General features: G+C 38.9%; 1 protein-coding gene across 2 annotated transcripts; it reads left to right on the top strand.

The window, feature by feature from the left end:
• The first annotated feature begins 17,101 nt into the window (after positions 1 to 17,101).
• Positions 17,102 to 97,084, top strand: LOC134215897 (uncharacterized). Of its 2 annotated transcripts, XM_062694984.1 has the most exons (7): positions 17,103 to 17,724; positions 44,220 to 44,262; positions 74,307 to 74,424; positions 75,731 to 75,832; positions 75,985 to 76,148; positions 76,214 to 76,387; positions 95,536 to 97,084. In XM_062694984.1, exons 3-7 carry the CDS (start codon positions 74,350 to 74,352, stop codon positions 96,929 to 96,931), a joined length of 1,911 nt encoding a protein of 636 aa, XP_062550968.1. In that variant the 5' UTR covers positions 17,103 to 17,724; positions 44,220 to 44,262; positions 74,307 to 74,349; the 3' UTR covers positions 96,932 to 97,084. The 2 variants fall into 2 exon arrangements, with proteins under 2 accessions (XP_062550969.1, XP_062550968.1); XM_062694985.1 differs by lacking the exon at positions 75,731 to 75,832 and having other exon boundaries at positions 17,102 to 17,724.
• Positions 97,085 to 115,643: the final 18,559 nt, after the last annotated feature.

Raw genomic sequence — 115,643 nt, forward strand, 5'->3', positions numbered from 1 at the left:
TGAAAATCATTCATCTTGAACAAGAAAACTTTCGCGTGTTAATTTTACGTATGATCGATGTGCAAACATTCGTTCGGTAACCAGTCGTCGCGTGTGCCATATGATGGAGCAGTTCGTGTTTCCAGTGAGCACTCTTCCAAAAGAATAACTTCATTCTCGGGCGCATAAATTTTCGAACTGGTTAATTTACGATCCATCATTAGTTTTATGATTTACGCCGCCAGAAACAATGGTCTAATGATCCAACATCACCCTTTCACCAGTCGGGTTATTCTTTTGTGCTAATCCGCGGGTGATTATAGAATGTGCATCGAATTTCCTCCCTCCACTGACTTGCTGCTCAAAATTCGACACAGGAAGCACCAGCAGAATGTAAACAGTTGAAAAGGACAAAACTCCCCTCGTTCAAGTCGTAACGCTTAACGAATTTCCGATGGCAACAGTTGGGCTACTCGGCAACAGGAAAAGGGTTGATATTTCAGAGGGCAGTCGTTCCTTTCCGACGGTTACACAGCTTGCACAGGTAGAGTGGATGCTTGATAATATACAACACGGAGCAACTTGAATAGTTTGTATGCTTGTCAATGCTACGGTTTTGGCTAGGCAAGAAGGTAAAAAAATATGAAAAATTAAAAGGGTTTCGATTAACAAATCCAACAAAACGCATATGCGAAACACTCATCGCGTTCTACTTACCCACTGAAACAGTAGAACTTAGAAATTAAAACTGAATGACTCCCTCTTGAGAACTAGATGCGGGGCTCACTATAATAACTTGTTGAGAAACTGTAACAATACTCATAACTGCCACTTTTCGCTCTGGGAAAGCGTTGGCTCTGCCTATGCGAAGGCACATTGATTGCAAGGCAGCTTCGTGGTCGGATGCTACAGTTCAGAGCACATCAGGCAGGCTAGTCTAAGCTCAATCAACCTCTAGTATAAGTGGCTCTCGAACTCCAACCATCTAGATTCATTATGTAAACACAAGAGTTTACTAATAGCAAACGGCGCGCTGTGGTACGTGCAGCCCATGAGCAGATGAGTTTCGGCTTCGAGCTTATATTGCCGGCTGGCTTGTATGTTTGTTTTTCGAACCCACGAGAGCAAAAACATCAATCACAATATACGCGCTAGCTTGGTAATTTGATCCTTTTATTGCGGTGGAAATGCAGTCCCTGGCATCGTGAACCCAAACTGCTAATTGCTTTAGGAAATCAAAAATATTGAGGTACAAACTTCGAGTTAATTGACCATTCGAAATGTACTTGAAAAGTTTTATTATACGTGTTTTGAAAATATATTCTCGACAGAAGGCAATGATATTGGAATATGCCGGTCAACAACGGCAGGGCAGTAAATCACGATGAAATGGATAAATTTTATGAATATTTAAAATAAACTCGGGGCACACTCGAACAAAAATCTAACAGATTCACAAATTTTGAATTAGGCCATCCAGAAATCAATTATTTATATTTTTTACAAATGGACTCCGCTGTTCACATTTGGTTTAGGTTTATCTTGACCTTTGCTCAAGACACCCCGTGGAGCAAGTGTTTTTATTTCTGGAGTAGGGTATCCACTCATGGTTCAAACCCAATTCAAGGCGTTTGGCGTGTCGCCGAAACTAGAACCATTTATTTCCTGCATACAAACACTTTACTCCAACTTTACATTATATGAAATCTTAGTTTATAATCTTTTTAAAACAATAATATTACACTTTTATGCTTGATATCATCGGAAAAACCTAATAATTATTTTAATTCGGGCCATGGTTTGAACAACTGGCAGCAAGTCCTAATTTCCTAATTGATTCCTAATTTCGGCGTGAAATGCTGAGAAAACCCATAGAAACGCTAATTTGATTACCCTCATCATTTCGCAGCTCAAGTCCTGGTGTCAGGTGGAACACAAAACAGACTTGATGTGTGAATGGGTGGCAGCCAATCAACGCAAGGATGTGCAAACTGAGGATAAAAGGCCGTTTCTTCAACTATAGTGCAATATCAACGTGCACTGACCTCACGAAGGGAGACCCGATGACGAGAAAGAAGCGTTCAACGCACAGCTGGAACAGACATACGACGGATGCCCACTGTGGGACGTCAAAATAGTCATCGGCGACATGAACGCACATCGACCACGTTCTAATCGACGGTAAATTCTTCTTCGACATCACGAATGTCCGCACTTACAGCAGTTCGAATATTGAATCCGACCACTACCTCGTTGCAGTATGGCTGCGCCGAAGTCGAACGCCACTGCTTAATATTGGGCGGATAGAAGACGGTAGACTAGCCCAAGGATACGCACACCACCTGGATGTGGCAGGTAGGCGCAGCTTCTCTTGGAGACCAGGAGATTACCAGGAGAGCAATTTAAACACAATTTTTGCCGCAGGAGTGGATGGAAGGTGTCGTGGCAGTACCAGGCGTGTTTTATGGGCGAACGCTCCACCACGAACCAGGTGTTTGCCATTCGCCAAGTACTGCAAAAATGCCGCGAATACAACGTGCCCACGCATAATCTATTCATTGACTTCAAAGCCGCATATAATACAATCGATCGGGACCAGCGATGGCAGCTAATGCACGAAAACGGATTTCCGGATAATCTGACACGGTTGATCAAAGCGACGATGTGTCGGGTGATGTGCGTAGTTCGAGTTTCAGGGGCATTCTCGAGTCCCTTTGAAATGCGCAGAGGATTACGGCAAGGTGATGGTCTTTGGTATCGGTGACGCATTGGAAGGGGTAATGCGAAGAGCAGGGATTAACACGAGTGGTACAATTTTCAATAAATCCGTCCAGCTATTTGGCTTCGCTGACGACATAGATATTCTGACACGATACTTGGAGAAAACGGAAGAAGCCTACATCAGGCTGAAGAAGGAAGCTCAGCGGATCGGACTGGTCATCACACGTTGAAGGGTTCAAGAGAAGACAATGTGAGCCACCCACCGCGAATTTGCATCGGTGGTGACGAAATTGAGGTGGTAGAAGAATTTGTGTACTTGGGCTCACTGGTGACTGCCGAAAATTATACCAGCAGAGAAATTCGGAGGCGCATAGTGGCTGGAAATCGTTCGAACTTTGGACTCTACAAGACGCTCCGATTGAATAGAGTTCGCCGCCATACCAAACAGACAATCTACAAAACGCTCATTAGACCGGTAGTCCTCTACGGACACGAGACCTGGACGATGCTCGTGGAGGACCAACGCGCACTTGGAGTTTTCGAAAGGAAAGTGCTGGAGGAGGCGAATGAATCACGAGCTGCATCAGCTGTTGGGAGAACCATCCATCGTTTACACCGCGAAAATCGGAAGACTGCGGAGGGCCGGGCACGTAGCCAGAATATCGGACAGTAACCCAGCGAAAATGGTTCTCGACAGCGATCCGACGGGAAGAAGTAGGCGAGGTGCACAGCTAGCCAGGTGGATCGATCAGGTGGAAGATGACTTGCGGACGCTCCGTAGACTGCGTGGTTGGCGACGTGTAGCCATGGACCGAGCCGAATGGAGAAGACTCTTATGTACCGCACAGGCCACTTCGGCCTTAGTCTGAATATTCATCTTCTTTTCCTCTTCCTTCTATGTCTCCCGTTTTCATTTTTTGACGTAGGACTACGTCTATCTTTTCTATACTGGCTTACGCTTTGCGATTACCAAAATTGGAGACCGTCGCGAAAATATGATAGACTTTGAACGTAAATATCTAAGCCGTTCCTCGATGGATTTTTGGGATTCGGTCAAGGATGCGTCAACGCTTTTTTGTAATTATCTGAAAATACTTTAGCTATTTATTCTTGATAATTGAAAAATAGTTTATAAATAGGTAAATCAACCAATCACGTACATGCATCGCAAGCACAGACATCAAAATTAAACAACTTGCGTGTTTGGATCCAATCTTCAGTTCGAACAAGATTTCATTCAGAGCGGACACAGCAGCACGAAGGCGCTGATAACATTTTCAACGGAAAACCATCGCATTGGTGGTGGTCGTCGGCGTGGTTACTGTGGATCATTTAAACTGCAACGAACCAGCATTTTATGCGAAGAAAGGGTTGATTACAAATAATAGCTGCTGTTGCTTTCCCGCGCCTCCAGTGGTGATGCTGAAATTAAGTTTGAATTGTGGCTTCTAGCATAGAATAGCATAGCTACGATGTACTTCGTAGATTGGACACTAGTGATACTCATGTTTTTCTTCTGAAATCCTTATTCAGATTGCTATCAGAAGACAAGGTAGGTGTGGTCCTTGATTTCAATCTAGGATAAAAATCACAAAAGCATGAGGATTACTACTCCTGGCCACGCCCATCTTCACCGTAACTTGGGAGGGAAAGGAAGTGTTGGTGTAGTACTTACTTAACGAGAGGCCCCCGACTCAGCGACACCCTCATAAGTACCACGGAGTTGGATATTGGGGAAGGTATTCATTGGGTCAGGATTTGCCTGTACATACCCCTACAAAGGTTTGAGCTAGACGATTTATCTTTAAGATAATTAATTGAATTTAATTTTTCAACAATTTAATCAGATTTGCAAAACAAAACAAAAACGATCTGATTACCATCACAGATATAAATTTCTTAACTTTCCATTACTATCCAGCAAAAATATTAAAATGTAAAAAACTGTTAGTTCATCTACAGATTCTCATAAGTATCAGTAGTGATGCTTCGAGTGCATAAAAATGCAAAACTTGTGATACCTCTCGCACAGATTTCAAAAGTTCCACCAAGAATCGCGTTTCATGTAATTACAAGTAACGTTTGCCACTCAAAGCATCAATAATAATCTAATAAACTATGTCGTTGTCAACAAAATCAAAACTTGTGTTACCGCTCCGTCGATATCAAAAGTTTCGGTATCAACCGCGGAAACCAAACTCTACTAGATAGCCTATTACTAATCCGCAGAATCATTGAAACAGCTGAAAAAGCGCAAGTCTGTACACAAATTTAAAAATCATTCATATCTGCTTTACGCGCGCGAGACTCAAACTTTTGTAGACTACACAAAAAAAGGTCAAATTACAATTACGTCAATAAATATAAAATCCATCATCATCATCGAGGCGAACAAAATAGTTTATTAGTGCCTCAATAATTGAAAAACACAATTGTCCAAACAAAATATCCGTAGGTCAAACTTCGTCAAGATACAATAATTAATGATTTTAAAAAGTCAACTAAGTAGCTGCTTAAAATACAGCTTTTACGTGTGAAACACAAAGTCTCTTGAATTGTGATAATGTCGTTGCACGTTTGATATGTGTAGGCATCGAATTGAAATCATTGATACCTTTAAAAACAAAGAATTTTGTAAAGCTCCATGCAAAAGTTTGGTGTTCTTACATCTTCCGCGTTTCTAGTGTTATATCTATGAATGTCACTTCCTCTTTCAATTCGATCACACAAATATCGAGGCAGCAAACCATTTACTACTTTAAAATGAACACCATTGTCAAATACACAATTCTTTCCTTCACCAAGAGCCACTACAATCCATCAAACAAAAAGTTGAGGAAGTGAATCTGTTACATCTTAAAATCAAACGCATAATCTTATTCTGCAAGCGCTGCAATCTCGATATTTGTGTTTGATTTGCTAAAAACAAAATGGAAGGGCAAAAGTCCAAGTGAGGAGAGATGATTGATTTGTACAACTGTATTTTACTAGCTGTATTTAATTCGTTTTTCAGTCGACATAGGATTCCATACTTCTTGGCTATTTTCTTGATGACATTGTCAATATGTTGGTCAAATTTCAATTTATCATCAATAATCACGCCAAGATATTTAATTTCCCGTACGCGATCAAGAGTCTCGTCATCAATTTTCACAGAGACATTATCAATTGAACGATTTCGTGAAATAACCATATACTTTGTTTTACTAATATTCAATTTTAACTGTTTGTACTTCAACCATCTACTTAAAGAATGCAAATCTTCATTCAAGTGTTCAATCGCTTCCTCCAGATTTTGAGCTGCAATGAATATTACAGTATCATCAGCAAACAAATTAATATCACAATAACGTAAGACCCGTCGCATGTCATTAATGTACATAATGAACAAAAGGGGCCCTAATACACTTCCCTGTGGTACACCAAAGTCATTCTCCACGGGACACGACACATAATCATTGAAAGCAGTCCGTTGGGATCTGTCAGACAAATAGCTTTCAAACCATTTGTATGCAGAACCCGAAATTCCAAAGCGCTTAACAGTTTTCAACAATAAGGGCCGAGAAATTGTCTCAAAAGCGCGTTTGAGATCCAAAAACACAGCTAGAATAGTATCTTTACGCTCCATATTTTCTTTCCATTTAGATAATACCAAGTTCAATGCAGTTTCACAGGAATGACCTTCTCTGTAACCTGATTGTTCCGGTATTAACAAGTTATTACTATTTAAATATGTAATTAGCTGGCCTTTAACTACAAGTTCTAAAATTTTCTCTAATGTGTGCAACATGTTGATGGGACGAAACTCTTCGGCTTTAATCGTTCCAGCAACTTTTTGTATTGGAATCACTAGTGATTCCTTCCAAACATGCGGCACGTGCCCAGTTTGTAACGATTCATTTATAAGGTCCAGCAAGTTGCGTCCAATGACATGAAAGCAATCTTGAATAACTCTGTAGCTGACAATGTGACAAAGGTAGATCTTACACCGTAACACACCACGCAAAGGTGTCTACCCAACGTTACGGGGCAGATGCTGAAATTATTTTGAATTGTGGCAGACGATAATAGCTCATTAACAGTAAAACGTGATATTGATAACAAAACATGATATGAATTTGTCATAGATCATTAATTCTAGACCAACATTTGAAAAGGGCGTAACAGCCAAAACTTATTCCTTGTGATTCCTCGTCTACATATAAAGCTATATACGTAGACAAAGAATCAGAAGGAATAAATTTTGGCTGTTATGCCCTTTTCAAATGTTGGTCTAGAATTAACGGCTACACAGTCTCATATGATTAAAACGAGTTTTTATTCGTCAGACGTTTCGACACTGGATTAGTGTCTTCTTCAGGGGAAGCTAAAATTTAATACATATACTAATTATACAGTCTTTGATTATGTTTGGTGTTAGTCTTACAATGATTTGTTCGCTTTTTGTCTTATGTTTTGTCTAACTTTAACTGTCTGGTTATTAGGGTGTCGGTACATACTGTGAACAAAATTGTGTTTGTTGAATTTGCTTCGTTCATACTATTTCATGAAACTGTCTTACGTCTCGGAATCACTTTCCATTTCACTAATAACTGGAAAATGGCGCAGTTTTCCTTTTTACAGTCTCCTTATCGAAAACCCCATTCTGGTTGGTAGCCGATGGTGCCCTATCGGAATAATTTATCTTTCGTTTGAGTTCTTGCTCTTTCGCTTTCGCTTATCAGTTTTGGTGGTATTCTGTATGTAATGCAGCACAGCTGCGTATGTAGTCCATCAATATCTGTTCTCTTACTTACGATGTGGGGTGTGTTGGCAATGTGGCACATTTCTAGAAATGGTAGTGTTGTTGGCTTATAACTTTTTCTTATTGGCATTACATCCCCACACTGGAACAGAGCCGCCTCGCAGCTTAGTGTTCACTTAAGCACTTCCACAGTTATTAGCTGCGAGGTTTTTAAGCCAAGTTACCATTTTTGCATTCGTATATCATGAGGCTAACACGATGATACTTTTATGCCCAGGGAAGTCGAGACAATTTCTAATCCGTAAATTGCCTAGACCGACCAGGTTTTGACATTAACAAGAACATATCAATATCTTGAGCTATTAGTGTGTTCTTGTTAATAACAGAATATGATATTTTTATGATATTTCGGTGCAAATTTCTGTTTATTCTTATTTCAAACAAGTTCATATCATGTTTTGTTATCAATATCACGGCTTCTACAAGGCAATGGTCTGTTTTGATGGCATCGTTGTAGCTTGATTGCTGTTAGTGATTCCACCCATTCTCATTTATTGCATCATCTCACTCCGATGCGCGCTTGTAATTCTGCTACCGAAGGCAACTTTCAGTCGTCGCTAAATGATTAATTTTTTTGAACCTTCTTTCCCTTGTGTAAAATAATGGTCCTGCAAAGAGCCGATATATTTCCAATAATGCGAATTTTCAATTCTCCACCCCCCTAATTCCAGCTCTGACCAGGACTGACCGGAATTCACAGATTTCCATTAAAATCTAAAACAAACAGCTTTTATCAGAGCCACCCAACTATGATGGGGAAGATAGATTTTATACTGAGATTTTCGATAGAGTGAAATATCAATTTTAATAAAGAGATACAAACTATGATGACACATACCATCCATTTCCAAACAAATAAATAAATAAATTTCGATTTTAAGGACGGCTACGCAGTCTTGAATTATTCAAACTTCATCAGATCCCATCTCCGTGTCGAAACGTCGGATAAATATACAGCTTGTTTCAATAATTCAAGACTGCGTAGCCGTCCTTAAAATCGAAATAAAAATGTACAGTCGATTTCTCAACAGTAAATAAATAAATAAATTTCGTATAGCTACGTAGTCCTACGCACCCTTTTAGTTTTATTATTTTATCTTCCAAATTCTTTCTTCCTTTCCATGTTACTTATTCCTTCATTCTTTTTCCTTCTTCTTCCTTCCTTCATTCTTCTTTCTTCTTACTTTTTCCTACTGAGTTCGTCTGAATGTCTTCTAACTTTTCCTTCTCATTAGGGGAAATATGCATAAAATACGCCGGTTCGATAAAATGCGCCACCACCTTTTCTTGGTTTATATCCCTAATTTTGTCTTTAAATTGTAGACAGCTGAAGCCAAAAAACATATGTAAGCCGTCAAACGAAAAAACTCAGTCAAAATCTATGTATTAAAAATTAAAAATAAAATATTATTTCGGCTCATTCCAACGCAACTTTGGCGTTTCTGCCCTCAATGCTCTTTCTTTAGATACAAAAAAATATTTTCTCTATATTACCATCAACCTGAGACATGGACTAACTGAAAGGACGGAGTAAACACTAATCTTGTGTAGAAGAGTTTGACAATTTTGGTGGAAAATATTGGAATATTATGATTATCATTTTTGGGTGGCTATGCATATTGCAGAGCATCGCTCATTTTGGATTGAAATTCTCAATTTTGGAATAAAATCTTTTTGTTGCAATTTTGCTGGCTTTACATGGAAATTTTTGGACCATATAATGACTGATATGTTAGATTATTGATAAAAACTTCGAAAATACATGTTTTCGGAGGAAATCACCATTGAATTAAGTGATTAGCTTTGAGGTCGCATATTGACGACATCTCCCCTATTCTTTTTCCTTCTTCTTTCTCCTTTCTGGTGAGATAACACCACTCACTTCTCCCTTCACAGCATCTCGCTTGTCACATCCCAATTATTATTCCTCACTTCTAACCTCTTGCTTCTGTTTTCCTCACTACTCACTTCTTACTTTTCTTTTCGCAACTATCACATCTCACTTCTCATTTCTCACTTCCCACTACTTACTTCCCATTTGCTACTCATCTTGCACACATCTTACTACACAGTACTCACTTCCTTTGTACTTACTTCGCACTACCCTGTACTCATTTCGAACATCTCATTTCTCTTTTCTTAGTTCTCATTTATAACTGTTCACTTCGAAAATCTCACTTCTCTCTTCACATAACATTTAACTAATCGGCTAAAAGGCATTCGGCCATATTACCTTGAACAATACTCCTACATGTTATGAAAAGTATTTGATTTTTTGGGAATAAAATAAATAAATGTGTTTCCTATCTCGATACCTCCCTAACTTGATGGTCCCTTCAAGGGATTGAGTAAGATAGAGTTCACTGTAGTCGGAAATGGGCTTTGAGGTTTGATAATTGAATAGAATTGTGAAATACTTGAACATCGTGTTAAGTAAATAATAGATTAATAATTAATAATAGATTATTATTCCTCAGTTGGACTATTCGTCAAAAATCGATCTCGATATCTAGGCTGTAAACATTACAATTAATTGACTTATTTTCGGCAATACGTTTGTATGCCTAATAATGTTCTATATTTCCTTTATTGAGAATATACACAAAACGAATTCTCGGAAGTTATTCAATTGATGTAGAATATACTATAATAAGTGATTTCAAATTTTACGATTACTCAGTCTTTTAGTATGGAAATGGATATTTTTGTTGCCAATAAAAACACGTGCTTCGAATAAACTATTTTCGATTCTGAAAGATTGCATAAAGTAGATTGGTATTTTTATTGACATATATTTATATTCGAAATACAATAAATAGTAATATATATGACATCTGAAAACATGTGCTGTGAACCGAAATAAAATAGCTTCTTTCAAACAAGTTAACTGTTCTTATTTACCTAATATTTATAAATAAATGATATAATATAATATAATATAATATAATGATGAGAATGTGTCTGGAACAGCACATCGGTGAGAAAATATTCAATTACTCAGGTGGTGAGGTCACTAAGGTGATGGTTACAGATGGCAACGAAGAGATTAAGTATGTGCGACTGTTCTATCTCCCTCCGGAGGTACCAGATAAAGAAATTGCAGAGTTCCTCAATAAGTATGGTGTGTTGAAGAAGATCGTCCACGAGAAACGTTCGGTGGCTTCAGGATTCAAATGTTTTTCGGGTGTTCGCGGTATATACATGGATGTGAACAAGGAAATACCACCACAAGTCTACATCTGCAACTACAGGTGTCGTGTGTATTATTCTGGGATGCAGGAGAAATGCTTCGTGTGCAGAGCAACAGATCATCTGAAACCAGATTGCCCCTGTCGAGCTGGAACGGAGCCTAAAAAGGCTTGAATCCTCGTGAGAAAGGGTTCGCGGGGAAGAAGAGACTCTGGCGTTAAATTTCACAAATCTGAATAGTTTGGTAGGGAGGAAGGAGAGTAAGGAAGGTAAGATGGGAGTGTATGCTTCAACTGGTCAGTGTGATGGCGAAAAATGGAAGATGATAGCATCGTCGAATCAGAAAATACGGCAACATCGGATGAGTTGACCGCTAGTGGAAGTGGTTGGGTTAGCGTTCATTCGAAGATCAATAGAATTGGCTCTGCGAAGATCAAAAGTTCATTTAGTGAGGGCAATCAGTCTGTTAATCACAGTGAGGCAACCGAAAAACAATCGCAGAAGTGTTGGTGAACAACAGTTTTGCGAGTCTCCTCGAAACTGATGAAAGCGAGACTTCTGACCTGGATCCGAAGAAGCGTAAATTGAGTTCTGTCTTTAGTTTGGAAAATGAATAGATGGTATGTGCGTATTGCAACCGTCAACTTGAACGGTATCGTATGTAAAGCTAAACAGTCACTTGTGCGAGATTTCGTGAATATGAATGACATAGACATAGTATTTTTACAAGAAATGAGCATAACATCAACATCTTTTCTACCGAATCATGAAGTTATTTTAAATTATAACAATGTCAGTAGATCCACAGCAGTTGCTATTAGAAGGAACTTTGTATATTCGGATTTGCTAGTAGATCCAAGTGGTCGTATAATATCTTTTGTTGTAAATGGGATTAATTTCATTAACATCTACGCGCAATCAGGTTCTCAATATAAAAAAGAACGCAATGAATTCTTTACAGAGCAAGTGGCACTACATCTCAATAAGAATGTCAAAAATCTGGCTATAGGGGGTGATTTTAACTGTGTTTTGGACGAAAAGGATTGCAAAGGAGCCAATAATTTTTGTCCTGGTTTGCAACAATTAGTTGACAGGCTGAAACTCAATGACGTTTCCAAAAAGTTTACTAAGAACCCTGCTTTTACGTTTTTTCGCGGTAATAGTGCTTCCAGGCTGGATCGATTCTATTTCTCTACGGGTCTTATGGAAAAAATAGGGATTTCCAAACCGTGCCTCTTGCTTTTTCAGATCACCACTCGGTTTTAGTTAAAATTGAAGTTGATGAACTGCCTCCGGCGGTTCGTTTAAGGTCACCCTATTGGAAACTGAATTCAGCTATCCTAGGAAATGAGAATCTGGCAACAGCATATATTCAAAAATTACAAGCATGCAAGTGTAGAGAAAAATACCACAGAGATTTCAGTTCCTGGTGGAATTCAGATTTTAAATCCACGACAAAAAATGTTTTTAGAAGCTACTCAATAAACCGAAGCATTATTATTATTTATTCAGACTAAGGCCGAAGTGGCCTGTGCGGTATATAAGAGTCTCCTCCATTCGGCTCGGTCCATGGCTACACGTCGCCAACCACGCAGTCTACGGAGGGTCCGCAAGTCATCTTCCACCTGATCGATCCACCTTGCCCGCTGCGCACCTCGCCTTCTTGTGCCCGTCGGATCGTTGTCGAGAACCATTTTCACCGGGTTACTGTCCGACATTCTGGCTACGTGCCCGGCCCATCGCAGTCGTCCGATTTTCACGGTGTGAACGATGGGTGGTTCTCCCAACAGCTGATGCAATTCGTGGTTCATTCGCCTCCTCCACGTACCGTCCGCCATCTGCACCCCACCATAGATGGTACGCAGCACTTTCCTTTCGAAAACTCCAAGTACGCGTTGGTCCTCCACGAGCATCGTCCAGGTCTCGTGTCCGTAGAGGACTACCGGTCTAATGAGCGTTTTGTAGATTGTCAGTTTGGTACGGCGGCGAACTCTATTCGATCGGAGCGTCTTGCGGAGTCCAAAGTACGTACGATTTCCAGCCACTATGCGTCTCCGAATTTCTCTGCTGGTGTCATTTTCGGCAGTCACCAGTGAGCCCAAGTACACAAATTCTTCTACCACCTCGATTTCGTCACCACCGATGCAAACTCGCGGTGGGTGGCTCACATTGTCTTCTCTTGAACCTCTTCCTATCATGTACTTCGTCTTCGACGTGTTGATGACTAGTCCGATCCGCTTAGCTTCCCTCTTCAGTCTGATGTAGGCTTCCTCCATATTCTCAAAGTTACGTGCCATAATATCTATGTCGTCGGCGAAACCAAATAGCTGGACGGACTTATTGAAAATTGTACCACTCGTGTTAATCCCTGCTCTTCGTATTACCCCTTCCAAAGCGATGTTGAATAGCAAACACGAAAGACCATCACCTTGCCGTAACCCTCTGCGGGTTTCGAAGGGACTCGAGAATGCCCCTGAAACTCGAACTACGCACATCACCCGATCCATCGTCGCCTTGATCAACCGTATCAGTTTATCCGGAAAACCGTGTTCGTGCATTAGCTGCCATAGCTGGTCCCGATCGATTGTATCATATGCGGCTTTGAAGTCGATGAATAGATGATGTGTGGGCACGTTGTATTCGCGGCATTTCTGCAGTACTTGGCGAATGGCGAACACCTGGTCCGTGGTGGAGCGTTCGCCCATAAAACCCGCCTGGTACTGCCCCACGAACTCCCTTGCAGTTGGTGCTAGTCGACGGCATAAAATTTGGGAGAGTACCTTGTAGGCGGCGTTCAGCAATGTGATTGCGCGGTAGTTGCTACAATCCAGCTTATCGCCCTTTTTGTAGATGGGACACACGACACCTTCCATCCACTCCTGCGGTAAAACTTCCTCCTCCCAAATCTTGGTAATGACCCAGTGCAGCGCTCTAGCCAGTGCCTCACCACCGTGTTTAAATAGCTCTCCTGGTAGTTGATCAACCCCAGGGGCTTTGTTGTTCTTCAGCCGGCCAATCTCCTCCTGGATTTCCTGGAGATCCGGATAAACCGAAGCATAGCGGTGATGAATGAGAAAAGTATGTACTATCGAGCGATGCGGGAGTTTTCAGTGAGGCTAAATGTGGGGGATGACGTCTGCGCAGAAACGGATTTCATAAAAAGACGTCTAATCCAAATTGAAACCGCAAAACTATCAGAATTCTCTCAAGTTTTCCAGTCAAAATCCTTAATCGAAATTGAGAAAATCGGAATTTTCCAGATTGCACAACACAATGACAGAAAATTGGTGACTACACGTTTGAAAATAGACAGTGAAGTTACTACCGATAGTAACAAAATAAGAAATGAATTTTCAATATATTACAAATCGATGCTACAATCTAGTGAATCGTTGTTGAAGTCACACAATTTTCCGTCATTGAATTACATAACGAAAGATCTAAGTAATGAAGAAAAACAGAACTTAGCAAAGCCAATCTGTGAGGAGGAATTATCGAATGTCTTAACCAGCGCATCCAAGAAAAAGTCACCATGATGCGATGGATTATCCTATGAGTTTTACGTGAAATACTATGATATTCTTAAAGTTGATCTTCTAAATTTGTTCAATACATACTTTATAAACGGAGTTGTGCCACCATCAAATTTTAAAGAAGGAGTCATAACTTTCATTCCAAAATGCAGCATACCGTCTGTTGGTGATTTCAGACCGATATCGTTATTAAATACTGATTACAAACTCTTCGCCAAAATTTTGGCGAATCGTATTCAATCCGTATTGCCACATTTAGTGGGACCATATCAAGCTGCATGTCACAAAGAGAAATCTTGTGTGGACAATTTGAAAATATTGAGGAATTTAGTTGCAAAATCAAATAAAAATAGATCTTTCAAATTCGCCCTTCTAAGTGTAGACCTTCAAAAGGCTTTTGACAATGTAGATAGAAACTATTTATGGGCAGTTTTGTCAAAATTTGGATTTCCTATTATGTTTATTGAATCTGAGCATTGAGCATGAGCATGAGCATTATGACCGTTACAATTCCTAGTTGCTACTCCGTGATTGACTGGAACTTGTGAAATTGCACAGAGAACCATGTGAATGGAGCATGGGATATGCTATCCATTCTCAATGTACACGTTTCAGAAGCTCACGTATTTAAAGTCAATAACGGCGCCGGCCACGTCCTTACGGTCATATAGGAAAGGTAGGATTGTTAGTTCGACCCTCGTTGCTACTAGAGACCGAGAACACCTCTGCATCTCCACGATTGTCACGGGATGTGGTATTGTGTTAGTTGCATAGGATATTTTATCTGGATTCACTTTGGTAAGTGATGCGATCTAAGGGAAGGGATTGTATGAAATACGAAAAAAAAGCGAACCGTACAGATCAAAACAAAATATCTCGGATCACGCGACAGTTTTGCTTGCTATTCGAAATACGATCAATCGTAAAATCAACACAGAACTAATTCCCGACGACCATACTGTACACACTTGCTAAAATCACAAGAGAAAACACACACTGAACTGATTAGCTTTATTACCGGCCGCGCAATGCAGAACTCAATATTTCGACGGATCGCGCGATCGTTCTGCTGTCCGAAGCAAGAGAAAACACACACTGAACTCAATTTGGATTTCCTATTATGTTTATTGAATCTCTCAAAAAACTGTACAATGGAGCCTTCTCCAGGCTTCTGGTATCCGGAACTTTAACTGAGAAAATAAAAATCAATCGTTCAGTACGTCAAGGATGCCCATTAAGCATGGTTCTTTTTGTACTGTACCTTGAACCACTGCTTTAAATGTTAGCCGATGAAATATCAGGTATTTTATTTGATGGAAGTTTCGTAAAATTGATAGTATATGCTGATGACATCTGCATTATTATCAGAAATCAAATGGAATTTGAAAAAATATTCCAAGTGATGAAAATATTTTCAAAGGATGCTAGAATTAGTTTAAATGCAAACAAATCAAGCATATTATGCTTCAATGACCTAAACATAGTTTGTGATAATATAAATGAAAATATAAATGATAATATAATTGCAAAACTTTGAAATTTAAATATGTTACAAAAAATTTGGATCTTAAATACGTACATCTTATCAAAGTTATGGTACATTGGACAGATATTACCAGCACCGAATAAATTTATAGCAGAAACAACAAAAATTGTGGGAAATTTCCTGTGGATAGGTCATTTATTCAAAATATGTAGGAATCAATTGTATTTGATTCCAGAGAAGGGCGGATTAGGATTAATTGATGTAGGGAACAAAATAAAGGCTCTATTTGTTAGAAACCTTTTATACACATCAGTTAAAAATGGTTCGATGCCTTCACAAGATTTTCTATATAAATATAGAAAAAATCTTAAACTGGGAAGAACTACAGGAATCTACATGAAAAATGCGGAAAATCTTGTGAAGCTCACCAACATAAACTCCACCCAACAAATTTATAGCTATTTAATTGAAAATATGAAAATTCAGCCCACTATTGAACGAAAACGCTTAGATGTGACTTGGGAAAATATATGGTTTAATTTAAACTGGAAATTCCTGAATTCAAGCCAAAGACTAGCGCTATATTACTATGTTAATGATTTAAATCCAACTCGTAGCAAACTTTTCAAGCATAAAATTCGAGGAACAGAAAATAATTTATGTAATGTATGCGATCAAATCGATGATGTTGAGCACCGTTTAAAAACATGTAAGAATTTACACTGGGATTTTGCTAAGACGTTGATAATCAAAAATATAAGAATTAATGTAATAGACCCTTGGAATTATTAAATGAAGTGATTGGAAAAAGAATGAAAAACTGGCATTATGGATTATAGCAAATGTTATGGTGTACAATTTGAAACATTTTGTATCTAGCAATATAAATGATTTTCAACTAATTATAAATGCAGAAATAAGGAAAAACAAGAATGTATTTGATTTAGAGTTTAGTAATTACATAAATTTAATCATGTAATTTTATTATGTAAATTTGTGATATTATCAATCTTATGCAATAAAGGAAAAAAAATTGACATATATTTATATTTGAAATACAATAAATAGTAATATATATGACATCTGAAAACATGTGCTGTGAACCGAAATAAAATAACTTCTTTCAAACAAGTTAACTGTTCTTATTTAGCTTATTTACAAATAAACTGTATTACCTCGGTCATCCATCAAGAGCATATTTACAATCCCTGCCGTGGAGGCATGCGTTACAATCAATGATGAGAACGAGAAGCTTAGCGGTGCAGTGGCAAAACATAGCCAATCGGTACAGACAACACATGCACAGAGCCGCGAGCACGCTTTGGAAGTTTGGAACAGCGCAAAACGTGCTTCACAAAACACATTTGAATGAACGCGAGGCGAGGCGTAACGTTCGGATCGTCGCAATCGGCTTCAGTTAGTCAGAGGACTTCAACGCGTGCGGTGCTACGTGCCTCCGATGCAAGTTTTCTCCCCGGCGCGATGGGAGTTGTTCGTTGAGGTGTAGGATTTTTCGGCAAAGGTGACGATCGTTGCTGGCGGCGGGCGTGAGGCGTGAGAAAAAATCCCATATTTGTGGTGGCGTGTTTACGTTTTTGTGTATCGGCTTGGGTGTGGGCCGCTGTGTAAATGCACCGAAGAAGATATTCAATCCTTATCAACTGGAGATCTCTGTGGATAAATCATCGAGTGAAGCGAAGCACGAAATAAATCGCAAACCAGGAATCTGGGAGTACACGAAGCGCATCGATGCGCTGAAATGTTTGCAAGGAAGAAAAGTGCGGATATATTAAAAAAAACAAAATTTGGCTATTGATTGGATCATATAACGTAAATAGTGATAAGCATCTTCATATGTGCTGAATACGACAGGTGTTTGAATTGTTAGTGAGTGGAACGCATAAATTAGTGTTTGTAGATTCTGAGGATGATGCACCAAGCAAGTATGTCAGTGTGATATCGAAGGGATTTGCGGTTTAATGCCACTTACTGGAGATGGAATAACTCTGACGGTAAATAGAAACCAATTATATTCAATGACTGTATGGTTTATCTCATTTGTAATTATCGATTCATTGAGCATGGCCGTTGCATTTCTAATTAGTTCTGTTATAGGCACCGTCAGTATCGCCCTGTAAAGGTAATACAAAGTGGGATCTGTGGCATACTTATGCAACTCTTGGAGTGACGTGACACTTAGATCGATCATGAAAGTTGATGCTCTTTGTCAGTTTAGTAAAATATTCTGAACTGACGTAAACTTATTATGCAAATGCTAAATCATAGGTTTGATTTGTGGATTATATGTGATTCATGCAATATCAAATTTCTGCTTTGGCAAACATGTATGACAATTTCAAGGAAATAATCTTATGGAATTATGGGGGATATGGGGTCAAACTCGGTTGAGGAAAGATCATTAGCTTAACAACTTAAATTCATGTAACATGCTTCATCTAACTGGAGTTTCAGAAAGTCGAAGAAATAAGCAATACAAAAATTGAAGATAACTTTGGAAAAACTATTCGTATTATGGTATTCAAATCCTCTGGGAATTCAAAATAAATTCTAAACATCTGCAATTTAAATTATATGAGACATATTAATTTCTCTAAAAATTTTCTTTAAGTGAGTATTTATGCTCAGTATTATTCAGTGCGGTAGGGCAGTTTTAAAACCGTTACATGTTACATGTCTCTGGGTGTTTATATCCGCATAACTCGAAAACGACTGGATGGATTTTCTTCATTCCTTCAGCAGAAATGTTCGTTATAGTTTCCGACGGGTTTATAGAATCACTAATGAAGTTGAGTAAATCGTGAAAATAGTTGATAATATCGAATTTATTTTACTCCCGTTTTGACTCTGAGTATGGCGTGTCCCATTTGATTGCCACATAATTGATATATTTATGCAATGGGAAGCATAAAAAGCTTTCAATTATTAACTGTAAAAATGAGAGAACCATAAGTTTAAAAGCCGGTCAAATTCCAGTTGAGATGTAGAGCCATTGATGATGATACACCGAACTGATCACGTCTTATAATAATCGATTACGGGAATTCACGTCCAATTATCTGTTATTAAAAGTGAGCCATATCAAATCCAACTTCATGAAGAAAACTGGCATGAAAAATTATGAACATTACGTATCAGTCTGTATGTTTTGAGGCTGCAATTTTCATTTGTCATCATACTGGTCCACTGGTGGTACATATTTTGTTATCTGTACTCAATACTGTACTCAATACTAGTTAACGAGGCCATACTGAACATGACTGTCCAGGTCCCGGATCAGGGAATTTTTATACTCCCAGGAACAAAGTTTATGCTTGCTATGTGATGTACGAATGCATGCATGATAACTTGGCTTAGATACCACGCATCTCATACATGTGTAAATGCACTATGATTAAAGGGCTAGACGTTGATAATGTTTGAGCATTTGTAGGAACGGATAAAAAGTAGAAATCATAGTTAAGTGCAAATTGTTTTGGCTGTAGTAACTACTAAATAAATCGGTTTAATTAAGAATATTTGAATGGATTTGACTCACTAGGAAAGTGGATGATTCTTATTAATAGGGTAATAGTTACAGGAAACGGCAGATAGTAGTTTACATTTTCATTCAGTATTTGGTTTACATAAGATTATTTATTATCTTGTTGGAACATGATAAGTTCAAAAAAGAACGGATGAGATAGATGTCTCGAAATTCACTATTTGAGCAAATTCAAATTTGTAATGTGTTTTCCCTTTAAAATTTGCATGCCAATCTCCCATGTTGATTCTAGCCATTTTGCAGAACTTCCGGAAATAGTATAATACATAAAAGCTATAAATAAATGTTGGAGACTACAAGGTACTCTCCCAAATTTTATGCCGTCGACTAGCACCAACTGCAAGGGAGTTCGTGGGGCAGTACCAGGCGGGTTTTATGGGCGAACGCTCCACCACGGACCAGGTGTTCGCCATTCGCCAAGTACTGCAGAAATGCCGCGAATACAACGTGCCCACAGATCATCTATTCATCGACTTCAAAGCCGCATATGATACAATCGATCGGGACCAGCTATGGCAGCTAATGCACGAACACGGATTTCCGGATAAACTGACACGGTTGATCAAAGCGACGATGGATCGGGTGATGTGCGTAGTTCGAGTTTCAGGGGCATTCTCGAGTCTCTTCGAAACCCGCAGATGGTTACGGCAAGGTGATGGTCTTTCGTGTCTGCTATTCAACATCGCTTTGGAAGGGGTAATACGAAGAGCAGGGATTAACACGAGTGGTACAATTTTCAATAATGGGTCTGTTCAAATATTACGTAACGCAGTAGGGGGTGGGGGTTGTCTAACTTTTGTTACGATTTGTTACACAAAATATGGGAGGTGGGGGTCCTTCGAGATATTGTTACGCGTAACAAATTAATTGCATAGAGAAAAAAATATTTAAAAAAAAATATCTTCTAAATAGCATAAAATCTACAATGAATAATAATTTATTGTATCGTGTTTCAAATTCTACCAAAAACAAGATGTTTTCAAAAAATTGTATTTGTTACGCGTTACGCATAGGGGTGGGGGTAGTTCTAAGTTTTGTTACAGAATGTTACGAGGGGGTGGGGGGTTCTCAAAAACAACGTTTTTCGCGTTACGTAATATTTGAACAGACAAGTCCGTCCAGCTATTTGGCTTCGCCGACGACATAGATATTATGGCACGTAACTTTGAGAAGATGGAGGAAGCCTACATCAGACTGAAGAAAGAAGCTAAGTGAATCGGACTAGTCATCAACACGTCGAAGACGAAGTACATGATAGGAAGAGGTTCAAGAGAAGACAATGTGAGCCACCCACCGCGAGTTTGCATCGGTGGTGACGAAATCGAGGTGGCAGAAGAATTTGTGTACTTGGGCTCACTGGTGACTGCCGAAAATGACACCAGCAGAGAAATTCGGAGACGCATAGTGGCTGGATCGAATAGAGTTTGCCGCCGTACCAAACTGACAATCTACAAAACGCTTATTAGACCGGTAGTCCTCTACGGACACGAGACCTGGACGATGCTCGTGGAGGACCACCGCGCACTTGGAGTTTTCGAAAGGAAAGTGCTACGTACCATCTATGGTGGGGTGCAGATGGAGGACGGTACGTGGAGGAGGCGAATGAACCACGAGTTGCATCAGCTGTTGGGAGAATCATCCATCGTTCACACCGCGAAAACCGGACGACTGCGGTGGGCCGGGCACGTAGCCAGAATGTCGGACGTAGGGTACCCGGTGAAAATGGTTCTCGACAACGATCCGACGGGCACAAGAAGGCGAGGTGCGAGCGGGCAAGGTGGATCGATTAGATGAAAGATGACTTGCGGACCCTCCGTAGACTGCGTGGTTGGCGACGTGTAGCCATGGACCGTGCCGAATGGAGAAGACTCTTATATACCACACAGGCCACTTCGGCTTTAGTCTGAATAAATAATAATAAAATATTGGAGACAAATATTAAGAGATAATTAATTATTTTGAAAAAAATAAATAAATAGAATAAATCTTAAACATTCTTACCCCGATTGCATATCGATTTGCAGATGTCAAGGAGCTGGAAGGTGAGTAGGGTATGTGGTTTAGTAGCATCTTTATAAGCAAACGATAGAACATTTGTGAAGATGTTGGTAAGACGTGACTGCTAAGAAATGTATGTCACTCCGTTATGCTGACCATGAATGAACCACACACGATTACGGAGGAGTTTTAGCAAAATAATGTTTCCGTCTTGAGTTTTTGAGCCTGTGCCAGGAATTTGATCCTACTGGAAATACCAATGGTTGGAAGCAAAATTGAACGCAGCTAAGGCACTGCACAAGGAGAAAGTGAGAAAGAAAAAAGTTCGTTCATGTAGTGCCCTATTGCATGGTTTCCCAAACTGTGGGTCCCGACCCCCAGGGGGGTCGCGAGCAGATTGTTGGTGGGTCGCGTAGAACAAATATTAATTGCAGCTCGAATGCCGAACCTTTTGATCATTCTTTTCAGGAACATAACTTCAAGTTCAAACCGCATTTGTTTTTAAATATTCATCACCACGCTATTTTAGAAAACATTTATGCCTAAAAGCTGTCCTCTTAATGAAGTAAAATAAAAACATTTTGACAAACAACATCATGTTTGTCATTTTTTGCATTTGTACATGAAAGTAACGTAAATATTTTTGTAAAACTTGCCGAAACAGATGACATTCAAATTCAATTAATGCTTAATACTACTTGGTAAAACTTTTTCATAGGTGGGTCGCGAGACATATAGAATCTTGCTAGGTGGGTCGCATACCCAAATGTTTGGGAAGCTCTGCCCTATTGTCTTTGTCTTTTGCATAGAGAAATGAACAAAAATCACATGCCGCATTTGTTGCTACTATTTTACTAACCTGAGAATGCTGTGCTTACAAAAACAAGCTTGTACACTGGTCGGACACTCACAATTTATTTGGCATCTCTTCTCTCATGGGGTGTGGAATATGTACACATTCAAATTAAGAGAGAGTAAGAAGTCAACTGGTACAGCTGCACTGTTAGATGACTTTACCCATTAATCGGTACTGTGTTATTGTTGATATAATTCCCACCGTGAAAAATTTACCCATTTTCTTCAAAAAGCGCCACTACTCATTAAAATGGGTAGTGGCACTTTTTCAAGAAAATGGGTGAATTTTTCACGGTGGGAATAATATCAACAATAACACAGTACCCATTAATGGGTGAAGTCATCTAACAGTGTGTGCCGTTCTCATTGGCGTAACTACCTCCGATGCCTAGGATGGGCTGTTGAATATGCGATGAGCAGTGATAATTGCTAAATTGACTACCTACTTTGGTTATCATTTTTTAATACTCGTAGATTAGCAAGATGCTTCCGATGGTGATTCAAACTACTTCGGAGTTGGCTTCTATTAACCTAACGCAGTATAACAATGCACTATGGTCCAGGATACAGATTTACGCGGAAAGATGCATTTTACGCCAAAACTATATATTTTTTTTAGAAAAAAGTGTTGTTCTACAAAATTGTTTGAATAAAGGCCATCATTATGGTGTTATCAAAAAATAGGGTGGCCCATTATATAAAAAAAATATTTCTCGGAGTACTGACATGTATTATGCATCTCGAGAAAATATAGAATACTGCGGCTTCCTGCTGGTTGCTTCTCAGGTAATCGCAACAGTCACTAAACACGACAGAGTCAGAAAAAAACTTACCCACCGTATGCACTTGTCATGATAAACACTCTTCATGTACTCAGTGACTCCGGTTGCCTCTCGCTTATACAATCGAACACTGCTGTCATTTGGCGAAAAGCACGTGGTTTTGTTTTGGGAGGGAAAATTCTCCCTATCTTTTAACCCGTCTTGACGTCTACCTTCGCAGTCGAGCCTGCGTGAGTAAGACCGCCGCGAGAGTCTAGAAAAAGATAAGCGCGACAATAATGTTCTACAAAGTTATAGCGGAGCTTATTTCAATAAATTTTGCTAAAAAAAGCTTTTTTTGTATCTCTTAAGTTGGCTGATTTAGACCAATTTTACATACTTGGATTAGGGTGTCCCTCAAAAATCAGTATTTTTGATCTATTTTTTTTGTTTTTATTTTTCGAAAAAGTCGTCTTCGGGTGACTTTTAGAGCTCAAAAATAATGCAACTTTTGATAGGTAAATATGCTTAATATCTTTTGCCGATCAAAAGTTATATTCGTTTTTCTGTCAAAATTACATTTTTTACAAAAGTTGATATCTCCGATTAGGGCAGACCAAAAAAAAATGTTTACACCGCATATGAACGAACAATTCATATTCTTAAATTTGTAAAAAAGATAAATTTGTGAAGATGTTGATAAGCCGTGACTTTGCTGAGAAATATACGTCACTCCGTTATCCTGACCATAAATGAGTCACACACGATTACGAAGGAACTTTAGCAAAATAATGTTTCCGTCTTGAGTTTTCGAGCCTGTGCCAGGAATTGGACCCGACCGAAAATACCATCCATAACGCTATTGGTTGAAAACAAAATGGAACGCAGTTAAGGCATTGCACAAGGAGATTTTCGTTTACCCATTAATGGGTACTTGTATGTGCAGAGAGGAAGAGATAGCATATAAAAGTACCCATTAATGGGTAATCTCTTTCTCTTTCGTTCTTCCTAGAAATTTTGAAACAACAAGCCAGCTAGTGGCCTTGTTGTTTTCTTATTTCTTTGCAGTGAGAAAGAAAAAAGTTCGTCCGTGCAGCAAGATTTTTTTATGTACAGGTTATTCTACTTCGTCAGTAGGTGGGAATAACGAGCGCGGGAGGAAACTTTAATTTTCAGTGAAAAAAATCCCTAGAATTCCTTTATTTTTGCATAATGATTAATAAGGAAGGAATCATATTCTTTTAGCGTAATCGGGGAAAATGCATGTTTTAATAGAAGAATTTCATGACTAATTATATAAATATATTTATGTATCTAATCTTTACTTTGAGGCCAAAGTATGCTAGCAATAATATAATAGATGTTCCATGTTGAAGAAACACCCTGCACTTCTAGGTGACACACGACAACAATAATTTAAGAAAAACTTTTATCGTAAATAACCTTCACATACTGTCACGTTTAAAATGTATTTGCATGATGTTTCATAAATTAACACCGTAAGCCAAATTCAGCCTATTTACAGTAAACAATGGGATGCCATTAACCTCACTTTGTTCAAAACCACAATTGAAAACCATTTTTCCACACGTAGTGTTAATCCGGAAACTGAAAGTTTAGATTATCAATTTATAAATATGCTCATACTTCTTAGACAAAACAGACCTTTTTGTTCGTCTACATTAGCTTTCGCACGTGACCAGCAATAGTACTTGGGTTAAACCAAAAGTTTATAAGATAGGCAAAATTTTGTCGAAATAAAAATTAGCAGTCGGAATCAGTTCTTTGAGGGAGAGTAGAAATGACTTTTTTCCTGCTGTTTGTCATTATTTATAACATGATTTTTCATCATTTTCATACTGTTCCCAGAAACTAGATCAAGAATATGTCAGAAATACGCATATGACTATTGAATTCAATGCAACTCAGTTAATACCAAGCGATGCTGCAGATTCAAAGCTCCCCCAGACCTAAGCAATTTCATTGCCGCAACGGTGACAACTGTGAACTTCGTATACGGCCGCTCAGCTGGTATTCCGTTGTCTATGTCACTTTACCAGTCTTTTCACACTGTCGCTCGAGAAGAGCAGTTTTTCTAATTAGTAAGGTAAACTGCACCCCTCTGGAGCAAAACGACCTTATGGCGTATTTAGCGGCGTTTCAGACTTATTTTCAATAATGTTTACTTCCAGATTGGTAGTTCCAGATACGAACTACATGCGCTGTAACTATGGATCAACTGCTAAAAATATCCTTGAAAGGAGGTGCATATTACCTCAGTTTCCCTACATGTTTCTTATTTACAAAAGATTTTTAGACGCATTTTGCACAAAACCACTCAACACAAAATATAAAAAAATAAGAATCTTCCTATGGATTGAGTGCAGAATGGATCGTGAATGTGAAGTAAAAGTAAACATCGATTTCTACTGCGCGATTAGCAATAAACATACAAGATCAATCACAAGATCCGGAAAATTTTGTCCGGTTTTGTGCGGTTTGTAAGCAAATTCATGATTCCATTATACATTGCGATTTTGTTTATTTCCAACCATACCACACGTAACACCCGGCATATCGTTTACCAAAATGAACCCCGTCACACTGCCCATCCCATTTATCCGAAATCCCCGTGATTACTCGTGGAAGTGCAGATGATTCGTCGGCTTCCATCAAAGCAAGTATCACGTCAAAATTTTCTTTCCCATTCCATAATTGATCTGCACTCGGACACGGCCGGCGCTGGTATTGCCCAAATTTTAGTCACCAGTTTTTACACATTTAGGATGATGTTAGTCCCAAACATCAACTGTTGATTCTCTGTGTAGTTACAGCTGACCAGGCAATAACGGAGTAGCAACCGTGGGCGGTCAATCTTCTTCTTCTTCTTCTTATTGGCATTACATCCCCACACTGGCACAGAGCCGCCTCGCAGCTTAGTGTTCATTAAGTACTTCCACAGTTAATAACTGCGAGGTTTCTAAGCCAGGTTACCATTTTTACATTCGTATATCATGAGGCTAGCACGATGATACTTTATGCCCAGGGAAGTCGAGACAATTTCCAATCCGAAAATTACCTAGACGGGCACCGGGAATCGAACCCAGCCACCCTCAGCATGGTCTTGCTTTGTAGCCGCGCGTCTTACCGCACGGCTAAGGAGGGCCCCAATCATGCTCATGCTAATGTTTCTTATTTACAAAAGAGCATGACATTTCTATATCATGTACGAAGAACAATTGTGTTTCTCACAATCTGGTGTGAATCATAGACTAAATTGAAACAATACTTGCGTACTCAGTAAATGCTTGGTTTGTATAATTTTCATATCGGATAAAAGTGTTTAGTAATTTTAAGTAATTAGAGAACTATATTATAAGATTAAATCTGGTATCAAACGGTTCACAAACATGATTGACGACAATAAACAAATAAATCCTGCTGTTTAGTAGTAAATGGACTCTGTCGCAACTTTCTCAATTAACGTAATTCTCCAATACCTTTCTTGTTCATGCTGTTATCAACAGCAGCTAGGGCTGTGAAGAATCACAATCACGTGTGAATGGAATAGGCGAACTGGTGTTTTGAAAATCTTTTGGCACTCAATATTCAAAAATATAAAAATAACATTCAATAGTTTTTGACTATTGTATCTCTGCACTATCCTCTCATCGCATATGCTAATTCACAACTAGTATTTATTTTCAAACTATCTGAAGACTTCTGGGACGATCTTCGCCAAAAATCTCTGTACTCTAATTCTTGAATTTTGTGCTGGATTCGGGAAGTTAAATCGTATAGAACTCAAAGCTAGAATACATGCAACGTAAATTCATACGTTATGCAATTCGTCACCTACCAGTGCCGGCAGCAGATTATAAAAATAATTATGGTAATTTTTCTGGAATACTTCCTAAGCATTAAACTGCTAATATTCACTTAGCATGACTTTTCACATAATATTATCAGTTTTTTTTTCTGACGGCTCAATTTCAACGGCAAACAATTGATTTTGTTTAGTAAGTTACGTGGAATCTGTTCTGTTTTTCAGTCTCACTGAACATATATCTCATCTCATCGCAAAACAAGTGAAATACAGTACAAATCTCGGACGCTTTTTTTTCGCTAACATGCGTGCTCACTGCTGAAAAATAAAAAAAACAAATCAAATTTCGTTTTCATTGCTTATATTTCATCAATCGTGGATTGAAATGGGAGATGTAAGATGAAGTGCTGAACAGTTCCCCTATTTACGTCTTATATTCTGACCCGCGGACTAACGTTATCTAAACTGTCATTGAAATTTTCACTTGTGTTGTAGACTACGGTTACATCGCAGAATTGATTGGAAGTTTGGGTGAATTTTGGTTGATGTTGGTGTTAAACACTATCACACCTGAGATTGTCTGCTGATTACTATGCTAACACAATTCCTCAAGAAAACATTATTCTATTGAATGGAAACAATGTGAAAGAAACCTAGGAAATCCGTATTTGCTTCACATTTTATTTCCCATTTTTACAAAAATTCATGCTTGGATGAAACGCTGAAGAAAGCAGAGAAATTCAAAAGTCGATAATAAAGAACGTAATGTAAACTAAAGAACTATGAATTCCATTGGAATTGTACCAAATGTAAATTAATTGAACCTCTTATTTTTATTTTCAATCTGTTTATTAAGTCTACTAGTTCAATATTTGGTAATTTGGATTGAACGGACTTGCTTGCAATCTTCAGCAATATTTGTTTGTCCAGTCCCTATTCAAATTTTCGTACGTTCTTATATAGAATTGTAAGAAAATTTAACAAATGCGGACGGTACGGTGTACTCCATCTTGTCGAGAAGTCGAAGAAAGTCAAGCAGTCGTAGGCAAAGCTTTGAACGAATCCAAACATTTCTACCTAAAAAAGGTAACATCCCGAAGTTAACTAAAATCAATCAAAGTAGATAAACGTTATGTTCCAACATCGATATCGTTTATAATTTGTGCCATTTTTTAAACTCACAGTTAAGGCCATCTGCTTTTCATTGATTTATATTTAATAGGATTTGATGATGAAAAAAGAACAAACGAGCTACAGTTTAACAAAAATATTGTTTTGCTTTGCTATGCTTCAGAATATGTTTCGAAATCTAACCAAAACCATCGTTATTAGCTGGTTATGGAACAACTTGTCGCAAGGGCAGCTGTTGTATAATTGGTAATACGTCCGTGTACTTAATGGAATAGTGTGGGGTTCAAGTCCACCGGCAGACGGTAGAATATTTTTCGCAATATCTCATAAAAAAACACCTTAAAATGGCAAACTTAACTATGTGTATCAAAATTGAACATCTGTTCCAAAAAAGTTAAAATCTGACTTCCCTCACAAGTCATTAATCAAGAAAAATACATTCAAAATGTGTGGAAAGATAAAACGTCCTGTATTGTATACCTGAGTTTCTATTAAAGTCCACTACAATTTTGGACATGGGCATGTAACAAAACAGGGAGATTGTTTTCAGTATTTCGTACTTTTTTAATTGCACCAGATATTCTATATGAATAAAATATCCAGCACAGGATAACAGCATAAAAGAAGATTATATACCAAAACCCAAAACCCTTTTTCTCCAGACAATTAATGACGCAATACTTCGGGGGTGTTTCGTTCTTGACTTAATTCGAGTGTCAAGTTCATTGTCTCAATTTTTACTGTTTTGCCTTTCTCGTATACTAAGTATAACGGTAAAGGCTATATGATCGCTCCAAAACAAACTTTTTTATAGAAGGCCCGAGACCCATAGTGTTATATACCAATCGACTCAGTTCGACGAATTGAGGTGATGTCTGTGTGTGTGTGTGTGTGTGTGTGTGTGTGTGTGTGTGTGTGTGTGTGTGTGTGTGTGTGTGTGTGTGTGCGCACAAACGACGCAAAAATGTCACAACTTTTTTAGGCACTTATCCTCAACTGATTTGCTCGCAACAAATTGCATTCGACGCAGAATCCTTTTCCCATTGTTTCCTATTGAAAATTGGCCAGGTCGGACTATGGGATTGGATGTTATGGCTAAAATACAAATTTATACGTGTAAAAATCGCCTAAAAAATATCACTCATTTTTCAAGCACTTATCCTCAACCGATTTGCTCGCAACAAATTGCATTTGACGCAGAATCTTTTCTCATTGTTTCCTATTGAAAATTGGCCAGGTCGAACTATGGGGTTGGAAGTTATGGTCAAAACACAAATTTATACGTAAAAATCGCGTAAAAAATGTCACTCAATTTTCGGGCACTTATCCTCAACCGATTTGCTCGCAACAAATTGCATTCGACGCAGAATCCTTTCTCATTGTTTCCTAGTGTTATATAAATTGACCAGGTCGGACTATGGGATCGGAAGTTATGGCCAAACCACATTTTTTTGTTAATAGAAACATCAGAAAAGAAAAATGTCACCTATTTTTCGGACACCTAACTTTGATTGATTTACACGCAACAAGTTGCATTCGACGCAGATTCCTGTCCCATTGTTTCCTATTGAAAATTGGCCAGATCAAAATATGGGATCGGAAGTTATGGCCGAAACACCACTTTGCCTTTTGTTTGCAAAGTATACAAAAGGTTATATGTTCGCTCCAAACCAAACTTTTACAGAAGACCTGGAGACCCATAGTGTTAGAGTACTAATCGACTCAGCTCGATGAACTGAGATGATGTCTCTGTGTATGTATGTATGTGTGTGCGCACCAAAAGTGCGAAAAGTTTAGCTCACTTTTTGGTACTTATCCTCAACCGATTTACTTGCAACAAATTCTATTCGACGCGGGATCCTGTCGTATTGTTTTCTATTGAAAATTTGGAAGATCGGACTATGGGCACAAAATGATGACGAAAATGCTTTATGTTATAAAAAGCCCGTAAAAAGTTTAGCTCATTTTAATGCACTTACCTCAATCGATTTACTCACAACAAATTGCATTGGACGCGGAATCCTATTCTATTATTTTCTATTGAAAAATGGCCAGTAATAGTCCAAACCTTTAGAAATTATGGCCAAAATACTTTTTGCCTTTCTTGTGCTACAAAGTTGTACCGGAAGGCTATAATTTCTCTCCGAAAACGAACTATCGGATGCTTCCACACTGATACACTTCCCTCCCTCTTCATACGGGAGTTTGGCAGACGGACGGTCGTGAGATTTATATCATGACAAATATTGCCTCCGCTCGCTTGATGGGAATGACATTTTCGTTTTCTTTTGTGTAGTCAGAGCTTCAGTTTAACAAACATCCAAATGTGATATTCTTAAAATATATAACTGGGTAAAATAAAACAGGGGTATGTACATCAAAAAGATTGGAAAAGGAAAAAAAATGTCGAAATTCTTATTAGCATATTGTAGATCAAGTTGAAAGAAGTTGAAGAAGAAGAAGAAGAAGATCAAGTTGAAAACCGAACCGAGATCTCGCGTTTTTAACTGGATCTACAATATCTTTGCTTGAAATAATCCGATTTTCAAGTTTTACCGGCCAAGAAGTTTTTCTTTTTACTCTTAGCTACTAGCTCATCTACTTTCAAGCAAACACATTTTACGAAGGTCGAGAAAGGCACCATCACCGCTAGGTGGATTAATCTGGGTTTTTTTACATATTCGGGTATTTTCCGAGAGTAGCATGATCCTGGATCACTCACGCAATTTCGCCCCTGTTTCGAATGAGTAGCATGCTTTTTTCGAAGGTGTCATAGTGTTACAACGATACGAGCCGTTGAAGGTTAATTAATGTCTATGCTCCTTTCATTTAGGTTCGAAAATTTGTTTCGCCTTGAATGTTAGTTTTCAATACCCTTAAGTCGTCATTGAAGAATCACAATGTCGATATGTCTGCTGTATAATGTAGGTAACTAAGATGCTCGGCAGCACAACGAAATATGTATTTACAGTCAGCGAAGCGTGAGAAAATTCTCTGATAAAGAACCTGTTTCCACGAAGTATTTCTGTCCGATCCGGAGGCTATAATTATTAGTCTGCCCCGTACCTACACACAGGATATTTCCATTTGGCGCGCTGAGCCTCATGGCTGGTTCACGTTCCGTTGACTTGGCCCACCGCGTTGCGTGGCTCTCATTCCTTCATGTTAAATGCGTTTGCACCACTTTCGCTGGACTCTTTTGCGTTCGTTCTGGTTGGGTCATATTCATATTCTTCCTCACACTTACCCACGTCACCGTTCGTTGTCGATTTAAACTCTACAGAACGAAGCCGAATCGACCGCAAAAAAAGCAGAGAAAAGAGGTTCGGTTGTAGGTCGGACGAATAATCATTATCGTCATCATCATCATCATCAACTCAAACTCATTATGGAACGGAAAAAGCAACGGCCAAAGGGAGAAGAACATACATAAGTTTATGCGGCTTTTGACATTCCCTTCCGGTTTCCAATATGAAAAATATGAAATTTGTTCGCTATGGATATTCAACTTCAACACAATGTTGCAGAAGAATTTGATCTATTGAGTAGGAATACAGGTTATGTGTAGATTAAAAATATTTCAAATTTTCTCCAACCTTTTTAAGCTACGGGCCAATTTTCAGAATTAACATCTACTGGTGGGCCAGAACATCGACACATGAGAAATATTTTGTTCTGAAATTTAGATCTGAGTCCGTCGTTGCATTGGAGGTCAATAATATCCATTTGAAACATTTCCGGTACATTATTCACATCAGTAAACAAAATTGAGAAAATTTAAATTTCATTACTGTTAAAATTATTGAATAGGCTTGAACATTGCAATTGACAGAATTGCATGAAATGTTTTCAACAAGATGAAGGAAATGTACTAGTTTTAGCAACCAACTGTAGCAAAGTGTTAATTTTGTTTCAAAAGAATTAATGCGGGATAATAAAAGTTGGTCCCTCCTTAGCCGTGCGGTAAGACGCGCGGCTACAAAGCAAGACCATGCTGAAGGTGGCTGGGTTCGATTCCCGGTGCCGGTCTAGGCAATTTTCGGATCGGAATTGGCTCGACTTTCCTGTGCATAAAAGTATCATCGTGTTAGCGTTGAGTGCGCTGCTCTCCGAAGATAATTGAAACGGCTTGAGGCGGAATAATGTATGGAGATCGTTGGAAAATGAAATTAATTAGATCAGAACGCTGGATATCAGCTTTAGAGCTCTGAAATTGATTGACAGCAGCATATTCGTCCTTGCATTGCTGCGGTACAAGACCAGGGAATTTATGACTATGCTGATGAGGCGACAGTAACAGAATTGGCACCCCCTGCTGACCTTGTTGAAATCGGTGGTTTATGTTGCGAGGGACTCAGAACCCGGGTTGGGGTTCCCGGGCAGCCCAGTCACTGGAGGGGTGGGGACCTATAGACTTGGGGTAACCAAGAAATGCCCGAAAGCCTCGTGTTGTGGGAGCTTACTTCCAAGATTGACCTCGGGAAGTCTGTGAAACCGTTAAATTAGTTTGTAAAGGCCCTCATCTTTAAAGAACTGGATGAGAGCGACCGTGCTAGATAGTACATCCCTGATGCTAACAGGTATCCCGTAGGTATTCCTGAGAGCCTGATATTTGGGCCATCGACAGACATAATGTTCAACGGTGTCGACGTCGCAGGTTGTATGAAAAGAGCTCCCATCAAAGTTAAGCGAGAGCCGCGTGTGTCCGGTTCGGAGCCGGGAGATGATTTGCTGTTCTTTCAGGTTGGATAGGTCTGCCGAGTAGCACACTTGTCACATATAATCAGTCACTGTGACTCATATGCGACCAAATCCAGTCACATGCAACAAAACCGATCTGAACTGTGCTACTAGGGCTATCCATGTGGTCCCCTTAATTTTCCGAAGGTATCCAGATGTTGTGGCAAACCAGGAACTTTCCCAATTTTTTCGTACGGCTTTCTTTATACAGGTTCTTACGTCTTCCAATGGGACGTATGTCCTAAACCACTGGCCCTGATATCGGACTCCGGCAAGGAGATCTGTCGTGATGTTTCCAGGCACTCCGCAGTGCCCCGGAATCCAAACAAAGGTCGTGTTAGGGAGCATGTTTGCTAAGATGTTTTGGATCCAGGGGTGCTTAGGCTCGTCGCTCTGAAGTGCGGAAATGACGCTGGAAGAGTCAGACAGGATGAGAATTGGTTTCCTTGATGAATAGGTGGCTGCGATAAATGCAGCGACTGCTTCGGCCGAAAAGATGCTGCACATATCCGGGAGACTGTCTGACACAGTAAAACCGGTCCCGGTGACTCCCGAAACCGACCCATCCGTAAACCTGTGTTCGTGGTTGGGGAAATCTCTGTTAAGAAGTTCGGCCATCAAACTTCCAAGAGCCATGGAATTGCCACCCCTGCAGAAGTTACAAGCTATAAGCATGAGCATGAGCATTATGACCGCACAATTCGTAGTTGCTACTCCGTGATTGACTGAACTTGCAAAATTGTACAGAGAACACAATAAATGGGGCTCGGGATTAGCTCTGTTCCTGGAAAGCATCGATTGGAGGAACTTATTATCAACTTGTGAAGTAAATGACGCCACGGCAATATATTCCAATATCTTGCTTTATGCGATTGACCAGTACGTTCCAAAAAAATAGTGAATGAACCAAAACATCCTGCATGGTCGAACACGTTGCTGAAAAGACTAAAATCGAGAAAACGACGGGCACTGCGGGTATTTTCTAAGCATAGAAATGTCAACAACAAACGACGTTATACTGTAGCCAACAACAGATACAAACGGCTAAACAAACGGCTTTACTGTGCGTACCAAACAGATATCCAGAATAAGCTGAAGACTAATCCGAAGCACTTCTGGCGGCATGTGAACGAACAGCGAAAAGAGAAGGGACTTCCATCAACTATGACCAATAGTGTTTCGAATGCTTCTACGGTTGAAGCTATCGCAGAATTATTCCGCTCGCACTTTTGTAGTGTCTTCACTGATGAACGCCTATCCAGTGATGACATTCTTCAAGCAGCTTCCAACATTTTTCAGTATCCAGCATTCGGAAGCTTAATAACGGTTACAATTCAGGAGGTTGAATCGACTGACAGGAACTTAAAAATCTCAACGAATCCTGGCCCCGATGAAATTCCTTCAATCGTACTTCGCAACTGTATATCCTCCGTCTCATTACCACTTGTAACAATATTTAACCTATCACTTCGCAATGGTATTTTCCCTGACATCTGGAAGGAATCCTATGTTTTCAATCTTCAAAAAAGGGAACAGAAGAGTAGTTTCAAACTATCGTGGAATCGCATCTTTAAGCGCGGCATCGTAATTATTTGAGAAGTTAATTCTGGATTACATGACATTTAATTGCAGCAGCTACATTTCTGAGCATCAACATGGTTTTACTTCCAACAGATCAACGGTTACGAACCTGATATATTATACTTCCTCGATTGTTCGCGAGATGGAAAACGGTTATCAAACAGATGCCATCTATACTGATTTCTCTGCAGCTTTTGATAAAATCAATCACCAGATTGTAGTAGCAAAGCTGGCACGTCTTGGTTTTGAGGGAGATTTTCTCAAGTGGATTGAATCATATTTGACCAAACTGCTCGTCTACATTTGAAGTCACATCAGGGGTTCCACAAGGAAGTCATCTTGGGCCGTTTATATTCCTACTGTACCTCAACGACGTAAATTTTCTTCTAAGCTGTTGCAAGCTGTCATTCGCAGATGATTTTAAATTGTATTTTACCATAAAATGTGCTGCCGATGCAATGTACCTACAAGACCAACTAAACATTTTTGTTGGCTGGTGCGAAACGAACAGAATGGTGCTCAATCCTTCAAAATGTTCGGTAATAACTTTTACACGCAAGCATCAACCTGTTCTTTACGACTATCATCTGAAAGGTTCAATATTGAAGCGAAAGTCCGTTATTAAAGACTTGGGTATTTTATTGGATTTGAAATTAACGTTCAAGGACCACATTTCATACGTAACATCGAAAGCATCGGCTCAACTAGGCTTCATCTTCCGTGAGACTAAAGGGTTTAGCGACGTATATTGCCTGAAAGCTCTGTACTGTTCCTTAGTCCGTTCTTTACTTGAATATGGCTCGATTGTGTGGTCTCCATTCCACCAGAATGCCATTCAAAGAGTTGAAACAGTGCAGAAAAAGTTTATTAGGTTTGCGCTTAGATTTTTGCCGTGGAGCGATCCAGGAAACCTCCCTCTATATGAAGATCGATGCAAATTAATAAATTTAGATGTTCTGCACGTTCGTCGAAACGCTTCGAAAGCAACTTTCATCGCTGATCTCCTGACGCATCGAATCGACTGTGCTGCTATACAAGGACAGCTTAGCATCAATATTAGAAGGCGAATTACGAGAAATGCTGAATTCCTTCGCTTACCTACCATGAGAACAAACTACGGATTTTACTCACCTATTAATAGTATGTGTTGCGTTTTTAATCGGTGTTTCAGTGTTTTTGATTTTAATTTGACCAGAGCTAGTATTAAGACATATTTTTTACGTTTATTGTCGCGGAATTGTGATTAGTTAATTAGTGTAGGTTTGTTGCTTTCAAAAATGTCAATTTTATACATAGTTTTAAGAAAGTTCTGTCATTAGGAAACTGTATTCTGTTGATAGAAAAGATGAGAAGGTTTTGCGCCCATTTGATAGAGAGTTCTTGTATGCTCAACTCAAAAGGGCTTTTCCCTCCTCCCAAAATAAATAAATAAATAAATAAATACCCATTCTCAATGTACACGTTTCGGGAGCTCAAATATACAAAGTCAATAACGGCGCCGGCCACGTCCTTACGATCATATAAGAATGGAAGGATTGTTAGTCTGACTCTCGTTGCTACTGGAGACCGAGTATACCTCTGCATCTCCACTATTGTCTTAGAATAGGATATCGTTTTAGTTACAAAGGATAATTTATCGGAACTCTTTATGGTAAGCGATGCGATCCATGGGATGGGAAATAACACTAATACGAGTTGAAAGTTAAAGCATGCACGCCCGGTGGCATATGAAAACTGAGGAGATTTGCGTTTTGGACGACGCACGGAAGCGCAACACTCTGTACTCACTTGCCCGATGGTTACAGCAAACTACTGAAGAACGCGTTTTTTCGACCGCGCACGACATGCGCATGAGCCACCGAACACAAGATATGTATTTTCTTTCTTTCTCGACGACTAAAACACGCACTGCACTTACTTGTTCGATGGCTATTCTTATTACCAGCCGCGCAATGCAGAACACAATATTTTGGCAGATCGCGCGATCGTTCTGCTGTCCGAAACAAGAGAAAACACGCACCGAACTCCCTGCGGAATTTGCAAGCTATGCTGTTTAAAGTTAATTGTTTCAACAACAAGCGTCAATGTTTCAGGAATATTGATCGTATTCGCAAATAGACTTCTTTGGTGACAAATGCAATGTCCAGGAAAGTATATCCTGTGATCGCTATGTTTTCTTAGCAATATCATAATGCCAGTGTTCTTCCTGGAGCTCCATCAGTTGTAAGGCCACTTAAGTTTGTAGAAAAGAGTTCACGTTTTTATGAATACAACTATCTATGCTATATTTATCACATCAGTATTTGCATCGATTGCATAAAAGAAGAATCTGAAGCAGGCGTATTTTTCACCTACCGCCGTCGAGGGTGGCAATGGATCTGGGATGAGAATGGGTCAGCGCCCACACCGACAATCTGGAGGTCAGATAACAAAATCCTTCAACAAGGTGTCTTAAAATTTGGTTTTCTTATCTTCGAATACATTAAAAGTATTCTACAAGCATTCTATGTATTTGAAACAGTGACCTATTCTCACCCCCGTTTGGACAATTTGTCACCTCCGTTGACGGTAACATAGATTTCTAATCTTCTGTTCCACATCACCCTTAAAGGCAGCTAAATTAAAAAAAAAAAAGGATTTAAAAGAAAAAAGAAAAAAAGGTTCTCTTAAACTAAGAAACAAGACAATAAACTTATTCATTATGTCAAAAGATATAGGTAAATCATAATCATTGGGCCCGCGGTCATGGCTCAATTCTCACGTTATGACCCTGAAAAAATATCCCAAAGTGGTGGTCCTATTTTTTATCCTTTCGGAGGTCTGTAAGTTCGAAGTCTGTGGTTCGAAAAATATGAACCTTCGGTTGAGGAAAATTCAGGTAAATCCCCCCGGGCAAAATTTCAGCTCGATTGAACAATTACAATCCGAGATACAGCCCTCCAAAGTTCGTCATTTTGTATGAAAAAACGGCCTCTGGTCTTATATTTTAGTCCGACACTGTACGTACACTTAGTTTCGAGAAAGGCTGAGAGGTGCTTCACTTTACCGTTGAATGGCAAATTAACAAATCAACAGGTTATGCTTATATTAAAGGCATAGTTTACAATAAGACAAGTTTGATTATAATAAGAAAATAATCTCACTCAATATAATAATTGTCTTCGATAGCAAGGAGGAGTCAAAAAAAGATTGGAGTAGAAAGCTAACTAATAATGACTTTAAAGATTCTACAAAACGCTTGAACGTGGACAATCGTTGTTTAGCAAACCCATTCCCGCGAATTGCGCAATTTGCCATTAATCTGTTTTCGGTAAATGCTACGTGCCTGGGAAAAGCAGCGTGATCGCTACTCGTTGTTGATGCTGTTGGTTGTAGATGATAGACCGACCCCAAGAATATAGTCCCAAACGACTGCCGCAGCATGACTGCGGAGAACCAACTACGGTGCATACATTTTCTAGCAATCAAGATAAGCTAATTAGAAGGACCAATTATTAAGATTGTTCACATTTACGGCGATCTCCATTTCTTAGATTGATATTGTTGCCCAACTCACTCCCCTCATATTTCAAACGTAACGGAAGTACAAAACTATATGACCACGCAGTGAAACCGTTGTTGTCAGTGTAGCCATAAATGAAAATAATCGGAAATTATGGGAAAACAACACGTCGATCTCATGGCGGAAGCACAAATTACCCGCGGATAAACAAGCAACAGAGCTTTCTTCCATCGAAAACAATTTATCTCAATTTTGGGTGCAATTTGGAGAGCAAACACCCGATCATCGGGGCAATTTCTGTTTGTATAGCTTTCAAATAAGTGTGAATTTCACTTTGCCCAATATTTAATCCGCGGGTCGCCTCTGTAGGAAATAGCCATGGGCGGGACAGCCGAGATAATTGTTTAACGCAATTGCTGACGAGTCCGTATATAATCCGCTGGTAACTGGAATATTGTGTCATTTTCCTCATCGCCAGACGGCCACAGCTCGAGTGTTTTTCCTCTCTAGATCGCGGGGTGATCCAATTTTCGGCTTGCATCACGCTCTCGGTGTCTGCGCTTCTGCTCTGCCTAACCTATCGATCGTTAATCCAGCGGAGAGCAGAAGGCTTCTTATAATTGGAGTGGCTAAGTGGCTTAATGATGGCAAAATGTGTGCCCGGTTTCAGCGTATCCGAAATATTCGATGCGTTATTTCAGCTTCGATTTCTCTAGTGGAGTAGTTGTGATGGATTTTTCTTTTTTTGGGCGTGTAAGCGCCAACGACAAAACGACGGGTTCAATCATAGCAAAACGTGAGTAGTTTGGTCGACGTCGTAGGTTGAACTCTGCAACTAATTTCCATTCAGAGCTGATGCAAACTTGTTCTGGAATGCTAATAAATGCAACAGCTGCGTTGATAGACGGCTTGTTGTGTGGGCAATCTTCTAAGAATAAAAAGTGAATAAATCTTCGCGGCTTGAAAGAATGTGTAATGAAAAAAAATCAATCCATTTATATTGTTCTGATGTGAGCAATGATTTACATTACCCACTGCCGAAAGTTCAAATAGCTAAATTAATAAATCAAATGACAGATAAAATAGCGTAGTCCTTAGGACAATTCTCATGAAGGATTTAATCAGTCATGTGTATTGCGGTTGTTAGGATTTTCCAACAATTTCAAGCATATAAGCACATAACAAAACCTGTATCGCACAAAGCTACACGCCAGTCAAGCCAGATTGCTTTATATAAAGCTGTATGTAAAGCTGTTTAAAGCTGTTTTTCAAAGTTAAGCTATCTAGAAGCTGTTTAAAGCTAAAGCATATAATATTTCTTGAAGCATAAGTTTAATAATAAGCTAAAGCTGTTGTTGCTTAAAGCCAGTTGCTTGAAGCTAAGCTTTTAAAGCTGGTGCCAGCTTAAAGCTAAAGCTAAGCTTAAAGTTTAAGCTGAAGCTAAGCTTAAAGCTATTAAAGCTGCTTAAAGTTAAGCTTAAAGCTAAGCTAAGTTAAGCTAAAGCTGTTAAAGTTAAGCTAAAGCTACAAGCTTAAAGCTAAGCTAAGTCAGCGCTGTTTAAAGCTAAGCTAAAGCTGTTTAAGCTAAAGTTGTTGCTTTAAAGCTGCTTGTTGCTTGCCGTTGTTTGCCAAATGTTTGCCGTTTGCTCAAAGCTGCTTGCCGTTTAAAGCTAAGCCAAGCCATTAAAGTTGCTTGCTTGCTTGCTGTTAAAGTTTAAAGCGTTTAAAGCTAAGCTAAAGCTTGTTTAAAGCTTAAGCTAAAGCTAAGCTAGCTTGCCAGCTTCAAGCTAAAGTTGTTTAAAGCTAAGCCAGCTGTTAAAGCTTAAGCTAAAGCTTGTGCTTAAAGTTGCTTTAAAGCTAAGCTTAAAGCTAAGCCAGTTAAGCTTCAGCTGTTTCAAAGCCTGTTTCAAAGCTAAGCTTCAAAGCTTGCTTAAAGCTAAGTCAGTTGTTTACAAGCTTGCGCTAAAGCTTGCTTAAAGTTAAGCTTTAAAGCTAAGCCAAAGCTAAGCTAAAGCCTGGCTAGTTAAGCTAAAGTTAAGCTACAAGCTAAGCTTAAAGTTGCTTAAAGCTAAGCTTAAAGCTAAGCTGTGTTAAGCTAAAGCTAAGCTAAAGCTAAGTTTATATGCGAAATTGTTAGATACAAAATACAAAAAATGTAAGAAAAGCTTACAAAATTGTTAGATTTTTATACAATATTTGTATAAAAATCTAGCGATTTTGCGTATGCCCAGTTGATATACAGGTTTTGTTAGATTCTTATACAGAATTGTTGGAAAATCTAACAACCGCAATGCTTCACATAGAAGCTGATTAAACCCTTCATAGGTGTCCTAGGACTACATATTTTACAGAATATTTTGATTTATTAATTTTTTTTTACCTCAGGTGCGCTCAATTCTTGTCTGAACTCGTAGAGCTTTGGAAGCTGAGTTTTACTGCTGTTCTCTTAGACTGAGAGTTACACGTAGGATGATTTACTTGTTTTAGTTGGCTTAATGACTGCTCTGAAATACGAAGCGTATAATTGATTTGATTCAAAACTATTTTATGTTACCAAACTAACGTTCCGAACTAATAGGGAAACTGTTCCGTTTTCCATATATTCATCTCATCACAAAACAAAGAAATTTGTGCTGATCTTGTCGCTTCTTTTTGCTAACATACGTACTCACTGCTGAAAAAATCACAAAAATAATTAACAAATCAAATACGGGGCAGCAGAATACGAAATGGGAGCTATGAGATGAAGTACCGAACCGTTCTCCTATATTTTCAAATTACAACATTAAATATTTCGTGTCTTTTTATCCATAGCAGCACAATTGGAGTTGAACTGGTTACAACAACTTTATTCTTCTATGGTGTCTCGACTGTTAAATATATGTGATGGGATTCGGCTTCGCAGTCTCAGAATTGTTCAAACAATAATGTTTTAACTGCCCGACGTTTCGGCTGTGTTTGGCAGCCTTCTTCTGGGGGAAATTAGTTTTACTGTTTTTGTTTACAACGAATACGGCCATTTGGCGGAAATGTCGATGAAAATGTCATATCCGTATAAAATGTCATTTTTAGGAGGTTGCTTATCTGACGAGTCGTTGTACATGTAACCGTAATCGCTTGAGCCCCTCAGATCAACTCAACATCCAGTCTCAAGATGGTGTAATGGTCGAGCTGCACCACATTGATTACATGATTCAAAATTGTTTTCAAATAGCATTTTAGAACATATCAGACTTCTCGAATCTTATTAGTTCTATATCGAAATGCTTTAAGCTGATTTCTTACATTTTTTGTATTTTGTATCTAACAATTTCGCATATAGCGCATATAACAATTTCGCATAAAGCTAAGCTAAAGCTAAGCTAAAGCTAAGCTAAAGCTAAGCTAAAGCTAAGCTAAAGCTAAGCTAAAGCTAAGCTAAAGTGTCAAGTTAAATGCTAAGCTTACAAAGCTAAGCTAAGAAGTTAAGCTTAAAGTTAAGCTAAGCCAAGGTTAAAGCTAAGCCAAGTTAAGAAGTTGTTTCAAAGTTAAGTTAAAGTTAAGCTAAAGTTGTTAAAGCTATAAAGCTATTAAAGTTAAAGCTGTTTAAAGCTAAGCTTAAGTTAAGCTAAAGCAGCTGAAGTTAAAGCTAGTTAAAGCTAAAGCTTAAGCTAGCTAAGGCTAAAGCTAAAGCTAAAAGTTGTTAAAGCTAGCCAGTTATTAAAGCAACTCAAACCGCTCAAAGCCTGCCCAGCCCTGCCTCAGCCTGCCCAGCTCACAGCCCGCCTCCAGCTCACCAGCCTGGCTCAAAAGCCCGGCCCAGCCACCAGCCTGCTCAGCTCTGCCTCAAAGCTCGCTCAGCTCGTCTGGGCCTGGCCTGCGCCTGCCTGCCTGCTCAGCCTGGCTCAAAGCTCAGTCAAATGTCACCAAGCTCTGCCGCGCCTGCCCAGCCTGCTTCCAGCCTCACCAGCTCGCTCAGCCTGGGCTCAGCCCGTCACGCCAGCTCTGGGGCTCGCTCAGCCTGCTCGTGCCTGCTCAGCCTGGGCTCAGCTCGCTCAGCTCGCTCAAAGCCTGCTCAGCTCGTTTCAGTCACTAAGCCTGTCACAAAGTCACAAAGCTGTCAGCTGTCAGTGCTCACCAGTTTCGTCAGTGCCTGCTCAGCTGCTCGTGCCTGCTTCAGCTCGCTCAGCTCGCTCGTGCTCGTCAGCTTCGCTCAGCTGCTCAGTTTCGCCTGCTCGCCTTCAAAGCTCGCTCAAACCAGTTTCAAAGCTCGTTTGCTTGCCTACTTAACGCCATCGTTCTCGAACCTTCTGGAGGTCATAAAATTAGAGCATTCGTTATTTTCAGACAGTTAGAAATCACAACATTGTTGCTGTTCCTGCATATTTTCATTACTAGATTAAATAATTATCATTTTCTATCCCTTCATTATTTCGGTGACAATAAGCGGAAGCAAGTTTTTTTTGCGATATGAGGATGTTTTGAACAATCAGTACGCAAATAGTTTTTTCTCTCTTCAGTCTATCGGAATACGGTATGAAGAGAAGAATTTTTTGGAAAGAGAAGAGAAATTATAAATCTCTATTAAAAAACGAAATTTTTCATTTTTTTCTTTAACCTTCGGAATTCGGCTGCTATTCTGCCAAATGGCCCTTTCTGCCAGAAAAGATTTCGGCTAATCGACATTTAAAACCCAATGCCCTATTCAGCCAAACGGAATTTTCGACCATATGATCTGGTCGGCCAAACGACCTTTTAGGCCAAATGACCCTTTCTGTCAAACTACCATTTAGGCATTTTCAGCCAAATGACCAATTCAGCTATATGTCGCTTTGGGCCAAATCGGTTTTCGGCTTATTAAACGTTTCGGCCAAACTTCCAATTCAACCGGATGACTTTTAGCATAACGTGCTATTCGGCCAAATGGCTTTCGGCTGAATGACCCTTCCCTAGAAGATTGAGTTTCATTGAGGAAAATATGTTTAGGTAAGATTTCTTTAGATCTTGCAAAAAATCTTATCTTTCGGAAATACAGCTTGCAAAAGTTGGCGATGTTCAAGTTTTTTTTAATTCAAAAAAACGTGTTAACATACTTACATATATCTTCAGCATTCGGCGTAGTCATTCCCTATATTTGCGAATGTATCAAGGAGGAGTTCCGCCCTAAACTCGTATTAATTTGGGATATCCCACCAATATGCTACCTATAGTGCACGGGGCCCTCCTTAGCCGTACGGTAAGACGCGCGGCTACAAAGCAAGACCATGCTGAGGGTGGCTGGGTTCGATTCCGGTGCCGGTCTAGACAATTTTCGGATTGGAAATTGTCTCGACTTCTCTGGGCATTAAAGTATCATCGTGTTAGCCTAATGATATACGAGTGCAAAATCAAGACAAAATTTTCAAAACGACTTATCTGCTTTTGTAAACAATGATTCGAACGACGATTTGACGAATCTGATAGCTCTCCCACGCAAACTGACACCATCAACAGGTAGCGGAAACCTTCACCTACCTATTGGTGGTGCTGGTTTGCGTGGGAGAGCTATCAGATTCGTCAAATCATCGTTTGAATCTTTGTTTACAACAGCAGATAAGTCGTTTTGAAAATTTTGTCTTGAAATGGTAACCTAGCTTAGAAACCTTGTAGTTAAAAAAACTGTGGAAGTGCTTAATGAACACTAAGCTAAGAAGAAGAATAAGAAAAAGAAGAAGTGCATGTATTTCCTTTCTATACTATGTAGCTACCTGAGATACGGTACACTAATCATTTAAAGGGTTCGAGGTTTTGTCAGTGCTCACCTCCCCATCTCTACTTTTAAGCAGCACAATTTAGACCGATTTGGTTGTAGTAATTTGTTTATCAAGCATAATTTCCCATAACGTCGTGGTTGTAAGTATATGCGCAAAAAAATTACTCACTTTTTAGGAACTTATCCTTAACCGCTTTGCTGCAACAATGCCAACATGTCATTTAGAGTATTGTACAATTGTTCCCTATTCCAAATAAGTCGGATCGAACGATGGGCTTAAAAGTTGTGGTCAAAGTATTATGTTTGAAATGCACGAGAAAGGCACTAGTGCCGCAAGGTGGATATATCTTTTTTTCTTCATTCAAACATTAGATGTACAAATTTTAAACCATTTTTATAAAGGGTATTGAACGTTGCTATACAACCAAATCATCGAAAATCCGGTTCAAATGTTTTTCTACAACAAATCATCAGTTCAAAAGCGATTGGAAGCCATAGCCCCTAGGCCAGTGACGTGCTCCTAAGTCGTGAGTACATACCGCTCGTAAATCAGTCTGATCGATGGTGAAGCAAACGCATTCGAAAATAGGTTTTCTAACATTCTCCACGCATCCAAAGGGATAGTTGGCAAACAACAATGTGGAGTAAAACCTAATAAAATTTGTTTGATTGTTTCATATTTCAGATTTTCCGCATTTCAGAAGACAATCCTTTTTTCAACTTTTATTACATTTTATTTTAGTGTTCTTATTTTCAATTACAATCAAGTTCAACACTACGTGCCTTCCACTGATTTTATTTTATTCTCTTTCATTTCCAGCACATTCACGCCGCGATGCTAATTGGAGACTTCAATAGCAATTGTAAGTATTATATGTCAGTTATGTAAAACTAAACTTCATATTGCAACATCTTATCTATATCTATAGGTTTAATTATTGTCATTGATTAATGCTAAAAGACGAAAAGTTGTAAATTATTTCCTCCGAACAAAATAAAACTAATTGATTATTACCGATCCAGCAACCTTTTGATGCAATACCAATTTCCAAACTATATTGTCTCCTGCTTATGGAATAGTTTAAAATGCAGATATTGTATGCTCTTTTTATGTGTGAAGAGTGGAAATTGGTCTGTTGTTCGGGTAGTTAACAATATTAACGAAGGCAACTAGTATGGTGTCTGCTTTTCAGTTTGGGTCTCTTAGTGCTTCAAACTCTCTCACTTGTGCTTGACTAATTAAACGCAAAGGGGTTTGACTTGGGTTATTCCTCGCTTTGTACATGCATTGAACCATTAAATATCAACAGGATGGCCTCAGATCTGTTATTCAAATTATTTAAATCTATACTTCCTGTTCTGCATTATTGATGGTAATATCTATATAATTATTGGATAAATCTGATCTCCTTTCGATCGTAGATTTCAACTAAAAGGCCTTTCTCTTTCTACGTTAGCATAGTAATTTTGGTCCGAGTCCTGTCTTATAACATGACACTGAGCATAGTGTTAATGGCATTCGCTTCTGTATCCGCCATTGTAAAAAGATATTTTCTTCACGATCAAGGCTACTGATGCTGATCAGTGACATATTATTACCGCAGGCAACATCGTTGCATCGATTATACCGTCTCTGCGTTCAGCCAATAGCACATTGATAGACTTTCTCGATGATCGCTCAATTAATGCGTTAATTATTGACTGATAAACCAGCCAAGCAACTGCGAGATGACCGCTTATTATCTATAACCATCTCTTTGGATGCATCATACGATGACTGATGTCTACAGCAAATGACGAATAGGTCGGTTTTATCAACTCCAGTGAAGAGAAAATGGCAACATAAAATGCGACTTTTTAGTATCTTCAATTATTTTGAAAAAAAAAATGTTCAAATAAAGTGCTATGCAAACAATAAACTTTCTGCAAAGGGGAACCCGTTCATCCTAGCCGGACATGTAACTCAATAAAACGAAATTTGAACGAACAAGCCAGCTTTCATCGACTGAGGTGAAATGCAGTACTCAACGCCTGAACACAAATAGAAGAAGTACAAGAAACGCTAATAATAATTGAAGACGCAGCCAACAAACATGTTGTACTCGGTTTCATTTGTACCAAGTGAGCCATAATCGTGTGACCCTATTGCTGTGCGATGTAATAAACACTCCGCAAGCCATGTTGAGGAGATCAGAGCGGAAATGTGCCGAACAAATCTTGGTCATGTTCGGTGCTGTACGTGCATATGCGAACAATGTTTTTTTCCAGCCAGAATTGGAAGGCCCAAGTGGGATGGCGAACAAACGAGCTTGATTGGAAAAGTGAACGTGATATAATTTCAACGTTTTTGAATTGAAAGCTAATCGGCGATTTAAACACGATTAATCAATTTACTCTCAAGGTATGGAATATTTCCGTTTTCGGGCATAACTTGCTTGTCAGCATAACTTTCATTTATTGGAGAAAACCATTGTGATATAGTTTGGTTGTGCTTTAAAAAGTTCTGTAAAAATGTTTTCGAAAACATCACATTATTTATGAATTTAATGTTATGATTGATTTTTTGTATACATACTTTATTTCTGTGATTTTTAGGTGTTATAAGTCTCCAGTAGCCTCGCGAGCAAAGGCGTAGGATTGGTCCGGTCCAGGATGTTTTCGGGTTGGAAACTTTCTCGACACCCTGGGCATAGTGTATTCATTGGACTTGCCACACAAGATACATACTCATGCAATGGCGGGCATATAAAAGCTTCCAAATTATAACTGAGGAAATGCTAATGGAATACTAAGTTGAAAAGCAGGTCAAGTTCCGGTTGGAATGTAGAGCCATTGAAGAAGAAGAAGTTCATCACAATAATTATTATAGAGTGCAAAACATGTTTTAAAGTTTTTTTTTACCGCATTGACGTTTGTTCTATTAAGCTCAGGTGCGAGCTAATTTTGTTGATTTATAGATTTAGGGTGCAAAGTATCAAAGTATTGAACGAAACTTACATGTTTTCACCCGGTTTGCAATACCTAATTCGATACCGAGGAACTCTTTTTACTTTCCTAAGCCAGTTTTATGAGTTCTGTGCAATTCGCTTTTCTCCGCTGCCAGTAAATATAAATATACAAAATGCGTTTACCCATTGTGACTAAAGATGGCATAATAGACTAATTTCCACGAACATGCAATAAAATAATTGAGTTCATCCCAGATACGAATAGAAATGGCAGAAAGAAATAAAAACTTCTTTTGCTTGCAAAACAACTATTTGGCTGACATAAGAAATTCACACGCGATGTAGATAGAAATCGCTATCAACTCAACTAGGGAATGTAGCACTGCGCAGTGCGTACGGAAGGCCTACGCTCCATTAGTCTAGAGAGCCTGGAGCACCATAAATCACCGCACCCCTCGCGTTTAGCACACCACCGGCACTGGGACTGCAGCCAAAGGGATGAGTGAGGGTACGCCATTGCATTGTTTGTGCTGCATTTACACGTTGGTGCATCCATTGGTGTGCATTCATACGTGAAATGCCGGAGGTCTGTGCCTTCTTTGTACCATTGTACTGGAAACACGGCTTTTTCGGACGAAACGATACGGATTCACATTATTGTTAGGTACATTCGGTCAATTGAATGCTCCGGAGATTAGCAACCACAGGTCGCTGGCTGCTGAAACGGAAACGCATGATTGACTTTTGGCGGATGCCCGGCGCGGCCCGGCCGGTCGGCAATGATGATGCAGCTGGATAGACCACAATTTGTAGCGATTATGATTTGCCGCTTGATCGAGTGGACAGCTTAAGGGGACATGTTTAATTGTCTAAATCATGGCTTCCTCGAATAATTACCGTGTATTATCCTTGGAGGGTACGGAATAATATAGCCGTTGTAGACGGACCTAAGCGAGATGGAACGGTTTGATGTTGCTTTGTTTTTCTTTTGTTGTATCCAATTGAACGCTTTAACGATTCCTGAGCGCTCTTCACTCAAGAGAGTCTTGACGGTCAAGTTTATGGTGCAGTTGCACTAGCATTGGTAATTGGATAGTAATAGCTTTGAGCAATCGATGAGTTTGCTATGCACAGTTTACCTGCAGAAAGATTCTATGAGAAAAACGAACTAATGGAAATAATTATATGGAAAGAAAATGTTGAAATAAAAGCTTGCTTGCACATCATCACCTCTTCTTTGTTGCTGGAGGACGGTGTTGAAAGTTTTAACGATGATTCTTACTTGCTTGTATAGATTTTGTTTGGTTCACACATAGGTTCATTGTGTGTGTTAAAATACAAATGAAAAAGTAAAAACTCTCGTCTTCCGTTGGCTTATCAGACCATAGGTTTTAGGAGCTTTAGTTTTAATCTTTAAATAATAAAAACCAAAACTCAGTTCTTCACCTGTCAAGGTTCACTTCTCCTTTAGATTCTCCCTTCCGGTCCAGGGGGTAATGATTCCTTTTTCATTGCACAATTGCGTGTTGGATTTTGTCCATTGATGATCCCAGCCTAACTTGACTACTATTTAAGAATACACAGTTAGAATTTTCGTGTAAAATTACGTTTATTTTGATGCATATATTTGGAGCATCAAAATATGTACATTTAAAATTAAGTTAAAGATTAAATTTACTTGAATTAAAAATTCAATCAGAATCGTTGAATTTTACACGTGTGATGTAATCAATGCATGTAAAATTAAATTAATTTTTATCGCCCCCTTTTGTTTTTCCCATACTTATAAGATAATAAATAATATATGAAAAAATAACTCTTTCTTATTTTTTTTTATTAGTCAACAGTTTTATTATTTAAATAAATACAAATTCTATCTATTCATTCAATCATTGTATATAACATGATGCGGTGAGATAAGCACTTCCATGCACTTTCATGCAATGAAACTGTGCAATCTGTTTCTCTGAAACAAAAAGGAGACCCGGCGGCCAAAATAAAACAGCTGTAAAATAAGAAATCTTTGAATTTAGGAATTTAAATATTAGCGCAAACTATTCTTACCATACACGTAGTTAATCCATCGTTTAGCCTGAACTTGTTCACGATTTATTTCATACAAAATGAATTTGCATTCTACTTGAGAATATGCTTTAAAGCGTTCGGGGACGCCATATTGTTTCAACGTTCAAATAATGCCGATTGAAATTTACACGATCGTGTAAAATTAAAGTTTTATTGATGGAAGATTAAATGAATGTTGACTTATTTTTACATCAATTGTAAAATAAGTAATAATTCGTGTAATTTTAAATAATTTTCAATGTTCCAAATATGTGCATCGATTTTGATGGAAATTTAAATCAAAGAACAAATTCAATTACTGTGATTTTACAACAGATCTTGTTTACACGTCGTTGAAATTTAAACATTTTTTTCTGTGTAGTTTCTCAGGTTCCAAACCAGCATATATGCGGTAGTGTTTCTCGAAATTCCACAGTGTCCTAGGATCCAAGCAAGGTACAGGTGGTGGTACAGGGCATATTGGCGATAATGTTCAAGGATACTTCGGGTGGTCACTCAGCATGGGGCAAAGTATCGCACAGGATCGTAATGGATTTGCCGGCTGGGGAATGGGGAAGAGATAAAATTGATGTAGCTTTGGCATAACATGCTGCATAGGGACGGTAGGCTGTCCGATACCGTTAAGTAGTTTCCAAATAATTTTATCTCGACACCGCAGTGCGAAAAAATCCATCGATGTACCGAGCCTCATGCCCGAGAAAAACTGTATTTAGCAGTTCTGCTACTGATCTGCGTAGTACCTCGGAGAGAACGTAGGAGAACGGCAACAGCCTTCATATGCTGGATCTGGTCCCCTTGTACAGGGATAGGGGTCTTATGATCTCCGGATGTTGCAAAAGCGAATGCGGCAACTTTTCGACTTATAGCCAGTTGTGCCCCCCCCCCCCCAATGCTTAAACGATTGCATTTGCCTTTTAATTAATCCTCCTAAATTTTTAGCAAATTTGGATGTAAATTGAGTGAGCACGCGCGGTTTGAAGTTTGTATGAAAATTACTATGAAAACAGTACATCGGCAACATAAGAAATTTTACAAGGAAACAGGCCGTCTTTTTTGCGAAACGATTTGATGCTCTCAAGAAAAGTTATTATGGAAATACTGAATCGTGGGAAATTCAATTTAACGCGTAAAAGAATAACATCAATATCAATAATGAGCATTTTTGTTTTCTTCATAACTTTGCTTCCAAACGAGAAATCGCTTCGCAACAACAACTGCCTTTCAGCTTGAGAAGTATTCTGTGTAGTCAATGTGTTGATTATATTTAAATAGTTCATGGGTCACCTCACGGAACGGTCTTTCACATAAGGGTCAGTTTTCACAGTAATTTCCATACAAACTTTAAATGACGTGTGCACAGTCAAATTACATCCAAAATTGCTAAAAATTTAGGAGGAGTATTAAAAAAAAGTCATAATTTGAATCACTATACTGTACACGGTGGTGGCATGGTAAGACGCTTGTTTTAGCGCAAGGCGGGTAGGGTATTGAAGGGTATTGAAAGGAGAAGCCTGTAGGCTATACGAAGGGAGTTGTTGCAGACTTCAGATAGCGTGCTCACAAACTCTCAATGTGCTGACCTAGAGCCCTTAAAATATTCGACTGTCAATCAAGGCCTCTCCTAACCGGTACCGGGTGGCCATTGTTGTTGCTTTGTTTTTAAGAGATGGACTAAGGAATTATGAAATGAGCCGCAGCCTTAAACGAATATACCATCAAGCACACAGATCCATCCTTGTAAATCATAATTTATTGTTATAAGAGAAAACCATGTACAACAGCATCAATATACGAGCAAGCCAAAATTCGTAGCACTAAACCAACGTTGAAACGTATTCATAAAATATAAAATCAACAATTAAATAATTTCGACAAGAAGGTGCTCTGGTGAAGGTGGTGGTTAATAAATTTGATTTATTTTATCTCTTAGAATTTTTTTTAAATAGTTTCGTTGGGTGTTGATTTTATGCCATTTATAAAAAGGTGGTCGATTGTCGGCACCCCCAAAAAAACATTAAAAACGGAAAAATATGAACTGTTGCCGTTATGGCTGAAAATGTCAAGATTTACTATGTAAATGACAATGAAACTAATTACATTTCAATACATTATACATATTTAATTAAACTTTCAAAAATTTTCATTTTCGCTCACAACGTAGCTAATAACCTGAAATTAGGCAATTAGGGTAACGGTACCAATAGTGGAGGTATTAGTAGATCCACAAAAGAAAATATTTTTTAAAAATTGATATTTGTGGGAAATTTTCAGCTTTAATATCTAATAGATAAACTAATAAATTTGCTAACAAAAATGAGATAGATGTCATTTAACATCAACAATTACCAAATATTGCTTGCACCACTATGGGTACACTGTTCCTTTAGTGGCGGTAAAAATTAATTTTGGTTCCTTTAGTGGTGCTATCCATTGGTTTCTTATGAGACTAGCCAATATTGGTACAGTTGCACCACTATAGGTGCAAGGGAGTCAATTTTGTTAAGGAAAATCATTGTTTTCAATAGTTTTTCAAGCGAAATCTTAGGATAAGTTGCATTTAACAGGATATTTAAAGCACGACGCATCAACTGAAACCATTGTAAATGGTATATTTATGATAAATCTCATTAAAACCCCACTACCTCCACTATTGGTGCTACCTCCACGAAGGGTACGGTTACCCTAACTTTGATATGGCTTGATGTACCTTTGGAAAAAAGGGTGCCGACAACCAATCATGTTAAAAATGATAAAAAAGTTTTCATTGTTAATCGAAGCATAGACATCTGTTTGGATCGGTAGTCGGCACAAAAAGATCGTGCTTATACAGCGCATTCATGACATATGTCAAAATATCCATATCTGTTATCTGTCAAAAGTTACGTCGGGGTGCCGACAACCGACCAGTGCCGGCAACCGACCACCTTCCCCTACTATGACAGTTGTGCGTTGATCGCGTATCGATTGGGGTGCCCTTTAAAACGCGTGTGAAATTAGTGTTGGATTCCGGGAGGCTTGTCCTTAAGACTGGGTCGGAAGTGTCAATGACCCACACACACTTTTCCTGACCGACATGGTGAATCCCAGGAACCAGCCCCATCGGTTGACGACGCAGATAGCTGCTCGGGTTTAGTTTCTGATTCATCGTCTGCATAGAAAAAAAAAATGATAATGTTTTGGAGTAGCTCGCGAAAAATTCCTCTCGTAGCGACGAGGAACAGAGTTACCACCAGAACAGGGAATATCTTCTCCAAGTCTCAAACGAACTCTTCTTTAGATCTCGCTGTGCTCAACGACGGAGGTCCCACCTTCTGTAAAGGTCACTCTACAATCTCTATCGATGTAACTGCGGTAAGTTCATTTTGCAATCCTGAAGTGAGAAGCGAGGCCCTACTTGTACGGAAGTAACCACTTCTCCATACTGGTATTTCCGTACGGCTCTTACCAAATGACCCTGATGGCGCTATGACCTCGCCGACTCGGACGAGGATTTTAACAGGTTAGACACACAAGCTCCTGTCTCCCTTCATGAGTTCCCCCGAACTATCCTAGACGATGCTCTTTCATCGAAACACAAACAGGCCCTCGCCATGCTATCCGATGGTGGTACAAGGTGACACAAAGAGCCGTTAAAGCTAGGAAAAAGGCAATTCGAGCTCTCAGAATACTTCTTCCTGTTGACCCTCTCAAGGATAGTGCGCTGGATATTTCCAGGAAATACATCGTCAGTGTCAAATCGTTATAAATTAAGCTAAGAAAAGGCAGAAGGAAGAATTTCCCAACTCCGTGAATCCTGCTCAATCGGCAGCTCAACTGTGAAGAAAAATCAACACTCTCAACGGGAAAATAGGCTCTTCTCCTATCCTTCTCGACCAGAAAAAAAAACGAAATATTGCGAGCCCTCTCGAGTACTGTGTTCCTTGGACTCGGCAAATGGGTACTCTGCCGAATTTCGCTGTTTCATCTTCACTAAGGCCGAAGTGGCCTGTGCGGTATATAAGAGTCTCCTCCATTCGGCTCGGTCCATGGCTACACGTCGCCAACCACGCAGTCTACGGAGGGTCCGCAAGTCATCTTCCACCTGATCGATCCACCTTGCCCGCTGCGCACCTCGCCTTCTTGTGCCCGTCGGATCGTTGTCGAGAACCATTTTCACCGGGTTACTGTCCGACATTCTGGCTACGTGCCCGGCCCATCGCAGTCGTCCGATTTTCGCGGTGTGAACGATGGATGGTTCTCCCCACAGCTGATGCAATTCGTGGTTTATTCGCCTCCTCCACGTACCGTCCGCCATCTGCACCCCACCATAGATGGTACGCAGCACTTTCCTTTCGAAAACTCCCAGTGCGCGTTGGTCCTCTACGAGCATCGTCCAGGTCTCGTGTCCGTAGAGAACTACCGGTCTAATGAGCGTTTTGTAGATTGTCAGTTTGATACGACTGCGAACTCTATTCGATCGGAGCGTCTTGCGGAGTCCAAAGTACGTACGAATTCTAGCCACTATGCGTCTTCGAATTTCTCTGCTGGTGTCATTTTCGGCAGTCACCAGTGAGCCCAAGTACACAAATTCTTCTACCACCTCGATTTCGTCACCACCGATGCAAACTCGCGGTGGGTGGCTCACATTGTCTTCTCTTGAACCTCTTCCTATCATGTACTTCGTCTTCGACGTGTTGATGACTAGTCCGATCCGCTTAGCTTCCCTCTTCAGTCTGATGTAGACTTCCTCCATCTTCTCAAAGTTACGTGCCATAATATCTATGTCGTCGGCGAAACCAAATAGCTGGACGGACTTATTGAAAATTGTACCACTCGTGTTAATCCCTGCTCTTCGTATTACCCCTTCCAAAGCGATGTTGAATAGCAAACACGAAAGATCATCACCTTGCCGTAACCCTCTGCGGGTTTCGAAGGGACTCGAGAATGCCCCTGAAACTCGAACTACACACATCACCCTATCCATCGTCGCCTTGATCAACCGTATCAGTTTATCCGGAAAACCGTGTTCGTGCATTAGCTGCCATAGCTGGTCCCGATCGATTGTATCATATGCGGCTTTGAAGTCGATGAATAGATGATGTGTGGGCACGTTGTATTCGCGGCATTTCTGCAGTACTTGGCGAATGGCGAACACCTGGTCCGTGGTGGAGCGTTCGCCCATAAAACCTGGTACTGCCCCACGAACTCCCTTGCAGTTGGTGCTAGTCGACGGCATAAAATTTGGGAGAGTACCTTGTAGGCGGCGTTCAGCAATGTGATTGCGCGGTAGTTGCTACAATCCAGCTTATCGCCCTTTTTGTAGATGTGACACGACACCTTCCATCCACTCCTGCGGCAAAACTTCCTCCTCCCAAATCTTGGTAATGACCCAGTGCAGCGCTCTAGCCAGTGCCTCACCACCGTGTTTAAATAGCTCTCCTGGTAGTTGGTCAACCCCAGGGGCTTTGTTGTTCTTCAACCGGCCAATCTCCTCCTGGATTTCCTGGAGATCCGGAGCCGGGAAGATTATGTCCTGCGCGCGTTCTCCCAGGTCCATCACCATACCGCCATCTTCGTCTGCTACATCGCCATTCAGGTGTTCTTCGTAGTGCTGCCGCCACCTTTGGATCACCTCACGCTCGTTCGTAAGAAGGTTCCCGTTTATGTCCTTACACATATCAGGCTGTGGCACGTGGCCCTTACGTGAACGGTTTAACTTCTCATAGAACTTTCGTGTGTTATTAGCGCGGTACAGTTGCTCCGTCTCTTCACGGTCTCGATCTTCCTGCTGGCGCTTTTTCCTCCGGAAAATCGAGTTTTGTCTGTTTCGTGCCCGTTTATATCGTGCCTCGTTTGCCCTCGTGCGGTGTTGCAGCAATCTCGCCCATGCTGCATTCTTCTCTTCCACTAATTGCTCACATTCGCCCTTATACCAGTCGTTTCTCTGATCCGGGGGCACCATACCAAGTGCAGTGGTTGCGGTGTTATCAATGGCGGATCGAATATCTCTCCAGCCATCTTCAAGAGACGCTGCGCCTAGCTGCTTTTCCGTTGGGAGTGCCACTTCCAGCTGCTGCGCGTATTCTTGGGCTAGTCTACCGTCTCGTAGCCGCCCGATATTAAGCCGCGGCGTCCGACTTCGACGCGTGTTGTACACCGTCGAGAGTTTTGAGCGCAGGCATACTGCAACGAGGTAGTGGTCGGATTCAATATTCGCACTGCGGTAAGTGCGGACGTTCGTGATGTCGGAGAAGAATTTACCGTCGATTAGAACGTGGTCGATTTGGTTTTCCGTTTCTTGGTTAGGTGATTTCCATGTGGCTTTGTGGATATTTTGCGGGGAAAGAAGGTGCTTCGGACTACCATTTTGCGGGAGGCTGCAAAGTTTATGCGACGTTGGCCGTTGTTATTCGATATGGTATGCAGACTGTCCGGTCCGATGACCGGTCTATACATTTCCTCCTTCCTACCTGTGCGTTCATGTCACCGATGACGATTTTAACGTCCCGCAGTGGGCATCCATCGTATGTCTGCTCCAGCTGTGCGTAGAACGCTTCTTTCTCGTCGTCGGGTCTCCCTTCGTGTGGGCAGTGCACGTTGATGATGCTATAGTTGAAGAAACGGCCTTTAATCCTCAGCTTGCACATCCTTGCGTTGATTGGCTGCCACCCAATCACGCGTTGGCGCATCTTACCCAGCACTATGAAGCCGGTTCCCAGCTCGTTGGTGGTGCCACAGCTTTGGTAGAAGGTAGCCGCTCGATGCCCGCTTTTCCACACTTTCTGTCCTGTCCAGCAAATCTCCTGCAGCGCCACGACGTCGAAGTTGCGGGGATGTAATTCATCGTAGATCATCCTGTCGCAACCTGCGAAACCTAGCGACTTGCAATTCCATGTTCCAAGCTTCCAATCGTGATCCTGTATTCGTCGCCTAGGTCTTTGCCGATTATATCGAGTCGCATTATCTCTTATATTGCTCGTAATGATTGGTTTTCTAGGCGGCTTATTGGGCCTGCACAAACCTCCTGTCTCGTCGGAGGGCCGTCGTGTCAGGGCTGTTTAGCGTCCCACCTAACACCAGGACTTGGGCTTGTGCGCTTTGAGCGGCACACGGTCGCTTTGGTAGGGCCTACTTGCGGATACATGCAGCTTTTTATAGAGGTTTAACAGGGCCCACTGTCAAACCCCACCACATCCTAGGCAAGCCCCACAACTCGAAGATGGCCTGGGGAGGGATCGTCAAGCCCTTGGACATAGTCCCTGCTGCCCTTAACCTTTCGTCACATTGATAACTGAAAAAGGCAGAGCTGTGTTTTTCCGATTCACACTCTCTTGTTCCTTCATGGTACAATTCACGGGTAAAAGTAATCGCGAAGACATTCAATCGCACCTGTCCGCCCCTAGGTGATGTCATTCTGTTTGTGGTTACCGGGGATACCCCCAGCCGTACCCCAACTAGAATACAATTTGCATTCAGAGTAATTTCTACGCACTTTTGGTATGAAAAAAGCCATTTTGGTATTTTGGCGATAACTTCGAAACCCATAGTCCGCTAGTCAGCTAAGTCAGCTAAGAGCAAGTGCCTAAAAAGTGAGTAAAAATTTTTCTTGTAAAAAAATAATTTTTTGGCCATAATTCCGAAGCCCATAAGGATTGTTCGTTCATTAAAGAAAATGAACACCTGTTTTTCAACGGAACATATTTCGTTGTACCGCAGACCAAATTTTCTTGAAGCTATCAACAGGGCTTGCTTCTCTTCCATCTTCCTTAAGATGCCGCTTAATTGTTGATCTTTCGATAGGACGCAGTTCAGGGCAGTTTGGTGAATTTTGGCATTTTTTGACAAAATCGACTTTTTCCTTCTTCAGCATCTCCAACGTAGTAGAAGCGTAATGAGCCGATGCCAGATACGGCCAAAACAATGGAGTATGCGTATGCTTACGGTAGATGGATAGATGTCGTTTTTCGATACATTATTCTCTTTAATTTTCACCGTTGTTTGTGAAATACGGAGAACTCTTTAAGCCACAGGATCAAATGGCTTGCCATACCAAAGCCATTTCCATATTTTTTTCGGTTCGAATATATCGCACGTCATCAGGGACATCTGTCCTCTGTTCAGCGTTGAAAAATTGTGGCCCTAGGAGTGTACTGGTATTAAATTTGACGTATGTCTCGTCGTCCATAAAAATGCACTGTACCATTTGTGCAGAATTAATCTGCGAGTTGATAAACTGATCCAACCCATTGTTCGAAATTTTAAAAGTTTTTCAAAATTTTCCGGGATTTTCGCAAAAGTAAACAAAGTCTTTACACATAGAGAGACACTTCGTTTTTCGAGTTATGAAGGAGAATGTCGTGATTAACACGGTCAAATGCAGACTTGAAGTCTGTATATTAAGGGTGGTTCAAAAAATCGATTTTGCTCCACAGTGCTCATCTGATTCTTTACCATGTTCTGAGTGTCCTCTGAAAATTTGAGCTCATTTGGATTAAAACTGATTTAGCACAAGCCGTTCCAAGTTTGCATGCAAATTAGTATGGGGAAATAATTTTTTTCATTATACTGTTAATGACGTTTCCCCATTAACCGCAGGTTAAAAGAAAACCTACATAGCTAAAAGGAATACTCAACAGCTTTCACCCAACGAAAACCGCATGTTGATTAATCGCCCCAATCATTAGTAATCGATTTTAAGACAGGTTGCAAAACTTTAGTCATGATCGTTAAACTTCTTTGAGGGCATCACTGAAATGTGCAGTGCAACATAGTAGCCTGAATTTGTGTGTGCTATCTTTCGCGCCACGAGCAGCAATGTTGCCTGTTGATGAGTTATGCGATTTGCTCCAGAAAACCACGGTATAGATTAAATTCGATTACTAATTATTGAAACGATTAATTGAGATGCGGTTTTCACTGAGTGAAAGCTGTTGAGTATTCCTTTTTGCTATGTAGGTTTTCTTTTAACCTGCGCTTGATAGGGAAGCGTCATTAACAGTATAATGAAAAAAATAATTTCCCCATACTAAGTTGCATGCAAACTTGAAACGGCTTGTGCTAAATCAGTTTTAATCCAAATGAGCTCAAATTTTCAGAGGACGCTCAGAACATGGTAAAGACTCAGATGAGCGCTGTGGAGCAAAATCAATTTTTTGAACCACCCTAGTATATATACTACATCGACTTGTTTGCCACCATCCATAAAGCGCATGCACATGGACGTAAACTCGACCAGGGTGGAAGTCACTTCGGAAAGAACCCATGTTGAGCAGTACCCTAGTAACATTTTGGTTTTATACTGGTTTTATGACACTCTTGTAGTGTAAATTATGCTCTTCTTACTTAAAATGTTATTTGGGTAGAGATGTAATTTTGGCATTTTTTCGAAAAGAGTAATTATATTGCGCATATGTTTCCTTTTTTATGGATCGGATATAGTAATGACGTTTTCCACGCCGTGGGAAAGGTGGCATTCTGTATAGAATGGTTACGTAACTTTATCAACGGTCTAAGTAGAGCACCGAGCATTTGGGACGATGGAACGTCGTCTGGTCCGGATGACATGGACTGCTTGGTGTAAATGATGAACTTTGTTAGTACTTAAAAATCACTATAATAAAGAATAAAAAAAATGGACTACTTGAGCATTCGCAATGCCTGTAGTACGTGACCTTCAGAAATTTCAAAAATTCCAAACTCGAAGCAGTCTTAGAGTATCTTGGAGAGCATCGTCTATTCGAGGTGGATTCTAGGAAGGCCTTTTTGAAGTGCTGAGCAAATAAGACGCACTTTTTAGATGCAGTATCGGCAGATGAATCATCATAATATATGCTTGTAGGCAACCCGTTTTCCTTGTGTTTAGTTCGAACAAACGACCAAAATCGTTAAGGATGTAATCGTAGATTCATCTGCGTTCGATCAATATACCGTGCGTACGATAGACGATTATAGCTTGTATATATGTTGCTAGCCAATACAAGGCAACGCTTGAAGTACGGATTGCTATTGTGTCGGTATTTTCGAAGGGCAGACTGCTTACAACTTTTTAGTTTACGGAGATTCCTGTTTGTCTAATGAGGTTTCAGCGGAGGGCGCTTGAGTGGTACAAGGAGCTCCACAACTTGCCGAATTTTATGATTAAATATATGGTGATCATATCATCTAGTTCACAATCAGATTGCAGAAATCTCCAATTGATTGATAGAAGCGCATATGTTAGGAGATCATAATCGGCCCGACGATAATCAAATTAAGTTCTATCGAAAGACTGTTGAAATTGCCATCCTTATGTCGACCTCGATTGGTGGATGAGCAATAGCGGCAACAACCATCTGTTCCTCTGCGTCCGAAACGCAGGTATCGTCCTATCGTTTACCTGAGCTAAATCAAGAATCCTGAAACCTTAACCGTCGTATAGTGCATTCAAGGATCGTGTGAGTCTAGAGAAACTAGTATCAATCTTGAAACCGCCGTCCTCGGAGTCCACGGCATTTCGGGGTGGTTGTAGTCAACTTTCGATTTTCAACATTAAACATTAAACTATTTGCATGCAACGCATCAAAGAATTTAATCGCCAATATGTCAATTTTAAAGTGCATTAACCACACCACACTAAGTCTAATCCAACAAATGGAATACCACCAAACTGTTTTATGTAGTTTCCATCGGGCGGTCGTGTCTTGCACATAGCCCTTCTGATTTTACTCCAAGAGAAGCAAAACAGCAACGTGATTCAATGTTAACTGCGAGATGCCAAGAAAAGACCATTTTGCTCCTGAGATTTCCGTCAACAGAACATCACCACCTCTCGAATCGCAAAAAAAGCTCTACCATATCACACAAGATTTAAATAGCATCTGTCAGTTGTGTTTGTTAACTGAAATTAACCTACCTTAAACGTTCACATTGACAAACAAGAATAAACAAGGTTTCTGAATTTGATGGATTATAAAACGATCAAAACAGAATCCGGTTATAGTTATAGTGAAATATTTGTTTTCCGTACACAATAACTCAGCGGTGATGCGCATGGGTAAGCAAAAATAATACCACGGCAATTTCAGATACGCACTAAGATGGTTCACCAATGCGTCAAAGTCATTCGAGAGAAACAGTATCAAGCTAAACTGAATATAAATAGATTTATATAAATACGCACTGAATCAAATCTATAAGAACACGTTATTTCAACCTTACGTGTCACTCCCGTCACTGCCTGCACAAACTGATAGTCAGAATCTGGGAAACTGAACAGCTACCGGAGGAGTGGAAGGAAGGGGTTATATGCCCCATCTACAAGAAAGGCGACAAGCTGGAGTGTGAGAATTTTCGAGCGATCACCATCCTTAATACCGCCTACAAAGTGATATCCCAGATCATCTTCCATCGTCTGTCACCACACCATTAGTGAATGAGTCGTGGGAAGTTATGAAGCCGGCTTCGTTGACGGCCGCTCGACCACGGACCAGATCTTTACTGTACGGCAAATCCTTCAAAAATGCCGTGAATACCAGATCCACACGCACCGTCTATTCGTTGATTTCAAGGCGGCATACGACAGTATATACCGCGTAGAGCTATGGAAAATGATGGACGAGATTCACTGATCAAAGCAACAGTGAATGGTGTGCAAAACTGAGTGAAGATTTCGGGCGAACACTCCAGTTCGTCCGAATCGCGCCACGGACTAAGACAAGGTGATGTACTTTCGTGCCTGTTGTTCAACATTGCGCTAGAAGGTGTCATGCGGAGAGCCGGGTGTAACAGCCGGGGTACGATTTTTAACAGATCCAGTCAATTTATTTGTTTCGCGGATGACATGGACATTGTCGGCCGAACATTTGCAAAGGTGGCAGAACTGTACACCCGCCTGAAACGTGAAGCATCAAATATTGGACTGGTGGTGAATGCGTCAAAGACAAAGTACATGCTTGTGGGCGGAACCGAGCGCGACAGGGCCCGCCTGGGAAGCAGTGTTACGATAGACGGGGATACCTTCGAGGTGGTCGAGGAATTCGTCTACATCGGATCCTTGCTAACGGCTGATAACAATGTTAGTCGTGAAATACGAAGGCGCATCATCTGTGGAAGTCGGGCCTACTACGGGCTTCAGAAGAAACTGCGGTCATAAAAGATTCGCCACTGCACCAAATGTGGTATGTACAAGACGCTAATAAGACCGGTTGTCCTCTACAGACATCAAACATGGACAATGCTCGAGGAGGACTTGCAAGCACTCGGAGTATTCGAGAGACGGGTGCTTAGGACCATCTTTGACGGTGTGCAAGAAGACGGTGTGTGGCGGCGAAGAATGAACCACGAGCTCGCCCAACTCTACGGCGAACCCAGTATCCAGAAGGTAGCTAAAGCCGGAAGGGTACGATGGGCAGGACATGTTGCAAGAATGCCGGACAGCAACCCTGCAAAGATGGTGTTCGCTTGAGCGCAGCGAGCGAGATGGGCAGACCAGGTGCAAAACGACTTGGCGAGCGTGGGGCGTATTCGAGGATGAAGAGATGCGGCTTCGAACCGTGTATTGTGGCATCAAATTGTTGATTCTATGTTATCTGTTTAGATGTAGACTAAATAAATGAAATGAATGTGTCACTCCCGTTAGTTTTTATAATAAACTAGTTGATCGAAGTTGAAAACTATAAATAACATATCAGCTGAAGGAATAAAGAAAATCCATCCAGCCTTTTTCGAGTTTTGCGGATACGAACACAGATTCATTTTTATATATACAGATGAGCATGGACACTTATGTGTACAACAAATGCATAGGGGGAAATTGAACAAAGTTCTGATGAAAAAATCCATGCTTGACTCCACCCCACAGATTGATCCGCTTCAATGAATTAGGGAGAATTGGGATTTTATATTTTACTCTTTGTGTAATTAATTTTGGTAAGAAGATGTGTTATTATTGATTATGCGATATTTTCTAGTCGCAGTAGCTGACAACAATGCAATGGTTTAATAAATAACGAAATCTCGCCGAAATTTCGTAAAAGTGATTATTTCGGCGTGTGTATTACATTAGTGCGGATGGACTGTTTTGACTGTTCGATCCCTGGTTTGGTAGGATTAAATTTGGGTTATTTTGCATCAGCTGAAATTTGAAAGAAAATGTACCCATGTGCGAGTATATAAGATTCCTTCCTATACATGACGAATGTTTATGTTTTAACTGTTTTCATATTTATATGCCTTGATATATGCTTATCACAAGCTAAATTTCTGTCTGGGGCATGTCATTGAATTTTCAAAACATACTGGAAATCCTTCACCGTGACCGTTTCACGTTCCAACAAATGCCAAAATGACAATGATCTTGCCACAGTTCCAAGAACAACGGTTGCGCTCCTATTATTTAGCACCTTGGTATATTTTGCCAAACAAAAAAAAAAGTGTAGCTCAGCATGTGGCTTGAAGTGGGTGCGTACACCAAACAAAAAGGAAACCGGCCACGAAAGGTTAAGTTGATAAATCCAACTGTTGCCGTAGGCGACGGGGCGATCAGTCACATTCCACAATCCACGGATAGAGAAGGTTCAAATGGTGAGGCTGACAACACGCACACCAGCTGTTGGGATGGCTAATGGAATGGCGGAGGGTGGGAATGGTCGAAATTCAACAGAACGTAGCGAAGAGTATCCCAAAGAAGGTATCTAAGATAAGCACACATCATCGCATATTTTACTGCTTTTTGGACGCTAGAAAACTTTCATCACCACATCGGACCGACTGACGGTCAAGCAGAAGATGTTTGATATGAGGAAACAGCAAAAAACAGCGTTGCCTTCTATGAGTCGCATTCTGCACACCCAACTTCCATGCCATTAGCCAGCACAGTTTTGACGGTTTCTGCATTGTATATCAAACAATAGTGCTGTCCAATGAGCAGCTCGAAGTAGCTCGAAGTTGTTCCCGTCCTGCTCGTTCTTTTTTGTCAACAAACGGGCATGAGCGTGACAGGAACAACTTCGAGCTACTTCGAGCTGCTCATTGGACAGCATTAATGAGAAAAAAGTTTTATGCGCCTAAATAAATAATGGTAGAATGCTTTCGACTATTTGCAGAATTTATTTGACTAGTTGAAAACAAACAAGAGCATTCAGTTACTAGTGTATCTGTTCCATTATGGTTAACACGCTTTTATGTATATTAGTCATATTTGTAAACAGACAGAATTCAGTTTAACATTTTTCGTTTCTTTTGCTAGAATGGAGTGCTCACTAAAAAAATACACCCCACTCTATAATTCATTGTTTTTTTCCTATGGAGAATATTGAACTGGAACCAATTATTTTGAAAACGTCGCTGTACTTGAACAAACCTACATTCTATGATGTAGCGGGATGATTGTACTTTATGGTCATATGATGCTTCATGAGATTTTTTATTAAGTCATTGAAAAGTACGACAAAAAAATGATGTTGATTCCAAAGTGATGAAATCCGAAATGAAACTAATTTGCGTGTACTAGCAGTATTTCACTTGTTTAAAATATATCCACAAAGCGTAACTTACTTTATGGTGATAGAAATATTTCAGAACACTTTTTGCACTGATACCCCAAATGTCCTCGTCATTTGATGCCACTATAACTTAAACAGTGAATTCAGAAAGATTTTGCAACATTAGCTTTACTGGGAATTCTCTAAATATTCATTGAAAATTATAACATAAAGTTCGGTTTAGTACTCTATTTATAGTACGTTTCTTACCCAGTCATTTGCGTTTATCGTAGCATTCCTTTATAACCTCGCATCTTGCCACCGAGTAACAAAATGTTTCATGAAACTGAGCCAAGCTTTTACGATTTCATCGGTTAATTACCCAAGGAGTCGCAAACAGCGATCGGCTTTGCATCGGAACAGAAGCCAAGTGGTATGCAAAAACATAACAGAAACATTACTGCTTAGGCATAGAGCATTATGATTTAAACGTTTCCCCATTCTTCAGTCTGGCGTGTTAGCAGCTGTCGACACGGCCCGTGAGAGCAACAGCATTTAGCGTAAATTAGTTGTTGTACTTTATGGGCAAAAGATTCCACTAACAATGAATGAAATTTTTCTCTTGTTTGTTATGTTTACCAGAGTACCCCATAAATCACTAAGCGATATAGAAAGGAAACAAATGGGTATGCAAAACATACTTTCAAACGGTTGGTTACAAAACTCAAACGTATCAAGGTTCATCAACGGTGATGAACAGGGTACACATTCACGGCGCTATTTTAGTACACCGGATTTTGGCACTTTATATGCGATGAGAATTCGGTGGATTTATATAACTCAAAAATTTGAAAAGCAGTATTGTGGTTTGTGTTTACAATTAATTATAAAACTAAACATTATACACGCTACGGGAACCTTAACCATAACAGGCTGTGAGATCTATAGTATCAAAAAAGTGTAACCAAATCAACATTTCGTGCTAGAATTAGTCAAGTTGTAGGTATAGGATAAAAGATGGAAATTGTTTGAAAGCCCATTTCCAGTTCTAGCGATTGCTAGAACATGAGAAATATATAGAAAGATACAAAGTAGGAGGAATGGAACGGGCCTGTGATTGAACCCACAACCTCCTGCAAATGAGGCAGAAGTGGAAGCCATATGACCACCAAGCCCAAATTTTGCGTGGCATCACTCAGCCTTTCCTATAAGTGATATCGGATGTTAGATGATCAATCATCATTCATAACTATTAAATTTATGGGCGACGTACTCATACAATTTGGCTGAAGTAGCTCAATTCATTAAAAAATTGTCCAACACCCAGCGCTGACCTTTGTTATTCAATTCCACTTTTTTCCCACCGTGCATTGTCACGTCATGTCGCGGCGGAATAGTCAATTTTGTCTTCACGTCGCGGTGCCAAAACCCGTCAGGTAGAAGCAAGCAGGAGACAAATTATGGCAATTACAGCGTGCTAATCATTTTGACTGTGGTTGCGCTCGTGCCGTCATCTTTGGAATTTGGTCGTGTTGGTTTTGGTTAATAAGGTTTTATGCTCCTGTACGTTATTCATATTCAATTCACGTTAAAAATTCAATGCAACGAAATAATTTAGGACTATGCAAACATGAAGTCAAATTTTAATTAATTAGTTCTCACCAAGATTCTCACTGATAATTGAAGTCGGATGGTTTTTATTCAACTGTCATTGCACTCTGAAATTTGACAGAAATGGGTTTACATCAGTAACGTTTCTTCAAACTTGGGCTTGTACCATCAGAATTGTAATAAAATAATTTGCAATTTATTACTCTTCATAAATAACTTTTGCTCATACTAAACAACTGTAAACAATTAGTTGTTTGTCGAGATAGTGCAGCACCTTATAGAAGAATGGAAGGAAAACTATTATTGTGGGTAATATTTTCTCATGGGAAGGAATAATTTAACAAATATGACTTGCGTGACAATTTTTATGCAATAAAACATAGAAACTTAGTTTTGTTGACCGTAATTATGGTACTTTGTGTATTGGACACTCATGGTTCTGTAAATATCTCTGTTCAAATTGCGATCAGAAATCAAGGTGGTAACAATCCTTAATTTCAGTCAAAGACAAAAATGACAAAAGCATAATTATTATTACTCCTGATTACCCCCATATTTGCCATAACTTGGAGGAAGGACGATGGACGCGGTAAGACGCGCGGCTACAAAGCAAGACCATGCTGAGGGTGGCTGGGTTCGATTCCCGGTGCCGGTCTAGACGATTTTCGGATTGGAAATTGTCTCGACTTCCCTGGGCATAAAATTATCATCGTGTTAGCCTCATGATATACGAATGCGAAAATGGTAACTTGGCTTAGAAACCTCGCAGTTAATAACTGTTGAAGTGGTTAATGAACACTAAGCTGCGAGGCGGCTCTGTCCCAATGTGGGGATGTAATGCCAATAAGAAGAAGAAGATGAAGAAGATAAGTACCATGGAGTTTAATATTGGGGAAGGTAAATTAATTTAAAACTGTAATTGTTTGTCTGTAACTTGATTTGTAAGTGTCTAAGTCAACGGCATCTTTGTACGTAGTTACTACGCACCGCCAAGGTAATTTCTGGAACAGTTGAACCAGATACTGCATGTGCTCAACGACAAGCTTATCGACCAAAGTCCGGTTGTTTTCGCAGCAGATATTAATGCCTGGGCAGTATAGTGAGGCAGTAGACTTACTAACGAAAGAAGCTACAGTTTGCTGGAGGCTCTAGCTAAACTGGAAGTTGGACTGTGTAACGAAGCCATCGTTAGCACATCCCGCAAAGAAAATAGGATTCCGAGCAACCTTCCTGTGGGGTTTCAGTAAAATGCCTTCAGCGTGTGTTTAAGGTGATTATAGAATGAAGCCCGTGGTGACTGCCACACGTCGGTTGTGTTGATTTTGGCGCTACGTAAATTATTCAATTAATAAGTGTAATGTAAAGAATAAAACGCGAGTGAAAAGTGGAAACCAAATTAAAATGTTTCAGCATTCAAAGAAGTGTGAATGACAATCATAAAATAGAGTGAATAACGCAAAGAAATGTCGGTTTGCGATGAATAGTTCTCCCATATGTTTTTTTTTCTTTTTCTTTTCTGTTGCTGAGGAACGAGCGCCTGTATTAGCGGAAAGTGAAAATAATTCCGTGACAAAGTGCTACCTATCCCAATTGTTCGGAAAAAAGCTTTTTGAAGTGTATCCGATAACGAGAATTCATCGTTGCCGTCTAAAAAAATCTTGAGTGTAAAACGTCCCTGCTGAGATGCTGAAGACTCCGGTGAGATCAATCCATACATTCCTTCTCTTAACTTATTTTTTGTCACTGCTTATTTGAAAATAAAACCAAAATGTAGCCTTAAAACCCTACTTCCCCACAGAAAGCTTATAAAATAATTAACATAAACATTATTGGAAACTCTGCTACAAAGCTTGTTTCATTTCCATGCGTTCCAGTTTTTGAAGTTCGTCAACAATATGTTAATTTTCAAGTTTCCCAAAAGATGGCGCAAGAATAGCTTGACGACAAAAGCTGATAGTCGATCTAGGGGAAGTTGTCAACGATTAGGACTCTGAAGATTCGTACTAGCACCAATTTCTTTATTGCTTTCAATAAACAATTTCTTTATTGTTTTCAATATCAATGCATATTATTTTTACGGACGGAGATTTAGGCAACTAGTTATCGAATGCTGCGGATTGGTATTTAGATCTTGTTGGTGGAAGCAAGCGGATCGTTTTGGTGTTCGGATGCCTGCCGATTATTCTAAGCATCCTCCAAGCCTACACGGTGGAAGATTTATGTTGGCTATAGGGGGAACAGAGAAGCTTTGAGCGCTGGTATCATTTTCAAGTTCGTACTCCTTGAAAAGCCGAACCCTCGTATTGTACACTTTAATAATATAAAGCCTATTCTAGATTCTTTCTTTTAATTTCTCGTGCAACGTTGATCGCTCTGGTCATCCATGGCATGGCGAATTGTACAGCTATCCAGCTCATATTTTTATAATCTCATATTCGAACATAACCATATTTTTATTTGAGTTTTTTTATATTCTCATATTTCCATATTTTCATATAGCCATATATTTTCATACATACAATTACGTTATCCTGCACAGTGGACGAGAATGCGCGATGTGAACTCTAATTTGAGTTGTAAGAAAAAGAAAATAGTCTATAAATCCGTCGTACAAACAAATTTAGATTGGATTTCCAGAAGGAATGGAGGATATTCATTCAGCTGTTTTAAAATTATGGCATGTCGCTGTTCTAAAATAATACGACCAAAAAACCAATGCAATTCTGTACATGAGATATTTTTATGTTTATTGTGCTTATATTTTATCAAAGTTTTGATTGTCATCATTTACATGTATGCATATTTTATTGTAAACATCCCACTAAAAAGAGCTATATAATTTTTCTTGTTCCATATGATTATATTTTCATATTATAATGATGCTTTTTACAAAATTTATGAAAAAACTTTTTTTCATATATTTTTAAAGTCACTATACTTAAAATAGAAACCACTGGAGGAAATAAGGGGAACTAAACTGAAATACAAGCATCAATGTGCAATGATGTATGGATACTTAATATTTGTTCATTTTTAATTTATTTTTAATCAATTACATATCACCTTTTAATTCATTTTACGAAGAATACAGTAGGAAAACGGTTGTGGTAACAGAATTTATTCTTTGATTCAACCATATGCGGATAGGTGGTTGGATTTTATCTTATACATAAAATTTTGTTTGTTTCAGCAACATTTTACGGACGAGGGCTCTGGTGCAACATCACACAACAATGCCAACTTATAGTTTATCAATTATTATTATTTTTTTTTTTTCAGAGGATGGCTAAACATTGTTGTTTGATTATGATTCATCTTACTATATGCCACACACATATTATTTATATCATGTTTTTATATTTTTATGTGATCATAGATGTATTCATACGGCCACATTTTTTTAATGAAACAAAACAAAATTATATAATTTTTTCATAATTAGGTCCCCATTAAACTAATCTCAATCAATGCTGATGAACGATCTGGCACAAGATTATACAACAATGTCAACTTTAATTTTAAAAAAATATTATTAATCTTATTTCAGAAGTATGCTGATGATTGCATGGTCATTACTAAGGTATTTTCAAAGTTGGTTTATTATTTATCGCACTTTTTATCGTTTACATATTATTTAATACCAAATGCCATTTTTTTACATTTTGATTGTTATATACATTGAAAATTTCGCTTTTTCGCCATAGAAAGCATTTCATAATTACCCATCCAAATTCCAACTCCAGATATCTATGAAAGTCACGCGAATGCTCCGCATCTTCTAAAGTAGGTATCTAATCAACACTTCCTACCCATATCCCACCCGATTGTAAGGACCTGGCCAGGTGTTGAACAAAGAACTTATTGAATGAAAAATATGTCAGGTCCCAGGCTGTTTTTCTGGCGCATCTAACATCTCTATCGACAGCCAATACATGGTGTGTGGTCAGTTATGCTAAGCTATGCTATGCTATAGAATGAAGCCCGTGGTGAATTTCAAATTCACCACACGTTTATGTACATTCATTTCCAAAAGCCCAAATCTGGCGTAATAGTTTTCGTACAGTGCCGAAAATAAAATTATGATTGTTTAGCATAACTGAGCAAACGATCTTCCATTATTTCAGCTCCATACGCGTTATGATTCTTTCATCTCGTGCTCTTGAAAAAAATTTTGGAAAAGTACGTGGTTTACAAAATGGCCGATTTCTGGCTTCATTCTATAATCACCTTAAAGATTCACACCTCAGCGTGTCAATCGGCGAGCAGCAAGCCATGACTCTGTTTCTTCTGGTTAGATCTTCGCGGCGTGCACAAGCATCACATTTTGACGATCCTGTCAGTCTACTTTTTGGATCCTGTCGCTAATTTCATAAGATGAGTTAAATTCAAGTGGTTATATTATGAAGAGTGATATATTTTTGTTTGCAAAATCACAAGGCGCGTTTGGAAGACCGTCGGAAAGGTATGTGGTTTGCTGAATCACAAGACGAGACGCGCCTCGAAGGAATCTATGACAAAATGTCGAAAAAAAGGAGTGATAGAGAGATAGTTCTGTTAGAGATAAAATAGATGGTTGAATTAGGAAATGAATAAAACTTGTATAGATCGAGAGTTGTTCTATACAGTTGACAAGAAATTGCCCTTTTATTTTTCACTATTTTTAATAAACAAATAAAATTCATTCAATGAGTGCAAATAATAGATGGATATCTAGGTTTTCTAAATGTCATTTAGATCTGTTAAAACAGTGCACGACTGAGCCACGCAGACGCGTGCATTTAAAATAAACCTGCGTGTAATACACGCCGGTGTATTTGATGAGCGCCATTTGTGTGCGCCATTTCGACAAATCGAAGTGACATATAGAAAACTAAAACATCCATCTATTAGTTGTACTCACTGAATGAATTATATTTAATTGTTAAAAATTGTGAAAAATAAAAGAGCAGCCAACTGTGTAGGCCAACTCTGGTGCGAGATTGATTCTCTCCGTTTCAGTTTCTTGTCTATTTCGACCTTTTGTCCCTTTCGCCTTCTTGATATTTTGCTTCTTTCGACCTTTTTTCCCATTCGACGTTCCATTCGACGTTTTGTCCCGTTCGACGTTTTATCCTTTCGACTTTTTGTCCCTTTCGACCTTTTGTCTTTTTCGACCTTTTATCTTTCGACATTTTGTCTTTCGACCTTTTCTCCTTTGTACCTTTTGTCTGTCGACCTTTTGTCCCTAACCCGCCTCGAAGACCGTCGGAAATTGGTTTGTAGTTTGTAAAATCACAATATGCGTCTGGAAGACCGGTGGAAAATGCTTTGTGATTTAAAAAATAAAAGTGGTGTCTGATAGATGTATAACTCTATTCTTTTGCAGTTTGTCAAACTACAAGGTGCGTATGAAAGATCAACGGAAAATGGCTTACGATCTAGAAAATCTCAGAGTCCTATGAGCATTGATTTTGGTTAAAACAAATTTAGGTTTCATGCAGCCACTTGGCGGCGTTAGTGTATGTGAGACTACCAGCTGAGCTATGATTATTATTATTATTGTCTTTATTTAAGAGGCTTTCAGCCCTTGGCTAGCTCACCTCTGAACAATTTAACGAATTCTGAGAGAAATGAAAAAAATATTCTATTCTACACTGTTCGGAGCTGTTCGGAAAGCCAAATAAATTATCTGGAAATTTATCTTGTAATGTACTGATTTAGTAGCCATAGCGAGATTACCTGTAGGATCAAATATCTTGGAATATGCAAAATTAATAAGGTTGCCGGATTTCTTACACATAATAAATCAAGCTATTCGAATGCTCGAATTCATTATGCGTGACATTAGTTTAAGGTTATTGTCATTTGGGTATCATATCTCAGATTTTTCGGAATTTAAGATAAATGTAATATGCAAGACGTTTATTCGGAAGGTCAACATTAATATGCTGATGTTCAAATTGATGGTGTACTATACGCGAAACTGGAAGTTGGAGTACGGGTTTGGATTGGATTTGAATTGGATTTGGATTGGACTTTGGATTGGATTTGGATTGGATTTGGATTGGATTTGGATTGGATTTGGATTGGATTTGGGTTGGATTTGGATTGGATTTGGATTGGATTTGGATTGGATTTGGATGGTTTGGATTGGTTTGGATTGGATTTGGATTGTTGTTGGATTGGATTTGGATTGGATTGGGTTGGTTGGATTGGTTTTGGATTGGTTTGGATTGGTTTGGATTGGTTTGGATTGGTTTGGATTGGTTTGGATTGGTTTGGATTGGTTTGGATTGGACTTGGATTGGTTGGGTTGGACTTGGATTGGTTTGGATTGGTTTGGATTGGTTTGGATTGGTTTGGATTGGTTTGGATTGGTTTGGATTGGTTTAGATTGGTTTGGATTGGTTTGGATTGGTTTAGATTGGTTTGGATTGGTTTGGATTGGTTTGGATTGGTTTGGTTGGTTTGGATTGGTTTGGATTGGTTTGGATTGGTTTGGATTGGTTTGGATTGGTTTGGATTGGTTTGGATTGGTTTGGATTGGTTTGGATTGGTTTGGATTGGTTTGGATTGGTTTGGTTGGTTTGGATTGGTTTGGATTGGTTTGGATTGGTTTGGATTGGTTTGGATTGGTTTGGATTGGTTTGGATTGGTTTGGATTGGTTTGGTTGGTTTGGATTGGTTTGGATTGGTTTGGATTGGTTGGATTGGTTTGGATTGGTTTGGATTGGTTTGGATTGGTTTGGATTGGTTTGGATTGGTTTGGATTGGTTTGGATTGGTTTGGATTGGTTTGGATTGGTTTGGATTGGTTTGGATTGGTTTGGATTGGTTTGGATTGGTTTGGATTGGTTTGGATTGGTTGGATTGGTTGGGATTTGGGTTGGTTTGGATTGGTTTGGATTGGTTTGGATTGGTTTGGATTGGTTTGGATTGGTTTGGATTGGTTTGGATTGGATTTGGATTGGTTTGGATTGGATTTAGATTGGATTTGGATTTGGATTGGATTTTAATTGGATTTGGATTGGATTTGGTTTGGATTGGATTTGGATTGGATTTGGATTAGACTTAGATTGGATTGGATGTGGATTAAATTTGAATTGGATTTGATTCGGATTGAACTTGGATAACACAGATTTTCTTTGGTTGTTTTTAAATCTTGGTTTTATTAGGTTGTTTTTAAATCTCATTAGTAATGAAGTTCATGACCGCTTAATTTTTTGATTTTATTTGGGTTTTGGAATTCATATTCTAAATCTTTGTTCATAATTTCGTTTCGGCTATTTAGGGCCATACACTTCCGTTGATACAAACGATGGGATCCCGCTAGAGGTTGTGAAAATGAAGTTTTTCGACAAAGACCTACTAGTCGAGTCACTTCGTTTGGCAAGTGGTAATCTAAACCTAAATGCAGATCATTTAACAGAAACTGTAGCGAGGAAACGTGACGCATCAATGCCGAGAACAAGGGAACCACACAATAGGTGCCTTTCGGCTTACTGGTGGAAGGAGTCATTTAGAGATCTTCGTGCAAACAGATCGCGAGTAGACGAGCGTAGTATAAGGTAGCATTTCGGCGTTTAATCGCTAGTTGAGCAAGTGGAACTGCTACAAGAATTGTGCCGTGAAGCTGATGGCAGCCGATGAGGTGATGCTTATATGACAATAATGGCAAAGAGCAAAGGACCAACGACGCCAGCAGAAATGTGCCAGGAAAAGCTGAATACTGAGGATACTTGTTAAGATTTGCTTCTGAAATTTCTACATAACAAAAAGTGTTGTTTAGATGTAGTTTTGGAGTTATGAAGACAATCTTATAAATTACTTTGGGTATATTTAAATAAATGTAACCCCTGCGGTTGACCAACTACCAGGAGAGCTATTTAAACACGGTAATGAGGCACTGGCTAGAGCACTGCACTGGGTCATTACCACGATTTGGGAGGAGGTGTGGATGGAAGATGTCGTGTGTCCTATCTACAATAAGGGCTGAACGCCGCCTACAAGGTACTCTCCCAAATTTTATGCCGTCGGAAGCCTACATCAGACTGAAAAGGGAAGCTAACCGGATCGGACTAGTCATCAACACGTCGAAGACGAAGTACATGATAGGAAGAGGTTCAAGAGAAGACAATGTGAGCCAACACCGCTAGTTTGCATCGGTGGTGACGAAATCGACGTGGTAGAAGAATAGGTAGGTAGTGTACTAGGACTCACTAGTGATTACCGAAAATGATATCAGCAGAGAAATTCGGAGACGCATAGTGGCTGGAAATAGTACGTACTTTGGACTCCGCAAGACGCTCCGATCGAATAGAGTTCGCCGCCGTACCAAACTGACAATCTACAAAACGCTCATTAGACCGCTAATCCTCTACGGACACGAGACCTGGACGATGCTCGTGGAGGATCATCGCGCACTTGGAGTTTTCGAAAGGAAAGTGCGGCGTACTATCTTTTGTGGGGTGCAGATGGCGGATGGTACGTGGAGGAGGCGTATGAACCACGAGTTGCATGAGCTGCTGGGAGAACCATCCATCGCCATAAGAAAGCGAGGTGCGCAGCGGTTGCGCAGACTGCATGGTTGGCGACATGTAGTCATGGACCGAGCCGAATAGAGAAGACTCTTATATACTCCACAGGCCACTTCGGCCTTAGTCTGAATAAATAAAAAATAAAAAATAAATGAATAATATTCCCAAAATCATGAATCAACATCATGATTTCATGAACTTCTCAGTTCATGATTTTTAATTCATGATTATGGGTATGCTTTTGTTTCCGTGTAGCCCGTGTACTAGGTCAGTGCATTCCTTCCTTAACAAGAGTTAACACTTTGAAATTTGAATCAAACTAGTTAAAGAAAAAAAGAGATTACAGTTTCTTAACAATGGCTGGTAAAATCCTCTGATATTTGGAGAACAAGTCCTAATACGGTAGAACGATTCATCAGAATCATCATACCGAATTGGAAATATGTTGGTAGGTGATTATGGTAGAAGATTATAGTGGAAATCAATAAATGCTTCAATCTTTCCATTGCAGATTCTCTAACAATTATGAAATTTAACTAAAAATGCTGTAAACACTATTTTATGGCAGATTTTATGTGTGGAGCCATTTCGCTCAGCAAGTGCGCTAAAGACTGCCCATCTACCACAATCAATTCCGTAATTAAATATATACCATGGGCTCTCCTTAGCCGTGCGGTAAGATGCGCGGCTACAAAGCAAGACCATGCTGAGGGTGGCTGGGTTCGATTCCCGGTGCTGGTCTAGGTAATTTTCGGATTGGAAATTGTCTCGACTTCCCTGGGCATAAAAGTATCATCGTGTTAGCCTCATGATATACGAATGCAAAAATGGTAACCTGGCTTAGAAACCTCGCAGTGAATAACTGTGGAAGTGCTTAATGAACACTAAGCTGCGAGGCTGCTCTGTCCCAGTGTGGGGATGTAATGCCAATAAGAAGAAGAATATATACCATAAATCAACCGCATGGATCAACGGAAACTGAATAGAATACAAACCATTATTTTACCATTGGAAATTATTAGATTTCAACGGTTTTGAATTCTAAATAATTCTAAAATATACCCGTATCGAAAATAAAGACGTAGTTCTATTAGCAATAATTGCGTTTGTACAATTTTCCTAGGAACATTTCCAACTTTTTATACAGAATTGGTCTCGCTGAATTTTAAGAACTTTTTTTATTGAGAATCAATCTGGGTTTCAAAACGTAAACCTTCAACAATTGTCCTTAATTAACAGTTTCCTATCTTTCAAGGCTGTAGTTAAGCAATGATTAACGTTTTCTTTTTTATCTTGTCTTTTTTGTCTAGATTTTCTTACCAATAAGCTTCACAGTATGACGACACCACCGTAATGGAAACAGAAAGCATTGTCAGTGAACCTCCGCCCGGCACGAGAGGATTTCCGACTGAGAGATCAGCATCAATGGTAAGAACATAAACTAAGCATTTTTATCGAGTTGCTCTATACAATGGAGCCAAATAGACATAGACGACAGATCTCGTATAATGAGCTGTGGTTCCTTTAACCCTACAGACTTTATTGGGTGTGAAACAACCGAAATTGGTTTGGGGATTCGAATACTTAATTCAAAGGCTAATAAGCTTGCGCTGACTCGGTCGCTAGACTCTTTCATGCCGGTTGTGCGGTTTGGCGGTGCTTTTGGCTTTAGGCTGCACCAAGGCCGATGATTTTCTAGGCGTGAATAATGCGCCGAATGCGAGAGAAGGCGAATCGTGTTTGTTCTATGGGAACGTGGCGGAGGGTATAATAGGATGATGGGTTTTGGTTTGAATGGCTGCGGAGGCACTCAACCCTTTTCTGGTACGTCACGCGGTATAGTGCTAATAAGTGTGAGGCCACGGTTGGTGCATCTGGCCATTGGACTATAATTAAATTGAAATTATATCATTCGACCATGCTCACACCTTTCGGTTCTAGCATAAAATTAGACGTTGATTGATGGGTGCTATGTTAATTAGGTGGTTCAGATGTCCGTTGATATCTACGATCAGATGGTGGAATATGTATTTTATAGGTAATGCACAGGGAATCAATTTTTCTGAAATGCGCTTGCGAAACAAGCGACAAAAGAGAACCAACGACAAAGCTTTGTTTTTGTCGGAGATAATAATGACAAAGATCCGAAAATTTTTGTCAGCAACAAAAAAGAAGACAATCTTGTTGCTAACTTTTCATCCCGTTATTTTGCATTATTTCTAGAGCAAATTTCGGTTTTATGCTATCATAGTTTCTGCTTTTATGGAAATATTCGAGAATCCAACAATGATTACAATATTAGCATCGTATTCTCGGAAATATCAGAGCATGCAAGGCAAATGATTCTTGTCATATTGTGTTCGGGTTCTGATAAAGGTTTGTCGCTAGGTGCGTTTGTCAGTAACAAACTCTGTTGACGACAAAGGGTATATTGTTAGGCGTTGCTCGAATATTGATTCCCTGGTAATGCATTATATGAATTTGGTTTATGCTTCAAATTTCTACCGCGTTCGATCTTTCCTAGTAGCCACAATAATCAAAACTCTCACATGTAAGCTCGAAAGTGCACACTACAGGTTTTTACAAACAAAGTAACGCAATTTTATGAACTAAACTATAATATTGCGTAGGAATTGAAACTGGTTGAAAACCACTTTAAAATCACCAGCGTATTTATTCCCAAGAGTCTCCATGTAAAACACAAATATTCAATTGTGTCTCCTTCCACCTCCAGACCATCATATCACCCCAGGGAAAAGCAAATCACCATCAATTACTACATCTCCAACCACATCAGCCGCCGAGGGTGGCGCAGTTGGAAACACTGGAAGCCAAGGTACGTCATGCTCGCTGACCAGAAACATGCAACACAATAAAAGGTTACTCCAGTTCAGCAACTACAATAAACCCCACATGAAATCATTCTGGCGATAGTCATTAGAGCGTTGCTATGCCGTCTACTTACCATTATTCCACCTGTCGTTGCAGATGGCTAGTATAGAAGTCTCGCTGAGCACCGCGACGCCGCGAAGAAGAAAAGGTACATCGCTGGGAGGAGGCTCCCTTTCGGCTCGGTCGTCACCGCGACCGGACTCAGCCCCAGCCAGGGAAATGCGGTCTGCCCTACAAGATCGGGAAGCGGTAATACAGAAGTGAGTGCAATATGCGGTATGCGTTTTTACATGTTATCAAACTCTTAAAAATACGTTCTTTGTAGCTTGCGGCTGCAACTTGGCTTGGGAAAACTGCCGAGACCTACAGGGCCAGCATTTGACGATGTAGAACGACCAGCGGCCGAGCAGAAACTCGCGAAGCTGCGAACTGACGCGGACAATAAAAAGGTTGCAATAAGGAATTTGAAAAGTGCATTAGATAAGCTGGATATCACCGAGTAAGTATGGTTGGATTTAATTGTTCATAGATTTATTTTTCGTTGTATTTGTTTTATTTAATATTTATTGAAGCAATTAAACGTTGGCAATGGTAATGAAGATTAGCATACCAGATTGCTCAAACCTTTTCCTAAAAGGGAAACTATATGAAAGTCAATGAATTCTCAAGTATATTTTAATCTTCTAAAAGTGAAAAACCTTCTCAAAAGTCCTAAAACTTAATAGTCTAAAAGTCCCAAAATATAATATCTACTAAACCTTATCACAAGCTTCAGGGCTCCATTTTTGGAATATTTAAGGAAGCTTTGATTGATTTTTTTGCTGATCTCACCAAGATAGTCAAAATCAGATCAGCAAGTGTAAAAGTTTTTCCGCAAAATGTATGAGGGGTTGACACCTAATTTAAGAATTGATACTTATTATGACTACTGGCTGTAAACCATATCCAATTCGATTGGAAGGTGGGATCAACCTGTGCTCTTAAGATATATTATTGATTCCGAAATACTTCGAACAAATGTTCTGAGAGGATTGAAGGCTGCCATTCCGGTAAACGATTTCCAGGAAAGAAACTTTCCCGAGATCTCCGATTTCCAGGAAATGTACATGAGTTTCCGAATTTCCCGGGAAAATAACAAACTAAATTATTTTGTTATTTTTTAATTTTTTGCAAATATGATGGTGACTGATGATTTCGGCAAATTATTTATATTTTTCAAATAACATCTTTTAATCAATCCCTTTTAATCGGTCCCTACTACTTTTCAAGAGCATAAATTGCTTTCGAGATAGATTACACCCCATATTATTGGAAAATGAAATTTTATCTGTAGAAACTACAGAATTGTACGATGCTCTATATTGCGTGTTGAAGAGAGGTGAAACGAATAAGTTTTTTCAATCGTTCGTTCATTTAGTAGATATCAAGGTAGAATAGCCATTATGGAAAAATAGCACATATAGAACTCATCAGGACACTGCAAATCTTACTCTTGTGTGAGAGAAGTTGATAATACTTTAACCGGAGCTTGACATGGCGAATGTATTGCAAAAGGGGTTAAACACTTTTCGAGCCTCACGAAAAAAAACTACCAACTCTTTGGTCATTTGAAAACAATGAGGTCAGGTATAAAGTTTCATTTTATAGTTATAATAAATTATAATATATTACAATAAATAAACAAATAGTATTTCACGACAAAATATAAGATTTTGAATTAGTTCCGAATATATTTTTTTTATTTCTCGTTTCCCGGGAAGTTGGTTCTCGGGAAAATTGGAAGCTTCTATTGAAGAGTCTTTCAGCTGTGTTGTACTTTAACATGACTCACTTGGTGTCCTCTGCGAACAATATATTATCAATCCAGACTAACATTTCTGGTTCATTCTGGTTTTCATAGATCATGCTTAGCGCTATTAGAGTGCTGCTAAGCCATGTTTTGGACAAGATGAACCTGAAACATCTTTAGAATGCTTTTAATCACATTTTGCTTAGGCATTCCAAAATACATATTTAGTATTTCTTTAGAAACTCCTAACGAATGCTTCCTGAAATTTTTACGCAAATTTCTCCTGCAATTCTATCTGATCCGAATGCAATATTTGTTTCCAGAAATGTCGCCGAAAATTGGGAAATAAGCAGTTGTCTTAATTTTTTTTAGAACTACTTTCAAAATCGTCTTTCAATTGCTACATAATGCTTCGAAATTCATGCCGATCAATCATGCCTAAAACCAATCTTTTCATATTTCCGCCATTCTTTTCCCAAACTCCTCCTTCATCCCGTTTTCCTTCTGACATTTTCCGACAACTTCTTTTTTCTCATTTCTTTAATTACTATTTAAACATCTTCCATTTCCTCCTAATACTATCCAAGAATAGATATTTTACTATTTTATATCGCATTTTTATGTCATCATCTGCAAGTAGGTAATATGTTTTATAAAGCAAGTTTTTTTTTCAAGCAGTTAGCATAGATTTTTCAGAGTGTAGGGATGGTTTTAAGCGAACGTAAAACACGGAGAGAACTTAAATTGAAATACAAATTAGGAAAGGGACAAGCCTGTGATTAAACCCAATGTGGGGGAAAGGTTTTTATCGATCATTTAGTAATTTGCGTTCGATCATTTAGTAGTTTGTCAATAACAAAAGCTGAATTTCAAAATGTGTTGTATGGTGGACTTCTCGTGCGAAGCTTAATGCTTAATGATTTCGTTGTTTGAATTCCACTAGTAACCCAAGTAACATTTTAAGATTTATCATGCTCTATAAGAGGTTTTCATGACCAGTTGCTTATAAAACTTATAACTCCACCAAAAACTCTTCATGACATCATTAAGATAGCCTTCCGGCCTAATGGACCAACCTAGAAGAAGTTATTAAAACCGTATTAAGAGTAGTAATAAAACTACAATAAAACATTGTATTAAATTTGTTGATACTCTATAAGAGGTTGTCGTGACCATCATAAGAGTAACAATAAAACTGTTTCAATTTCATATTATGGATTTTATTTATTGTCATTCGATTGACTTTGTTTTTATTTTCAATAGATAACAATGTCCCCTATGTAAATCTGATGTGTGGAGAATAATGTTTCTGATTTTATGTTGAAAATGTAGCATTATTTAAGTGGTTCATACAGCAGAATGACATGCGCAAATAAATTTATCGTGAATATTGAGTTTGAAGAAGCTTAAAATCAACGCGCTTCGAAATTATCGAATAATCACATGAAAACAGGAAATAAAATATTTTTCCAAACTACTCAAAATATTTCAATTTCAAATAGTTTGTTATAAAGTAATCATGCTTCTATCAAAAAACCTCAGAAATAATTTAATTCCACTATAAAACAGTCTATTTGATCGAAATTGATGTATTTTTTTCAATCACAGCTATGACGTTGATCATTATTTCAACATGGCGACATTCCTTTTTATGAAAACAAAAATCTGGCGATAAATAGCTCAATGGCTTTTGTGATAACCTCAATAATTCTCATTGGTTACTTCATGACCGTTTTAAACATGCTATAAAACTTTGTCATGATTACACTTCCCTACAACAGATGGCCTTCGGTTCGATAACATGCAGCCTAGTGGCTGAGGCGGGAAGCACTTTTTCATCCTACGGGCAACGATGCCAAATCTGTGGAAATAAAAGCTCTCGGTGGATTTGCGGATCCGTATAAGAAATCCACGAATGCTAGTAATTTCCTGAAATTAGTGAATCTACGAATATATGGAATATTACTAATTCGTGTTTCGTTGTAATTTGTAGGAATCAAATATGTGTATGTCAATTGCAAATTCTTTAACCAGGTGGACATGTGCTTGAGGAAAAATGCAAAAAATTATTTCTTCCTTTTTTAGAAACCGGAAACTCGAAATCATCGTGAATTAAAATGATTCTTCATCGTATCGGCTTTTCATGAAAAGCCGCAATCCAATTAAGTGCATATATTTAACAGCATTTCATATTTATGTGTCTCATTTCTCAAATCAATATCAAAACATTAGAGTTACAGTTGAATAATTTTCAAATAACCCTGCTCATAGAACAAAATTATAACTGGAGCGATTCCAAGCAACAGCATCAAAATTTAAGAAAATTTTTAATTCATGATTTTCTATTAAGTTGAAACTTTGCACAGTTTTTCAATTTCATCTAAATCGTCATTTTTCGATATCAAATCTTCATATTGAGTCACGACTAACTTTTCAAAAGGGTGTATGTGAAAATGGTTCAAAAATATTTAAAAAGCTGCACAGCAAAAACGGAATGTTCGATTGTTATGATTTTTTCAGCAAAGTTAGACAACTAAATAGTGATTCTTAAGAAAATGTGCACAGTAAAAAAAAAAATTTTTTGCCTTTAAAAATATCATTTTTGTCACAAAAACTCAATTTGGTGATGGTAAACTAATAAACAAAAAAGTTATGACATTTCAAACATTTCACAATTTTCACATATAGTAAACAAAAAAAAATTTCCGTGTATTTTTTTTTTCAAGAATCGCAGTTTGATGCTGATTTTATTGTTAAGGGCCTTGCGTGAGTTAAACAAGCTGTTTGTATGATATTCCATATTTATGTATTCATCGATATTATGTATATTATATGTATAAATATTATATGTATAAATAAATAAAAATGAATTAATATTATCCTAAGTATTAAATTAAATGTGGCAGTTACACAATGTTGTTATAGAATTTCTAAGAGTTTTGGGTTTGAATTTTGGTATGGGTTATGATATCATGAAAACAGTTTATTAATACTTATTTTTTATTTTTTTTTATTCAAATTTTTTAAAATATCGAACACTTTTGAATTATTATCAGCACAGTTTGAGTATAGTTTTGCTTTAATTTTATTTTCCGACAATGGAATGAAACAGTGAAATTTTTGGGTTCCTTGGATCGTTTTCGCGTTACTAAATTGCTCGCTGAGCTCTGAAGCCTTTATTTCGTACTCTTCAGTAGTAGTAAAACAAAATGATAATTTGGTTAAATCTTTTTTTTTCTACGATTTGCCCAATCAAAAGTTCTTTCGCAGTTTTAATTGGATGCTCACGTTCTTTGGCTAAACTTGCTCTTGTGGCCATGCGCTTTATTGTTCCTCCAATAGCATCACAAGGACCTTTGCCATGTGATGTAGCAAAAAATGCCATTCTGCATCAATTCCGTACATTGATTTAAATTGACATAGGCTCGAAAAATTCTTACGATTTTTGTACTGCGACGCTGCTCCATCAGACATGAAATATATCTTTTGACTTCTTTATGCTTATCAACGCGTAAAAAGTTAATCATTTTTTCAATGAACAAGTTTACGGATACTGAATCGTGTCTTAAATCTTCGGAAATTATAATAAAACTTAAGTGTTCAATTTGCGTACTTCCATTAAAATAAATAACGAATGGATGAATTGTAGCTTGTTGTACGTTCCAGTGATGGGACTGCACTTCATCTTGCAATACAAAGCTGTAATTTTCAGAAAAATCACAAATGACTAAAAATTCACCATTTTGTAATGTATTTTTCGTATTTTTTAAAAAGCTGGATTGTTCTGTTTTAATGAAATCGTGAGGGATTAAATTTTCTAATTTCAAGCAAAAATATGACACAAACTCATCTACAGGTTTTACAATAGTTTCTATGTCACACCTATCCGTGGTCACCCATTGCTCAAATGATAACTGATCAATATATTTTTCTTCAAACTCAGCGAATAAAGTATTTTCCAATGATGAAGAATCTGGACAATCCGAACAAGATCGTAGATAGCAATTTGATGTTGTATTTTCACACAAAGTCTTTTGTTAACCAGTTAACATTTTAATATCCTTTGTTAAATTGATTCTTTTCAAACTATGTAAAATAAGATTAATATTCTCATGGGTTGTGCACACACACATTATGTGTTCCTGAATTGGAAAGAAGCTTACATTGCCTTGGCCGAAGGCTTGCAAATGGGAAAAACCTATTTTAATATTATCGTGAATTTCCTTGAAGCGTGTGTACGCTTCTTTCAAAGTCGTCATCATTAATCGTTTTTGGATTGCTTGACGCTTTCCATCTTTTTACTGATACATAATCTTTTGACCAGGCATAGCTCGACTTACTTCATCATCTTCAAAATATTGAACTACTATTTCTTTTGTCTCATCTGTTAATGCAGTACTAGACCTAGTATTTTTGGTTGAAAGACAGTTATTCTTCAATTGTTTTGCCTCTTTTACTGTATTTCTATTGGTTTTGAACTCATCAATGGCATCCTGAATAGACCACGAACTTGGCAGCATCGACAAAATCAATAATTTTTCTTTCCTTGTCGTGGCTGCATTCGAGAACCTTTCCTTCATATTTATAATTACCTCATCGTACTCTGTATTTTCCACATCATCAGGTCCTAATTTGAAGAGGTTTCTTCGTACAGCTTCGTTTATTTCACGGTATTTTTTCTCCGGGTAATAAACGTAGTCCATCTTACTCCATTTAATCGGAGTCACTTTTATCCCAGCTATGCCCTCGTTAAAGCGTTCGATGTTGACCTTTTGGATACACTCATCTTCCGATTGATTTGTTGAAACAGATTTCGCTGATGGTACGGTGGCAAGGCTCTCAGCACTTAATACTTCTGGTAATTCCTCAGTTGTTGTCGATACATCTGGCAATTCCTCAGTTGCTGTCGTTTTCGAACTTCCTGCGCTCTGCTCAACCGATGATATACAGATTGCTCTTTTGTCAACGTTTAGACGGCAGGACGTGCAAATGCGTAAATTTGTATTCAATGTGGACATTGGAGCATAACCAGTCGCTTTCAGTTTATCTATGGTGCTTTCGGTGAGATTTCGTAACTCTTTTGAACACTTTTTTCCATCAAACGGCCTACAACAGTTGAGAAAGCGGCTACTCATGTTGTTCGTAATATTTCAATAAACAAAATCACTTTTAAGTTTTTACTGACTAGTTTGGTGTCATTTGCTTGACTGAAGAAAAAATTACTATAAGATCTTTAACAACCTTAGTAGTAGTAATTTTTTTGCTTTTTCGTGAGCATTGTCATGGTATGTACCTATCATGCATTTGTTGTTGTTGAAGATACCCGTTTCCTCCCGATCATAAAGTCTATTCTCTAAGAGGTATATTTTTGCAGGTAAACTATAGACGTACACGTGTATATAAATCTTTGATTTTGCAGCTTTTGTCTTAAAAATAACATTTCTGATATGTTTCTATCAACGTTATTATCAACAGGTTTCAACACTATTAAAAGAATTTTTCGCCAGTCACGTGCAATGAAAATTATGACACTATCAATACTTTTGATCACAACACTGGATCGTGTCTAAGTTTCTTATAGATGCTATGAATAATTAAATCAAAATATCATGAAAACAACTTGTTTAAATCACGTCCCTTAACAATAAAATCTGCATCAAACTGCAATTCTCGAAATAACTTACACAGAAAAAAATTTTTTTACTGAATGTGAAAATTGTGAAATGTTTGAAATGTCATAACTTTTTGTTTATTAGTTTACCATCACCAAATTTTTATGGTAGATAGCCAATATAATGGACCGTTTTCCCTAAAAAATTACGTTCAAAAAAGATAAGGTTTTGAGATATTTGAGTTTTTGTGACAAAAATGATATTTTTAAAGGCAAAAAAAAATTTTTTTTCACTGTGCACATTTTCTTAAGAATCACCATTTAGTTGTCTAACTTTGCTGAAAAAATCATAACAATCGAACATTCCGTTTTTGCTGTGCAGCTTTTTAAATATTTTTGAACCATTTTCACATACACCCTTTTGAAAAGTTAGTCGTGACTCAATATGAAGATTTGATATCGAAAAATGACGATTTAGATGAAATTGAAAAACTGTGCAGAGTTTCAAACATTTTCGAAATGGTCGCTCAGGATCGACTGACATGCCCCCGTGGAATGCCTTGACAGAAATCGAATTGTTTTTGACAAACCTTTATTGGTATTATTGGATAACACCGGAGATTCTTTCTTAGGACCAGGGGATTTTTTACCTGTCGCTTTTTAGTTATTTTTTTTTAATTTGGGAAATAAGAAGCATCTTAAGTTTATCAGAAACACATGTCACTCACATTATGTCGGTAAAAACATGCTAATCTCATTATGCGTCTTATTGCATGATTCAGGCATAAGTTATACAGCAACACTGCTTTCCAAATTCAACATGGCAAATAGATCGAGTTACGTTGAGTTGTTTTAAAGCAGTGACCCAAACTGGTTTTATGACGCATTTGAAAGCAATATTAAAACTATTATCAAAACTTCAAAGCTAGCAAAAAGTTTAGTTTTAAAACATGGTTTATAAGAGTTTTATGGATATCTCCAGAGTGATATAAAACCTTTGTTCGATAGCATTGTTTATGACCACCATAAAACAATAGGCTTTAATTATTCCCACAATAAAACCTTATTAAGATTCATATAAAACCCAACGGTCACAGAATTGTTACTTGGGAATGGAGTTATAGCTATAGTAACAGACAAAATGATAAAAAATTCCAATCATTTAGTTATTTGTTGAATTTTAATATCGAACCATCAGACAGAGTTGTAGAAAAACCTTTGCACTTCACTTTGAAGTCCACCATAGAACACATTTTGAAATTAAGCTTCTAGAATCAATTATGTGTGTGTGTCATCCTCTATCCTTCACCCGCGGGGGGCGTTGGTCAAGTAGTACTACGAATAATTTGATCAGATCTCATGCCCCGTAATAGTACCCTTTTTGTTACAAAAACTAGTACTACAAAAAGGATTCACTTCTGAAGCATGAAAGGTTTATTCAGAAAGTGTAGGGAATGGGATGTACTAGTTATTCGTAGGGTAACCGTACCCTTAGTGGAGCTAGCAACAGTAGTGGAGGTAGTGGGGTTTTAATGAGATTTATCATATTTTTAGACTTCACGATGGTTTCAGTTGATGCGTCGTGCTTTAAATATAATGTTTAATGCAACTTTTCTTAAGATTTCGCTTGAAAAAACAATTGAAAACAATGATTTTCCTTAACAAAATTGACTCCCTTGCACCTATAGTGGTGCAACTGATCCAATAGTGATGAGTCTCATAAGAAACCAAAGATAGCACCACTATAGGAACCAAAATTAATTTTTACCGCCACTAAAGGAACAGTGTACCCATAGTGGTGCAAGCAATATTTGGTAATTGTTGATGTTGAATGACATCTATCTCATTTTTGTTGCGAATTTATTAGTTTATCTATTGACTAAGATAATAAAGCAGTAAATTTCCCATAATTATCAATTTTTGAAAAATATTTTCTTTTGTGGATCTACTAATACCTCCACTATTGGTACAGCAAAACTTCACAAGGACGCCCTCATTCGTATTATCTACTCATGGAGTAGGTCGAGAAATACCAAGCGTGAACAGAATACCTGGGACTCCCACAATATCCGCGGCAATAGCAGCAAACGATGCCCTGTATGTATGTAGAGCTATATTTGAGAGTTTATAAGTGTATAAAGCAATTAAACAAATGAAGTAAAAAGTAATTAATTGGAACGTGCTCACCGGTTTAGTTCCTCCACTATCGAAAAAACTTCTGTTTTTAACAAGGCATATCCAAGAAGATAGTTACCCTTTATTAATAGCAAAAGCAAAATTAAAAATGAAGCTTGGTACCAATCTCGATTATGGAGTTCAACGGGGAATGTTTATGCGACTTCATTGCTACTAGAGTATAATTATACGATGCATGCAACGAAATCAGATTGAAGCGTATTAGATTTATGTGATAATGTGTCAAGTATATAAATTCAGCTTCTGGAATAAATTATTGAAAAACTAAAAAATGATCGAGTGCAAATTACAACATGATCGATAACATCCTTGTGTGTGAGAAAACTCATTCTCAGTCTTTGCCCAAAGATGCTTATTCTGAAAAAATAAGAAAACACCACTACACGAAAGTTTAGATATAGAAAGTATAGAACTTTTTTTATGCTATTTTTTAAAAAAATGTTCTAGATCCCTAGATATAAAAAATAATTTTCCACAAGACATGAAAAGGAGAGTATATACTATCGCGTGGAAAATTTAGAAAATAATACTAACCATAGAGACACCGTGCAAATCTTGGGCATAATTCAAATCAGGCGCAAGTGAAATTCTATCAGACTCGTGGCCCAGAGACTCTTTTATGGTTTGACTCGCTATTTGCATCATTGCACGAGTTTTACGCGTTTTTCTCTCGTGAATAGATTGAATTAATTTTCATCGCTTGAAATAATGCAATGGATACTAAATCAATAAGTAACCATACGTAAACGTCTCGTTTTGGTTTTGAAGCGTTTGGGGGCGAAATCATTTGATAAATGTTAAAAAAAATTTTTTTTCGGTCTGATGGTCTTCTGCCACTTTCGGCCTAGTGGTCTTCTGCCAAATGGCATGTAGCCGAATAGTTTTCGGCCAAACGACCCTTCTTCGTTTTGTATTGACAATGATCTTAACAGTTGTATCCAAAATATTAGGTTCAGAAACTCACTCATTTTTTTCAGCACGATCAAATAGAGATCTGAGTAGGCGAAGCCGCGTTCTCGGTAACAGTTCTATTATTTTGTCGCGTATTTTTCCATGAATATTAAAAAATGTGGATTGTCAATAGAATATCAAGTGTTATCGACAAAATATACAGATTGATGATTTCCTCAAGTTACGCTCCTTTGGCACAGGTATATTACCTACACAAGTTAATAGACATAATTGATTCCTCGAAATATTATTCCAACAGCCAGCCACCGCAAATTCAAAAGAATTAAAAAAAAACGTTGGCTTGGATAGTGGAATTTTAAAGCCATTTCTAGGACTAATTGTATATCGATGGAAGTTATTTATAGTCGACTTTCTTGAAACAAATGAGAGGATGATGAGTTCTGCTTTAATCAGAGCAATTCAAAGTATGAAGTCACCCAATCAGTTTGTGGCGTAACCCCTTCCCATTCCGTGATCATTTACCAAGGCTCTCATAGATGTGTAAAATTTATCCGCAGTTCAAAAAGCACGTGCTATCAAAGCCTTTACGAGTAGAGTTTTATCTGGAGGAATGTTTTTCTTAGGCGACTATCTGGCGCTTATTTTACGTGGCGTCTGAAAATAAGCGGAGGAGTAGATTTTTTCATGAGGGGTACAATACTGTTAAATCGAATAATGTAGTTTTTCAAAAAATGCTTTCTACATAATGTGTCTGTAATGTTATTGTCAAGGATTTGCTATTTTTGAGGAATTCGGGCAATTGGTTTTCGGAGCATTATACAATTTCAAAGAACTTCGGATGATCCCGATTTTTGTTAACTGAAATACTGTTTTGTCTGAGTAGTGCTGGAGTAAAGCCGCAATGGTAAAAATAACTTCGGTTGATAATACAATTAAAACACACAATCCTTTCACAAAAAGATTACTCATAGAAAATAAACAACCTTGCCAAACTTCTTTAAACATGTTTTGTGTTCAAAAATTATTTTTTCATATGCATCGTTTCAACTTACCCCGGGGCTCATTACGAGGAAAAGGAGAAGGAATATCAAAACTAAATAGTAGTTCAAACATGAACCTTTTTCATCATATTTTTAGTGTCGATTGTAGGAGGGTTGAATCCATGATTAGGAAAGGGAGGGATGAAAATTGATTAAGTTTAATTTCAGAAATGTGTAAGGCAATAAATTAATATCGCAAATAAAGATTCTTTTTATATGGTACAGAAAGGTTTTTTGAATCTGTTGAACCCATTTATTCAGTTCTTAATCATTCATTATAACATAATGCACTTAATGTGCGAATAAGTATCAATAGTTATAAAAATGTAAGCAATAACAACGGTAAGCATCGACCAATTTAAGTACTTACTTCAACCTGGTAAATAAGATATATTCATTCCACTTACGGAAAAAAAGCTATTAAAAAAATATTACAAATTGTCTCAACTTTTAACAGCTCATTTCTACACTTCGCCTTTCTATGGTTTCTTCTTGTTAAACTTCTTTCTCGCTTCGTTTTCCTGCGGTTTTTTCTTTATTCTTTATTCTTTATTTGGAGCAGGGAAAAGCCCATTCGAGTAGAACTGCTCTTGTTGTGTTATTCAAATGGGTACAAAACCTCCTCATCTTTTAATATCAACAGAAATACCATTATTCCGATAACTTTACATAAAAATACTGTCCTAGTTAAACTACCTATTCTGGTGTGTTGTGGGAAGCAGAGAGTTGTAAAGCAAACTGTTTTCGGAGGGTACTGTGAGAAAGGTGAAAGCCATATATCCTCGAGCAGGAATTGAATATGCGACACATACTAGCGAAAGGTGCATTTCGTGCACCTCTTAAGTAAATAAAGGGAGTTGATCGAAGTTAGCGAAAGAGGATATTAAGGTTCAATTGCGAGAGCAAAAATTGATTGCAATAGATCCGAGATGAAAAGGGCTTTTGAAACGTCTCGACGATCACTAAGGCTCTGTCTCAATTGGAGAATTAAACTGAAATTAAACTTAAAAGTGACATTTCAATAATTATCAAATAACCCTGCTCGCAGAGCAAGATTAGTTTTGACAGATATCGAATCATTTTGCATCGATGTCTTATTGGAATTGCTGGGTAGCACCAGCCATTCTTATGACCGGGTTATTTGCTAATTTTCGAACTGTCACTTTTAAGTTTAATTCTCCAAATGAGACAGAGCCTAAGCAGATCTAAACTAATAAGCTTCTTCTTGTCCTTCTGTGTCGTTTTTTTCCTGTCCTTTTTCTTCCTCATTCTTAACCAGTCGGTCTACGACTTCTGGTGATGTAATGACCTCCGTTCCAGTGCAGACTCGACGCCTTTTATATTTTTCGAGAACAGGATCTTCCTTAACATGATCCAGCAGCATGGCTTCAAACGAATTTTCAAAAAATGAACTCTGGTTTGCGATGTCCGGTTATTTGCTGACCACGGATGGTGCATCGATTTGGTTTTGATGTGGTTGGCGTTACTGGTCATTGTTGGGAGTCAGAACAGTGTAGTTCTTTCTTCCGAGGCCTGCAGTTAGCCTATGAGCAGCCCTTCCCTTGGCACCGACCATTTTGATGCGACTTTGATCCAAACAAAAGCTAGTTTCGTCGATATTGTAGATTCTCTCTGGAGGAACGTTACGGGTAACCTCTTTGAGTAGCTGAAAATATTCGGAGATCACGAACGGATCAGCAACTCGTTTCCGACCGACTGTGGCTTTGTGGGATAGTGTGGACTTGTGCGATAGTAATCGTCACCTGGAATGTCGTCCTTGAACCATACTAAAAAATATTTCCTTTTTGCTAAGACCGTATCCCCACTTCTCCATAGTATTGATACAAGATGCCATCCTTGCTTCCACTTTGAAGGGAATGGCAGTAGATCTGCCTCTGGAGCTGCTTTTAATTCCGCTCAGCCCTTTGATTGCCGGAACAAAGTAGGTTTGGGTATGTTGTAGAAACGAGCCGATTCTGCTAGAGACATTCGGTTGTCCCGCACGGCAGCTGCAGCGACACTCAGTGCTTCCTTAGAATATGTGGACACCGTTTTATGGATGTATTTACGAACCATGTTGAATTCTGGATTAAAACATTACTTAATTGCAAGGATGACGTTTTTATTCGTTGTTTCAACCTGCCCCGCAGCAGTGCTTGTCTGGTGCCCTTACAACAGAATTTGGATTGACCGTTTTGAAGCAATTCAACGGAAATTTGTCCGCAATGCTCTTCGAGGCCTTCCCTGGAGAGACGTTTCGAACCTCCCACCGTACGAACACCGATGCACACTTTTGGGTATCGAAACACTAGAGAAGAGAAGGTCAAATATGCAAGCCGTTTTCATCGCAAAGATCCTTACGAATGAGATTGATGCCCCTGCTTTGCTCAACGAATTGAATATATATGTGCCAGAGCGATCACTAAGACGTCGTCAGTTCTTTCAATTGAGTGCCAGGAACAGTCGCTATGGACAATTTGAGCCGATAAGATTCATGATGTCGACTTTTAATCTATTCTTCGACCGCTACGACTTTGATGTCAATGCAGCTGATTTCGGACGCCGATTAAGCAACCAAATCCGTGAATAATAATTGTAAATTATGTGTTAGTTTTAAGCGATTGGAGTACCTTGAATGTGTTTTATTTAACTAGACTAATTTTCGTTATTTTAATGTGTTATATTTGTAATACTGTATGCTAAAAAAAAATGCAGGGTTTTTATGCCAATTTTTGGGCTTTTCCCTAACAGAGTACTTCATAGAGACAGATATAGTCAAATGAAGATATACAAGAAAAATAAATAAATAAAAAATTACTCATTTCTATTTGCCCCAATAGGATGAAAATTCGGAGAAACTTGAAACGCACAAAATCTAAGGAATTAACCATTTCTTCCATCAATTTTATTAGTAAGCGATAAGCATTAAGCTTGTATGACATTAAATGATGACTTACCGTGGAAATTTGATGAAAGAATACTTCCAAACAATATTAAAAGACCTTTTTCATTGGCAAACCAAAAAGGTGGGTTGAATTTTACAAAAGACGAAAAGTAAACAACTACAGGAAGTGCCTTTAGTAGTTGCAATCTTCCGAGAATGACAGTCAAAAGGTGCGTTTAGGGGATTCCAGGGCTGGTAGCGATCAATGCTGCTCAAAATAGTGACTTTAGTGACCAAAGCTGATGAAAAAAGGGACCAAATAGTGACTTTCAGTTGCTGAAAAAGTGACCAAACAGTGACTTTCAGTTCCAGTTGCAATTTTGATGAGACGAAATTTAGCGTTTTTTGGTCGAGGGAGAATTTTTTTTTCGTAATTTGAGGCGGATCTTTTACTCACCACTCTCTCATGACGAACTCAAAAGAGAAACGAAAATCGTGCACGCTAACTTTTGCCCTCTCTTTTTATCCCAAGGAAATTTTACTAAATATCAGTCAAAACCAAGGGGTGGGTCGCTGAGCACAATTTATTTCGTTGTTTTGTAATTTTGTGTGATAATTGTTATTTCTTCAGAAATAATGATTAACACGCGGACGACTACTTTTGATTTACTTTTATTCTGACTCGAGAGCACGTTACAATGTGACTATACAGAGCGACGGTCGAATGATGAAAGAGAAAGAGTTCTCTCAACGTGGCAGCAAGTACCTGTCTGCTATAAAATATTTTAATTTAATAGTTGGTACTAAATGTTATGGCTAATACGTCGATGGACACTACAATAATGTGTGCCGAGATGTGTGCAACGATTTTCCACTTTGTACCTTATGTCAAATTGACATGCTACTCGTGACAAACTAGAAAGTCTGACAACACTGTGCAAATGGCAAAATTTTGTTTCAAAATCAGAATTCGGAAAGTCAACAACATCAAATTTTCATCGGAAATAGAACAACGAACAAATTATTTGGATATCCTAGCGTTCTCTACGATCTGTTTCAGGATCAATTGTTACAATTTCATCACCAGCTAGCACATTAGCCAACAGAACGTAAAATTGAAGTGGTTTATCGATTTTATTAAGAACTTTATTGTTCTCACCATATTCGGGGCCAAGTTCGGAGAGCTATACGGAATAGGTGACCCTCGTTCAAAAATATTTTCTAGCAATAATTGTCGGCAATAAATATTCTTCAAGTTGTTTAAATCTCTTGCTGAATACTACATTTAAATTCACATACGATTGTTGCTAGGGGACAATTTCTCAGGTACACATTGAAAATCGCAGACTGATTCTTTTACCAAGGATTTTGCTCATACATCTTGCTGCTGCTGGTATAGGGTAAATGCAACCATTCCCGACAAGACAAGTTACATTTTATCAGACAATGATATCATTATTTCTACCAAACCCTTTTTTGAGATCACAATGTAGGAAGTTTAATTTCAATATTTCAAGGTACCGCAGCATAGTCTGAAAACATTCGTATCATTCTTTTATTTGATTTTGATTGATTAAAACCCTTACCAGTTGTTGAATCTCGGTTCAAATTATTCATCTTACCCAAGCGTATACATATTGTTATGTATCATATGTATTGGATCTCTAGTTGCCTTTGGGAGAAAAAGCGTCGGTTTGCCAATCCGATGATGGCGAGTTTGTTTCTCAGTTCGGCTTAGAATGTTATCTGGTGGGAAACATGCTCGGCTCCCTGGGCCCAAGTGTATATATTGTACTTGCCACATAATATACATACTCATGCAAATGGCAGTCAATGTTCCAGTTGGATTGTAGGGCCATTGGATAAGATATATTTGAAATCTATCTATGTTTTTCATTCACGCCTAATCACCGAAAATGCCTACCTCATATCAAATTCACAGTACCATGCACGGGAACAGCATTAATTAAAAAAAACTCCAGCTTTAAATGCAGTTGACTTCTAGTTGTAAATGTTGGTTTCATATTTCAAGCTCTATCTGGAATAAGGGCGAATATCGCAAGAGAGAATTCTCTTCGCCGACTTCCCCTCTTTTAAATTAAAGTGACAAGCGGATGATTTCGTTGCGGTTTTTCCCCTCAGAACTAAAGAAAACATTGAAAACTTGCATTTTGAGTTGATAAACCGCGATGAAATCCACTGCTTGTCACTTTTATTTAAAAGAGGGGAAGTCGACGAAGAGAATCCTCTCTTGCGACATTCGCCCTTTTACCAGATAGAGCTTGATTTGCTGATTTTGTTTCGTAGTTGATTATTACACTGGAGCATCTGCGTATATAAAGACGATTACCCTATACGCCCGCGATGAAACCACAACAAAATTTGGCAAGGTTGCCGGTGTTTCATGTTCTGATCATGCAAATGTCAAAAGTGTGCCGCAGAGTGTGCAACACATGTGCCTTAAAATGTGCATGGAACATTGTGCTCAGCGTCCAACCCCTTGGTCAAAACTCAAACTCAAAACTATGAGTAGTCCTGCGAGCAAATCAAATGTTTGCGCCACTGGAAGTGAGAGAAACATGGTTATTTAAAGCTATGTCCATTTAGAATCCGGAATCATTTATTGTATTGCAGCGGCACGGAAAGTGACCGCTGCAAGAATTCTTTTGCAGCGGTTTGTCTACCTAGGCACCCACTTGCTGTGGTATAAATTTCAAGAAGTTTCGTGCAGCGTGTCAAAAATTATTCCAGATGGAAGCCGAAAGGAGAGAAAAAAGTCTGCACACCCACGTTGATAATCTTGTCATCGACGATGGAACCTACGTCAAAATGGATTTAGGACAGCTTCCTATTCAAAAATTCTACATGGCGACGGCACGAGGAGTAGTTCCTGCGAAGTTTAAGTTTGCTTTTTGGACAAACTTGCAAAAAAACGGATGATTTTGGCAAGGGATATGCAACTGTGGGGCAAAGACCTAAGTGTTTGTGACGAATAAGACGATGGACTCGAAGCTGTACAAGGAGGAATGTCTCAAAAACCGCGGTTGACCTTCCATAAAGCCCATAAAGGTCCCGTGAAGTTTTGGCCAGATTTGGCGAGTTGCCACTACAGCCGGGAAGTCATCCAGTGGTACCGCGATAATAACGAAGATTTCATCGATAAAAACATAAATCCACGCAACTGCCCACAGCTCCGGCCCATCGAGACATTTTGGGCAGTAATGAAGCGGAAGCTTAAGAAAAGTGGAAAAAGTGGAAAACAGCTCGGGACGCGACTCAGATGACCAAAATGTGGAACAAATGTGCCAAGGAAGTTGACTCCGGAGGTGTGCAACTTTTGATGAGAGGAATAAAGAAGAAGGTGCAAATTTTCACTAGAAACAAGAAGACATTGTTTGTATCAATTATTTTTCCTTAAAGTACAGTGAATTACCCTTGTTTTGATGTATTAACCTTATTTGTACGTCAATCCGTTACCGAGATACAGATGATTTTATTATTCCGGATTCTAAATGGACATAGCTTTATCACTCATAAGACCTGTTTTTCTTTCCCGAAAAATGATTTCTAGCCAAAAATCTGCATGAATGAACATTCTCTTCTCGTGAAAATGTGTGAAAATTACGATCACCTACTTAAGAAAAATGCAGATTTGCAATAGGTGCCACGGAAGTTTTTGGAATTTTTAGTGCGAAAGGAACATCAGTACGGATCGTTTTGGTAGAAACGAAACCAAAATTATGAAAATTCAGTTACAACGAACCTGGGATTGAACGCTTAACCTCCTGCTTATAATGCAGGACCGTCGGGCTCGCTTCAAATTCAAAAGTGATCAAAATATAACGAATCTAACAAAATTTAATACAAAAATCACGCTTGGAATCTTTTACATTTCAAGACAAAATTTTCTAAACGACTTATCTGCTTTTGTAAACAAAGATTCAAACGACGATTTGACGAATCTGATAGCTCTCCCACGCAAACCAACACCATCAATAGGTAGGTGAAGGATTCCGCTACCTGTTGATGGTGTTGGTTTGCGTGGGAGAGCTATCAGATTCGTCAAATCGTCGTTTTAATCTTTGTTTACAAAAGCAGATAAGTCATTTTGAAAATTTTGTCTTGATTTATACTATTTCAAATGTATAAATTATCATCACAATATATTTTGAAAAATTCTAAAATATTAATCGAAGTGGATGTTGGGAGGGAAAAACGGCTTTTTTTTCATGTTCCTACAGCAAAATTACCCTGGAGGTCCCTTACATATTTAATGTATCGCCCCTCAATTCGATTGCAGTACAATGACAATCTTGTATGCAAATATCATTATTTCGATTTGAAAATAAATATTTTCTTTTTACCAAAATAATCACGCGCTGAACTTCGATAATAACTCAACAGTTATAACCGTGATCGTTGCGTCTGGTGCAAGATACAATCACCCTTTATCACACCAAACCATTAAATCTTCGGCAAACTACGCAATTCGCTACAATGATAAAAAGAAAACATCGACACGTAAAAAAATTCAATGTTATTTATTATTAATATTTCTAATACTTTTTTGCCAAAGCAGGCGCTTAATGATAGGTATAAGAAAAAACTTATACATCGCATTAGTCACATACATTCCGAAACTTATACTTTTTATTAACTTATGAATGTTATTAGCTTTTTGATATGGGATCATTCATTAGGTGGCATAATAAGTATTTTCGAATGGTTTTTTGCCATAACATATAAGGTTATTTTTTACGTGGAATGTTCCTCAACGTCAAATACGCTCTCGAACGGTTGAAAGTATACTACCGCCAGCTACTTTTTATCTTACACTTCGTTCAGCATACGTGAAATGGAATAGGGTCAAAAGGTTGACGCTATCTACATGAAAAAATATGTATATTTATATGTACTAGTCTACGACGGTTGACAAAATTAATAAAATAAAAAAAGGCTTATCAGCAGCGTTAGACAAAATTAACGACGAAAACTATAGTCGATATCGTAAAAGCACGTTTTGTAGGCGACCTACTGCAGGGTTATGTTGATTGTTCTGAATTGCTCGAAACAATCGCGTTTAACACTCGTAACCGCCGTATTTGATCACAATCAACTGAGTTGTAGATTTGCAGATTTTTGCATGTAGATTCCCATACTCCTAATAAAAGATCTACTGTTGAAACATAAGTTTACCATTTCCTTTTATTTTCAGCAACATCGACATTCGGATCCGGCAAGCGGAATTAGAGTACGCTTTGGGACGAGAGGAACTGCAGCTATTGTCACTAGTAGAGGAAGCTAGAGCACTTCAGGCTAGGCTCGAAAAATCAAAACCCGAATCGAACTCGCTCTTTGGAATGATCCAGTCGGGAGTTAATTTAACATTGCACGGCGTGAAACCTAACCCCGGGCGATGGAATGCCAGTATGAAATCGGATTTCCCCGGTTTCTGGGTCGATTGGGCATTGGATGGGGAAGGCCTCCATCGAGGTGATCGAATCATTGAGGTAAATGGTAAAGTCGTTCCAGGCAGGACGCGAGAAGAGCTGCAAAAGCTGATGAGCACTTCGGGAAAATGTGAGATGGTAGTGCTGAGAAAAAAATCTCTGCCATTTTCACAGCAACAATTGCAGCAGTCGCAGGCAGACAATGTTCGATTACAACATCGGATATCTTACTTGGAAGATCAAGTCAAAGAACTGCTTACGACAAGAGACAACAACACGGACAGTGGTAGTTCTCAAGCCAGTATCATCAATGGTAGTGGAGGAGCTCATGTGACATCGATTAGTATTACCTCGCCGCCTTCTACTCCTCCTGACAACAAGCCACAAATTTACCAAAGAGGATCGTTTGTTACAACAATCATCGACGGGAAACCATCTAAAATTCCCCCAAACAGCGAAAGCCCAAAGACACATCAAGGTCACGTGACCACAACAACTATTATTAAAGAATGTGATAAAATTAACGGCGAATTGACGAGCGGCAATGTACTTAAACACAACCTCAGGAATTCGATGTCGTCTTCAAAAGTATCCATCAATAGTGACATGAGTAACAGTGCCGCCCAATATTATCAAAAGAAAGAACGTGACAAAAGAGAGCGCGAAGCACGAAGACTGGAACGTGAGAGATACATGCAACAGTATGGATCCAAGCTACAAAGAAGTATAAATGACTTGGACGGCGACTCCGATCGACGACATTTACATTACCACAGATCTCATGCTCGAAGCGTCGAATATCTCAATGGGACGTCGGACAGGCGTAAGCTGACTCTACCGAACGACTCCAGTTCCCGGCGGGAAATTCGAAGCGTCAAAAGCCTCGATTTCGAGAGTGACAACAACGAGCACTACGCATCGGAACCCTCCGGGCCCATGCGAATGAGACCAGCTCCACCAAAGAAACCCCTCCGATTGTCACTGCAGCGAGCACAAAGTCTCCAAACGGTGGATGGAATTATGATAGAAACTACTGGTGACAAGAAAAGGGCTATGAAACGATCTCATCGCAGCGGAAAGAACTCAGATATGTCATCGCAGTACATCGAGAATAACGTTCCTCTCCAAACCGCTTCCCTCGGTCGACAGAAATACATTTGAAGTGTTTGTATCGGTATTCAAAATTTACGTACTGAAATTGCTCCATCCAATCAAAGCAATATTTAAAGGATGTGCATTATGTCTTTGTAATGATTTTTTGATAAATAGTGTATATTCTTATGATATTTAATAAATGGAATAGCATCTTCGAAAGAGTTTTTTTATGTTCATAATCCCAGAATTTTTCTAGCACGATCGTCTTATAAGGTACAATGGGGTAAGTGAAAAAACGCAAATATTTAAGTGATGAAGCACAGAATTATTCCATTTCACTTCACAATCATTTAAGTTTTCACTACATTGTAAATTAGTGTCCAAGTCGGGTGATTTAATCTCCGGAAATAGGCAATTAACTTTGATTGAACTGAACCTGAGTTGCGTGCTCTTACCGGGTCCGCGACGTTAGGCATAAGTACGTTAGGCATAAGGACGTTAGGCATAAGTACGTTAGGCATAATAGACGTTAGGCATAACGGACGTTAGGCATAATGTACGTTAGGCATAATGGACGTTTGGCATAATTTTGCCTTCTTTATGTCATAGGCTGTTCTTTGGGTCATTTTATGCCTAACGTCCATTATACCTAACGTACATTATGCCTAACGTCCGTTATGCCTAACGTCCATTATGCCAATCGTACTTATGCCTAACGTCCTTATGCCTAACGTACTTATGCCTAACGGGGTATACCCGCTCTTACCTACGCAATGCGGTCGGGTCTGAGCTTGACGACCGACTGGCGTATAGCTCACACAACCTCACTTGATCAGTACAGTTGCTGATGAAGAATGTGTGTAGCCGCCAGACATCTAAATGGCCAAATCTCGGGTGTTCGCAAAACCTGACTTTCTTGGGAAGAGGCCACTTTTCGTTAAATCTTGGAGCCCATTTGGCGACATATCAAACTTAATGATTTTATAAAATAAGCACACTGAAGCACATTTCGACAGTTTTAGTCCAACTGGCCATCTTCCGGGTGTTCCCAGAAACTAGCTCCCGTGGGAAAGTGGCGATCAATCTTGGAACCCTTCTTGCGACATGTTAAACCTCATGATTTAACAAAATAAGAAAACTGAAGAACATTTCGATGGTTTTCAATCGAACTGGCTGGCCACCTTTCGAGTTTTCCCGGAACCTGGCTCCCGTGGGAAAGTGGCCGCTTTTGGTTTAATCTTTCAATCCATCTTGCCATGTCAAACTACATAATGCTATGAAATAAATACACTGAACCACTTTTTGACGGTTTTCGATCGAACTGGCCATATGTTTGATATCTAATGCCAGGCTTCTAAGGAAGGAGCCATAGAAGGGGACTTTTCAATACGTTAAAAAAAGCACTGTACAAAAAAGTATACTGTACAAAACTATAAACGGAAGAAGTGATATACAGTTTGTTTGAATTAGAGATAATTATACTTATTTTATTTAGCTAAGCTTAGCTTAGCTTAGATTGACTTGAGATAAATTAACTTGTTTTGCAGACAAACTCCGAAAACGATCGCATTTGATCCAGTGATATTTTCGATTCCATTGAGCCAGAAACTCGTATGAGTTCAATGGTGAAAAGACAAAGCAAAGATGTTGAATATTCGGTGAGCATTGATAATATGAGTTTATTTTTTCCTATAAAATGGTTAAGCTTTAAATGAGGATGAGTATTTCGAATGACGTCACATATCTAACAGCATACTGAACGCAAGAATCTGCATCGAGGCATTTCAATAATGATGGCGACTGACCTACTTCAAAGTTTAATTTAATTCGGCCAACCATTGCCACCAAACTACCGCAAGATTCGATGGCCATTCTGGCCATTAATCAACGCGCTCCTGATTTGGGTTTTCCAATCGTTAAGTTGGGTTCAATTTTATTAAAAGTCCTGTAGTTCCTTGAAAAAACCGACCAAGCCACTATAGAGTTGGATTTTTCTCAAGCAATATGGAGTTTCTAATGGTCATCCAATCCACTCCAAAGTGGGGTTTTTTATTCGTCTAGGTCCGATAGAGCTCCAAGCACCGACCAGCACACATTTTATTGGCCACTAGTGCGTGAATTCAAAACAAAGAAGTTCAGAATTGCCCAGAATCCGTGCACTACTGGTTCGAGTTGTTTTTGCTTGCATAGGTTTATTGAGTTTCGTGAAAATTTCAATTGATTTCTAGGAATTTTATGGCTTTTAGTAATCCTTACTTCCTACCTCTATATTGGAACATATGAAGGTTATAGAAGCTTAAGGAATTCATAAAGAAAATTTTACACCACGCAATTAATTGATTTTAAATCTCTCTGATTTAAACGCGCTCTTTATTTTAAACATCTGCAAGATAGTAAGGGGCGCCCAAATTGCCTCTGCCTTATTGTTTCGTGCACCATGAAGCTCTGGCTATCCGGAAGATGCACCCTGACGAATCACAACGCGAGCACGGCGCTACGCTACACCGTTTATGACGTCAAATACCCGGATTAGGAGCTGAAATAACCCAAACCTAAATCCCAACCCCATCCATCCTGAAATCACGTAATCTATCCTTGAGTCGCCATGAGTACCTTTATCTATGTCTCATTCCCCTTACTAACTGTTGATAATAATGATATACAGAGGTTAGACAAAAAGGTTGAGATAGGTAAAATTATGTCGAAATTCAAATTAGCATAACTTTGCGTATAATGATCCAATTTTGATAAAACTAGGACTACCAGAAGTCGACACTATTCTAGTATACTGTCCTCCTTCAAAACCTGAGATTGGTCCTTGACCACCGGAGATGTTCCGGGTTTTCCGAGGGTATGTTCAAGATGCATTTTTTCCACTGCTTGTCATTTTATGTGACGTTTACTTTCATCATGTTTTATGCTTTCTCCAAAAACTAGAACTAATACGGCGACCAATCGTGGCTGTAGATCGAGAATCCATCTAAACTATGCAGAGATATGGCCATTTCCGTAAAAACGGTACCGGGAACATGATGAAATGATAACCGATTGGAATAATGCAAATATGAGTATCTGACTTCATGGATTTGCGAGACGATGATTACAGAAACATTTCCAGAATGATAGGATCCACTGCCACCCTTACAGCAGGTTCCATGGGCGTTCCAGGAGGGGCCGGTTTTGGCACCATCTGGAACCATGCATATATGGGTGTCAAAATTCATGTTTTCCCAAGACGATGAATGTAGGATCTTTATTAAAGATACATTTTGAGGACTGTAAGACTCTCTGGCCAATTTGTAACAGGTTCCTGGTGTTCTGCGAAAGTGATATTTGTTCAGGGTGTATGGCCAATCCCGTACCGTTTTCACGAAAATGGCCATATCTCTTCGTATACCTAATGAATTCTCGATCTGCAGCCAGCATTGGTCAGCATAATAGTTCTAGTTTCTGGGGAATGCATAAAACATGATGCCAGTAAACGTCATATAAAATGACAAGCAGAAGGAAAAATGCATTTTTAACATACTCTCAGAAAACCCGGAACATCTCCGGTGGCCAATGGCCAACCAGAGGTTTTGCATTGGAACAGGATTCTGGAAGAGTTTTCGCGTCCGATGGTCCCAGTTTCATCAAAATCGGATCATTGTATGCAAAGCTATGCTGATTTGAACTTCGACAATTTTTAGCATATCTCAACCTTTTTGTCTAACCCCTGTAGTTTGTAAATATCATTAAGAGTCTCGGCTCTGTAAAGTGTTATACACGCCTGAGCTTCTCAAATAAATAAATTTAGAAAAAAGGGGGCGCCCAATAAAGTTTCGCCAAAGGCGCCGGGAGGCCATGCTACGGCTCTGATTCTGGAATTTCTGTCCATAAGAAATTCGTAGGAAATTCAATGTAAAACTATTAAAAAGAGAAGGGTCGTTTGACCGAAAATTATTTGGCGATAGCCAATAGACCTATTATTCGTTAATTCAAAAATCATCCAGCCGAATTGTATTTGATCGATATGAACGTTTGGGCAAAACGGTTATACAGGCCGGACTCGATTATCCGGAGGCTCGATTAACCGGAGTAATATTTTTACTGATCTAACAAAAATAGAAATATTATCTTTGTGTATCCGTAACGTATCCAATATGTGCGAGACATGATAGTGACTTTCTCGCTTTCCTAAGGGAACATCCATAAATTACGTAACGCTTAGAGGGGAAGGGGGGTTCTCCAAAGTCAACAATCCATACAAAAATTTGGAATAATTCATACAAAAAGTGTGACATAGGGGGGTTGAAAATGTCGGGGAGAAAATGGGTGGAGTATCAAAATTATCAAATTCAACGTTACGGATTTTGTGAAAGAACCTTAAAGAAACGGAAATCAAGAACATTCATAATTGGACATTCTATGAATTTTAATTCAAAGCACAGATATTTGTTTAAGCGTTCGTATGTACATTCTGAGTACAGCATTGACATTCATGCCACCAAATGGTCCTTCGAAATATCCTGAATGGATTCATTCACAAATAACGTAACGCTAAATTTGACGATTTTGGACCTCCGTCCTCCCCCTCGTAACGCTTTTTATATGGAAGGTTTATTTGGTAAGTATGAATCCTCCCTCTTTTTCCAGCTTATGTAGTTTGTGTACAGCCTTAATATTTATATAAAAAATAATTATTTCACCAACGGTGGTCCATGTACGGATTAAAACACCAGTTCTATATTCATAGTAATAACAAATGGCGCTGAAAAATCCTTGTGTTTAGGGAACATCCGTAATGACGTAACGCTTAGAGGCGGGAGGGGGGTTTCCTGAAGTGTGACAATCCATACTATTTTTTTAGATACCTCATACAAAAAATGTGACATATGGGAGGGGAGTGTGACATATGGGGATTGAAAATGACTATTTTTGCAATACGTAATTAATGGATCTTACCTAATGATGAAATGGATATTTTCATTTTCAAAAGAATCACTCGGTGGCCAAGGTGATCCATACACAATGTCATGCTCAGACTATCGGGCAATAACCCGGTGAAAATGGTTCCTGATGGAGATCCGCAGGGGACAAGAAGGCGAGGTGCGCAGAGAGCAAGGTGGATCGATTTGAGGTCCCTCCGAGGACTACAAAGTTGGTGACGTGCAACTACAGATCGAGCTGAATGTAGATGAATTTGATGTATTGCAGAGCCCTTAGTTTGAATAAATCAAATGAAATAAATTTCGATGTTAGAATGTTAAATGGTGTTATGCGATGAAATTCATTATTTTTTGTTTTATTTCATGGATGTTCCGGAATTTTCGGAAGGCCACGACATGTTTAAGCCACAATAAAATTTAGAAGTTTTTCTCCACACGGTGGTTAGAGGTGTGCGCCGTCGCCGCCGACAGTTCATGGCAATCGCGTTAAAACTTCAGAGGACTTCTTGTAAAAAAAGCTATTTTTCTTGAAAATTTCATTCAATGTTTCGTTGAAAAATCGAAAAACCTTTTCGTAAAACTAAGCCACTAACCACACGGCCACGAAGCCCACCCGGGCAAATTATAAAGAATTTCCTTTGGGAATCTCAAATAATTTCCTGCGGAAATTTCCAAGGAATTCCTGTTAAAATCCACAGAATTTCACGATGAAATCAAATGTTTTGACGGAGAAGAGCCGTTTGTTGTTTGGCCGAATACGTCATTAATCTGAAACTCGACTGCCATTTGGCTGAAATAGACATATGGCGGATCATACGGCCGAACTGATAATTTGGCCGAAAAGACGTTTACTCCGACAGCTCATTTGCTCAAACATGGCGTTTGGCCGAACGGGTTTTCTCGTAGAGTTTCCGAAGAATTACTAATGGACAACATGAAAAATTTCACGTAGAAATCCACAGAAATACCGAAAAAAATTCGGGGACAGTTCATTAGGTTTTTCCGGCGAAATAAAAAGATTCTCCCGTTAATTTCTTAAACATGACTTTACGTTACGACGTAACAAATAAACGACGATTTTCGGATCGGCGCTGACCTCCAACGGTAGTCAGAACCCATGGACGGGCCAACGGGATATTTTATTAGATTTCATATAACTAGAATAAAGATTATTTGAGCAAAAGGTAAATTTTCAGCGAGAACAAAAAATGGCTCGATTATCCGGAGGGTTCGATTATCCGGAGTGAATTTTTTTTTCAACACTCCGGATAATCGAGTCCGGCCTGTACAACGAAAAACAGTTTGGTCAATAATTTCATTTGGCCAAAGCAACATACGGCCGAATTGGTAATTTGGCCAAAAAAGCACTCTTCCCTAATACGTCATTTGGCTGATATGGTCGTTTAGCTGAATATGTTATAAGGCCGAAAATGTCGTTACGCTGAAATGGATGTTTGACAGAAAGGATCATTTAGCATTAGCATTACCATTGAGCAATTCGCACAAATTTGTAGGTGGTACAAGCCAAGCCTATTGTATGAGAGTTGCATCACTTTTATCCGTTAGCACAGATATTGGTTTGGGACTAACCACTATCTCTTAGATGGAAGCGATGCACTCTTCAATAGTCGAGATCTGTCCTGGCAACGTCATTGCGATTGCTGGGGAAAAGGAATGATGGTTAGTTGGACACCTACATAAAAAACGCAAAGAACTCTACGACCTCTCATAGATGCTACGGGAGTTGTTTTTTGGATTGTGTGAACAGTAGGAATCGTTTTGGTAGAACGTGAAACACAGAAAGAACTAAGATAGAAATACAAAGTAGGAAAAGCAAGAGCCTGGAATTGAACCCACGACCTCCTGCTTATATGGCAGAAGCGGTAGCCACTAGACAACCGAGCTCGCCATGTTTGACAGAAGGGTCATTTGGTCGAAAATGTTGATTATTGAACGGTAATATGGTCAAACTGTTGGCGCGAAAGAGTCCATAGTCACCCTATTCAAATAGCAATCTGCATGTGAGAAGAGAATATAGAAATATCACAAAGAAAGTCGTAATTGTGAAATATCATTAACAGAAATAGCAGGAAATAATAGATAAAATCGGTTGGAAACCAATTACGAAAGGCACTAAAAGTTGTGAGTTGAATATTGATAAACTATTATGTATAATGAACAATAAATGAAGTATTTTCCAGTTCAAGCTGATCATCATAAAAGGACTTTTTATCTGCTCTGAAAACAGTGCTGTGTTCGCGATAGAATCGCCGTAATAAATAACATTTTCTGACCAAACGACCATCATGGTCGAACACTTTTTGGGCAAACGACTTTTTCGGCCAAATTGCCAGTCAGCTGAAAGAAATTTTCGGCCATATGTCTATTTCAGCTAAATAAAATTGTCGGCCGGATAGGTTTTGGCTGAATTTTGTTCGGCCAAATTACATATTCAGCCAAGCACCTTTCGGCCTTGTGTCTATCGGCCAAATGGCCTTACCTGTCGCTTGGGCGACAAACAGCCGAAATCCTCATTCGGCCGAATTGGTAATTTGACCGAATTTTTTTTTGTTATAACAGTTTTTTTTTTGCTAAAAATGTCATTTGGCTGAAATAGTCGTTTGGCCGTAAAAGTCTTTTGATCGACTAGATCATTTGGCCTGAAAAATTTAATTTGGTAGAAATGGTCTTTTGATAAAAAGAGTCCTTTGGCTGAAAATGTCTATTCAGCAAAACAAATATTTCAGCCAAACAGCATTTTCTGCCAAATTACCAATTTAGCCGAACGACAATTTCGGTCGAATGCTTATTTGGCCGCCCTTTCGGGTAATAAAGATTTTCGATCAACTGTTTTTTTTCAGCCAAAGGAACTGTTCGGCCAAACATTACAGTTCTGGTAAAAAAACTGATATTTTTCTAAGACCAATGAGTGGATTTAATGAAGTAATGAATTTAATAGAGTTTAGTGTGCTTGATAATTATTCGCTAAACAAGCTCAGCACCGCAAATGTTTCTAGTCACCCTATTTTTTTTTTGTGGATATAATCAGAAAAGTTAAGTTCAATAGTCATAAGCAATTCCCATAACTGAAACGATTTTAATCATTAAGTGCTGGTACGGATTATGGATTCGAGCCCAACAGACTGCCACTTGTTGTTCCATATCTTGATGCTTCATCAATGATTAACACAATTTTGTGCTTTGACAATCTTATACTTTCCTATTTACTCCTTTTTTCCCATTATGTGTAAGTTGAGTAGATACAATCGGTTTGTAGTATTTATTATAGTCGTACATATTTACCACCTTCACAGTTTAATGGCACATATATTCACACAACTATTAGCCGCGATGGCCCATTATACGACGCGAAATAAATACGGGAATGGAAAGGATGCAAAAAAGCTGACCCTATCTTGTAAAGGTCATCAACTAGTTATGTATACAAGACGATTGTTGATGGTACGCGACAGGTCGTTCCGTTTCCTGACACCTTCTCTCTGCGCTCAGATTTTTTTTTGCGTGAAAATAAGCTTACGAACTCATAGCACTGATCGAGAGCAAAGACCGTTGCAAGGACTACCAGTAATGTCATGTGATGGAAAATAAATGTTTATTAGAATCACGATGGATTTGTTGCCGGAGGGCCTGTTGTTGGACTGTTTAGTGTTTATGCGTACCGTTGATTTCCGTTATTTGAGAATGACTCATTTCAATTTGGTAAATTCCATTACTAAATTCTCTATGAAATGCGTTTCAATTTTTACCTAAAAGAAGCTGAATATGGAACTAATTTCAAGAAGGTACACCAGGAGTTAACTTTCTAAAATCCGTATGGCGAAAGGCATAATAGAGGATTTATTAATTTGATGTCGTATCTTATCCGTTTCAACTTTCGCAGCTAACATGATAACTTGTTCACTTACTTAAACTCACTGTATCTATGTACAATATAATGAAATTAATGCACATTTAGTAATTTTTGATCGAATGCTGGCCTGCGCAGAAACTGTTTTACATGATATCTTCGCGTATGTTTAAATTTCTTGGCTACCTATTCTTAACAACTCCGAAGAACGTGAACAAATCTCAATAATTAGTTTCAACTACGAATGCGCGATTGCAAACAAAGACACATCGTGGCATCTTAGTAGATAACTATCAGATAGATAGCACGTGTTGTAAATTCCAAATGAATAATGCACTGCAATTGATGACGTTGAAAAATATTTTAATACTTCTGCCATTAGTGGGTACCGCTTAACTGGTATTGTACATACAATATGGCGGACCAAATGATTGTATCCTTGTCTTTAATTTTGTTCGGTTCCATTTTATTGCCAACTCCCAACTTCTTGATACTTCTTAGGTCAAAAATGCTAATTCACAGTACAATAATGAAATTTCAGACTAGTTTCACGTCTTCTTCTTCGTCGTCTTCTTCTTCTATGGCTCCACATTCCAACTGGAACTTGGCCTGCCCTTCAACTTAGTGTTTATTGGCATTTCCACAGTTATTAATTGAAAGCTTTCTATGCCCACCAATAATGCATAAGTTTTTTTTTTATTTTTTTATTTAACTAATTTTATTTGCTAATTATCTAATACATGCATTCATCTCTTAGACTAGGTGTTCCGTGTTTTCTTAACACTATCATCCTTATTTGCTATGTTATATTTTTAGTTATTATTAATACATTTCAATTGCCTCTGGCAGTTAGAATTTTTCCTCTGGTTGAGTTGAACCATGTAGGAATTACAATGTTTTTAACTTAAACTAAACTTAACCTATTTTATACTAAGGGTACAAGGTTAATCGTTGCAATAGAAGATTGCAACGATTTTTTATCTAAAATTGGAAATTATTTTGTTGGACATTTGTTGCAATGTCTCAATATTAGAAATTCTATGAAGTTCATTGGTACTATACCACGGAGGCAACTTCAGAATCATTTTCAAAATTTTATTTTGAATCCTCTGGAGTGTCTTCTTTCTGGTATTGCAGCAACTAGTCCATATTGGCACAGCATACAACATGGCAGGTCTAAAAATTTGTTTGTAAATCAAAAGTTTGTTCTTAAGACAAAGTTTTGATTTTCTGTTTATAAGTGGATATAGACACTTAATATATTTGTTACATTTGGCTTGAAGGCCTTCAATGTGATTTTTAAAAGTTAATTTTTGATCTAGCAGAAGTCCTAAATATTTAGCTTCGCTAGACCAATTAATTGGAACCCCATTCATAGTGACAATATGTCTGCTAGAAGGTTTCAAATAAGAAGCTCTCGGCTTATGTGGGAAAATTATAAGCTGAGTTTTGGAAGCATTCAGGGAAATTTTCCATTTCTGCAAGTAAGTGGAGAAAATATCCAAACTTTTTGTAATCTACTACAAATGACACGAAGGCTACGCCCTTTGGCTGAGAGACCTGTGTCATCTGCAAACAAAGATTTTTGACACCCTGGTGGTAAATAAGGTAAAGTCAGAAGTAAAAATGTTACACAATGTGGGCCCCAGTATGCTGGCTTGGAGAACCCAGCTCTTACAGGTAATCTATCAGATTTAGAATTCTGATAGTTTACCTGCAGTGAGCGATCTGATAAATAATTTTGGATCAGTTTAATAATGTACAGAGGAAAATTAAAATTCATCAATTTTACAATCAAACCTTCATGCCAAACACTGTCAAATGCTTTCTCTATATCAAGAAGAGCAACTCCAGTCGAATATCCTTCAGATTTGTTGAGCCGAATTAAGTTCGTAACTCTTAATAACTGATGAGTGGTTGAATGCCCATGGCGAAAACCAAATTGCTCATCAGCAAAAATAGAATTGTCATTTATATGAACCATCATTCTATTTAAAATAATCTTTCAAACAGTTTGCTTATTGAAGAAAGCAAACTGATTGGGCGATAACTAGAAGCCTCAGCTGGATTTTTGTCCGGCTTCAAAATAGGAACAACTTTGGCGTTTTTCCATTTATCTGGAAAGTATGCCAATTGAAAACATTTGTTAAATAAATTAACCAAAAAGGATAAAGAGCTCTCAGGAAGTTATTAATAAGTATGTAGAAAATACCATCATCACCCGTGGCTTTCATATTTTTAAATTTTCTAGTAATAGATCTCACTTCATCCAAATTAGTTCCCAACGAAGGGTCAAAAACATTATCTTGGTTGAGAATGTCTTCGAAGCTTCGTGTAACCTGATCCTCAATTGGACTAGTGAGACCTAGACTAAAATTATGGGCACTCTCGAACTGCTGAGCAGGTTTTGAGCCTTTTCGCCATTTGTTAATAAAATTTTATTTCCCTCTTTAAGCGCTGGAATTGGCTTTTGAGGGTTTTTTTTAAAATTTTCGTTAATTTCCAAAAGGGTTTCGAACTGGGATCCAACTTCGAGACATTATTCTCAAAGTTGGTATTTCTCAGAATAGCGAAACGTTTTTTAATTTCATTTTGCAAATCTCGCCAAATAACTTTCAATGCGGGATCGCGAGTTCTTTGGTATTGCCTTCGCCTCACATTTTTAAGACGGATCAGTAGCTGAAGATCGTCGTCAATAATAATGGAGTTGAATTTAATTTCACATTTAGGAATTGCAATGCCTCTGGCTTCGACAATTAAATTTGTCAAAGATACGAGAGCATTATCAATATCACTTTTGGTATCGAGAGGAATATCAACATCAAAATTCCTATCGATATACGTTTTATATAAATCCCAATCAGCTCTATGATAATTGAAAGTAGAGCTGATTGGATTATAAATGGCTTCTTGTGAGATTTCAAATGTCACAGGAAGGTGATCAGAGTCAAAGTCAGCATGAGTTACCAATTGGCCACACAGCTGACTTGAATCCGTTAAAACCAGATCAATTGTAGAAGGATTTCGAGTGGATGAAAAACAAGTTGGGCCATTGGGATATTGAATAGTATAATATCCCGCAGAACAATCTTCAAATAAAATGTTGCCGTTGGAATTGCTTTGAGCATTGTTCCATGAACGGTGTTTGGCATTGAAGTCACCAATTACGAAGAATTTTGATTTGTTGCGAGTCAGAATTTGAAGATCAGCTTTCAACTAATTCTTTTGCTGCCCATTGCATTGAAAAGGCAAGTAGGCTGCAATGAAGGAAAATTGTCCAAAATTTGTTTCAACAGAAACTCCCAAGGTTTCAAAAACTTTGGTTTCAAACGAAGAAAATAATTTATGATAAGAAAATTATTTTGAGCTTTTTAGTGGAATGTCTTCACTTGTCCTAAGACGAGTTTATACCATCCCATTGAATTCCACCACTTAATTGTATCTTGACAGATACGTATTTCGACCTCAACAGTAAGGCCGTCTTCAGTGTCTCGTACATGACTCGACTTTTTTGCGTGAAGGGCATTCCCAGAAATTGGATTTATGATTGCCCCCACAATTTGCACATTTAAATTTATTGGAATCTTCTCTCACAGGACATGCGTCCTTGGCGTGAGAGGTTCCACCACGCATCATGCATTTAGCATCCATGTGACAATGTTTGGTTCCATGACCCCACTTTTGGCACTTACGGCACTGGGTGGGGTTTTGAATTTCCCCAGGCCTGCGGAAATGTTCCCATGTAACACGGACATGGGACATAATACAGGCCTTTTCCAAACCTTTCATATTATTTAGTTCACTTTTGTTAAAATGAGCTAAATAAAATTCTTGAGAAATGCCCTCTGGGAAGTACCAGAGTGGGATTTCTTTTCATCTTAATTACTTGGACTGGTGAAAATCCAAGTAATTGAGAAATTTCAATTTTTATCTCATCCAGTGATTTATCATCACTGGGGAGACAAGACGACTTTGAACAATCGCTCAGTTTTGTCGTCGTATGTGAAGAATTTATGGCGCTTCTCAGTTAAATACTGAAGAAGACGTTTGCGATCGTCAAAGGATCCCGGCAAAACGCGGCAGTCACCCTTCCTAGCAATCTGAAATGAAACCTTGATCCCCTGAAGGTTACTCAAAATCTCATTCCGGAAGCCAGAAAACTCGGCAACAGATACCACAATTGGCGGAATCCTTTGCTTTTTCGCATGAATCGAATCACCTGGGCTAGAGGTATATTCGATTTGCTCAATTTCATCATTAATCAAATCGAACTGATTGCTCAGTTCGATTGGAGAAGAATTATTTCCGATATTAGAGTTAGAAGGAATATCTGAATTCTCCAGCTTCCTTCTATTTTTTCCGCGCTTTGGCAGGACGGTCTTGAAACCTTGTTTCTTTGAAGGAAGTGGAGAATTCAGAGACTCCCCCTTCCTCTTGTTTTTATTAATGCTCATTGCTGAGCGTGGAGACGTGACCTTCTAAGAGGTTTTTTCCCGGAACGGTGTCCCTGCAGGATTACCACCGCTTGTCGGAATGTTACTTCCGCAAACGGGTCCAACGTAAAACGAAGGCACGGGTCCTTGCAAAGATCGTAACGGGATCAGTAGGTACAAATAGCGCTGAGAAGCACTGTTGAAATTAAAATAGCTTCTGGTAGTATTAAAAACTTCCTTCGCAAAGAGAGAAAGAACCGCACAGCACGAAAGCACGATGCGGTCTGTTGCGCAGAAACTGTTTTACATAATATTTTCGCGTATGTTTAAATTTCTTGGCTACCTATTCTTAACAACTCCGAAGAACGTGAACAAATCTCAATAATTAGTTTCAACTACGAATGCGCGATTGCAAACAAAGACACATCGTGGCATCTTAGTAGATAACTATCAGATAGATAGCACGTGTTGTAAATTCCAAATGAATAATGCACTGCAATTGATGACGTATGACGTTGAAACATATTTTAATACTTCTGCCATAAGTGGGTACCGCTTAACTGGTATTGCACATACAATATGGCGGACCAAATGCTTGAAGCCTTGTCTTTAATTTTGTTCGGTTCTAGGTCAAAATGCTAATTCACAGTACAATAATGAAATTTCAGACTAGTTTCACGTCTTCTTCTTCTTATTCTCCTTCTTCGTCGTCTTCTTCTTCTATGGCTCCACATTCCAACTGGAATTGTTTACAGTGTTGATGATGATAAGGACGCATTCTTCGCGCGGCTGGAACGTGAGTACGACTGCTGTTCAACCAACGAAGTAAAAATCATCACAGGATATTTGACAAATTTGGAAAGTTTAGCGCCCATCGGCTGACGAATGAAAACCGCCTACGACTAATTGATTTCACCGCCTCTAAGAATACGGCCATTCGCAGCATCTACCTTTAACACAGCCTTCCGCATTGGTACACCTGGAGATCACCATTGCAGACAGAGAATGCAGAGAATCACAAATCGACTACGTTCTGATTGATGGACGACACTTATCCGACATTGTCGACGACAGGACGCTAATATCGACTCTGAGCACTATCTGGTGATGGTTAAACTTCGCCCAAAACTATCCGTCATCAACAATGTTCGGTAACGACGGCCGCCGCGGTACGACTTAGAGCGACTGAAGCAACCTGATGTCAACATTATATACGCACAGCATCTCGAGGCTGGAAATCGTACGTACTTTGGACTCCGCAAGACGTTCCGATCGAATAGAGTTCGCCGCCGTACCAAACTGACAGTCTACAAAACGCTCATTAGACCGGTAGTTCTCTACGGACACGAGAACTGGACGATGCTCGTGGAGGACCAACGCGCACTTGGAGTTTTCGAAAGGAAAGTGCTGCGCACCATCTATGGTGGGGTGCAGATGGCGGACGGTACGTGGAGGAGGCGAATGAACCACGAGTTGCATGAGCCGCTGGGAGAACCATCCATCGTTCACACCGCGAAAATCGGACGATTGCGGTGGGCCTGGCACGTAGCCAGAATGTCGGACAGTAACCCGGTGAAAATGGTTCTCGACAACGATCCGACGGACACAAGAAGGCGACGTGCGCAGCGGGCAAGGTGGATCGATCAGGTGGAAGATGACTTGCGGACCCTCCGTAGACTGCGTGGTTGGCGATCTGTTCACTATTTTCAAAAGTATTCCAGATTTAAAGTGCCACCCCTCTATTTCAATGAGTATCTTAAATGGAGTCTCCTGATCAATATTCAGCCAAATCTGTGGAGATTCAGAGGTGCATCAAACGAGATTTCTTATGTTTCAGACTTTTTTGTAGAAATATCGTCTGAGTGCATCAATTTAACTCCACATTATAAAAGAATTAGTCGTTGATAGCTTCTTTAGACTATTATCTACCACTTTGTCATTGATACTCGGAGGGCTTATTCTATGAGTTTCTATTAGATTTAGCTGAAAAAATGCCTGAAAACCAGGAAAATAATTTTAGATGCTTCTGGGGGTAGTATAAATTTTCAATATGTGCCCAATTCAATTTTTCCTTTCATTTCCTTCGAGTGTTGCGGAAGTTTCGTCCATACATCACATTTATCTGAAAAATAAGCTTGGGCATGTAATAATGCAGTTTTCATGAAATACTCAACATTTGAATAGAATAGTCAAACAAGACCATTCCCCACACTAAAACAAAGTTGGCTATGATTTATGAGCAATACTATCCAGTATGCTCAACCCACTGGTATGGATCTAGAGTGGGCTATGTGGTAGTGTCAAGGGTCAAGGGTTGTGTACTTAGCTGGTAGTGCAGCCCTAGGATAGGATGTGCCAATTAGTCATTAAAAATCGTACCGGTTGCTGATTGGGTGAAAATGACAATCGATTACTTCGATCGGCGGTATCACATTTTCAAAAGGGCAGTTTGTTGTTAGCTTGGCCGTGTTGCTGGGTAATTAAATTCAAATTTATGACAAAATTCAAAAGTTTGTTTTTTGATTTTTTTTGGTGAAATGAATTTATGCTAGACTGCAAATGATGTATGCATGATTCTCAAGGGTTATGCTTATTTAAAACACTCGATTAGAAGCATTATTAACCAACTTTTTACCCATTTCACTGTAAAACTAATCTAATTCCACGTAAAAACTTTTTTCTAATGGTACGTCACATCTTTTATTACTAATAATGGAAGAAATGACTGAGAAAACATAATTTTTTTACATGTATTATTTGGCGGATTTTTCCAAAAAAAATATTCGGAAGCACTGGCCACCACCTCGTCGAAGCAATCGACTGAGGAAACAACAAGGCAGTCGCAATTCAATTGTCACATCCTATCCTAGGTGCAGCCTAGGCACTGTTGTCCTTCTGACATCAGCTAGAGTGAGAAGGTACACCTTGAGCGTCTGTTCACCAGGAGGTGCGGCTCAAACATTGGGTGTCGGGTACCCAATCGAATAGAGATGGATGGAGTATAACGATATGCGGAGGTTTTATGAGTCTGTCAATGACGATCGAATAGAGAAAAATGGAGCAGAATGATATGCGGAGGTTTTATGAGTCTGTCAATGGCGTCCGTCATGTGTAACGACCAACAAGGGAATTTGCTGACAGATAAAACCGAAGTGGCTGCCAGGTGGAAGCAACACTTCGAGACTTTGTTGAATAGTGGAAGTGACGGTGCATCGGTGAACAGAATAAATATTAGCGACGATGCATACGCTGTGGAGTCATCTACACTTCTTCTTCTTCTTCTCGGCAATACGTCCCCACACTGGGACAGAGCCGCCTCGCAGCTTAGTGTTCCTACATCATATGATGTTGAAAAAGCAGTTAAAGAGCTGAAAAACAATAAGGCTGCGGGGAAGGACCAGCTCCCGGCTGAACTTCTCAAACATGGCAGTGAGCAGCTTTATGAAGTTCTGCACCATATTAGGGCGAAAATATGGATAGATGAGGAAATGCCTGCTAGCTGGTCGGACGTCCTCATTTGCCCTCTTTTTAAGAAAGGGCACAGACTGGAGTGCGCCAATTACCGAGGAATAACCCTCCTTAATTCGGCGTACAAAATTATGTCCCGTATTCTGTTCAACATATTGAGACCGCTTGAAGAGTCCTTCGTCGGCGAATACCAAGCAGGTTTTCGTGAGAGCCGATCAACGACGGATCAAATGTTTACCCTGAGACAAATCCTTGATAAATTCCGGGAGTACAACTTGCAGATATATCATCTGTTTATTGATTTCAAGGCGGCGTACGATTCAGTGAAACAGAATGGATTATGGAAGATTATGCTTTAACATGGTTTTCCGGCGAAACTGATACGGCTGATTCGTATAACGTTGGACGCATATGCATATCGCATATGCTCCTGGGATTTGCGGACGATATCGATATTATCGGAATTGATCGCCGTGCTGTGGAAGAGGCTTTTGTGCCTTTTAAGAGGGAGACAGCGAGGATTGGACTCACGATCAATACCAGCAAAACGAAGCATATGGTCGCTGGCAATCAACGTGGGTTCATTAGTGAAATGGTGCTGGATGGTGAAAAATTTGAAGTGGTGGAAGAATATGTTACCTGCGAGGTGAAAAGGCGTATTGCAGCTGCAAATAGGGCTTATTACGAACTTCGTAACCAGCTTAAGTCCCGTAGTCTGCAAACGAAAACAAAACTCGTGCTGTTTACTACTCTGATTCTTCCGGTGGCTTTAAACGGCCATGAAACATGGACGTTAAAGGAGGCTGATCGGAGAGCTTTCGGAGTGTTTGAGCGTAAGGTGCTGCGGACAATACTCGGCGGTAAACAGGAGAACGGTATCTGGCGGCGTCGCATGAATCACGAATTGTACCAGGTGTATAAAGGGCTGGATATTATTAAGCTTATACAACACGGCAGACTACGGTGGGCTGGTCACGTTGTTCGTATGCCGGAAGAACGTCAAGCGAAGACAATATTTAGTAGGAAGAGGCCGCAGACTTCGTGGAAGGCCGCGTACACGATGGCTTTTTGCAGTTGAAGAGGACCTGAGGGCGCTCAATGTTCAGGGCGACTGGAAGCGATTGGCCCAGGATCGAGTCCAGTGGAGAAGGATACTCCATTCGGCGTAGGTTCATCGAAGTGCTGTAGCCCATCAAGTAAGTTTACTAAATAAAACTTTTGATTAAGTTCGAATAACATGCTTGAAAAAATGCTAACGTTTGAATTTATGACAAATGATTTCGAATTTGACGAAAAATCGTACATTAGCAATTAGGATACTTGAATGTCCTGGAAAAAATTGGAGTAATATTATGATAAACTAGCCATAATTTTTATTAAATCTAAGATTTTTTTAGAACAAAGACTTTTGATAGAAGCAGTATTTTTAAGCACTTTAAAGCTTGAAAAACATTTTAACATGGTCAAAACTTAAACGAAACGAGTCGCAATGTTTACAAGACTTTAAGCACACCGAAATCTTCCATTTAGAAGTAGTTGCGTTGATATCTCTTGTTATATTATTTTGAAACTTGAAAATAGCCCAACACACAAAATCGACTCGAGCCACCTTGAAATTTCATCCAAGTTTGCTGAAAATTTGACTGAAGGCTTATTTTAGCATAAGAATTGTGATTGTGGGCTTTTTGCATGACAACAAAAACATTCTACATGCATTATGTTTCATTTAGAGAGTATATATGGGATAACATAATGGAAAGAGCGAAGCAAACCAACGCAACTCCCATGGTAAAATATTTCACATAAACATATCCTTTAGAGGCAAGGCATTACCAACCGTGACATTTTCCAATATTCTTGCGTAATGCGCAATTTTTGCTGTTATTCTGTTTGCTCCTATATTCCAATCACAAGTCAACCAGTTGTCCTTGAGTTTGTTGGAATACATATCAAGTAGTGCACAACGTCAGAGCCTCCAGTTTGGCCATGCGAGCAAAGACTTAGAATTGCCAATCTGGAGATTCGATTCTCATTTCAGTGGCGGTAAGCAACATTCTCAATATTCATTTGCCACATGAGAT

This window comes from Armigeres subalbatus, chromosome 2, assembly GCF_024139115.2.
Source record: "Armigeres subalbatus isolate Guangzhou_Male chromosome 2, GZ_Asu_2, whole genome shotgun sequence".
In the NCBI taxonomy this organism is placed as follows: Eukaryota; Metazoa; Arthropoda; class Insecta; order Diptera; family Culicidae; genus Armigeres; species Armigeres subalbatus.

Excerpts from the sequence above, each read along its gene's own strand:
- LOC134215897 (XM_062694984.1), top strand. The coding sequence starts at position 74,350 with ATGGAAACAGAAAGCATTGTCAGTGAACCTCCGCCCGGCACGAGAGGA. Across the intron at positions 75,833-75,984 it reads TGGAAACACTGGAAGCCAAG|ATGGCTAGTATAGAAGTCTC; the intron begins GTACGTCATGCT and ends CTGTCGTTGCAG. Across the intron at positions 76,388-95,535 it reads GATAAGCTGGATATCACCGA|CAACATCGACATTCGGATCC; the intron begins GTAAGTATGGTT and ends TTTTATTTTCAG.